Consider the following 138916-nt stretch of genomic DNA (forward strand, 5'->3'; position numbering starts at 1 on the left):
TCATAGCGGCCGTAATCACATGTTGTCAAAGTTGCGAGAGAAATATTGGATTCCAAAATCACAAACAGCCATCAGAAAAATTCTGTCTCAATGCACAGTTTGTAAACGTCAGCACGGCATTACAAGCACACAATTCATGGCTGATCTTCCCCGTGACAGAATTTTGCCAGATGAACCCCCATTCACAAATGTGGGCATTGATTATTTTGGCCCATTTGAAATCAAAAGAGGAAGGACATTGATTAAAAGATATGGGGTAATCTTTACTTGCCTGACCTTAAGAGCTGTTCACGTTGAGATTGCTAGCTCTTTGGATACGGACTCGTGCATTCATGCACTAAGAAGATTTATTTCTAGAAGGGGTCAGGTTCAAACAATCAGGTCTGACAATGGAACACATTTCATTGGGGCAGAAAGGGAGTTGCGAACAGCCATACAAAGTTTGAATAATGACAGGATTCAAACCACATTGCTTGCAAAAGGTGTACAGTGGATTTTCAACCCCCCAACTGCATCCCACCATGGAGGAGTTTGGGAATGACAAATACGGACTGTCAGAAAAATTCTGAACTCCACTGTAAAACAGCAGTCTCTTGATGAAGAAAGTCTTCAAACGCTCTTATGTGAGGTGGAGGCAATAATCAATAGTCGTCCCATCACTAAGGTCTCCAATGACCCGAATGACTTAGAGGCCCTCACTCCAAATCATTTGCTGCTGCTCAAAGTAAAGCCGTCCATGCCTCCTGGGGTATTTGACGAAAAAGACCTGTATTCCAGACGTAGGTGGCGCCAAGTTCAGTATATGGCTGACCTATTCTGGAAGCGCTGGATCAAAGAGTACTTACCAGACCTGCAAGAAAGACAAAAGTGGCAAAGCCTAAAGAAAAATCTCAAGCCTGGGGACATTGTATTGGTTGCAGACAATTCTGCACCACGAAACTCTTGGGTTATGGGACGTGTGCTACAAACATTCACAGACAACAAGGGTTTTGTGCGGCAAGCCCAAGTGAAAACCAACACGAACACTCTTTTACGGCCTGTTACTAAGCTTTGTTTACTTTTAGAGGCAGATTTATAATCACGTACACATAATCCTGTATGCAGTATCTGGTATGAGTCCGATGCGTTAATTCAGGTCTTATTGGAAAATTTTACTCCAATTTAGTGAAGAATATTTTTGCATCTTTAATTTACTTAGCTCTTTAGTAAATAGATTGGTAATTGTTTGTTGAACACAAAGACAATTAGGGGCTGGTATGTAAGAGCCAATTTAACATAGCAATAAAGTTTATATTATTATTGCAGATTTTTTGCTATTAATAACTGAAAGTATTATGTAACGTTCTTTGAGAAGCAATTCTGATATTTCCTGTGTTTTATATATTTCAGTATTATTTCCTATGTTTATAATGTATAATTTTGTTCTGTTTCTTTAATGGTTTACGCCCACTTCGCGTGCGCAGAAGTTTTAGGAAGAAAGAAGGGAGAAACAGTTTTCTTACCGTCTCGTCGATCTTGTCAATTATGGATAAATCTTGTGTTTAAACGTTTCAGGTAATACAAGATAAAGGTTTGACAAGTGTCATAGGAAACAGGAAACAATAGGATTTGTACATTTTTGTATTTTTTGTGTTTGATTATTAAACTCCCACTGGTTTACGGATTTTGACTGACTTTTTGACGAGTAAGAAGAACCCATCTTTTTCAGCCACTATAGTACAAGTAAAGCTAAGGACTTTGCATCAACAATTAATTATATCAATTTATATCTTAATTAACACATATTTTAAAGACTGGGCAACCGAGGTGGACAGCTGTCATGCTGCCACACCCAGCTGATACGAAGTGTAGGCCTATGTGAATTTATACACAGAAGAAAGCCCTGTCTAGGTTGAGGCTCTGCCCCTGAATGTGTCGAGCCATTCATTAGTCTGGTAGTTTGATTAATAAAAGATTAAATGTAGCTGCAATAAAAACGTTAACAATCCGTACAGTTGTTGCAGTGCAGGACTTTTATTCTGCTGTGCTGAACTGAGGAAGAGCAGTTTGATCTTCGGCTGACCAATCAGCAGACACGGGCGTATAATTACCGCCCACGTGTAGAAATCGAATTTTCAAGCTGTTTATTCATTTTCTACCTCTGAACGAAAAACGAAAAATCAAGCTGAATTCTTGTTTTTCGTTTTGTTTAAAAAATGAAAAAAATGAAAAATGAGCCGTTTTTTGTTTTTGAATACCCGTTTCTATAAGGAAAATCCAATGGCCAAAATATACACTGACCCAACAGGGTCCTATTAGCCAAGGGGTGGGCAATTCCAATCCTGGATGGCCACTGTCCTGCATTTTAGCTTCAACCCCAATCAAACACACCTGAACCAGCTAATCAATGTCTTCAGGATTACAAGAAGGCTACAGACAGGTGAGTTTGATCAGGGCTGGAGCTAAACTATGCAGGACACTGGCCCTCCAGGACTGGAATTGCCCACCCCTGTATAAGAACGTGGCAAGCGTAAACTTTCGGATAAGTAGGAAAATGTGGTGTGCACTGTGGTTGATTGTGATCCCAAGTCCCACATTTACAAGATTAAACACCTTGTATCTGATGGCTATTGTAGATGGCTATTAAAAAAAAAAAAAAAAAAAATGGTGTACTGTGCTAATTAATTGAGACTTCTTACAGCTCTTACAGGTTGTTGGCCTTGTTTGTTTCGTTGCTTCTATTGCTCTCCCCTTTTTTGTAAGTTGCTTTGGATAAAAGCGTCTGCTAAATGATTAAATGTAAATGTTAAATGTGATAAGCTAAAGATGGTACACAATTTCCTCCCTTTGAGTAACATTGTGGTAAAAATTGATGATGAGAGTGTATTTTCTGATGATGAAGGTGTTTCTGATAATCGTTCTGTATCTTCTGATGATTCAACGCCTGATGGTAACGGCCCAGTCGTGGCCTCAGATGATTAAGTCATGCAATGCTCACGACTCAGCTGAAGTTGTTGGTTTCATCATAAAGCGTGGTTCCTGGATATGATTCTCTGGACCACCCGGCCTCTTAGGAAAGTCCTGAAAATAAAAATGTTTGGCAGATTGTTGAAACCAGTGAATCGGCTTATTTCTTTGATTAATCAACACACTTTGTTTTACTCCAGAAAGCAAATTCTTGGTAAATTGTCTGTTTCGGGTTCATCGTTTGAAATATTAAAATAATTGTTAAAATTTAAAGCTACACTGCGTGATATTTTCCCCCATCTAGTGGTGAAAAGGTATATGACCATCCAGTGAATAATAGTTTCTGTTCCTCTCAATTTCGATTTCGTTTCAACTCCTACGGTGGCCGATTTAGTCATGGCTTCCAGTTCGACCTCTTCGGTGAGTGTTGCTTTAAGTGATGAGGTTACTTTTGAAAACTATTATAATTTGCAGTTATTTAATTTGCCAAATGATCTATGATCAAATTAATCTATGTAAAATGAATAATAGTTTTACGTTTTGGTTATTTTTTTACCATTTCATTGCTAACATCAGCTACCAGGTTCCCAGACGAATGCAAGCTAATCTTAGTAAAGTAACTTTTATCAGTGCTATCGTTATTCTGTATATTGTACGACATCAGTAGCGTAAGGCAAACAAATTATAATGCAATTAAAATATTAATCTCATGTTTATGTTATAAGTTTTATGTTATATTTATGTTATAATAATCTTTATAATTTATGTTATAAGGTAAACAATACTTTTTCATCATTGACGCGAGGAAAACTATCCTAGACGTCGTTCTAGTGTTATGCACAGCACACCATGATATAATTAGCCAAGCAACAATAAAACTTCCAATATACACGAATAGGCTGAATTAATATTACCTGTCGAGAAGAAAGCAGGCAACGCTAGCAGGTGGAGCTAATCTTCACAACCTCCGTTCGCTGTGCCGAGAAACACAGCCAGCATTTGTTTCATCGCGGCTGAAGTTCGCTCTCATTAACGCCCGGTCTCTGGTAAACAAAACCTTCATTTTAAATAACTTTTTTTGCCTCTCAAAACCTGGATTTCTTGTGTGTTACTGAGACTTGGACAAAGCCCGGCGAGTTATCTCCGTTTTCGGAATTGGTGCCCCGTGGCTGTCACTTCTTAAACTCCCCGCGTTTGTCTGGCCGCGGTGGAGGTCTTGCTACTGTTTTTAAAAACACTCTTCACTGTCGATCTCTACCTACCGGCTCCTACCACAGTTTTGAGGTGCAGTTGTTACAATTAGTCTTAGTTAACCCCATTGTCATAGCTCTAATTTATCGTCCTCCTCAGCAAAATAAGGACTTTCTAAGTGAGTTTGCTGCTCTAATGGGGGATCTACTTATCAAATATGACAATTTTACTGCTGGGTGATTTCAACATTCATGTTTGCTGTGCTTCGAAACCATTTTCAGCTGAATTTCTAAATATGATTGAGTCTTTCGAATTTATTCAGTGGGTTTCTGGTCCAACACATATCCATGGCCACACCCTTGATTTGATTTTAACCCATGGTTTCTCTATTTCAAATATAGAAATAAACAGTGCATCTTTCTCTGACCACATGCCTGTACTTTTTACTGTTCCTCTCACTGGACGCACACTTAAGAATCCATCGCTGGCACGTTTAACTCGTTGTCTTACCCTACGCTCTAGTGAAGTTTTTTCCACAGCCTATCACGATGTACGTAACTGCCTGGAATCTGTCTCTTCCCTCCATAACCTGGATGCTGATGCACATCTTTATCTTTTTAATTCCACCTGCGCAGATATCATGAATTCTATTGCACCTTTGAGGTACAAAAATCCCAAGCCTGCACCAGTGCCCTGGCACACTGACACTACACGTACCCTTAGACGGGCATGTAGACAGGCGGAGCGCCAATGGAAAAAGGACCGTCTGCAGGTTTCGTATGAAATCATGCAAAATGCCTATAAGGTGTTTCAGAAAGCTGCAAAGTCTGCAAAATGCAAACATTTTTCTAAACTTATTTCTAATAATTGCCATACACCTCAAGTTCTCTTTGCTACTATCAACTCTGTTTTAAATCCCTCTGTGCATCCCATCTTAGAGCCCTCTACTGCTCTCTGCGACATTTTTGCAAAGTTATTTGTTGATAAGATCACAATTTTACAATCTCAATTGTCCAACTCAGTGTATACACATGATGTTCCATTATGTTCATCTATCTGGTCTGAGTTTGAGTTGATTGATCTGAACACATGTAATGAAATTGTTGGTCACTTAAAACCCACTATCTGTCCACAGGATGTTATTCCACCTTCTTTCCTTAGGCAAATTATGGACACAGTTGGACCGGGTCTGTTACTTTTAATTAACAAATGCCTGTCAACGAGTTCCTTCCCTAACAGTCTGAAAGTTGCTGTGGTGACGCCATATCTTAAAAAAACTAATCTCTATCCTTCCACTCTTTCTAACTATCGTCCTATTTCTAATCTACCTTTTATTTCAAAGATCCTGGAGAGAGTTTGATTCAATTCAACTACAATCATACTTATCCGCAAATTCTCTCCATGAAACATTTCAATCTGGTTTTAAAGCTCTACACAGTACTGAATCTGCTCTTTTAAGAGTGTCAAGTGATATTTTCACTGAAACTGACTGGGAAATCAATGGCCTTAGTCTTACTAGATTTGAGTTCTGCATTTGACTTAGTTGACCATGAGGTCCTGTTGCGACGTCTGGAGACATCTTTGGGTTTTCGAGGCGTTGTCTTATCTGAACAATAGATGTTTTAGTGTCCGTATTGGTCATCAATCCTCCACTAGTGTACCTCTGAACTGCGGAGTCCCACAGGGATCAATCCTCGGCCCCATATTGTTTATTCTGTATCTGTTACCGCTGGCTTCCATCTGTAATAAATATGATGTATCCTTCCATTTGTATGCTGACGATACTCAGATTTATTTTCCTTTAAAACATAATGATACAAATGGTCTACAACCCTTGTTTGCCTGTTTAAGTGATCTTAAACTTTGGCTTTCAAGTAACTTTCTAAACCTAAACGAAAATAAAACCGAAATAATTATCTTTGGGCCTAAGGATAACTGTGTGTTTGATGCTGAGCGTGGTTCTCTCGCACCGTATGAAACCAAATGTGCAAGAAATCTGGGCTTTCTGTTTGATCACAACTTAAAATTTGAGAAGCAGATCAGTGCTGTTGTAAAGTCATGCTTTTTTCAGCTCCGCCAAATCTCTAAAGTGAAACCGTTTTTAACTAAGAGCAATCTTCAAATAGTGACTCACGCATTCGTAACATCACGACTAGACTACTGTAATTCACTTTACCTTGGTCTATCTCAGTCTTCTCTCTCTCGCCTACAATTAGTGCAAAATGCAGCAGCTAGACTCCTCATTGGGACACGGAAGTATGAGTCAATCACCCCTATTTTAATCAAACTTCATTGGCTACCTGTTAAATTCAGAATTGATTTTAAAATTTTACTTTTTGTGTATAAAGCTCTTAATAATTTGGCCCCTCAATACCTGACTGATCTGCTCTGTCCATACACTCCTTCTCGTACTTTGAGATCCAGCGATCACTGTCTTCTCATTGTACCTAGATCCAGGCTTAAAAAACGAGGTGACCGTGCTTTTGCGACTGCAGGCCAGAAACTTTGAAACAGTCTGCCTCTCTATATCAGACTGGCTCCTTCAGTTTCCATCTTTAAATCTTCTTTAAAGACTTTTTTTCTCTTGCTTTTGATGCTCATTGCCTCTGACATGATTACTGCTTTTTATTTTTATTTTTGTTTTATTTTTTCAGTTGTTTCTTTTGTCCTGTACTGCTCTGCATTTTATTCTCTGCTATGTACAGCACTTTGGTCAGCCTTGGTTGTTTTTAAATGTGCTTTATAAATAAATATTGTATTGTATTGTAACGTCTGCGTTCTTTTTAAAATCGTTGCTCCTCATGAGCTCTTTCCATCTTGGAAAGGCCACTCCAATATTTACTTTTGTCTTGTTGATTTGCCTGTTGCGTTGCCGTCTTAATTCTCTTTTCTGCTTCCTTGGCGACTCTGACACATATCCCGCAATGTTACTAGGTCCCCGACCCGGGTCGAATTCGGTAATCAATTCCGGGACGTGGTTGCTTTCACACAGAAGGCGACCCGGCAATGTTCCGGGAATATTGCGGGTCCGACGTGCATTTAGAAAGGGGCTTAAGAGTGATCCTCCATCATCATATAGCAGCCTCAAGCAATCCTCCTCTTCACATTCGACACGGTGCCATCAAGTGTAAAAACGCGAAAAGCGAAGCTTGAATTTACGGGTATGTCCCTCTTTGGCAAATGTACTTTTAAGATGGAGGAGCAACATGGCGACCGCCATCCGAACCCCTAACACTTATGCATTTTCAATGGTATATTATAAAATTACGAGAATGCATTATTACTTGAAAGAAGTAAATATACATTAATGAGCACATATATTTTAGAAAGAACTAAGTGATTTTAGCTAAGAATAAACTAAAAAAGTTACGTGTAGCTTTAAGAACTATTTTTTGTAAGAACAAATAACTGAATGTTTAAATACAATAATGCACCAAAATATATACAGCTCTGGAAAAAAATTAAGAGACCCCTCATTGTGAAATCAATGTTAAGTAGTCTCTTGATATTTTTCAGAGCTGTAGAAGTACAATTTTCAAACAGATTAAATTGCACAAAAATTAGGCTATAAAGAACAACAGGTAGGCTTACAAATTACAATAAGGTCTCATTATTTAATGCATTAACTAAGATTGAGCAAGAGCTACATTTGATACAGAAAGTATAATGTTTTTGGTAATGTTAGTTAAGAAATACTGATCATTGTTAGTTTTATCTTAGGTCCATTAACAAAGTTATTTTGATTTTAAAGTTATTAAACAGTAACTAAGAAATTAACATAGAATTATTCATTCTTTATAAGTATTTTTCATTGTCAGTTTGGTAATAATGAATTAACATGTTAACTAATGAAGTTGTATGTCTCAAAGTTTTAACAATAACAGAACGTTCTAATTATTAGGGCATGTTGTAGTCCAGATTAAAACATAAAAATGTTTAAGTTTGAAAATAAATAGCCTATTAAGTGTTTAAGTATTAAGTATTTGGTGCTGTGATGAACAACATTGAGATTACAAAAACGAATGGATGTTTTAAAAACTACACGCGGTTTTTGTTTGTTTGCTGGTTTCCGGGGTAACAGCCGCATTCTGCAGTTTAGGCCGTGGGCCGGACCCCGATATTGTGAATTTCATAGATCCCTGCCAAGGAACTAAGTAATTTGTTCAAAGATGGCATGTAAAAAATCTTATAAGTGGTGTAAGCATTGTTTCCAACTTTGATTCGTGCACATTTTATAAAGATATCAATTTAAACTCTTAATTTTTTTAACAGGCAAATTTGTAGGACCACTAAATCGTAGCGTCAGAAAACGTAAACAAATAAACCCGTCTCCTTGACAACTAACATTGTTGATACTGTAACATTTCTCTTTGATAACGAAAGCCTTCCATTATAATAGGCTTTATATACTTTTTATTTATTCAAACTATACTATACATTGTGCACTTACCATCAGAAGACTTCTAACGCTGTTGATCACCCGTAGGTGGGCTTGTCACCTAAGTTAATTTATTTACATTAGACCGCATAACAACAAAGCGGGTCGCGATTGAAAGCCGGTGCGCGTCAATGTGAAGTGCTGTATGTATGTTGCTTCTAAGGCAAAACGCCTAATAACCTTATTTTCTAAAACAAGTTGGGCATCATTTGTTTAGTGTGCCCAGAAATGGGTTGACCTCAACACTGCTGAGTTTAGTAGCTGAAAAAGCCATAGCAACATTTAACTTAACAGAAACCTAGAGACCAAGATGTGCCAATCAACGTGGGCTTCCATAGGGAATGCTACATGCGTTTCACCAATAAAGATCATATTGCAAGAGCATGTAGGAGGAGAGAAAAAGCAGCCAAAGATACTAAAGGTATGTATCAAATCCATTAATTCTACCAAATGTCTATTAAAATAAGTGTGTATAGGTGCATCATGTATTTGTGTATTCTAGTTAGTTAAAAAATGTATGTTAAATAAACCACTCAATACCAGCGAATCTTAATTACACTGTGATTTTTCATTATGTTTTTTTTTTTAATTTATTTTTTATAATCTAAAAAATTGTACTGAAAAGCTGGACATTTAACAAGGGTAAAAAAACAGATTCAAAATAAGATTACAGTAAATATTGTGAAGTTGACATTGACTTGAACAAGTCATTGTTTTAGAAATGTTTTATTTGAAACAAAGACATCACATGGTATTACTAGACTAAAAGTAATCACCTTTGATAAACACATTTTTTGTCCCCTTTGTAATCTTATAGATAAAGGCCACTTGTTGCCAGAGGAAGTCAGTGATGACACTGCATCCAAGGTTCGGGTTTTGCGTTCTGCATCATATGGCCCAAGCCTCACAAAAAGAGCTTTCCATCTCCTGCCTGTTGGATGCCTGATATGCAGAAAGAACCAATACATAACTGATAGTCACAGCAGAAAAAGGTGCTACAGACGTTATACAAGACATCTGCCCAAAATTTATCGTGAGGGAAATCCAGAAAGTAATCCATATCAGGCAGGCTACAACCATTTCTGTGAGTCAGTGGTGGAAGAGAGGTTGCTGAGAAACCGTGAGGTGTTAAGGCTGTCCTGGCTAAATGGCCTTTTTTTTTTAAATAGTTATAGTTAAAGAACAAGAAGGTGTTGACATTTCAACTTACAAAGCTTTTTCCTTAAAAGCCAGACTTCAAAAGTCACATCCATTTTTGAGATTTCTGAAATCCTCGAGAAATTATTTAGTATATGTTGATGATTTAACTGCTGATGAAGTAATCCATGATGAACCGTCACAGCCATCATCATCAGACTATAGTGAAGATGACACAGAAACAAGTCATGTTGGAGCAGGGCAAGGAACAAAAGACTCGAAACTTCTGTATCAGGCAGCCATGTCACTAAAGGAGATTATAGATGCCAAGTCTTCCTCCAAATAAGGACTCCCTTTACCTTCACATTCAGCGAGCAAACTACCAGGCTGCTATATACAGGTAAAGAACCTAGGAACAGAAAAAATAACAAATTAGTACTGTAAGAACAAGTGATACTAAGAATACTAATGTTACTTAGATTGTCAAAAATACATAAAAAAATATTTTTAAATAAGATACAAAAAAAATCAATCTGTAAAGGTATCTAATTAAAAATACAAATTACATCAACCATGACATGTATCAAAATAAACAGTAATTTGTATTTTAAAAATACTAAATATTTTTCCAAAGCAACACAATTTATCATAATTGAAAGCTCTTCACTGTTTAAAAATTAATTTTACATGCATGTAGCAAAAAAATACTGTCCATGTCTGCCTGACCTTGAATATATACCAACAAACTTTCTATTCCTCTGTTCTACAGGAGAAGTTTGCAAAGCCTGCCAGACATACCTCCCCCAATGCAGCATGGATGGAGGATCGAGGGGGAATTCTACGCAGTTCATTGGATGACACTTCCACCAGCACCAAAAAGTGTCTTGGAGCTTGTGCATTGCCAGTGCAAAGCATCACAATGTGTGGGGGGAAACTGCACATGTAGAAAGCACCAGATAGCTACCATGCACAGACACACGTCTGTGCATGGTAGCTAGCTGGTGCTTTCTACATGTGACAAAACATTGTGAGCACACATTGTGATGTAACGTTACTATGTACAGTACTATGTAGGAACTGCTCCAATGCTGTCTAAGTGCAACACAAAACATTGTGAGCATGCAGCCATGGGCTAAATGCATCTTTAAATAAAATGACACTGATAAAGTTAATCTGGTTCAAGTTCATTTTTGTCTGGGCTCCAAACAGTATTAGGGGAGGATCACATAATCCAGCACCTGTCCTGTAGACCCGTTCGCAATTTGGTGTTGGGGGAATTTCTCATTTGAACTGAGTTAGTGGGTCCCTAGACATGAAAAATCACAGAGGTGCTCGTCCGCCATAGTGCCACGAATGACGTAGTGGTCAAATCAAATATGGCCGACATCGGATGATGATGAAAATCCAACTTCTATGTTTCTGAATGTTTATACAGTTGTAATACCTCCATTTAGACTTCCTATTGTATGTGGAATTAATTTCTGATATTGTTATGACCATAATGGGTGAATTTTGACCTTTATCAGGCATGGTCAAGGTAATTTTCCTATTCAGAAGACTTTGGCCATAACTTGGCCATTATTAGGAATAAAAGCCAGATGCAATAAGTTTAATTCTACTAAATCTGACATTAAACATTCATTGCTAATATTTTTTTAACATTAAGGATCATCTGGTCATTGAAATATCAAGGTCAACATATTTTTTTTATAAAAAAATATTTTTTCTTTATATTCACTTATTATTGTTTCCCTCAATGATTTGTTTTAATTATAACAAGACATGAAGAGACGAAATGTAACAATTATAAACATCCCCTTTGAAGTTTTAGTTTAATTGGGTGTTTGTACAATGATATAAAATAAAACAATTGGGTGCAAATAAAACTATGTAGCAATAGCCTGACAAGATGTTGGGCCTGGGAACTTCCCATTGGCAGTGCTCAATCTGAGAGGCGGGATAAACGGTTGTCTTTCAAATTCACTCTTTACGCAATAGGATAGAGCTACAACCAACCAGAGCAACGAAGAAGGTGAAGTGGAACTAGTTGATAGATTAAACTTTCGCTCCATCCGGTCAGCAAAACTCCGAACACATCTTCCTTTCTTAAGAATGATTTCAGTACCGTTCTTTTCTCAAAGAGAAGCTTAACTCTGAGTCTTCCAGAGTCGCGGCCAAAGCCAATTTGAAAGACCGCTGTTTGACAGCTTCTTTGTTTACAAGTAGCATGCGGAACCTCCGCAACTCTGCTGTCATTATATTAAGCCCGCCCACCGACTCTTTACACAATGTGATTGGCCTGACCAGAGTTAGTTTTTTACAGCTCACAATTCAACGAAGAGTTGCTAGACTACCCTGGCTGCAAATTAGCTTTGCTGCCACTAGGGTGTGTCTAGATTTCTAAGCTAAAGAAGCAATAAAACTGATACAAATGACATCATATCAAATTAACTAAAAGTGCACCATATAGTCTGATTTCTCTCAAAGTGTACTGTATGTGTTCATGCATGTTAGTGGGATGGGTTTTTACAGGATGATTTTTCCATGGCAGAATATGGTGCATGAAACTTCAGCAGCACAACAGCCACATCGGCGATTGTCACACTTGCCTGCACACTTACAATGTGAGCAGACTTGGTGGTATGGGCTTCAGACATTTTGATGGCAGGGGTGTGCCAAAGTTGCAAGCAAGTGGCATGTCGTATGAACCAGAAAAGCCCCTCGTTGGATGTGGCCTCTGATCCCACTACTTGTGGAAGGGAGAGCATCAATTCCAGAACTTCCACTGGTGTAGATTTCTATCCTGAAATCATCAAATGTCTTAGCTGCATCTTGCTCTGTCAAGGTGTCTGCCTCTTCAAAGTTGGCTAAGTATTGCACTGGGTCAGAAGCCATAGCAGCATGTTTAGTCCCCACGTTGCTCATACAGTCATCTCCAGTCAGAATATGTCCTTTAATCACTGTCTTTGTCAGTGACGCATCAAGATGATAGCATGCTCACTGTTGATCAATTGGTGTGATGCTCAATAGTGAGATGAAGTGAGAAGTATCTTTTGATACTCCTGGTAAAATACAAGAAAAGTTAAATCTTGTCCTCTTATTTTTTGTGAACTCTGTCTAGTATTGTATACACAATACACAGTATAAGGGCAGACTATAAATTTAGTTAGTTCGCATGTACATGTCTTTTGAGATTCTTCAGAATAGGAAAATGACTATGACCATGCCATTTTAAGGGCGGGGGGGGGGGGGGGGGGCTTTGATGGAGTATTTCTGTGTCAAAAATACTCCTTCCGGTTTTTCACAAGTTTAGGAGAGTTTTTTTCGAGTATGGCTCGGCTTGACGTCGACAGAGCAGAAGGTCCTTGTATGGGCCGTACGGGCTCTTCTCCCGGTAGGGTGCGCGCGCGTGCATGGCTAGAGCGAGAGAGGAAATGCACGCCCATAAACACTCCAAACACTGCATCGCAAAGTGGATCTCTACAGTCACTGCTGTCACAGGACTTCACCAAATCATACCAAAGAAGTGTGTTTTTGACGGAGCGGTCCCAGCGATAAAGGTTCGGTCCTGCTTTGGAAGCAGCCGGTGAGTAAAACTGCTTCAAATGTCTGTGCTGTTGGCTATCGTCGCGTGAGTAAACATCAGTAAACGACACGATCGCGTGCTTTGTCATTCAAATGTGCTAATGGACTTCATTGGTGTTCTATGTATAACGTTACACTAGTATGATGTGCAAAACCGTTTTGCTTGCTACTGCTAAGGTTTATCCCCTTACAATAGTCCATAAACCGAATCAAACTGCGAGGAAACACACACATATCCTGCTGTTAATGTTTCTCCTGTTCAATTTATTTCAGCCTCCGAATCTGATTCTGGATCATATCTATTAGCTGAGATCGATAGCCATTGGCTTCTCCACGCTTGAGGACATCACCGCTTTGTCCGCACTCGTCATTCTTTAGCTCCGCCCACACGATACGCCTCCAGGCGCTCTTTTTTTTCCAGAAAGACTCGGTACAGCCCATATTTCTTTTATAAATATAATAAAACTAAAGACTTTTCGGAGATATGAAGGATGCAATACTACTCTATAGGTACTCAAGACTGACATGAGATTGACTGAAACTGAGTGTTTCACCCCCCCTTTAAGGTCAAAATCACCCAATATGGTCATATCAATAGCAGAAATGAATTCCACATACCATAATTAGTCAAAATAGAGGTATTATATGTGTATAAACATTCAGAAACAAATATGTTGGATTTTCATCATCATCCGATGTCGGCCATATTTGATTTGACCACTACGTCATTCGTGGCACTATGGCGGACGAGCACCTCTGTGATTTTTCATGTCTAGGGACCCACTAACTCAGTTCAAATGAGAAATTCCCCCAACACCAAATTGCGAACGGGTCTACAGGCCAGGTCCAGGATTAACAGGCTTAACTTTAAATAAAATAAATTCATACAGCTAACGTTACTGGTAGTCTACACGGAAGGGGCTGAACGATGGGGAAAAACTTGAAATCTTCTGCAAGACAAAAAAAAAAAACCTTCAGCGTAACTTAGTCATCATTTTAAGACTAATGCAAATATGCCATTGCTAAACTCTTTATAGCAATAAAGCCAAACATACAGTTAAATAAATAATTAGCTTGCGGTATCCACAGATAAAAAGCTAACGTTAATCACACCATACTAAGTTACCTCAGGTGCTAACGCTAGCTTAACATTACCCACGTGTGTAGCATTGGGTACTTTGCTTATATTAGTTGTACAAATACTGATAGTAGTAGCTATTTTGACGGCGAACATGTGCCAAGACCCATGCATTCAGACATTTTACAACGTTTCGGACAATGCTAGTGCTAATCAGTTACCTACCGTCTCCACGAGGTGTGGTGCAGCCATACACTGTAGCCAAAACAATGGTTTGCCGCTCCGCTTTCAGTTCACATCCGGGTCTTCAGGCACTGGTTCAAATAATGATGTGATTGGCCAACTCAAGTTGACAAGGTAACAACACGAGCTTTGATTGGTTCTTACTCCGGCTAACCGTTTGTGGTTAGATAGCGAAATTATATCTACATTATATTTTTAATGTGCAACATTTGATGTTGGAAACAAGTAGTAATGTACTCAACAACGGTTAATGTAATCAGTTATAAAAAATAAATCAGTTCCCTGGAGGAGATCTATCAAATCGAAAACTAAAGGAGAAAAAAGGACTTGGCCCACAGCCTAGTTCATCAGCGCCCTCTGCTGTCACTGAGCGGCGCTTCAGCAGCGCGTCTCCTTCACCGGTTCAGTCATGTGCAAACGCACGTTGGGCTTGTTTATATCTGAGAGCGTGTCCCTTTGACGCAGAATACAGCGGTGTTGAGCATTTATATGGTTGATTGGCAAAGTATTCTTGAATGCATTATAAAAAAAATTATAAATTGTTAATAAATTATTATTTACGATATTTTAAAGTGCCCACGATAACAATGTCTACTACAGACACTCAATTTTTATACTTTCTTTTTCAGAGTACTTACATGTTAATTATGTTGATATATGAAGAACATTAAATTTTTTTTGGAAAAAACGTTTTTTAACTTAACTTACCTAACCTTTAATGACAGAGTTTTCATTTTTGGGTGAACTAACCCTTTAAGTCTCATTAGCTTTAATGAAGAAGATGATTGTGTTTTTGAGCATCTAAGACTTACTTTCAGTTTTCCTTGCGGTCGTTTGCATGTTGGCTTGCAGTAGCGTGTCATATTTACTACAGCATATATTTATGCGTTAAATACGTAACAATTTACCAGTAAAATGAGAGTAAAATGTACAAATGTGGTTTAAACAGATATATATATATATATATATATATATATATATATATATATATATATATATATATATATATATATATATATATATATATATATATATTTATATACACACATATATAAATTTGAGTTAATACAATGAACATTTTTGAATATTCGACAACCGTTATTAAAATATTATTAAAAGATTTTGTAAGCATATTGGGTAATTGTGTGTGCTATTTAGTGCTATTTTCATGATTTATCAAATTTTTGATGTGGTTATAACAATAATATATATATATATATATATATATATATATATATATATATATATATATATATATATATATATATATATATATTTTTTTATTTTTTTATTTTTTATTTTTTTATTTTTTTATATTTATTTTGATATAGTGCACTTTAGATATTATACTAACTAGAAGTAACTTTGCAACTACATGTCAACTAACGGCCATTAGAGTATTTGTAGACTGTCTGATTAATATTTACTAAAACTTTATTTTGTTGGTCCCCCAACAGATATTCTACTGACTATAAGCAACTTGGCAACTACAATTCAACTTATTCCATTAGCCCGAACCCCAAAACCTAACCATAACCTACCAGTCTACTGACAGTCTAGTAGTACTTTAAAGAGAGTTAGAGAAAATGTAGTTGCAAAGTTACTTATAGTTAGTAGAATGTTTAAAGTGGACTATCAAAATAAAGTGTAACCTTTTTCTTTTTTTTTTACAGTGTAATTACTTATTTTCAGTAACTTGCCTAACACTGAATGTGTGACAGATTTTTGGGATTGGTAAGATTATAGGTTTTAAATTTATTTGATCAAAAATACAATAAAAACAGTAATATTATATTTGCTTACTGCAATTTATTTTCTATTTTGCTATATGTTGAAGTGTAATTTATTCCTGTGATCAAAGCTGAATTTCCAGCATCATTACTCCAGTCTTTAGTTTCACATGATCCTTCAGAAATCATTCTAAAATGCTGATTTTTTTTTTAAGAAACACTGTTATGATTAATATCCGTGTTGTAAACTTGTTATAGTGATTCATATTTTTGTGGAAACTAATGCAAGTTTTTTTCACAATTCAAAATAAAAGGAAGTTCAAAAGTAAAGCGATTATTTGAAAGGGAAATCTTTTAAACACTTTTGATCAATTTAATGCTTCCTTGCTGCATAAAAATATTAAAACAAAATTTCAGGGTCCGTTTTCTTAAAGCTTAAGAATCCTCTCAGAAAGCTCCCATTTCCCCTTAAAAACTTCTACATAGGAGAAACTATGACACTATCTCTTTATACGGACAGGACTCATTTTGATTTACAATTCTTATTACCTGACATCTGTGATTTTATGTACTTATTCAAACAGGTGTGTGTGTGTGTGTGTGTGTGTGTGTGTGTGTGTGTGTGTGTGTGTGTGTGTGTATACATGCGTTCTATACATGGGCTTTACAGAAGGTCATGTGCTGTGTTTGCAAAGATCACATATGATGCATATGTTTTTAAATTAAGTATTTACTGATATAATTAAAATGTTTTTTTTTTTTAAGTACATTTTTAAATTAAAAAATTAAAAATTAAAAACATGATTCTATAAAAGTGGCTGTTTATAATATACTTCTTTAAAATGTAGACATGCATCTTACTCTTACCGGACACTGATATTAAAATCATTGTTGCGGTTTCTGTGATTTGATTCAATTTAATATTGCAATTAACATTTTTTTGGATGCCACACATACTGAAATGAAAGCATGCTTTTTGGTGCATAAGATGGGCCAACAATGCAATGGCTCTTCTAACTGTGCTGTCGTGTGTCATATCCGTGGGTCCATAAATTCATAACGCTACAGTAAAAAAAACTTTTAACTCCACCAAATGGGATAAAATTGATCATATTACAAAACTACGAATATTAAATATTACATATACATTTCAAAATGCAAACTGTTGGAAAGTGCCTTTTGGAAATAAACAAGTTGTGTTTTGATTTATATTTTCACTTCCTCATTGGCACATTGTATCGAACACACCCATAATGGGAAATATCATGAATATTATAGGCCTACTCCCACCACTGAAAGTTTTTCCCTGTAACTGAATATTTCACAACACCCCCCAACGTGAAACTCCGCCTCTTCATTCATTCAGCCCCTTTGATGACATCACATGAATTACAACGACTCATGTCATGTGATTCTGGCAGCATAAATAGAGGATCAGAATCAATCTGAGAGACAGACTGCCTGATAATACAGTTTATTTCATCCAGACTTTAATCATGAGCACTGCAGCAATGTCAGGACCTGAAGAATGGACCCCAGTGGAGCCTGTTACTGAATATGTTAAGGACATCTGCATGAAGGTAGGAGACAGATAATCACACATGTAGTAAATGTAGTTTTGTTAAAGCACAGCCTATAGTATAATGATCTATTTTGGTGCTGTAAAATGTGTTGGGGAAATTATTTGTTGTAATTTTTAAGAGAACGCGGCTTTACTTTTCACTTCATTGATATACATATAAATTCCTTTATATGTGTTTATGTAATTTATTTAGATTAATATGAAATGTTTTTTTTTTTTTTTTTTTTTTTTTTTTCAGGTCAAGTCAGACATAGAGAAGATGACTGGAAAAAAATTTGTAGTTTACATTCCTGTAAGCTTTTCCTGCCTGATAATGTGTGGAGGAACACAATATGTGGTCAAGGTAAATAAGTGTTTTTTTGGTGGTGGTGGTGGTGGTGGGGGGGGGGGATTGTCCATTATTTGATTATTTTCATTATTTTGAACTTGTGAATTTAACCCCTATCATGTTGCATAAAATACGGGACCACTAAGACCAATTATGCTTATGAGTTAGTAGTGTATTATACAGTCATACAAACGCAGCATGATACCAACAACCTTTTTTTTCTAGTAAATTGTTTTACTAGTAAATTGTTACTAGTAAAAATGCAATTGCAGTGCTCTCTCATTGTAATTGTTACTAGTAAGAATTGAATTGTAGAGCTCTAATTGAATTCTTACTAGTAAAAATGCAATTATGATGAGTAACGCTGGAAACAATTTAAGCTAAAACGGCTTGCCATACCATGCTCATGATCATTTTCATTAACTCTACAAGTAAATCCACTTCACCAGCTAAATACTCTTTGACAGCGATGCCATAGAAATATACAGGGCTACCAGAAAAACTAATGCAGCATTTTTATAAAAAATTTTAGGCTAAATGAGCCGTAAATGAAAGTCTTCAAAAATGGAAAACTTTCAATTTTTAATCAAAAAGCGAATGAACACACACGCTCCAATGTGATAAAAGTGAACTTGTAAAATGTTTGTATAAAACACCTCTCTCTCTCTCTCTCAGGTGCGTGTCGGAGATGATGTGTGTGTTCATGCGATGATATCGGCAGCTTTTTACAATAATGATGACTTGAAACCGGCTGTGAAAGGTGTCCAGTTCCCTAAAACCCTCAATGACCCTCTGGTCCACTTCTGAACACCTCTAACCTCATGCTAGTAGAAATAGTGTGTGTGATCTAATAACATCTAAATGTTTCATTCCTCAATATTAAACTCAATATTCAAACCCTCAGAGCCTGTGTCAGTGTGTTTATGTGAAGATGTGAACCACACCAGATTCACTTGTTGTTGGACATAAAAATTGCACCATTCCAAATCATTAAAAAGAACAACAACAAAAAATACTTTTTACAATAAAGAGCAAAATGTAAAATCCATTTTCCAAATCAAACCTGCTGACCCTCTCAGGATGGGGATGATCAGATGTGGCACATTTATTGTCTAGAAACGCTGCTTTGGGTTTTCCTGAAAAAGTGCTGATATTTGATGAACGGATATGTGGACCGCAAAATATGAATTCATATGAATACATATCACATCATTTCAATTATGAATTTTATATGAATTTTGGTTGCAGACCACCACATCTGTTCATGTAAACTCCTGCAAAGGAACCGCATTCTGAATGACAGATTATTCATTTTGTTTATCACCATCATCCGTGGTCGATGCTCGATCATGAATTCATACTAATGGTCTATTTCAGTGTTTGCTTCCGTTAGTTGGGAAAACATACGTGTGACAAATCATCTGATGTATCGCTGGGTCCATTTATGATGACAAAATCAAATGGCATAAAAACTAACACACTGTATCATATTTATTGAGGCTTTGCAAATATATATTCTCATCTGTGAGATTTTAGAAACATTTTTGGTCTGTTCTGTCATTTTAACAGTCAAGTGCTGTATAAATTCAGTCATAGTCTTCTAGGTCCTTCACAGAGCTGAAATGAGCTTCATTTCTCTGCTGTCAAGTTTCATGCTGGACTCTTTCTGCTCACAATCCTTCCCGCTGAAGCCACTCATTGAATCCTCCAGCATAATGACGGGCTCTGACAGACAAACAGAGACACTGATGAATGAGTTTTGTGAGTGAATTATCAAGATAAGGATTTAGAGTATTATATATATTTAGTATATATATATATATATATATATATATATATATATATATATATATATATATATATATAATAGGTCAGCCACCAATTGTGTAAGTTCTCCTACTTAAAAAGATGAGAGGGGCCTGTAATTTTCATCATAGGTACACTTCAACTATGAGATATAATGAAAAAAAAAATCCAGAAAATCACTGTCTGGTCACCTACAAAAAGCAAGATTTCTGGCTCTCACAGACGTAAAACTTTAAGAGGGTCCTCTGTCTTCCACTCGTTACCTGTATTAATGACACCTGTTTGAACTCGTCATCAGTATAAAAGACACCTGTCCACAACCTCAAACAGTCATGGCTTGTTTATACTTTCACCTGGCTCTGCTGCGCGAGCCTCCGCTGACTGCGCGCGCTCCTCCCCAAACGGATGAGGCGTTTATACTTGACACGCTCGCCGTTGTGCTATTCTTTGAAACGACAGAGGGCGACTTGGAGTAATTGTTCAATAAACCAACAGGAACAGCATGGAGAAGAAGTGGGCTAATGTACACAGGTGATGATATTTATTTTAGTACATTTCACCAAAAACCACACCACAAAAGAATCGTGTAAAACTCAGTAAACCTTTGCTTGATATTATTATTTGTGACATGAGAACAAAATATGCACTAAATTAACGCTCTCTTAAATATTTCCTATTTTCACTAAACTTTAGTGTCGTGATTTATTCATTTATTTGGTTAAACATGGATCTTTATTTAAAATGGCTTATTTCTGCTTTTGTAGGCTCATTTTGTAAATATAAACACCTAATTTGTATGTGCAAACGGTTGCCGGTGTGATAAAACATCATGCTCGGCTAGATTCGCCGAGAACTCGTTCATCTTCGGATGCGGAGCTGTGCACGGAGTTACAAAAAATCCGCTGCACAGCGAAACCGGCAGGCGAAATGGGGTCTTGTGGACCCAACGCGGACGACTGCCCCTCCGCATCAAAGTCATTTTTGCCGCGCCCATTCTCGCGCTCATGTGGACGCGTCGAGTATAAACAAAGCTTCAGACTCCAAACTCCACTATGGCCAAGACCAAAGAGCTGTCAAAGGACACCAGAAACTAAATTGTAGACCTTCTGGCTGGGAATCTGCAATAGGTAAACAGCTTGATGTAAAGAAATCAACTGTGGGAGCAATTATAAGAAAAAGGAAGACACACAAGACCACTGATAACATCCCTCGATCTGGGGCTCCACGCAAGATCGCACCATGTGGGGTAAAAATGATCACAAGAACGGTGAGCAAAAATCTCAGAACCACATGGTGGGGGCCTAGTGAATGACCTGCAGAGAGCTGGGACCAAAGTAACAAATGCTACCATCTACGCAATGCCATACGTGTCCGGCCCGTCTGAAGTTTGCTAGAGAGCATTTGGATGATCCAAAAGAGGAATGTCATATGGTCAAATAAAACCAAAATATAACTTTTTGGTAAAAATTCAACTTGTTGTGTTTGGAGGAGAAAGAATGCTGTGAAGCATGGGGGTGGAAACATCATGCTTTGGGGCTGTTTTTCTGCATAGGGACCAGGACGACTGATCCGTGTAAAGGAAAGAAAGAATGGGGCCAATATATCGTGATATTTTGAGTAAAAACCTCCTTCAATTAGCAAGGTCATTGAAGATGAAACATGGCTGGATCTTTTAGCATGAAAATGATCCCAAACACACCGCCCCGGGCAACAAAGGAGTGACTTTGTAAGAAGCATTTTAAGGTCCTGGAGTAGTGTAGTCAGTCTCCAGATCTCAACCTCATAAAAAATCTTGTTACCCAGCGACAGCCCCAAAACATCACTGCTCTAGAGGAGATCTGCATGGAGGAATGGGCCAAATTACCAACAACAGTGTGTAAAAACCTTGTGGCGACTTACAGAAAAGTTTTGACCAATGTCATTGCCAACAAAGAGTATATAACAAAGTACTGAGATTAACTTTTGTTATTGACCAAATACCTCGAAATTCCACCAAAAATTGCTAATAAATAATTTAAAAATCAGACAATGTGATTTTTCAGGATTTTTTTTCTCTCACTCTGTCTCTCATAGTTGCAGCGTACCTATGATGTGTGTGTGTGTGTATAATATATATATATATATATATATATATATATATATATATATATATATATATATATATATATATATATATATATATAATTATACACTGTACACACTCACTTAAAGGATTATTAGGAACACCATACAAATACTGTGTTTGACCCCCTTTTGCCTTCAGAACTGCCTTAATTCTACGTGGCATTGATTCAACAAGGTGCTGAAAGCATTCTTCAGTAATGTTGGCTCATATTGATATGATAGCATCTTGCAGTTGATGGAGACTTGTGGGCTGCACATCCAGGGAATGAAGCTCCCATTCCACCACATCCCAAAGATGCTCTATTGGGTTCAGATCTGGTGACTGTGGGGGCCATTTTAGTACAGTCAACTCATTGTCATGTTCAAGAAACCAATTTGAAATGATTCGAGCTTTGTGACATGGTGCATTATCCTGCTGGAAGTAGCCATCAGAGGATGGGTACATGGTGATCATAAAGGGATGGACATGGTCAGAAACAATGCTCAGGTAGGCCGTGGCATTTAAACAATGCCCAATTGGCACAAAGGGGCCTAAAGTGTGCCAAGAAAACATCCCCCACACCATTACACCACCACCACCAGCCTGCACAGTGGCATGATGGATCCATGTTCTCATTTTGTTTACACCAAATGCTGACTCTACCATCTGAATGTCTCAACAGAAATCAAGACACTTCAGACCAGGCACAATTTTTTCAAGTCTTCAACTGTCCAATTTTGTTAAGCTCGTGCAAATTTTAGCCTCTTTTTCCTATTTGTAGTGGAGATGAGTGGTACCCGTTGGGGTCTTCTGCTGTTGTAGCCCATCCGCCTCAAGGTTGTGCTTGTTGTGGCTTCACAAATGCTTTGCTGCATACCTTGGTTGTAACAAGTGGTTATTTCAGTCAAAGTTGCTCTTCTATCAGCTTGAATCAGTCGGGCCATTTTCTTCTGACCTCTAGGATCGACAAGGCCTTTTCGCCCACAGGACTGACGCATACTGGATGTTTTTCCCTTTTCACACCATTCTTTGTAAACCCTAGAAATGGTTGTGTGTGAAAATCCCAGTAACTGAGCAGATTGTGAAATAATCAGACTGGCCCATCTGGCACCAACAACCATGCCACGCTCAAAGTTGCTTAAATCACCTTTCTTTCCCATTCTGACATTCAGTTTGGAGTTTAGGAGATTGTCTTGACCAGGACCACACCCCTAAATGCATTGAAGCAACTGCCATGTGATTGGTTGATTAGATAATTGATTTAATGAGAAATTGTTCCTAATAATCATTTAGGTGAGTGTATAAGGATCTAACTGTATATACAAACCAGATTCCCAAAAAGTTGGGACAGAGTACAAATTGTGGGGGGAAAAAACAGAATGCAATGATGTGGAAGTTTCAAATTTTAATATATTTTTTCAGAATACAACATAAATTACATTAAATGTTTAAACTGACAAAATGTATAATTTTAAGGTAAAATAAGTTGATTTTAAATTTCATGGCATCTACAAATCTCATAAAAGTTGGGACAAGGCCATGTTTACCACTGTGTGGCATCCCCTCTTCTTTTTATAACAGAGCTTTGTTTCCCCCATCCTTAATGCAGTGCATTGCTTTTTTTTAATTAGGTTTAGGAAGGAGGGTTCAAACTAAGACCTTTTTATTAGTTATTTTGGCTTGGTCAGCTCCCAAACTTGGTTTCCCAAATCAAGACAAACTCATGGTTTTACAATTTCTTTCATGTTGCCTTCTTTCCCCCAGATAGGGCATAACAATGAGTCAACAAGGTTCAACAAACTGTTCCAGGATTAAAGGTGGTGTGTGTGTGTGTGTGTGTGTGTGTGTGTGTGTGTGTGTGTGTGTGTGTGTGTGTGTGTGTGTGTGTGTGTGTGTGTGCGTGCGTGCGTGTCCATACCGTGTGTATCCCAGAGCTCTTGCGGTCTCCAGCGCAGTGAGGCTGCGTATCCCTCTCATGCAGTAAAGCACTAAGTCTGAGTCCTCAATGTGAGGCTTTGTGATGCCGTAGCGTTCTTTAAACTGATCCGGGCTCAGTCGGAGGGCCTGCTACACCTCTGCCACTACAACAAAAGTACAGTCACTCATGAATTCTGTGTGTGTTTGTGCAGAGCTGAAGTGAGTGTGACGTACATGGAATGTTTGTGGCTCCTGGAATAAAACCTCCTTCCAGCTCCTCTGGTTCACGTACGTCGAGGAGCTGGACAGTTCCAGCGGACATCATGTCCTTCAGCTGCTCGTACGTCACAACGCCATCTGAAACACACAAAGGGAGAGTATTGACAAACTGCTGCTATTTCACACTGAGATGGTGTGTTTATATTTCTATTCATTGCACACTCAGTGCTGGGTAGTGATTCCAAAAATTCAGTGCTTCTAATTAGTTTATAATAATAATAATAGATTTGATTTATAACGCACTTTTCATTCCGATGAATCTCAAAGTGCAACAATGGAAAAAAAAGAAAAAAAGATTAACAAGTAAAAATATAGAATAATACAAACAATCAACCAACACATAACAGTTTATATAAAAGTAACTTTTCTGAACAGAAAAAAAAAGAGCTGATGGTGAAAGTCTCTATACACTCCACAGCACACTGTGGTTCACTCCATGTTTAACATTTCTCAACAAGGACAACCCAAGTTGTTCTCAGCGCTCAGTTCAGAAGCTGCATCTCTGATGGGATGGGGTTGCATGAGTGTGTGTGGCATGTAGTGCTGCAACGACGCGTCGACGTCATCGATGACGTCGACTACGGAAATACGTCGACGTTCGTGAAATGCGTCGACGCGTCGTGTCAGACGTTCATCTCGCGTAATGTTGGCTTCTGCACCTGGTTCTATCACAAAAACTTAGACCGCGAATATCAAAAGTATGGGAATACTTTAAACAGAGGCCAAACAGTGTTTCCCACACATAGACTAATTTGTGGCGGACTGCCACATAATCAATAACGGCCGCCACATTCGTCATTCATTCATTTTTACACTATTTAAAAGACGCACGCATATTCGTTTAGCTGCATTTCCTTAAATTCTCTCTCCGCCCTTTTGCGCGTCTCTTACTCACTCACACACACACGCGTTGCATTCGACCGTAAAACAAGTTTTATTGCATTTTGGCGCATTTAGTATGACATAGCTTTTAAAACCAGAGCAGTTGAATAACAGAGTTGCGACAAGCCTTCATCACGCGGCAGCGCGCGGTCACGGCGCTCATATAATTCTAAACAAACCAGCGCGGTGTCAATCAATACAGAACAGTGTTTCCCAACCGGGATCCCGAGCAAAAGTTGCGGGGACGCACTTACACTTCGGTTCATCTCGCATCTTTATTATGGGTTGTAACTTGAAAATAATGCTGTATTTATGTTTCTGTCGATGGATACACGTGCTGACTCCTCAGGTACACTACAACAACAGCGATAATAAAAGTAAAACGTGGGCAAAACGGTCTCTCTCTGTAAACTTTATAAAACGCATGCGAGTGCTGCTGTACGTCCGAATATGAGCAGTCATTTTCACCGTCATCACCCCCGTGTAACGTTAGCCTGGAGACTCGAATGAGAAGATCTGTCTTTGTGCACTCGTCCCAAAGCGCGCAAATATTGAGTTATCTTTCAAATCCTGTGCTTAAACGGACAAACTCACAAAAAGTATGTCAAAATGTCATAGCCTACTCTATGCCTTAAGTGAACTTTATACAGAAAATACGACGACTATCCGTGGGTCTTAAAGGGGCAGTAGCATTCACTGCTGTCTGTTTAATGTCTAACAAAAGATAAAGACCACTCACTGCTCCTGACTGAATAGCTTTTGTAAGTTTAATAAGGATTATTTTTTAATTTTAAACAGTTAAATGTGTGGTTATTTTACTTTTGATTACTTAATTCCATTTCTCTACCTAAAAACTAATGTTAGACCTACCTGAAAATCCTGAAAAGCATTGTTTATTTTATTCTCATCTTTGCTCAATAGTATTTATTTGTGCTGCTGCTTCTATTTAAGTTATCTGTTCTTATTTTCTTTATTTTCATTTGACAGTAGTCCTTTTTCCCCTGAACATAGCAAATACCGAACTGTACTGAAAAGTGAACCTAAAACCGTGATACAAAGTGAACTGTGAGCAGTCTGTACTGTTACACCTCTAGCGTAACTTATGCGAGGGGGTGCCACAGAATTTTGAAAAATTTCAAAGGGTAAAAAAATTAATCGTTAGATTAGTCGACTAATCGAAAAAAATAATCGTTAGATTAGTCGACAGAAAAAATAATCGTTAGTTGCAGCTCTAGTGGCATGTTCAGTTTACACATCTGGAAAGGCACCATCAATGCTGAAAGGTATATCCAAGTTCTAGAACAACATATGCTCCCATCCAGACGTCATCTCTTTCAGGGAAGACCTTGCAGTTTCCAACATGACAATGCCAGACCACATACTGCATCAATTACAACATCATGGCTGTGTAGAAGAGGGATCTGGGTCTTAAATGGTACTCCAACTTTTTTGGAATCGGGTTAGTAAAAGAAAATGTGATTCATCAGACCAGGCCACCTTCTTTCATTGCTCCGTGGTCCAGTTCTTTCGGCAGTGGACAGGGGTCAGCATGGGCACCCTGACTGGTCAGCGGCTATGCTGCCCCATACACAACAAACTGAGATGCTCTGTGTATTCTGACAGCTTTCTATCAGAACCAACAGTAACTTTTTGAGCAATTTGAGCTTCAGTAGCTCGTCTGTTTGATCGGACCACACGGGCCAGCCTTCGGTCCCCACGTGCATCAATGAGCCTTGGCCGCCCATGACCCTGTGGCCGGTTCTCCACTGTTCCTTCATTGGAGCACTTTTGATAGATACTGACCACTGCAGACCGGGAACAGCCCACAAGAGCTGCAGTTTTGGAGATGCTCTGACCCAGTCGTATAGCCATCACAATTTGGCCCTTGTAAAGGTAAAATAATTTAAAGTAGCATAATATTAATAGAGGATATAGTTATTATGAATGTCACAAACCTGCCAATAACACATCTGTTTTGGAATAATGAACATTTTAGGACTATATTATTTTTAGACATTATATCATCATGTAAATCATTAATGTTAAATATGAAATCTCCATGTTACTACTTGTATATTGCCATCAAAATGATGAAATACCAGTTTAAAGTGTTCATAACGTCATAGCATTTTTATTCTATGCCTGTTATGTGCATGAACTTTAATATGCAGCTGGAATTCTGGATAACATACATTCAGTGGGAAAAAAAACATTATTCACTGACCTTACATATGGACGCCCTATAGTCTTCCATTTGAGAAAAGCTAAAATCATGCATTTGAAAATTATAGTTATGGGATTCAAAAAAAATATATACTGGAAAGTCTAATTTTTTATTTATTTTTTCATAATTATGATTTACCAAAGCATGACATTTTTTTCCTAATGTGACAGCTTAAGTCAGACTTGTTATTGCAGTCTGGACATCAGATGATGCAACATTAAACCTTCACTGACCCAAGAGTCGCTGACCCTACGTGCGAACTCGCATGTTAGCCTAACGTTACATCAAATCACAAAATGACAGTTTTGCACACACACAGGCCACTAAATACAAACTAAACTAGGCTTTAAAACATTTCTTATACCTTTTATTTTGCTATTAACTCCGATAAAGAGATAACTAAATACTTTACCTGTAGTTAGAGGCTGTTCGTGAGAAGTTTTAGTCCATTTGTGGCAGTTATCAGCTCTATTATCATCACACTGATCGGTATTGGTTGAAACAGACAGAAGCAAGAGCGCCACGAGAGCGCACACACCTGAACTCAAGCGCATTACTGTTCTCATGTCTATCTTATCTAACAGAAGATACGTGCTCTTTTATGTACAGATAGAATGACGTCTAAAAAACGCAACTATGACAGTTATAAAGCTGACTAAGTATCATCGAATAACTTGCTTTCCTGCAGGTGGCGCTCAGTGGCTCAATAGCCATCTGATCTATTGATCCACTTTTATATACGTGGACGTTTTATGATTTAATTACTGGATATGATATCACTTTAATCATCTTTAACCTATTAATTAAAATGAGCAATATCTGATATAACCATCAAACTTGTTCTCAATCATTCATTCAAATGTAATTAAAACCGATTAGGTTTTGACAGTCAATCACAATCGACTGTGGTCGGTCCATTTTAAACAGCGCTGAGAATAGCAACACTTAACACGTGCCTCTCATTTATTTTTGTTTTTTACTTCTACAATGGCCAGGACAATATTTTTATCTTTAATAATTGCGCTAAGGAATTTTAATAGCTGCTAAACGGGAAAATGTACAGTGTGTAAATCAAATGGTAAAAGGTATTGTTTATGTCAGTGGATTTGACCAATCAGAGCGAACGCTCGGCCTACTAAACCCCGCCTCCAATTGTTTTTCCATTGACTTTTTTGCTGTCCTGTTTTTTTTACGGTCTATGGTCCTGCCTCGGATTAAACTAAAAGAAAAGCTTAAAAGCACTAGATATCCGATGTTATGATACATGCATCTATTTAACTAACCATATTAACATTACTTACTGCATTACCAATAACTAACCATATTAGCATTATATATTATTTAATTGTATTTTAGTCTCATTTTATAAAGTTTTCTTTTATTATCCTCCCCCGCCTCTTCTGAACACATGGTATATTCCACTGATGGCTCACAGTCATATGATCTTTCTAGGCAGCATAAATACTGTAGCAGTTTCATTTCTGTGTGAATTAGACTGTTTTAAACACACGTTTTTTTTAACATCTCTACACTGATCAAAGACATATTACAATGGCGACCAAAAAGGTTGGAGGGCCATCCGAGGAGAAGCAAGCCACTCGAGAGGTGCAGAAGATCTGCGATGAGGTGAGACTTTTGTTTTGATGGTGTAAGTCAGCTGATGTGGGAATGCACGTGTTGGGTATTTATAAGTATTCAGAAGTTTGTACGTTATTGTTTCATTTTAAAATAAATAAATAAATTATGTAGGATCAGCTTTAAAGTCAGAAGAATACAGCATGCAACAAAGAGAGAAATAGAAATCACACAATTAAGCTGTTACAAGAAAGCAATAAAAGAGAAAAGATGTGCATGTACCTCTATAAACATCTACCTTAATATGGTCATGGTCAATGGCTCTATGGTAAAAATGATACATCATTTAATGTTTAATTATTTTATTTTTTTCACATAAGAATGTTATTAAACTTGGTAAAGGTTTTGGCACTAACGTGAAAACAAAAGAGTCGTGGACAAGGTTAAACGGTACTGAAAAAAAAGACTTGTGTTCCGTATTGGAAATTAAATTTCATCTTGTGGAAAGGTATTGTGCCAAAACAAAACTCCTATTTTGAGAATCAACCTCAAATTTGCAACACAGTTTTAGATTCCGGTAGCTTTGATTTTCTTGCCGTTTCGGAAAATATATGTCATATAAAAACTTAAAATAATATTTTTGTGCATTTTTTGCAAAGTAAAAACACATAGACATACAAATCCATATTAAACCCTGTGGCTCGAAACATGTATTAGTTTTTTACTCTTAGAAATACACCCCATTTACATGCATTATACGAGCAACAGTTGGAGTTAAAAAAATAAACACACCTACATCTTGGATGCCCTGGGGGTAAGCAGATAAACATCACATTTTATTGGGTGAACTGTCCCTTTAAGCTTGTATTGTGCAAAATATTATTGAAGAATGTTACTTGCCAGAATGCTCCTCAAAAAGCCAATTACTCTAAATTTGCCTAAATCTGATATACAGTGACAATAATGCAAAAGTTAACAAAAATGTTTCTCAGGAGTCTAGACTATGACATAGTTATAAGCTACAATAGCTTATAACTATGTCATAGTCTAGACTCCTGAGAATCTCCCACCCAAACACAATAAATGCTGATCCAGAACCTGAATTAATAACTAATCTCTTGATTTATAATGGGTGTGTCACAGTAATTGATCAACGCAAGACAGTCATACTCTCTGTGTGAAAAGGTGTGTACCAGTATTTAATTAAAGTAAATCATATACTCTCTGTGTGAAAAGGTGTGTCCCAGTAATTCATCACATAATCTGTGTGAAAGAGCCTATTTACTACAGTTTTTATTTGACTATTTTTAATCAATGTCACATAAGAATATATAATAATGTGAATATCACAAGCATGTTTTGAATCCAACGTGGAAGTGACTTGGGGCCCTATCATACACTCGGCACAATGCGATGCCAAACACAAAGATCGAGCCTTTTTTTTTCTAGATCGAGCCTGACAATGTTCTCATTTTCATGTCCAGTGCCACGTTGTTTAAATATCAAATGCACTGGCGCATCAGTTCACCCATATGGGCGTCTGGTCTGAAAACCAGGTGTGTTCAGGAGCATTGTTGTAGCATTGCTATTTTGAGGAACTGAAAACGACTGCGACTGACCAACAAAAACCTGCTCTAAAGTCAGTAGCATTTTTGTGTTATTTAAAGTGTGCGTTGGTGATGTGTGCCTTTAGACGGTGCACTACGATCTTAAACTCTGCTTATCACACACACACATTTTGAACTATTAAAAATAAAAGGAGAACTGAAGTCTTCCCACTCGCAAATTCCCACCATGTAAATAGCGAACACAGCTGGCTTTAAAGGTAAAGGGAGATGAGACTCTTGTTGGCTAATTGCACATCATGCCCAAAACACAACCATGACTCATTAAGAGACTCTGTCTTTTGGACCATTTTTACCATTGTTAAACTAACAAAAGTGGATTCAGACACGCCCTAGTGCACTTGCGCTTTAGACAATGCGCTTGGATCATTAAAATAGGGCCCTTAAACTACAATTCATCAACTGCCTGCTAGAGACAGCCTCCACAATGGTGTTAAATCTGTATCTCCCCCATGTTAAAAAAAAAACATTTATAAAGCAGAAAACATGTTTACAGCCTGGTACAAAAAGTGGGTTTGGTCTATACAGCTAATTTTACCCTTCATGGCAACTGTGAGGGGGTGAATATTTTTTATAACTCATCCGTTTAAATTATATTAAACCTTAAAGTTCTGCATAATTAAGGGCGTGGCTGCTTGAGTGACAGGTGGATTGCCGCTGCTAGATTCAGCTCCACCCACGTCCTGCCTCTTTGCCCATTTTTGGTTATTCCGGAGTGATGCGCTGGCTCATTTTGCCCATTTTGCATTCAAAAATGCTCTTCAGAAGCATACGGGTGACGTCATGGACGTTACTTCCACTGTTATATACAGTCTATGGTCTGGATTTTACCGTAGCGCTTTGGGTTTAAGAAAAGCGCATTATAAATAACATGTATTATTATTATTATTATCAAAAGAAAGAAAATGAAAAATGAAGCAGATTTAGATTAACCACCTTTGCATTAAACATAACATCTGCATCTTTTGCTTCAGATCAAGCCTCATGCAGAAAAGAAGGCTGGAAAGAAGTTTGCCGTTTTCACTGCCAAATCTTTCACCACACAGGTTGTGGCCGGGACCAACTATTTCATCAAGGTAAACCTGACGAGCAGGATATGAGCTTGCCATGTTACAACCTGCGTACTGTGTGAAAGTGTAACAAATTGTGTTGTGTTATCCTCTCCAGGTGGATGCAGGCAGTGAATTCGTTCATCTGAGGGTTTTCAAGTCGCTCCCTCATGCTGGAGGGAAACTAGAGCTGCACGGGATTCAGACCTCAAAATCCCATCAGGATCCTATCGAGTACTTCTAAACACACTGAATCTTATCAGTGTCTCATACTGTATACGGAATGGGTTAAAAATATAGAAATACTCAACCAATGCTGTTACAAAACTCAATTGCACACCTTTAAAATGAACCCAAAACTTTGCCTATTGTATATGGACGAGTTTTATATGATCTTTCTTTGTACTGCGGTGAATGCACATGATCTAAATCTGTTTTATAAAAGATGGTACTTCTAAAATAAAGGGAAATTAAAAACATTTCCAGTCTTTGTTTCATATACTCCCTCCAAAATATGAATAACTATTAATAAACTAGACTGATAACATGGTTACATCAACAACATTTTTAAATGTTAGATTCACAATACTTTTATAAATGTAACTAAGTTAAGACAGCTAATCATCATAAGTAAATCTGAACAATTGCACCTGCAAATTAACTACAGCATGCCAAGGTCAAAGCCAAGCCTACAACGCTCAAGCAAGCCAAGTACCTTAACAATAGCATAGCAACACCCTAGCAACCAGCCAGAATACGATAGCCACACCCTAGCAACCAGCACACATACCCTAGCAACCGCATAGCAACACTTTAGCAACCACCCAGGACACCATAGCAACCACGCTAGCTACACCGTAGCAAGTAGGCCAAGTACATTAACAACTGCAAAGCAACCACCCAGAATACCACAGCAACACCCTAGAAACCGCCTAGCAACCACCTAAAACAACATAGAATACTCTAGCAACACCATAACAGGCAGGCCAAGTATTTTAACAATCGCATAACAACCACCCAGAATACCACTGTAACCGCATATCAACCAGCACAAGTACCCTAGAAACCACATAACACCTTAGCAACCACCCAGAATACCCTAGCAACTGCATAGCAACCACCCAATCTGGCTTTTATAACTACAAAACTAAAACTTTTACTATTTTAAACTGAAAACCTTCTAAATTAAAGCTTTAAAACTACTTCAAACTTTCTGACTAGGCTTTTTTTCTTGTTACATATGTTACATGTACTAACAACAGTAAATTATGCATAATTACATGCAACTAAACCTCAACCTAACGCTAATCCTACCATAACCCTATAAGTACATGTAGTTAATAAATATTACTCAGTACTTAAATATATGCCTCCTTCAAATAAAGTATAACCAACTTTTTATATAGTTGTAATTATTATAATAATGGGGAATAGGACTGTAAAATAAATGTGAACCAAAGAGCTGATCATCATAAGTTCATAACTAAATCTGGACAGTTGCGCTTGCAAATTAATTACAGCATGCCAAGGTCCAAACCAGTCATGACCGACTGACATCTCCACCATTAACCTAAAAAAATCAGGACTCTGTTTCAAACCCAGGAGGTTTTGAATAAGTGCACTTACATTGTACTTGCCTATGGAAATACTGAGTAATATAATTAGATGGTTAAAGTTAGGTTTAGGGGTAAGTTCAGGGTTATTACCCAGTTAGTATAATTACTATAATAAGTACATAGTATGTACAAGTCGAACGGGACTGCACAATGAAGTGCTACCCTTTTTCTCATTCTCAGTCAAATTCACTGATGTTTCATGCTAACTGTTCGCTGTATATAAAAAGACTCAATTAGAAGCTAGAAAATCAGACTGGGTTCATTTGTAATGATCTTTATACGTAATGTAATGATCATTGTGAGTTTTGCGTGTCTGTTCCTGAAATATCATCTGGAATATCACATTTAAAACCTTTTCTTTCTTTCTTTCTTTCTTTCTTTCTTTCTTTCTTTCTTTCTTTCTTTCTTTCTTTCTTTCTTTCTTTCTTTCTTTCTTTCTTTCTTTCTGTCTGTCTGTCTGTCTGTCTGTCTGTCTGTCTGTCTGTCTGTCTGTCTGTCTGTCTGTCTCAGTTAAATTGTAAGTGAGAACACTATAGCAAAAGTTTGCATTAGAAACCATAAAATGCTCATAAAGCAATAACAGCAGAGGAACACAGTCACGGGAGCTGCCACAAGCCATGAATCACACCTCGCCTCACTTAGTCACACACCACACCACACCACAACTAAATCAGTGAAAACATGTGTTTACAGTTTTTATATTGGATTGCATTTTGTGTTGGGACATGATCATAAGCTGCAGTTAGTCTGGTAGTTTAAGAAAGTTAGAGTTAAAAAATAAGTTTTATAAGTTTTATATTTTAGGTGTTTTATTTACATTCCGTTTATTTTGGTGTATATAATCAGGTTATTTTAATTAATGCAGTGTGTGAGTTTGACCAGATCATTTTGTGAAAATCATTTAAAACATTTTATGTGACTTCGTCTCTGGGCCATTGAGTTGTTTAAAAAAGTAATGCACACCCCAGTGTAACTCCGCCTTGTGTCATGCAGTGTGTGATGACGAAAACGAGACGATAAATAAAAAACATCTACTGTCATTTTTGTCAACGAATAAAAACGATACATAAAATGTTAGTGTTTACTTTAAGATGTTTATAATATGGTTTAGACCGTTGTATATGATATTTTATCTCGCTCATCTTAATTTGAATGAGCAGCTGCAACTGCAATAGAGGCGCAGAGATTTCAAAGTAAGAGTCCCAGTGTATTTCGAGCTTGTTTATATTTAAATGTCGCGCAATAAACCATAGACAAAATTTCACGTTTTGGCACACAATAAACTGTATTTAATTTTATTCATAGTCAGAAGGAAAGACCAGAATTTGACACATATTTTTCAATAGAGTATCAGGAGTTAACTAAAACTATTTTTAAAAATCATTACTTGAAATTAAATATTATATATATATATATATATATATATATATATATATATATATATATATATATATATATATATATATATATATATACAGGGGCGTGGGACTGGGGGGATAAAGGGTACTGAGTAACCAGGGTTTAGTTTTACTAACTAAAAAAAGAAATACAAAATTATTTTAAAAAATGTTTAAAAAAAACTGACTTGACCTCTCTTTCAAGTATTTTTGCACATGAATGGTCAAAAAACTATTATGTAAAAATGTCAAATAACAGTCTGTTATGTAATGCATAAATGCTCAATTAATGCATTACAATTTAAGTAAACTCATTAGAATTAGCTGACTAAAAACTAGACTAAAACAAAACAACAATCCAGGTGACTAAAATATGATTAAAACTAAATGGCATTTTAGTCAAAAGACTATGAAACGAAATCAGTATTTGCTGTCAGATTAAACACTGATGTCGTGGCTCCATTACCAATTCAGGTGTGCATTATTTTCTAATAATTTAACTGCCCGTTATCAATTATTTCTTACTTAATGCACTAGTTGTAGATTATCCCTTGCTTAGCATGTTATACAAGAAATATAGCATGACACTGATACAAAAAAATTATAATAGTAATTCTGCTATAATGAAATTATTTCTGAAACAAGTTAGGTATGTTGTTCTCCCCCTCTTTGGATGATCTGAGAGGCGAACAAACTTGTACGGTTACCAGCGTCACAGTCCCGAGGCTGTGGGAAGTGAGCGCCCTGCCTTTCATTGAGTGTCTGGACCGTGATATATATCAAGGGCCCTATAGACTCCGTATATATGCAGGCAGTCCGGAGCCAGTCTCATGCAAATGTCCTGTAAATGCTAACATCTGTTAATGCCTTTGGTAATCTGGACAGGCAACAGGACGATTTAAAGACTTGTTTTTAGTGTTAGCTATACAACAAATCAGATGAGTTGTATTGATTTTAACAACAGAACTTTATCTATGTGCAATTTAAATTCTGAAAACTACATGCACGCATTAACAATGTAATGAGCAATACATTTGTTTGTAAATCTTTGTAAACAGTATAGTTAAAAAAAATACAGATATTCATTTTTAGTTCATGTCAACTCAAATCCATTAAATATGAATAACAGATACAACAGTAACACTTGACTTAAAGCGCATTATCAAAGTATTTTAATGCATTATGCCTCATAATGCATAGTCTCATGAATAATTATAATCACACAGTTATATAATAAATTATAATACTTATCTATTAATTGTTACACCTTTAAAAATGTGTAGCAATGTTTTGATGCATTTAATTTAAAGAAATAAATGCATCAAAAAAATTGCTACACTTTCTAAAACATGACAAACAACTCATTTCAGATTTAAGACATAATGCATTATAATGAATTTTAACTTTGCTTAAAATTATTTATGAAAGGAAATAATCCATTATAGCATGATCAATATCTTTATATTGAATTGCACATAAATTGTTACCGATGCAACTTTAGATTTTAATAATGTATTAGTAAATGTTGAAATTAACATTAAATAAGATTGATAAAACAAATGATTTCATAATGCAGTTAACTATAACAAATGGACCTTATCATATAAATCAAATCATATAAATAAAAAATATAAATATAAATCTTATCATATATCAAATATAGAGTAGTTTTCTGTATCTGTTGAAAGCGTTCCAGTATTTGGGGATCTGAGTTTGTGTCAGTATATGAAAGACGCACACTTTTTTCCTGCAGTTTCTTAGAAAAAGTTACGATTGTGCGTTGCGGAGGCGTTTACGTCTCTTATAGGCTAAACGTATAGGCGTATCTCACGTCTATAATAAGAAACAGCTGTAAAGAGCAAATTCCTTAGGTTTCTTTACATGGGGTAGAACTGTAAAGTGTCCCGCTGTGATTTTCATAATTAAGGATGAAAACATCATTGATTTAAAGCTCACAATAATAGCACTATTAACCTCATAATTACTGCACACATCTCAAAACTGGACTGTGCGTGTGTGTGTGTGTGTGCGCGTGTGTTGTGACTGAGGGGTTTTCTCTGTAAACAGTGTGTTTTCAATGTAAAATGCTGACATTGTTCTCTGTTCTAGGTTCCAGAACGGCCCAGAGCACAAGAGAAAGAGAGAGAGAGAGAGAGAGAGAGAGAGAGAGAGAGAGAGAGAGAGAGAGAGAGAGAGAGAGATACAGCAGCTCTTTGTGCGTTATCACCCTGTTTTTTCTCTCTGTGTTGCATGCTGTATTCTTCTTACTTTGAAGCTGTTTTGCTGTGATTTGTTTTTTTTTTCGAATTATTAATGTCTCTTTTCCCCCGCTGAACCACACAGGAAACACTTTTAAAGAGTAGCCAACTATTAAAATGTTTTGGATCAACCTGTTTTTTGTTTTTTTGTTGATGCTTTTATTCAGCAAGGATGCATTAAAGTGACCAAAAGAGACATTTAAGACATTTCTCAGGAGAACCTGATCATCAGGTTATTTTGTGGCCGGGGCTGTTTGTGTGTGTGTGTGTGTGTGTGTGTGTGTGTGTGTGTGTGTGTGTATGTGTGTGACTGAGTGAGTGAGCGTGTCTGTGTGAGCATGTGTGTGTCTATGTGTCGCGTATGTATGCGAACGTGTTTGTGTGTGTCTGTGTGAACATGTGTGTGTGGGTGTTTGTGTATGTGTATGCATCTGTGTGTGTGTGTGTGTGTGTGTGTGTGTGTGTACGTGTGTGAATGAGTGAGTGAGCGTGTGTCTGTGTGAGCATGTGTGTGTCTCTGTGAGCATGTGTGTGAGCTTGTATGTCTGAACGTGTGTGTGGGTGTTTGTGTATGTGTGTGCATCTGTGTGTGTGTATGTGTGTGACTGAGTGAGTGAGCGTGTGTCTGTGTGAGCATGTGTGTGTCTGTGTGTCGTGTATGTATGCAAACGTGTTTGTGTGTGTCTGTGTGAGCATGTGTGTGTCTGTGTGAGCATGTGTGTGAGCTTGTATGTCTGAATGTGTGTGTGTGGGTGTTTGTGTATGTGTGTGCATCTGTGTGTGTTTGCGTATGTGTGTGAGTGAGTGAGTGAGTGAGTGAGTGAGTCTGTGCGAGCATGTGTGTGTCTGTGTGTCGTGTATGTAGTCGAACGTGTCTGTGTGAGCATGTGTGTGTCTGTGTGTCGTGTATGTATGTGAACGTGTTTGTGTGTGTCTGTGTGAGCATGTGTGTGAGCTTGTATGTCTGAACGTGTGTGTGGGTGTTTGTGTATGTGTGTGCATCTGTGTGTGTGTGTGTGTGTATGTGTGCGCCTGTGTGTACATGAGCCTATGTTTGTGTCTGTGAGCATGTATGTCTGTGTAAGTGTGAGCATGTGTATGTGTTACACTGTATGTCTGTGTGAGCGTGTGTGAGTGTGTATGTGGGTGTGCAGCCTCTAGTTAAGAAAAAAAAAGTAGCACAACCCCTTGCAAAACTCTTTGCCAACTGTTATATAACAAAGCTATTAAACGAGAGGGGCCCTAAACCCAACATTATTTATGCCTCTGTCTGTGTGTGTGTGTGTGTGTGTGTGTGTGTGTGTGTGTGTGTGTGTGTGTGTGTGTGTGTGTGTGTGTGTGTGTGTGTGTGTGTGTGTGTGTGTAATGAAAAGTTAGAACAGAATGGATGACATTGAGATTTATGTGTGTGCTGCTGAGTTTTGGGGGAACGGTACAGATGTTCAGGTCTATTAGAGCTTTGTGTGTGTGGGTTTACATATCTGTACTTCAGAGACAAAAATTATATTAATGAATTTGATATAAACGGATATGTGCTCATTTAGATGTGTGTGTAAAGTGCGTGTGTGTGTGTGTGTGTGTGTGTGTGTGTGTGTGTGTGTGTGTGTGTGTGTGTGTGTGTGTGTGTAAGGGGCGTGTGTTTATGTAACGGGGGGCTGTGCTATATAAGAGTGTGCTGTGGGACTCAGCTCAGAATTCAGCCCTCGAGGTCCAGATTCCCACACACTCCAGACTGAGCTCTGCAGTAGCCATGCCAACCACCATGCTGGGATTGCTGGGAGTTTTGCTCTGTGCCCTTGCCGTTAGTTCTGAGGTCATGCCACAACCCGACTTCGACATCAAAGGGGTAAGACTGTATATGTAATTTCTGTATATGTATCCAACATATTTGTAATAATGCAAGGACATGACATGAGACCAGAATGTCCTGTTGTTGATGTGTTCCTTGTTTAGCAATACATGTGAGGGCACAAATGTCCTCACATATATAGTAAAATATGAAAACAACTCACTAGTGAGGACATTTGACTGGTCATCGCTAGTTAAAAGCCTTATAATTTGGCCAAAACAAGTTTTTATTTAAATCTATGGTTTTGCACATGTTTCTGGGATGGGATGGTTTAGGGATAGGGTTGGGTTAGGGAATAGAAAGTATCATTAACCTGATATAAAATCAGTCTATGTAATGTCCTCACTAATATAGTGAAAAAATTGTGTATGTGTGTTTCACATAGGTGGCTGGGAAATGGTACCTGATTGGTTTTGCCACCAATGCCGAATGGTTTGTCAGCCGTAAGGCGAACATGAAGATGGGAGTCGCCATGCTGACGCCGACTGATGAAGGAGATCTGGAGATGGCATATTCCAGTCTCAAGTAAGATCCCTAAAAATAAGAAACTGTGAATAAAATGTTTCCAGGTTGCATAATGCAAAGCTTTTACCTGTCTTTCCAGTTCTGACGGCTCATGCTGGAGGATGACCCATCTCGCTGAAAAGACTGACTTTCCTGGAATATTCAGCTTCCGCAGTGACCGTAAGGAAGATATATGATCACAGAGACACTAAATACAGTATAACAGGACTCAAATGAGAAATTATGTTTGTTCCACAGGCTGGGAGACGGAAAATAACATGCGTGTTGTTGATGTGAAGTATGATGAATTTGCTTTGATCCACACTGTCAAGACCAAGGCCGGCTCTTCCACAGTGCTCAACAAACTCTACGGTAAGAGCATCAACACTGCTTAAAATGATCTACAATTAGTAACAGGCTGTGAATTTAGATTCAGGTTCACTTGATGTTTGCACCTGGCCTGGTTCAGCTTTGTATTTCCACAGCATGAAGGTAAGATCTTACGACTTTATGAATGAACTGATTGTTTCTACTGGTCTACTGGGTTTTGTTATGACATCCGTTACAAACTGTACAATGCTCATGATAACTTTTGTTAAATTTAAAAGTTAATTCATTTCACCAGCTCTTCGGAAGCAAATGCGTCCCAATTTGCATACTATCTGTCCTAAATCGTATTCAATATTAGGATTAGTGTGTCCCAAATTACAGTATGCTGAAATAAATATTCCAAAGTTACCCGGATGGTCTACATTTTCCAGTTGGAATGCGAAGTGCAGATCCGCAAAAACACTCTAATGGTGTCCACACACCAAAAGCAACTTTAATTATTATACAATATAAGTCAATGCAAAGACGTGAATGGGTCGACGTGAATAACGTGAACACCTCGATCGCCTTTCATGCAAGTTAAACATTTTTGAATTTGAGGTCTCTGGTTTTTTATACTGATGGGTGTTTATAAATCACACAATGAAAATGATCCCCTTCACCCGACCACACCCCTAAACCCTACACACACTGTGATGTGGGCAAATCAGGTAACACCGTTGAAAACGTTCCTCTGTTTATGGTCATGCCCAATGATGTGGTAACTCCTATTATTAACCTGCAGAGACATATACTTGAAAATTCTAGCGGAAAATTCACACAACACATTGCCTCGCAAGCCAATCAGCGGAGAGCTTATTGACACGTAATCAATCATCCTCAAGTAGAGCTGGAAGTGTCTGTCATCCAGACGCAGCTCCTGGAGTGGTATGTGCCTCTGGATGGCACAAATATGCAAATAAGGACATTAAAGGCACAATGTGTAAGATTTTTGGATTAAAATAATATCCAAAAACGACTAGAACAATGTTATATATTTTGTTGACTTGTGTACTTAGATTTTCCCAAATGTTTCCAAGAATGTTAAAATCAGAGAAATAAGCACTTTTATCGACTATCAATGACGTAACCTCGATTTCTATTTTATTTTGTAGAAACCATGGAAACATCTACATGTTTTAATATGTTGTTTTATTAGACAGGAGAGCAACTTTTTGGATAATTAATCAACAGAAAACTAATCATATAGCTATGATAGCTAGTTAAAAGTTAGTCTTGTTGTTTAAATCTGGTTTTCTTGAATAAGCACGAGTACCACTGTAAAATCCAACAGTGATTCTAACTAACACTTTTTAGTTAAAGGGGGGGTGAAACACTCAGTTTCAGTCAATCTCATGTCAATCTTGAGTACCTATAGAATAGTATTGCATCCTTCATATCTCTGAAAAGTCTTTAGTTTTATTATATTTATAAAAGAAATATGGGCTGTACCGAGTCTTTCTGGAAAAAACCGAGCGCCTGGAGGCGTATAGTGTGGGCGGAGCTAAAGAATGACGATCGCGAACAAAGCGGTGACGTCCTCAAGCGTGGAGAAACCCATGGCTATCTCAGCTAATACAGATAATGATCCAGAATCAAATCTGAGGCTGAAATAAATTGAACAGGAAAAAAAGCAGCAGCAGGACGTCCGTCTCTGTGGTATGGACTGTATTTAGTGGCCTGTCAACATTTGTGTGGGTTTACTCGCAGTTTATGAGGACATGATTCGGTTTATGGACTATTGTATGCGACTAGACCTTAGCAGTAGCAAGCAAAACGGTTTTGCACGTCAGACTAGTGTAACGTTATACAGAGAACAACAATGGAGTAACCGTTAGCGCATTTGAATGACGAAGCACGCGATCGTGTCGTTTACTGATGTTTACTCACGCGACGATAGCCGACAGCACAGACATTTGAAGCAGTTTTACTCACCGGCTGCTTCCAAAGCAGGACCGAACCTTTATCGCTGGGACCGCTCTGTCAAAAACACACTTCTTTGGTATGATTTCGTGAAGTCCTGTGATAGCAGTGGCGTTGAAATCCACTTTGAGACGCGACTGAAGCGTGATGTTGTGAAGCTTCCCGTCATTTCTGCGTTCAAATCGGTTCAAATGCAGTGCTGCCTTCCCGGAATGCTGTGCTGAAGCGTTGAAGTCGCTCGACGTCACCCATAGGAATAAAGTGGAGCGCGGCGTGACAGACATGTTTCACGGACGACTGGATCTTCAAGAAAACCTGGACTGGGAGAAGAGCCTGTACGGCCCTTACAAGGACCTTCCGCTTTGTCGACGTCAAGCCGACCCATACTCGAAAAAAACTCTCCGAAACCGGAAGGAGTATTTTTGACACCGAAATACTCCATCAAACGTCCAACATTAGTGTTTGAAACTTTGTCTATGTTTAGGATGGGAATCCAAGTCTTTAACAGTGTAAAAAGCTCAGTATGCATGAAACAGCATTTCACCCCCCTTTAATACATTAGCTCATCCATGAATGTCCTGTCGGATTAATTTATTCTTTTTTTTTTTTAAATAAGTAACCTCTAGCAGTGCAAATTACATATTGTGCCTTTAACCCAGGGTTCAGAATGTATAGTGTGAAACATCATCGTATAAATACCTAGGATTAATTGTTAACACCCGGATAAAGTATGAGCCATTAATATGGACTTACAATAAAACCAGGGTTAACTATTTCAAGTGTGAAAAGCCCTTCTGATAGGCTGTTGTTGTAATTCTGATTGAACATATGCCCATGTTTTCAGTCAAGTTTAGTTCCAGACTAAAATGCATGTTTGAGCTGTTTTAGATGAAAGCAACTTGCACTGATATATCTTCAAGATCAAAATGCACACCAGTAATGTTTATTAAACTACTTAAATGTCCTATTGAACTAATCCTGGCTTAATCTAAGCCCTTTCTATGAAACTGTGCCATAATATAAATAAATAGAGATGTAACTCATGTGCTGATGGACAGTAGTCTGCAAAAAGCAGTTCCTGAACCATCACCATTGTGCCTTTGAGCAACACAGTGAACATGAGACTCTTTTTACTTCCTCATTCCTATTCTTTTATCAGTTTGGTCAAAATGTAATAACTTGTTCAACTAACATTAACATTAACATGAACTAAGATCAATAACTGCTTTAGAAGTAAGGCTGTCTCATTCTTAGTTCATGTTAACCAATGAAAACTTGTAAAACGTGTCTTGTTGAACATCTTATTCCTCTCAAATAATGAAGTGATTTACTAAAATTTGCATTGATAATGGCATATAGTCTGAGGTGTTTCTGTGACATTTCGATGTGCTTGTACTGTATTTTGTAGGCCGAACAACTGACCTGAGCCAGGACGTCTTGGACAAGTTCACTGCGTTTTCTCTGGAGCAAGGCATTCTTCCGGAGAACATCGCCATCCTGCCGAAAAATGGTAAAACAGCATGTGTATAGAAAGCAAATAGCTGATTAATAACGTCTACAGACCTGACCTAAACATCTTTTCTCTCTAGACGAGTGCCCTTGATGTGCAGATCCTCTCTGGCCCTGAATCCTGACTGACTTTTGACTGTAGTGAAACATTTAATGTGCCCTCTAGTGTTACACTCTCAGTATCAGTCCTTTTTACCCTCTTTATCGTTTCCTGTTATTTCTTCATGAGTTTGGACCAATAAAATCTTTTTTGAATCTCTGTTATGTGTTTTTATTTATATTTTATAGTGGAAATGTGGAGCCTTTATTTTTAAGAGCATATGTGATACTATGATTACTGTTATACTGTTAAAAATAAAAAGGTGAAGCCTTACATTTTTAAGTACAATCTACATGGATGTTTAGGTCGTTCCAACTTCAAATACATTAACCCCTTAACTGTCACCGACACTTGACGCTCATTTTTTATAGTTTTTTTTTTCATATTACATACATATTTTAGCAATCATCATAAATTAGGGTATCATTTGAAAGCTTACATACTCAAAATCATCCTGTGATAACTGCTTTGAAATCGAACATTGTGTTACCGACACAGAATACGTGACTGACTAAATAACTGACTGTGTTTCTCAGAGAAAAAAGTATCTAATCTATCATATAGAATTTTTATGCTTTTGTAAAGTGAAAAACTTACAGCACCTTTAAAAGGATCAGTTCTCTTCAAAATGAAAATGTCCTGATATTTTACTCACCCCATGCCATCCAAGGTGTTCATGTCTTTCTTTCTTCAGTGGACACGAAATGTAAGTTTTTTTTGAGGAAAACATTCCAGGATTTTTCTCAGCATCACAGGCTTCAATGGGAACCAGCGACTGAAGGTCCAAATCAATGCAGTTTGAATGGAAGGGCTTCGGCTCTGCACAATCCCAGACGAGGAATAGGGTCTTATCTAGACAAACCAAACCATTTTATATAAAATAAAAATGAGTACAGTACATTTACAGTAAACTTCCATAACCTTTTTGAAGTGCTTTCACTTCAACTTAATATGCTAGGTTTCTTCTTTAAAAGAAGACCAAACATAGGTCTAGATTCCAACGCATTCTTGAATACAGCCATTTAGGTTTGGATAGTGCCATGAAGTGGTTATCATGAAGGGGGGTGACCAACAGCTGAAAACCATATAACTTAATTTAATGAGTAAAAGCAATGTAAAAACATATGCTGTCATATTGATCATACAAGGAACTGTAGCGTCACAGTACCAATCATCTGCACAGCTCTCAAACAAGATAATGCTGCATGAGGTGAAAAAAATAAGCAAGATAAGCTTGGTTTAACCTCTTAACAGCAAATATTGGGAAAAAATGAACTTTGTCTGGATCATGTATGCAAGATTTCTTCAAATGGATCTGAAGGGAGGAATATTACCTTGCAATGCAACATCCTGTGTCATTTTACAGAAAACGCTGAAATTACATAAAATACTTCTGAAAGTGATATATTCTAGCATACTGTATGTTGTGAGAGATATAATAAACAAATATATAAAATATAAAAAACAGACAAACAAAAGCTTGTTGATTTTTTTGGTTATGAATTCATTTTGAAAGTGTATAGGCCCTGTGTGCTCTAGCACCCTGCAGGCAGTTTTGGCTGTTTCCAGCATATGTCAGCTAACATTGGGAGAAAAAAAATCTAATGACACTGGGATATTGCATTTATACCACTGTATATGAGTATGGAGGGGTTAGGGTATAGGGGATGTACATGGAAATTACATAAAAAGGTAATATTCCTCCCTTCAGATCCATTAAATCTCGCATACAACATAGAAATTATACAAACATATTTTTTTCCAGTGTTTTCTGGAAACTAGTGGAAACAATCAAAACTGTTTGCAGGAAGCTAGAGCAAACATGGCCTATACCAGGGGTTTTCAAACTTTATGAGGCCAAGGACCCCCAAACATGATGAAACTTTTATGAGGGACACCTTCCTAAAATCCAATCCAAGTGCGACATTATAAATACAACATATTGTTTCCAACCATAAATTGGCTATACTCAGTGTTAAACCTGAAGAACAACATTTTTCAATGATGAATAATTTGTACAAGTTCCCAATACATGTATGTAAGCAGCTTACATACAGCATACGAATACTGCATTACAACCCCAATGAGCGAGATAAAGGGGACTATTGTGAGAACAACTCACTAAAGATACAAAGCAAATGCATACAATTCTGGAAAGTATATACGGTAAGAAATGAAACATTTAGGACAAAAACAGTTAGAATATTTGGTAGACTTTAACCATTTTTGCTTTGTCTTTTTATTCTTTGAAAATTTCTGGGGACCCCTTAGAACCTTCTGGAGGACCCCTGGGGGTCCCCGGACCCCAGTTTGAAAACCCCTGTTTTTTGGGGGGAGGGTGGTTATTACATATACTTACAGGTTTATCACTTTTAGCAGTGGTTTATGTAACTTCAAAGGATTTCCTGCAAAATGGCATCAAAACTGAGACCACCTAATGTGTGTATGGGAAGCTTTTCAATGTGGGTAGGCCAAATCCAGGCTGAAATCCCCAAAAACAGTCCCAGAACATAACAGGTTAAACAATAAAAAACTTAAAAATAACACATGGAATCACAAAAATTATGTAATGAACAAAAATGCAATTGTTTTCTGGTACAGTCTTCATATTAATGCATATAAATAATAAATCTTATGCATTTCACAGCATAAATTGCCTTGGCTGAAAGTGACATAAAAATGCACATGGGAAGCATTCAAAGACCCTGAAACCACACTTCCATAATGAACAGAGGATGCAGGAAAATACTTTGCCTTTTATTTCCTTTTTTATCATTTTTAAACAAATGTGAAGATACATCCATGACAACACAAAGTTCTGAACTCCTCTTTCCAAAGTGTTTACATCTACACTCTCTCTTTACAGATCTGTGTACAAAACAATAAGTTATAGTCCCATAGATTCCTACTTACATTTAACTATACAACAAAGTTTAAACGGTGACCAAATAAATATCTGCAGTATAAAAATGATCACAGGGAAGAGGAAGACCGATTCCCTTCCCGACCAATGGCGTCGTTTGAGCGAGGCGGCCCTCATTGCTAATGGTGCTGTTCGGACACAAACAGGGGCGGTTTTAGTGCTTAGAGGTCAACTTCCTTTGGAAACCTCTAGCCAATCACATGCAAAGCTGGGTGTGACATCATCCATCACAGGTGAGTGGAATTTGGACCCAAATTGATTCAATTAGCGTTACAAACAAACACAAAAAGGCGCATTTCCAACACGATTTGCCTTGTAAATTCCAGTTTTTAGTTAGTTTTGGTAACTTGTAAAAGATGCCAGCTTGAATGAGGTCAGACTATTAAGACAATGCATGGGCATTGGGAGGCTTTACTGACAGCGTTTGCACTGACCGTACATGAACACAGCCAAACAGTACCATCACTATGAAGTCGCCGAGACGAGATAACGGTCACTCGAGGGTTAAAGGTGAGAGGTTATTGGCAACGGCAAACATATCTGATGCATTGCTTTGAGAATAAACCAGAAAACTCTGCTAACACACAATCATACGCACATACACACAGAGATATGATCGTTTGTAATCTTTTTGTAGACTTTTTAAATAAAACTGCACGTTGTGTACACTGATGAGGGATGCGCTTGGCCTGATACTGTCAAATAGGGTCATCAAAAATGACATGATTGGCAAACTGAATCTGATATAGTGTATGATTAGAGTTCATATGGATGAATCTCTTTTCCCCCAAAAAAAATTTCACCCCAAACACAAGAGATAAAATACTAAATTATAATTTATCTATGAGGACCATTACATTTTGCATTGAGACTAAAAATCATTTGTTTCTATATTTTTTTTATATAGCAGTAGTGAAAATGTAAATACCAATTGTATTGCAGTTTTTAATATTACAGTTTCAACATTAATTTAATTTCGATAATTCCAAAAATTTAAAAAAGAAATGATTTCATTACTGTAATCCAAAAATATTTACTGCAATACAATGATTTGTATTTAAAGGTGCAGTGTGAGATATTTATAAGTATCTATTGACAGAAATGCAATATAATATTCATAACCATGTTTTCAATGGTGTATAAAGACCTTACATAATATATCGTTATGTTTTTATCACCTTAGAATGAGCTGTTTCTATCTACACACACCACGGGTCTCCTTACAGTGAAGTCGCCATTTTGTGCCGCCATGTTTCTACAGTGGCCCTAAAGTGACAAACTGCTCTACAGATAGCTAGCTACTCTCTGCTCTCTCAGATTAAGACATCTTTGTCCTGTGTCGGCCACCGTAGCTTCTCTATGTGCTCCAAAAGGGAGGGGTTAGCGGTTGCGATTTACAAACTCGCCGCTAGATGCCACTAAAATTTACACACTGCACCTTTAAATGTACAACAAATACTACAATTGTGTTTTTGCTTATCTCTCGATTGTTGGGTTAAAAACGACCCATGCGGGCTCTTGACATGACAATTCCCCATTTAGTCAACAAGTTGAGCAAGTTCTGTGGTCCCATACATCCAAGTGAAATGCATTTAAATCGACTTACAACATGAGAAAACATTTACCTTTGCATGATTAAAATATGTCCTCTTTTACCACAGAATTCAAGCTTTCTTATAATTAAAGAGGGAGTATCTGGTCTCGCATACCCAAAATGCATTGCTGCAGTCTCATAAAACTAATGTCCAGTGCACGCTCAAAATGACCCAATGATAGAAGGCAGAGAACGGAGTTTAAAACAACTTTGCTCAGGAGGTGGATGGACTTGATCCAGCAAGTTAAAACCAAATTAAAAAGAAATGCAGCAGAAGAAAACCAGTTCTGCATAAACCTTAAAGGAACAGTTTACCCAAAGAAAAACCCATCATATCTTTCAAACCTTTTCTCTTTTATGGATTATGAGAGATTTTTTTCATACGATACTGAAAACCTCCATAAAGCACCATAAAAATAGTATGACTTATGTTATATACATTACCGGTCAAAAGTGTGGAAATACTATTTTTTTTAATGTTTTTGAAATAATTCTCTTCTGCTCATCAAGTCTGCATTTATTTGACCAAAATACAGAAACATCAGTAATATTGTGAAATATATTTACTATTAAAAATAATGGTTTTCTATTTGAATATATTAAAATAGAAAAACATTATTTTTAATTGTAATAATATTCACAATATTAATTTTTCTGTATTTTTGATCAAATAAAAAAACATTTAATTCAAAATTATAGTTAAAAAAAAATAGAAAGATTTAGAAAAAGAAAAAACTTTTGACCAATATTGTATATTCCAAGTCTTCTGAAACAGAGACAACGTTAAAGGGATGGTTCACAAAAAAAATGAATTCTGTTATCTACAAACCTGTATGCATTTCTTTCTTGGGAGTAAGTAAATGGTAACAGAATTATCATTTTTGGATGAACTATCCCTTTAATTCACATGAAAGCCTGGATTTTACGAGCAAATACTGACTTGTCATATGGCCGTTCATATGAACTACTATTATGGTGTTTTTTAATGAAAACAGCAGCTTAAGTGAACAATGACAGGAATGTGATGAGTTAGTTTCACTTTCAGGGTGAACCATTCCCTTCAAACATATACAGATGTTGTATACGCTTTCGACAGATCAATTATGATAAATGCTTTCTGCAATCATTTGAGTTTTGAGAGACCAGACATTCCCCATTACCCTGTCCTGATACACTAACATTGCAAATTAAGACTGTGTTTTTTAGTGCCTATGGAAAACAGCCTGGTAACTTTCCAACATTTAAACATTTCCTGGTGTCGCCTGACTGCTCTCGAGCAGACCGACATGCTAGTAAAGTGCAAGACTGAGTGAGATATCCATCACATGGTCCTATATTCACAAAGCATTTCAGAGAGTTAATGCACTCTGAGGATTTCAGTCACTCAAAAATGCTTCAGGAATACGCACCCGATCCCAAAGGCAGGATGTACATATAAGTTTCATCTGTTAAGGTACAAAACCAAACATAAAACGCCTGAAGTTAAAGGAATAGTCCACCCAAAACAAAAAAATATCATTATTTACTCACCCCTCATGTCATATGTGGTATTATTTTCTACATGAGAGAGGAACATTTCAGTGTATAACACCTTAAATTAAATAAAACATTCATCACGACTGCATATAGTGCGCAAGTCATACTACTTTTATGGTGCTTTTTAGAGCATTTATGATAAATGTTTCATATTAATATAATACACTATTATAAAGAGAATTATAATAATGTACTAAATGAAATATTAAAACAATATAATAATAATACATTTATAAAATGAAAAAGAACGTGGATATTCTCTTTTTAACTTCTTCTGAACACATCTTCTGAAACATTACTGATCAAAACACAGGTGAAGAAGAAGCAGAAACCAGCGATAGCATATGTAATCATATGCATATGTAAAATAACGAGATCATCAACATTAAACAGCATATAAATCAAAACTGCCTAATGTTACTGAACGAAAATCCAGGACAAGATATAGGAAGCTATGGGGTCTCAATCTACTCCATCTGTGTTTTGTTCATCATTCTAAATGGACAAAAAATATGATTTTTCTCAGCTTTTTGCTTAAAATGTAGCATTTTTGTAATCATACCCACATTAAAGTGTTATTAAAAAATAAAAAGAGTGTTTAGATACATGTTCAGATATTCAACAAAATATTCTGACGGCTTTGAAAGTTAAGTGAAAATTATCAAAAATGCTGGTGCGGTCAACTTTAAAAAAAAAAAAAAACGCTGGCAGGGAAGGAATTTTATAATTGAAAAAATTTAATAATAATTAAAAAAAAAAAATACGTTCCTTGGTAGAAAGTAAGTCATGCATGTATTAAACATCATGAGGGCGAGTGAATGACGACCCCTTACATCTTAGGGTGAACTGTTCCTTTAAGACTGCAGACCATGTGATCTTTAAGCATAAAGCATGTTCATATGCACACCCTCGCATACTGACACAACACACACACACACACACACGCGCCGCTATGCACGAGAGGTCTTTGTGAGAGTTTGCTAACATGAGAGATTTCGATTCGAATCAATGGTTGTTTAGTGTCTTTATGGAAGCAAGCGGAGGCAGAGGAGGTGCTCATTCTGCCGGCACCATGTCTTTGTGGTGTCTCATAATGTGCTGGTTTTTCTCCGAAGGCCTCCGGAAGCCCTTCGAGCAGTACTGACAGCGGTGAGGATAGTCTTTAGTATGGATGGAAATAACGTGTCTTTTGAAGCCGGACGCGTCTCCCGTGCTGTAGTCGCAATACTGACACTGATACACCCGCCTTTCCCGCGGACCCTTAGCGCCACTGGCTTTCTTTACAGTGGGCGCTGCTAACTGCGCCGCCCCTATAGTCCTCTTGGGGGCGATCTTTTCTGTGGGTGGGGCTTGTGGTGGCGGAGGTGACTCCGAAGTGGGCGGAGTCGGTTGCTGTTGCTCCTTCGTGTGAACGGACAAGATGTGGCGGCTGAGTACGAACGGGTCGGCGATCTTGAAGTTGCAATGGCGGCATTGGTGCAGTTTCTTGGCTTTGTGCGATGCGGAGTGTTTCTTAAGCTCGGATGGCCGGTGGAAGCCTTTCCCGCAGATAGCGCACTTGTGCGGGTAGTCTTTAGTGTGCACGGAAATAACGTGGCGTTTCAGGTCGCTGGAGTTGGAGCTGCGATGGTCGCAGTGGCTGCATTGGTGTCCACGAGCGTCCTCGTGCGTAAGCGCGTGTTGCGTAAGCTCCTCCTCCTCGGCGAAGGTTTGGCCGCAACGCTCGCAGCGAAACGGTAACTCGCGGCTGTGCTTCGTTTTCACGTGCGTCTTCAGGTTGGACGAGTCAGCCGATTTGTAATCGCAGTACATGCACGAGTACGGCTTCTCACCAGTGTGTGTGCGCATGTGTTTCTTTAGCTCCGACGGGTGGCGGAAACCCTTGCCGCATTCAACGCAGATGTGCGGAAAGCTCTTACTGTGCACGGCCAGCAGGTGGCGATTGAGCAGCCCTTGCTCGGCAGTCTCATAATCGCAAAACTTGCATTTGTGCGTCTTGGACGCGGCGGCTGGAGGAAGTGGCGATGCGATGGCCGTGGGTGATTTCTGTTCGCGGTGGTGATGCTGGAGGCGGTGCGAGAACAGCGCCGCCTGCTGGTGGAACTCCTTACCGCAGGTCTCGCATTCAAACGGCGCTTTGTTGCTGAGCGCGTGGACCTCCATGTGGTTGTGCAGACTGGCTTTTTTGTTAGTGGTGAAGTCGCAGTCCGTGCACTGGTACTTTTTGCGACTCAACACGTCCTGGTGGTGATTGCGGGTGTGTCGCTTCAGGAAGCCGCGGGATTTGAACTTCTTACCGCACAGCATGCAGGGGTAGACGGTCAGAGGCTGTCCGAACGGGCCGATGATGATCGCTGGGGAGAAACGAGAGATGTGAGAGGACAGTGAGAGGATGAAGGACAATCTGTTTTGTAGCCAATAGGCGATCTAATGCAGATAGAACTAAAACTATTATAAGCATTTATGTTAACTGAAATAAATATGAAATAAAATATATATATTTTAAATGAAAAAAAAAATCTAAAATGCATTAGAGTTGAGGAACTAACTGAAAAATGGAAATAAATAAAAACTGAATTAAAACGCGTTAAAAACAAAAACTAATACAAATGGCAAAACCACATATAAAAATATATATTTTTTTTTAATTGTAGTAAAATAACACTAAATAAAACAAACATACAAGTCAATGATGGCAAACCAGACAAAATAATATATTTTAAATAAAATATCAATTTAATTTATACTAAATGTTGTCGTTAATATTTTTATGTTATTCAGAAAATGACAGGAACATCCTGGCAAAAGTTCATATATTTTTAGAGAGGCAAACTGCATATTTTTGCTGTGACTGGTAAAATTTATTTTAGGTTTTCACCCTAATTATGATTTCACTATTATAAAGGGTCCCGCAGCGCAATAGTAATAAAAGTATAAACATCCCATGTAATCTCTAACTTAACCTCAACAAAACTCAATGTATAATAAAAAATGTTAAGCGTTTCAGTGCATCACACTGCAAGACATTTCAGCTATTGATGGATTTGACACACTGTTAGATTTTTGCTGCATCCACACAAAATATTTATGAATTTATTTATGAATATTATTTACTATTGACAACACCGCAGGAAGATTTTGGACCTGGACTTGACTTAGAGAGCTAAAACACAACTGTTAAATGGGGGGAAAACGGACAGTTAATGGTTGATAACACTAATAATCATATCAGAACGGCAATAATCATATACATTTGAGTGTGTGTGTGTGTGTAATATATATACACATTATAGGCACCATCTGATAAATGTGTCATTCCAGTTTCTTTCTGATAATCTTATCAATGTATAGAGTACTGTTTTTTGCTTCGTGAATTTTAAGTAAACATTTAAATTTATTTAATTCTGTTCATATCATGTTGGGGCAGTCAAAATGTCTAAAAAACTAAAAATACTAATATTTGAAATAAATTTGAATTACAGGCATAATTTCAGTTATGGGAAATAAAGCTTTTGGCTTGTCCCATGAGGCCACAAGAGGGCGCAATAAGCAAAATATTTTTTTTTAAAAACTAACATTCATGAATCCAATATAATTTCGTAAATTGCCTAAATATTTATGAACAAAAGAGCATAATGTATTTATGCATCGTTTAATACAAAAGTCTAGCACTGAAGTCTCAAAACATGTTTTTTTTTAAAGTCTTCTCTCTTGTGCGGGACGCAAGTGCAATGGTCAAATATGTCCATCTAGCGCTTGTTTACACAGAAAACAATGGAAAAGCGGCTCAGAAAAAGTGCTCTGTGCGAACGGCTTGGTTACGTTTGTGGTTTTGACGCAATCAAGAGCTTCTCGCCGTCTCTATTTCTGCAGTGTTTTGAACGAACACAGCAGCGCCGCATCTAGTGGGTTCAACTGGACAGGCAAACAAAAACATTAAAACACAATAATAACTTACATTATCATGACATCTGACGCACATTTTTATTTTAAATTCGACGACAATATAAAAATTTGAATTTTTAATTTGACAGCCCTAAATCATAACAACAACAACAAAAGCGAAGCACTTTATAAAGCAATTGTACAAACCCTAAGACGGATGCGTCAGTGGCAGGTGAGTGTGCTGATACCTGTTTGGACCTGTCGGGGTTCAGCGCGTCTCTTGTTCTTGCCGTGTTGCCGGTTGAGTTTGTCCAGTGCATCCGACTCGTCAATGTGCAGTAACGCGCTCGCCGCACCGTTGCGGTTCTCACAGCCCTCGTCCGCACCTGATTATGATAGAAACATGAGCGCGTTCAAAAATTATTTATGATTAGAAGCAGATTGACAGCAAATTCGGATTTAGTTTTAGTCATAGTCTTTTGACTAAAATGCCATTTAGTTGTCATATTTTAGTCAAGTACCTGAATTGTTTTTAGTAGGGGTGGCACGGTACATGAAAAAAAAACGAACATTCTTGTCTGTCTTGGTTCGGAGCGTGTGCGGGAAAAAAAAGTTAAACTTTTGAGGAAAAATACAATACGGAGAATTTACAAACAGCACAATTTTTAAGACCCAGACATTAAAATTCAAGACTTTTTCCAAGTCTTTTTAAGGTATTATTTCCAAAATAATAAATTCAATGCTTTTAAGGCTTTTTAAGACCCGCGGGAACCCTGTCGTGTATTGCAAATACAGACGAATATCATCCATTCAGTCACCTTTTGCGGTGTTCTCCTCCGGCAACTGTCATTCTCGTGCTTTGATTTGTAACGGGCAGCATATATCTGCTGCAAATGCAACCGTGTTCCCCTCTGTCCCAAACACACATGCATATAACATGTTGTATATAAGCATAGTTCACATGATAAATGTAACATTAAAGTTAAGATAAGCTTCTAGTTTTATTAGTTTAAAAAGGCCTTTGACGCTTGGGCAAAAAGCTGCTCACGCTGAATTAAAGACAGTGCATTGTTCTGATTAAAATTGACATGATTAACATGAAAAATGTTACGCCAATGTGTTGGACAGCATAAGCACGATACAGCCAGATGGAAAATTAAACTATATATCTTCCTATATATATGCTGTATATATATGCTGAAGTAAAAGAAAAAACAACAGAAACGAAATCCGTGACCCTAAAACCGTGATACGAAACGAACCGTGGATTTTGTGAACTGTGCCACCCCTAGTTTTTAGTTTTAGTCTAGTTTTATCATCAGAATTTAGTCGACTAAAATCTAATGAGTTTAGTTCAATTGTAATGCATTAATTGAGCATTTACACATTACATAACAGACTGTTACTTTAATACATGTCAAAACTCACACTGACATAATTGTGTTATGTGACATAATATATATATATATATATATATATATATATATATATATATATATATATATATATATATATATATATATATATATATATATATATATATATATATTTATATATATATATATATATAATGCGAGACTTTTAATTATAAAACAAGCTCGAAATACGCCGCAACTCTTATTTTGAAATCTCTGCGCCTCTAATGCAGTTGCAGCTGCTCATTCAAGTTCAGATGAGGGAGATCAAATATGCATTGTTTCACCGTCTAAATCATATTACTATATAAACATCATAAAGTAAACAGTGTCATTATTCATCAGCATTAGTTCATAAACAATTACCTGGCATAAATGTGTGCTATTGTTTATAAATGTTCATTGATTGAGCCGCCCTGAAGCGCTGTCGCTCTGAAGGGCCGTGTATTGAGCTCATCTGTTACACAGGACATCAGTTCTGAATGGATCTCTCCATAATCGTCTCTAACACGTTTTTCTCGTTTTTATTCGCTGACGGAAATTACAAAATATTTTTATCAGTTTTTGTCATCCAAAACTGGTTTTTATTTAGTTATTGTCTCATTTTTGTCTCTTGAAATAAGGTTGTTGAAAAAAATTGACACATTATTTGTCTTGTATTAATTTAAACTGCATCCAATAAATCAAAAATATACTTCTTAGTGGGATGACACTTAACCCGTTTAATGTTTTCTTCATTTAATGTATGTTTAAATAAATCTGTCATGCCAGGAAATGTGCTTTGTTTATATAAAAGTGAAGTAGAAACAATAAATCATAAGCTGATATTTTCTTCTCTAGAGAAAAATTGACACGACTATACCCATGGGCGTCAGAAGCAAATAAAAAGTGGGTGGGTCCTCTCTCTCAGAATTTTTTTTACTGAAGTAACGTTAGATGCCATATATACATTAAATACAAATATACCGCCGTTTACTAAATGATTGATTGAGCCAGACAAAATAACGGAAATCACAGTTATTTACCGTGGCTATAGTGTAGGGGTAAGATATGTCATCAAGTTGACGCAAATCGATTTGAAGTTCGAATCTACATTTTGCCACACTCGCTCTCCTTCCTTTTCCCATTACATATCAGCATTTATTTTCAATAAAAAACTGAGAAAATATTAGTAAAGTGTAAATAAAGCGTCTAACAAGTGTTTCTCGGTCAGGGGTAGGTAAACAACAGACATGTGCTGAATTAGAGACGATAAAAGTGAGTGAGTCCAATATCACGGGTCGTAAAAAGTGGGTGGGTCTTGTCCCACACACACACAATGGTTCCGACGCCCATGACTGTACCTGATATATATCAAAACATGAACCAAATTGAGAGCAAAACAAATCATGAAATTTGAGTCAGCACCCTGCCCTACATTTCATAATTGCTGTGTGCATGCAGTGTGCTGTTTGTAGTCAGCAGACACTGGTTTATTTAAGTTCCTGTTATACTGCATGTTTTGGGTTTGAGATGTCAGTGAAATGAGGAAGTGATTCGAGCGTCCTGACCGTATGCAGCTGCCCACGCAACAGGCATGAAGTCCTTGCTCAAGGCAGTGCCATCATACGGCCTATCATGAGGAACAGGCTCCTCGCCTCCAACCACCACCTCCATATACACCTCATCCGAGAGCTTCGACCCTCCTGCAAATTAAAACACAACAAAACCATGCTCAGACAGACAGAACTAAACAAACACACTCATCTGTTCAACAACTCTGTCTAAAATGCAATAATCATCCACATAAGTAGCATGTTACATGCTAATTTAATCCGTCAAATCACAGTTTCATCTTTAAAATGTCATTGCATTTTTTATCTTTGTACCAAACAGGAGTACGTTTGGGACAGTAATAACCCATTTTTGTGTCTACCATGGTAATGGTGCTGGTTCGACATGTTCCCAGGAAGTTACATAATTTGAAATTTGCAGCACAGAAAGAACAAAGCGCTTTGAGCAGAAACTAAGAGGCTACTTCAGCTTTTGCAGCCAATAGCAAGCAAACATGTTACGTAGGGAGGCAGGCGGCTTAACTACACTGCAAAAAATGCTCTTCTTATTTAGTATTTTTTTCTTGTCCAAACAACTAAAAATATATATATATTGTAAAAAGCAGCATTTACTAGACAAGCAAGTGTTTTTTTGTCTTGTTTTGCGGGAAAATAATTAAAAATTAAGCTAAATTAAATCGGCCAATGGGGTAAGAAAAACAATCTTAATACAAATAGAAAACAAGATTAAAAGCAAAAGTAGTCCAAGGCACTCGATGGGTGTATTGAGAAAGTTAAAAAGCCTTTATTTGTTCATGGCTTAAGCAATTAAAAATTGGTGACAGGTTCACCTACGCGTTGCGGCTTTACATGCCTTCGTCAGGGTGTGTGTAACAAACCTCTCAAGCTCATTTCTAAACAACCATTAATTGATCTAATTACAGACACCTGGTCATTCTGTGTGTGTGTGAGAAAAATAAATAAATAAATAAATAAATAAATAAATAAATAAATAAATAATAATTATTACTACGTTTCATCATGAATTATTGAACGCTTTTGAAGTATGTTGAATTTAATAGTATGAATTACTTGATTGATGTATTGCTGTATCACTTAATCTCATTGTGGAATATATATAATTTTTTTTCCTCTTTTTTTATTTATTGTTAATTTATTTATTTATTTTATTTTATTTTATTTTTATTCTTATTATTTTTAATTTTTTTATTATTATTATTTATTTATTTATTTTTTCTGCCCCTTTTTTCTCCTTTTTTTATTTTTCTCTCTCTCTCACACACACAGAATGACCAGGTTTCTGTAATTAGATCAATTAATGGTTGTTTAGAAATGAGCTTGAGATGTTTGTTACACACACCCTGACCGAGGCATGTAAAGCCGCAACGCGTAGGTGAACCTGTCACCAATTTTTAATTGCTTAAGCCATGAACAAATAAACGCTTTTTAACTTTCTCAATACACCCATCGAGTGCCTTGGACTACTTTTGCTTTTAGACTTAATTTTCCCACATAACCAGAGCACCGAGACTTTACACCCTGTGCAGCACTTCTTGCACTCAAGATTATTTAGCTTAACCCATTAGCAGATTATTTTGCTTATTTTAAGCTGAATTGAGTAATTTTTTCCCCAAAGCAAGACAATTTTTACATGTCTAGTAAATGCTTCTTAAATGTAAGATTTTTTTGATATTTGGACTTAAAATAAAACAAAAATACTAAGTAAGAAATGCATGTTTTGCAGTGAATAACTTTACATCACATTAAAAGCGTAAATCACAATAGTTATTTACGCTGGAAAACAAAAAATTACTCGAAATATTATACATTCAATCCAATTAAATAGCTTTTTAAATAATTGTATGCATGTATGGATGTATGAATGCCTATTTTTGGATAATCAAGTGAAAGAAACATTGTTCATATTCATATTGATAAGACACAAAAGATTAGATGATTCCAGTTTAAAAGCCAGTGTTATTATAGTTTAAGTAATATATTAGTATAGTATTAGAAAAAAAAAGTAGGTTTTTTTTTTTGGTTACATTTTTAATAATTGTGTTGTTTTTAATGTTTATTAGTTATTATTTTTAGTACTTCAACAAAATGAAATAATTAATTATTGCCCAGAAAACTAACTGAAATAAAAAAACAAGTTAACTTTATTTCAATTAACAAATGTTTTTAAAAAATTTTAAGTGTTAGTTATGAAACACTTGAGATCAATATTAAAAGAGCCACACTAATGCTGTTGTAAATATGTCAGATTAAATGTGCACTATGTAACTTTCCCGTCCGCTAGAGGTCACCTATTCAAAACAGGAGTCTATGCCTACACAAAGGTAGTTTGAGGACACCAAGTTTGAGTTTAGAATCTCAGTAATGCAGCTCTGTTTATCATATTAGACACATCTGAGTGTGTTTGAAATGATCGGCTGCTGTGACACTTGTTCACACTGCAGGGAGAGTAAAAAAACAAACAGAGAGCAACGCAGAACTTACGCAATTGACAGGCAACTCCCTCAGACGTCCCGGTTCGTTGGTTAAAATAGCAATTTTCTCACGATTTAAAAATAGTTGGAAACATTTGGCATATTGTTAGTACTCAACTGAACAAAATATATAACAGGCCAGTGGTTTTTGGATATTTTACTGAAAAAATATTACATAGTGAACCCTAAATGTTATAGTAATATGATAAGTTGTGATTTTTCTCAACAACCATAAACAAAACTTTGTGTTGTGCTAAAGTTAAACCTGATGCCAGACTTCTACGGTTGCATGGTACATAGTCACACCTCCCAGTCCTACTGAATACTTCAAATGTAAAAGATGCAATGTCAGAGTTGCTCACCATCAGTCTGTGTATGATGACCGTCTCCCACAGACATGTAGACCATCTTCTCTCTCAGCGGCCGAACCACAGGCTCAGCCAGAGCGACTGCCTCATTCTCACCCAGGTCCACGGTCTCGCCTACATACAAATAAAACATCAGACCATCAGTCCGCTATCTAGTGTTATTAAAATGACAGAACAAAAAAAAGGCCTTTTTGATATTTCAGATGTATATTTTTTGGATGTCTATATTGCTGTGTCCGAAATCACCCCCTACACCTGTTAAATAGGACACTATTTGAAGGGACAGCCATTTGTAGCGGTGTCCGAAAGCATAGTGGACGTTAAGTGCACTCATTGAATCCCAAAATGCACCGCAATAAATAGTGTACAACTAATGTACACTCAATAGCTAGAGAAAGCCCATAATGCGTAGAATGAATTCCCGCACCTTGTCAGAAGATGGCGCCCGCAGATGAATCATCCATCCAGTTTTCAAACATGTCCAATATTATAAATGATTTTTTAATTTATTAAATTGTTTAATTTGGGTTTATACATTACTGGTTTCCATGAAAGAGTTTAAGATAAATATTTTTAATACTGTAGCTGCCAGTTTGCCAAGTTTCAGATAATTATTAAACAGCAAGCGCAAACTATGCAAAAGCAGAAGCCCTTCATCCACTCACTCAAGCGGACTATATTAGTGGATTAATGTAGGGAATAGTGAATCAATCAGGGTATAGAGGCCGGATTCGAACACAGCTTAGATTTTTTTTAAAAATATAAAATGTCTGGGCGAAAAAACAACTTCCTCACAATTAAAAAAAAAACAATTTCACGATCATGATGCATCATGATATCATAATTGAATCACAAGTGATACTGAGATCACTGAGGAAGACCCAGAATATCTGTCAGAAAAGTGAATCTGCACTCAGTTTTCATTTCTGTTGCACATCATAGAAGAAACTCTGACCTCTCTGAAAAACATCACCTCTGCTGCTTCTTATTGAATTGGTTTCATCAACGGGCCAAAACCAACAATGTATGTTAAAATAAAAATATTAATAATCATTTTCCTTAATTGAAGAAAAGCAGAAAACAAATAAAATACAAATATCAGATGAAATTCTTAAATTAAATTAATAATTTTTACGGGGGGTTTTTGTTGACATTTCAATTAATGTATTTTTTTGTGTTTTAGCTAGTTAAAGGTGCACTATGCAACTTTCCGTCCACTGGGGGGCGCCTATTCAAAACAAATACGTCATTTGATGACGCCAATTGTGAGCGCAGCATCTTGGGACATGTGATCTTCACCTCACAGCCGGTGGAAAATAGGACTCGGGCAGAAATCACGTTCATGGATGCGGTTATTAACGTTACTGTAGTGTGAAGCAGAGCAGGACCGAGTGTTGTGGACCTGAGCACGGTCGCTGGAGCGATTGTTACACAAATACCCGCCTCACGAGCACCGGGACTTTTATTATGACGGGACGGGACACATTCGCCGGGCGCCTGCACTGATCCGCTCTTCCGGTTATGATTATGAGGTAAAGCAGCTCTGTTTATCATATTAGATACATTTAAGTGTGTTTAAAATGATGTTATGACGTTACTCTGTGCATTCACTTGTTCACACTGCTAAGAGTAAAGCGCTCCTGCCAAGCAAAACCCGAAAACGAGGGTAGTGCAGATATGACGCGATTGACAGGCGACTCCCTCAAACGCTATGCTGAAACGTCCCAGTCCTTAGTTAAAATAGCTATTTTCTCACAATTTACAAATAGTTGGAAACATCTGGGATATTGTAGATACTCAACTGAACAAAATATATAACACTAGCCAAGTGGTTTTTTGATATTTTACTGCAAAAATACTACATAGTGCACCTTTAATGATAATGCTAATACAATGTGCTGGCTACTGTATAAAGGCCATCAGGGCACCATAAAGACTTTATCAAAGAGTTTGCTGATTTTCTATCAGAGTTAGTACTGGCTGCAGATAAAGTACTAATAGTTGGTGATTTGAATATCCATGTAGATAATGAAAAAGACACATTGGGATTTGCATTGAAACACATTCTAAACTTTATTGGCATTAGGCAACACATGTAAGAACCCACTCATCGCCATAATCATACTTTAGATCTTATAATGTCACATGGAATCAATGATAATGCCATTGAAATTCTGCAGCAGAGCGATGACATCTCAGATCATTATCTAGTCTCATGTATACTTCATTTAGCCAAGGCTGCAAAGCAAACCTCCTGTTACAAATATGGTAGAACTCTACCACTCGATCGCTTCTACCACTAAAGATTGCTTTATAAATAATCTTCCTGATCAGTTTAATTTCCTCAGCATACTAGATAGCTTAGAAGAACTGGATCACAGCTGGAAGAAAAGAAAACTAGAGGTTTTTTCGCATTTCGTGGAAGGACAGGTTTACTGCATACAGAAAAAACTGCTAAATCTTGATTAGGACATTTCCCAACAGCACAGCAATGCTTTTATGAATTTATTTACTTGCAAGATAGATACTATTATAACCATTAAAGGGAAAATTAAACCCATGCAACCGTATTACAGCAGACATTGTGTTATAGACGCCCCGAGGAACAATTCCATTCATTCTTTGTTATAGAAGCGGAATAATCGTTTAAATAAACTAAATCATCAAAACCAACAACATGTACAGCTGACCCTATACAGACTAAGCTACAAAAAGAGAAAGAGATGCTTCCAGAGGTCATAGATCCTTTTCTTAATATTATTCATGCATCATTAGACACGTACCAAAAACTTAAAATGGCTGTTATTAAACATCTTGTTTAAAAAAAATGCAACCTGATCCTAGAGAACTAGGTAATAACAGGTTTAACTCGAATTTCCCCTTTCTGTCAAAAATATTAGAAAAGGCAGTATTCTCACAACTATGTTCCTTTACAGAAAGAAATGGTATTTGCAAGGATTTCCAGCCAGGATTTAGACCGTCTCATAGTACTGAGACTGCTCTCATCAGAGTTACAAATGATTTACTCTTATCATCCGATCATGATGCATTTGGTGCAATCGACCACAACATTCTTTTGAATAGACTCAAAAATTATGTTTGCATTAGTGGAATTGCATAGGTATGGCTCAAATCATACTTATCTGACTGTTATCAGTTTGTAGCAGTAAATTAAGAGATGTCACACAGATCACAAGTTCAGTATGGAGTACCGCAAGGGTCAGTGATAGGATCATTGCATTTTATTCTGTACATGCTACCCTTGGGAGATATCATTAGGAAGCAGGGCGTTTGTTTTTACTGTTACACTGATAATACTTTGAGTCACGTTTCTAGCATCTGTAAAACCACATTTTCCCATCTGAAAAATATATCTAAATTACGACATATGCTCTTAATGACAAATTCAGAATAGTTAGTTAATGTGTTCATGAGCTCAAGGTTAGATTATTGTAATGCTCGCTTAATAAACAAACTCCAGCTAGTCCAAAACGCAGCAGCTCGAGTTCTTACTAGAACCAGGAGGTATGATCTTATTAGACCGGTTCTGTCAACACTGCACTGGCTCCCTATTAAACAACAAATACATTTTAAAATCTTGCTAACTGCTTACAAAGCACTAAATGGTTTAGCTCCCCAGCACTTTAATTAATTATGTCTTATTTAATTCTATAAACTATAATACTGATCTGCCAACATTGTCGCTATATGATAAATTAAAATAAGCTGATAACATCACTGTTTTATCCAGAACAACTGTACAGCCAAATCCAATTTTGTTGCAATATTGTCCTGTTTAACACTGTGAAGCTGCTTTGAAACAATCGTCATTGTAAAAGCGCTATATAAGTTGATTGATTGATTGATTGAGTACTTAAGCGAGCTCTTAACGCATTATACTCCATCACGTCTATTGTGGTCTCAAAACTCTGGCCAGTTGATAATACCTAGAATATCTAAATCAACTGCAGGCGGTCGATCATTTTCCTATTTAGCTCCTAAACTCTGGAATAGTCTTCTTAGCATTGTTTAAGAAGCAGACACACTCTGTCAGTTTAAATCTAGACTAAACACATCTCTTTAACCTAGCATACACATAAATCACATTTCTATAATCATATCATCTCCATTAAAGGATTGTTAGGCAGCATATATTAGGTCAATGGAACCGAGAACACATCCCACAACACCTACAGTACTTGCTACATTGTAATAAAGGCCTCTAGGCTAGTATTAGTCTCTCTGTTTATCCTGAGGTTACCATAGTCAGTCGTATCCAGTCCGTATCCACATCAGATGGTGGACCTGCATCTAGACCACAAAGCAGCCCTGAATGTCAGCAGAGATCCTGTCAACTAGACAGTTAAGGCCTCGTCGACACAACAGCCGTCTGCACAGATCCTCAGCAAAAAACAGACCTATGACCAGCTTTATCTCCTGCCATGATATTATATACTGCCATGATAAATCCGATCTTCAAGCAAAAGGAACTGGATGAAATTTGAAAGCTACCGATCCCGATCTGATTTCTAACTTGTGATGCAGCCTGAATCATAATCACACCAAGTTCGTTTGTTGGCCAGAGGAGACTGAGCCTGGTGTCTCCCAAGTAGACGTGCCAATTTTCGGTAATGCGATATATCACGATAATGAATATGCACGATATTGTTATCGTGGGCACTTTAAAATATCGTAAATAATAATTTATTAACAATTATTAAAAAAATTATAATGCACTCAAGAATACTTTGCCCATCAACCGTATAAATGCTCAACACCGCTATTCTGCGTCAAAGGGAAACACGCGCTCAAATATAAACAAGCCCAACGTGCGTTTGCACATGACTGAACGGGTGAAGGAGACGCGCTGCTGAAGCGCCGCTCAATGACAGCAGAGGGCGCTGATGGAACGGCAGAATACAGCGGTTCCCCCGGAAACCAGCAAACAAAAGCATCCGCGCTAGTGAAGGAGTTTTTAAAACAGCCGTTCGTTTTTGTAATCTCAATGTTGTTCATCACAGCACCAAATACTTAATACTTAACGACTTAATAGGCTATTTATTTTCAGACTTAAACATTATGTTTTAATCTGGACTACAACATGCCCTAATAATTAGAATTTTTTGGATTATTTGTCCAAAAGACATACGACATTTATGTTAATTTATTATTACTAAACTGACAATGAAAAATACTTATAAAGAATTAATTATTCTAAGTATTGCTAATTTCTTAGTTACTGTTTAATAACAAAATAACTTTTTTAATGGACCTAAGATAAAACTAACAATGATCAGTATTTCTTAACTAACATTACCAAAAACATTATACTTTCTGTAACAAATGTAGCTCTTGCTCAATCTTAGTTAATGCATTAAATAATGAGACCTTATATTAATTTGTTACCTGTTGTTCTTTATAGCCTAATTCTTTTGCACTTTAATCTGTTTGAAAATTGTACTTTTACAGCTATGGAAAAAATTAAGAGACCACTTAACCTTGATTTCTCTTAATTTTTTTCCAGAGCTGTATATATTTTTGGTGCATTATTGTATTTAAACATTCAGTTATTTTTGTCATTACAAATAGTTCTTAAAGCTGTTATGCTATGGCAACACTTTTTTTTTGCAACTTATTTCAATATCGTGATAATATCGTATATCGTGATAAAAACGTCGCAATTAATCGCGACATGAAAAATTGATATCGGCACATTTTTTTCCATTCTGTCTCCTGATGGCGTTTGGGTTCCTTGCCTCACCCCTCGCTTGCTTAGTTGGGGACACATTAGGCATGTGCCGATATCAATTTTTCATGTTGCGATTAATTGCTGAAGTTATCACGATATTGAAATAAGTTGCAAAAAAAAGTGTTGCCATAGCATAACAGCTTTAAGAACCATTTTTGTAATAACAAAAATAACTGAATGTTTAAATACAATAATGCACCAAAAATATATACAGCTCTGGAAAAAAAATTAAGAGACCACTTAACATTGAGAAACAATGAGAAATCAATGTTATGTGGTCTCTTGATTTTTTTCAGAGCTGTAAAAGTAAAATTTTCAAACAGATTAAAGTGCAAAAGAATTAGGCTATAAAGAACAACAGGTAGGCTAACAAATAAGGTCTCATTATTTAATGCATTTACTAAGATTGAGCAATAGCTACATTTGGTACAGAAAGTATAATGTTTTTGGTAATGTTGGTTAAGAAATACTGATCATTGTTAGTTTTATCTTAGGTCCATTAAAAAGTTATTTTGATTTTGATTGTAATGTTATTAAACAGTAACTAAGAAATTAACATTACTTAGAATGATTAGTTCTTTATAAGTATTTTTCATTGTCAGTTTGGTAATAATGAAGTCGGATGTCTCAAAGTTTTACTGAACGATAACAAATAATCAGAACAGTTCTAATCATCAGGGCATGTTGTAGTCCAGATTAAAACATAAAAATGTTTAAGTTTGAAAATAAATAGCCTATTAAGTCGTTAAGTATTAAGTATTTGGTGCTGTGATGAACAACATTGAGATTACAAAAACGAATGGCTGTTTTAAAAACTACACGCGTTTTTTTGTTTGTTTGCGGGGTTTCCGGGGTAACCGGCTGCATTCTGCAGTTCATCAGCGCCCTCTGCTGTCACTGAGCGGCACTTCAGCAGCGCGTCTCCTTCACCGGTTCAGTCATGTGCAAACGCACGTTGGGCTTGTTTATATCTGAGCGCTTCCCTTTGACAGAATATATCGGTGTTGAGCATTTATACGGTTGATGGGCAAAGTATTCTTGAGTGCATTATAAAAAAAATATAAAATGTTAATAAATTATTATTTATGATATTTTAAAGTGCCCACGATAACAATATCGTGCATATTCATTATCGTGATAAATCGCATTATCGACAATCGGCACATGTCAAGGACACATAATATTCAACAATATTATCGATCCGCCTGTACGGGCACTGTTGGATGAGAACCGAACTGAGCTGGACGATGGCATGCCTGCTTTATAGATTAAATAATCTAATTTAAAAATGTAAGATCTTTACAACGGAATTAAATCAACACTGAACTGACTTCAGCTGAACAATGACACCGTTTGCTTTTAGAGCTGCTGTACAGCCGAAATGAGCTCTGTTAGCATTATTAAATCATTCTCCTGCTATCTCTGTAAAACTGCGTTGAAACCATCTCTGTTGTATAAAGCTCTTTATAAATAAAGGTGGTGTGACAATGAAGTACTTAAAAATGAATGCTAAATGGAAATATAAAAACAAAAACTAATAAAAAACAAAAACACAATATTACAAACACTTTTTAAAATGGTTTTAAAAAAATAAAAACAAAACATATTAGACAATACTATAATAGTATATAAATAATAGAAAAATAACACTGGCTCAATCTCTTGTAGACACTTGACTCACCAAGGTCGTCCTCTCCCGAGTCTGCTTTAAAGATGTAAACTTTAATGACTTCCTGTCCGTCCTCATCTTTCTCCACCTCATGGTCATCTATCGCTCCTTCTACAGTCACCTCCTCTCCATCTCCAGACACCATCTTACCAGCGTCGTCCACTACAGGGAGGAAGAAAGACCAACATTACGAACGGACCATTCGTTGTATGAAGGTTTGTCCAGAAAAAAAATCTGATCAGAAAAATGTATGAATTAATAAACTCTCAGCCAAGCAAATTAACCAATAGAAGAAATGAATTAGACGAATGAATGAACTAGTGAACTGAATAAATGAATAAATAAATAAATAAACTGATTGAATAAATGACCAACATATTATCTAGCAACTAAGAGAGTGAACGAACAAATAAGTGAATTACCTAGTTAATCAATAAAATAAATTAATTAGAAAAAAATTAACAAAAAAACAAGAATGATTGAATAAATGAACAACAACAAATAAACTGCCAACTAAGTGAATGAACAAATGAGCAGTATAACTAGTTAACCAATAAAATAAACGAATTAGACAAAAAAAAATTACGAATAAATGAATGAATGAACAAAAAATTATTAAATAAATGAATAATGATAAATAAACTAGCAACTAAGAGAATGAATGAACAAATGAGTGAATGAATTAGTTAACCTAGTTAAGTTAAAAATAAATGCATTAGAAATCAATAAATTAACAAAAAAAACTGATAAAATAAAAGAACGATAAATAACCTGGCAACTAGCAAATAAGCGAGTGAATGAAATAAAATGAGCGGAATAACTAGTTAACCAATAAAATAAATTAATTAAAACAAAAAAATGAACAAATGATTGAACAAAAAGCTGATTAAATAAATGAATAACAATAAATAACCTGGCAACTTAGCGAGTGAATGAACAAATGAGCGGAACAACTAGTTAATCAATAAAATAAATGAATTAGACAAAAAAAATTAAAGAATAAATGAATGAATGACCAAAAAACTGATTAAATAAATGAATAACGATAAATAACCTGGCTACTAAGTGAGTGAATGAAGTGATTAAGCAACAGAATGAATGAATGAATTACAGGAGATCATCAGGTAGTCTCCACAGCTGTCCGAATCGTGTCCAGGGTCCAGCCCGTCCTGCTCCCTCCCCTCCGCCACCAAAACATCTTCTGTCATCTCTGCCATGGCAACACCATCCTCCTCTTCCTCCTCACCCTCCAGTGACATCACACAGGTCTCCACGGCAACACCCTCGTCGTCATCGCAGTGTACATACTCGGCAACCACGTCCTCCACTGCGTCCTGGATGACGAGCTCATCGGAGGAGAAGCCCTGCACGGACGCCCCCTCCCCCTCCACTTCAGAGACCAGCACCGTCTCCTGCAGCTCCACCACATATTCCTCCTCTCCAGCGCCTCCCTCATCTGCCACACACACACACACACACACACACACACACACACACTCACTCAGTGCCTGCCAAACGTACTGATGACATAGTCTAAGACAGCCTTTCTCAAACTTTTTTCAGTCAGGGCACCTCTCAAAAGTGCATAAAATTTCAAGGCACCCCAGTTTAAAATGTAATTTAAAAACTGCATAACCCAAATTTAAATGCAATGTTTTTTTAGACAGGACAGTATGAACAGAGCATAATACTCCATTTCACAGTAAAAACTGTCCGGTTCTTGTGGGGCTTTTCTTTTTTAAAAACTATCCATGCTGCTGTTGCTTGTTTCTTGCTCTTTGTAAAATCAAATGTATTTTCGCGGTTAAATTATAAAACATTGTATCCAACTGCACAGTCACGCGACCGCGGTAGGGACGTCATGACAGTTACTGATGTGAGACGGATTTTTATGGTTAATTTTATATATATATTTATCTAAAATTAATTTACAATTTTATTAATCTGCTCATATGTTTAAAAATAAGAAGAATGTATTTATGTGAATTCAAATATATTTTATATATGAAATTTCAGATTTTTTTACATTTATTTTTTAGCCTACGTAATTTTTTGGCGGCACCCCTTGCACAGTCAGGGGGCACCCCACTTTGAGAAAGGCTGGTCTAAGAAGTTTGATCACTAAACGTAATTCATAATGACCAATTGAAATGTTTAAATGACACCAGAGTAAAAAAAATTATATATATATATATATATATATATATATATATATATATATATATATATATATATATATATATATATATATATACATTAGATGACAATAAAATGACAATGCATTATTGTACTATTAATTAAAAATATTATTATTATTATTATTATTATTATTACACACATGTATAGGTTTCTTTATTGATATTGAGTTGATATATTGCAAATTATTTTATTTTACATTTTGCACTTGTCTGTTCTTCTTTGTATGAATTTGTATTCCTATTATTAGTTTTATGCTTGAGAAGCACTTTGAGTTGCATTTCATGTATGAAAAGTGCTATACAAATAAATGTTTATTATTATTACTATTATTATTAGTATGTATATCATATGTATAAATTATATATAAAATACCTAGAAATATATAAAACACGTAATATATAGAAATGATTTGACACTATTTCAAAAGGTTTTTACTGTGTCGTGGAATGTAATATGTATTTTTAATTTTAATAATAATTTGCATTATTCATTAAATATTACATACATATTTCATACATATACATGTATATTCATAATATACATTTAGATGACAATTACAACATAACATACATTATTGTAAAAATAATAACAAGAAATATTAAATATATAATATATATATATATATACACAGTACATAAAAATGCAAAACAAGTATGTGTGTGTGTGTATATATACACCATTTTATATCTGCTTTTAGATAGTAATAAAAACATTAAACAACAAAAACAAAGTATAAATTATTGTAATAACAATAAACAACATTATAATAGATTTAATAAATATGTTTGATATTTTACTCTATTTTTAGTGTTTCATAATTTCAAAAATAATAATAATTATTCATCATTACATATATGATATAGAAATTACACACAAAAATGTATATTTATAATTGTTTATCTACAGTATATATTTGTCTTATGTTAAATGATTATTCATGCCATCGAATTCACATATGCCATCGATATGCTAGTATACTAAAAGTTCACATAAAAATGTAAACTTTACACTCTTTCTCTTGTGATCAAAAATATGATGTCCAATCAAATGATCTCAAGAATGATGAACACCAGAAAGGGCAGACGGAGTCATGGTTTGTTTATTACCTGAGCCATGCAGTATAATCTTCGGCTCTTGGGAGCGGAGAGCAAGCCTTGTCACCTCCTCATCCATCGTCTTTATTCTTCATTGGCCACGGCACAACTAACACAACAAACACATAGAGACATTTATTACAAAAATGAAAACGACCAGTTATATTTGCACATGAAGAAACGAGTTAAATCATAATGTATAACAGAATGAATCTCTCATACAGAATGAAGCCAGTATAGCCTTTGCTTTCTGAACTGGGGGGTCATAACAATGTGACAGGCTTCAAGAACTAGTCATATTGTAAACATGTAATGGGTTTGAAATATATGATGTGTATAGACAGCCAGACATGCATGCATACAGAGACAGGCAGACTAATAATTATGAGCATATTAATGACGGACGTTAATATTTGCAAATGACTGCGACAAGATGAGTGACTGGAAATTAATGCAACAACATACATAAATGCATGTGCATTGGGTTGTGTTATATAAAAGGATGCAATGCATTATAAAGACGCATATGCATGAAAGGAAACACTGGAAGCGTCATGCATTTCAGAAGAATGTGTGTAGCAGCGCGCGCCGAAGCTTCCCACCCCCCGCGCGCGGATAAAGGCAGTGAAGCTTTCCGACACCGGACATAAACATGGCGCCTTGTTGTGGCCATAATTTCCCCCCTTCCACTGAAAACAAAACCCCGCCATTTTGAGCCATAACACACCACGCGTTTAATTCCCACGCATGCATGTATGCGAGCTCGCGCTCTGCTTTAAAACAAAGGGGCGTTTAGTATCGCGCGCCTGTGCATGCATGCAGGACATTTATAAACAATAGCCCACCCCCAGTGAAGAAGGCCTGAGTGCGGCCTGTGTAAGGCCCGGGGCCCGGCGGCCAATCCGAGGCCTCGCGTCTCCAGCAACATAATGCAACAAAACGTGCAATAACAGTAGATAAACCCGACGTGCGCGTGCAACGAGCTTGCGGGATAAACCCAGCGCGGTCCGATTAATCGGTGCTGGCGCGCTTACCATAGATCAACGCGCGGGGCGGCCTCCAGATTTTCCCCGGGCAGGCAGGCCGTCGGATTCCCCCAGACTCGGGCAGGGCTGGATCGGGAGTTAGCGGGCGCTGGGCGGGCCGCGGAGTGCGCAGGGAGGGCGGAGCTCCAAAGACAGACGCGCTGCAGCCCGCAGCTTCTCCAGAGCGCGCGACCCGCCGTCAGCGCGACACGTCACTGCGCAGAGCTGCAGGAAAATGCGGAAGGCCGATGACAATCGTTCACCCAGAGAAAGCGAAGCGAACAGTCTCTTCCCCCTGCCAAGTGCATAAGCATCTCTTTAACTGACTGTTTTACCTTCACTGGCCGTAGCGATCATATCAACGATGTGTGTTTTCAGTGTTTAGGCCCTTAAAAGTGCCCACTGGTTGGGTCATTCAACGCACTGCGTCTGCAAGCCCACTTCTCAAGTCCGAATATCCTCCCGAGACCCAGGGATAGACTTCTGTCCGCTGTAGTGGACATTATATTGTAGTGAATTTCTCTGACCGCATACACGCTAAAACATGCTGGATTAAAACAACCCAGGTTGCGTTGGAAATAGACAAACCAAGCAACTGAGTTGTTTTAACATGTTACAATGTTTACCATAAAAATTACTTTTTCACCTGGGACCCAGACATTTTAAGCAACATTTTAAGCAACAATAAAAGAGTAAACAGGCTAATTTTCCATCTCCCCTATAGCTAAACAAAGTTTTACCGTTTTTTTTTTTTTTTTAAATCAATTCAGCCGATCTCTATCTGGCGGTAGAACTTTTAGAATAGCTTAGCATTGATCATTGAATCTGATTAGACCGTTAGCATCTCGCTCAAATTATGTTACTACAGAAGAGTCAAGTTTTAAATAGGTATAACAGTCATTTTACAATGTCTACCATAAAAAATATACCTTTTTACCCGGGACCCAACAGGTTGGGCAAACATTTAAAGAAACAATAAAATATAAATTGGCTCATTTTCCATCTACCCTAGAGTTAAACAAAGTTTAACTGTTTTTTAAATCAATTCAGCTGATCTCTGAGTCTGGCGGTAGAACTTTTAGCATAGCTTAGCATAAATCACTGAATCTGATTAGACCGTTCAAAGAAGAGTCGAGTTTTAAATAGGAAAAATATCAAAAGTCTTTGGTCATTTTTGAGCGAGATGCTACCGATCTAATCAGATTCAATTAATTTTGTTTTTGACAAATCCGCACACGGTTAGCACACATAATGGTAAACAATTAATCCGTGCAAGTTAACACACAGGGAAACATTTTTTGTTGTAATATTTAATCCAAATCTGTAAAGTTACTCCCGGTCTGGAATGGCGTTTCTTTTCCGATGACGTCAGTTTGACAGCTGAATATTTAACCTTTTTCTGGAAGAGTTAAAATTGTATGCGTGTTTGATTTCTGACTCTTTCCATAAAAAAACTGCTGTAAAAACGATGAACCTTTTTAAAAGGTATATTATTGTCCTGCTTCCTGGCATGTAATATTGTTGTCATTCTGTATTAGATGTTATTATAATAATACATTTTAAAAAATCATTAACCACTCTCGTCCAGCCGTCAGTCTGCAATGAGCGAGAGATGGAGAGGAGGAGTGCTGAAGTAAAACACCGTCCTCTATTCAATATTCAGTTTCACTTGGAAACACGTCACTCACAGCACTGAAGAAAACTCAGTTGCTACTTCCGGTTCACGTGTCTTTAAAGGATAAAAATCCAAAAATAAAAATTTTGTCATTATTTCTTTGCCCTCATGTGGTTCCAAACCCATAAGACTTTTATTCATCTTTTTAACACAATTTAAGATATTTTTGATGAAATCCATGAGCTCTCTGATCCCACACAGCATCAACCACTTTCAAGGCCCAGAAAGGTAGTAAAGACATCGTTAAAGTACTCCATGACACTCCAGTGGTTCAACATTAATATTATGAAGCGACGGGGATACTTTTTGTGCATAAAAAAACAAACAAAAATAATGACTTTATTCAGCAATCTTTTCTCGTCTGCATCAGTCTCCTACATCTCCTACAGTCTCCATACCCAGGGGTTTTCAAACTGGGGTCCTCCAGAAGGTTCTAAGGGGTCCCCAGAAATTTTGAGAGAATAAAAAGACAAAGCAAAAATGGTTAAAGTCTACCAAATATTCTAACTGTTTTCGTTCTAAATGTTTCATTTCTTACCGTATATATAAACTTTCCAGAATTGTATGCATTTGCTTTGTATCTTTAGTGAGTTGTTCTCACAATAGTCCCCTTTATCTCGCTCATTGGGGTTGTAAGGCAGTATTCATATGCAGTATGTAAGCTGCTTACATACATGTATTGGGAACTTGTACAAATTATTCATCATTGAAAAATGTTGTTCTTCAGGTTTAACACTGAGTATAGCCAATTTATGGTTGGAAACAATATGTTGTATTTATAATGTCACACTTGGATTTGATTTTAGGAAGGGGTCCCTCATAATAGTTTCGTCATATAGGGGGTCCTTGGCATCATAAAGTTTGAAAACCCCTGTCCTATACGCATGTGTCGCGGTGCTCATGTCAACATAGTCGGCCAATACAGATGGCATTCTGACACAGAAATGCTGCTCTGTATTTACTACGTAAACTGCGTAGGACACTAATGTTTCTTTTATGTTTCTTTTCTTTGTATCTGTTATTGTTTTTAATTAAATGTGTTTAGTAGACCATTCAGATTATTGTCTTGTGTTGCTGACCAGCATAAAAGTGTAGCTGAAGAAGGAATGAAGTTTACAATTTATCCACTCTCTGATCAACCTAATCATGACAGTTATAAAAGGGATGAAATGTGTAAGTTAATCTATTTTAAAATCAATTATATTTCATTGTTCTGAACTAAACTGCTCCATTTCAGTCCCAGCTTGTGAAGACTGCTGTTGATCTGAGGGAGGAACGTATAGTCTGACTATGAACATACTCAAGTTTATTATTTTGGATACCCTATAGTGTAGAATTCGGTCAGTGGCCATATTTCTGAATTTTAAAAAAGAAAGACCAAAAAAGACTACACTTTGTGTATATGTTTCAAAGAATGAATTTGTCATTTTGATTAAAATAATAAATCGCTTGGTTTAACTACTAATAACCTGCCCTTATTTGGTACTTCATTTTATCCTCAGTAATGACGAATGAATGATTTTCACCTGTGACATATTGATTGAGTAAATTGGCAGGTGCAGAGAAAAATTATGCTGTCATGAGAAAGGTGGAGCCATGCTGATTTACATCTGTATAAAAAATGATGGTAGCACTCTAAAGTGTTGTTGAAACAAGCTTGGCAATAATGGGGTTTTGGCAGGTTGGAGTGGTGTTGATTCTTGCGCTTGGATTTTCTGATGCACAATGGAGTGCAAGAGCAACCCATAATCGCAGTCCAAGTATCTTTAGGCCTAGGGCATTAGCTCAAGCTTCTCAACAGGCTGATTCCAGGATGTCTGTGGTTTCCAGTAAACCTGTGTTTGCGCCACAAACATTCCCTGCTCAGTTTCCTCTCCAGACACCAGTCAGGACTGACTTTGGCAAGCAATCTCAGGATTTCATGGGTGTTCAATCAAAAGAGCTGTTGCAGGGTCCAGTAGCAAAACTGACGTGGAGCTTTCCAAGTCTACCAGAGGAACCGCAGCCACCCGCCGTTCCTTTTGAGTTGCCGCGTCCTGTCCCTGCCAACAGTGTAGCTGCTCAGTGTGGAGAGAATTCAGTATATGTGGAAGTGATGAAGGACTTCTTTGGGACTGGACACCCACTGTCGTCCTCTGCTTTTACACTGGGAGGCTGCACTGCAACTGGAGAGGATCCTTCTGCTCAAGTGCTCATCTTTGAGTCTGAACTGCATGGATGTAGCAGCACATCAATGGTAAGATTTTATTTTGGTGTTACTCACAGAAAATATCCGTGATTGATTCCATTAACTTGTCTTTTTAGGTGACTGGGGATGAGCTCGTCTATTCGTTCAATATTTTCTACACCCCACAAGCAGTTAATGGTGTTCCTATTGTCAGGAGCCGTAGTGCAGTGGTTGGTATCGAGTGTCATTATCCAAGGTGAGGATTAAATGATTTGAGACCCGCTGGATCTGCTGATCCCACTCTTTATGGACATGAGATGACACCCTTGTTTAACTCCTACAGAGCACATAATGTGAGCAGCGACGCCTTATTGCCCACTTGGATCCCATATGCCTCAACTAAGGTTGCGGAGGACATCTTTGTCTTCTCCCTGAGGCTCATGACTGGTTGGTGTATCCCATACAGATTTGTCGCATGCTTGTGAACCTGTGCTAAGACCCTTTCTTTGCAGATGACTGGCTGTTTGAGCGACCTTCTAACCAGTACTTCCTGGGTGACGTGATAAATCTTGAAGCATCAGTGCGTTTGTACAGTCATGTTCCCGTCCGTGTGTTTGTGGACAGCTGCGTGGCTACTGCAGTCCCTGATGTCGCTTCTGTCCCCAGATACTCCTTTATTGAGAATAATGGGTAAGAGGCGCTACCTTGCGTCTACAGGCTTCCAGAAGGGTTGCAGGTCTTCTAACTGGGTTTGGTTTACAGGTGCCTGGTTGATGCCAAGCTCACAGGCTCCACATCTCACTTTATGCCTCGGACTCAAGGTGATAAGCTGCGGTTTCAATTAGAGGCGTTCAGGTTCCAGCAAGCAGACAGTGGACTGGTATGTGTTAGTAGGTCAACTCTTTGTAAGATCTTCTACCATGGTGTACTAATAACTGTCTTTGCAGGTGTACATCACATGTGTTTTGAAGGCGGCTGCAGCAACCCCAAGTTCTGAGCAAAAAGCTTGTTCATTCTCTGCTAATGGGTATGTTGCCTGCTAGATGGGTGTACAGGTAAACTGGTTGCCATCAACTTACCTGAGGGTGTTTCTTGTCAGTTGGGTGTCCGCAGATGACTCTGACCAGGTGTGCGGCTGCTGTGACTCCACTTGTAGCGTCAGAAGTGGAAATGATCGGCTGCTTACGGGTATGGACTAACTCTGATAACTTATTCTTGTCATTCATGGCTTTACTTCTCACTAATCATTTGTTCCTCAGATCTACGATGGGAAAAGGCATCTGTTGGCCCCATCAATGTTAAGGACTATGCCCAAAAAATAACTGGAAGTGCCTTGTGATTTGAATAAAATATGCTCTTAATAGGTTTGTGTATGGTCTTTACTGGCACAATACTAAATGCATCTTTCCAGGTTACATAACTTGACTGTTCAAATATGCACCACAATGCTTTTTCTTTCTACTGGCCTGTGTGGGGTCTGATATTTTGCTCCAGTCATTTTTAGGGCTAGGCCTGTTGCTACACTAGACTATAAAAATATGAACATGGTGTCTGTGACCATAGAATTCTGAGGAGAAGTTTTGAAGTGTAAAGTAGGGTCTCGCTGGCCATTGCAATTTTTGGCTGTCATTTCCCGACAACTGAACATGGGCAAAGAGGTGAGCTGTTTGTGGAGCTGATGTGATGACAAGTGACACTACACCTGTCACTTAAAGGGGCCATACCCTCGATTATGCACGGCTTCAATGTAAAAAGATTAAACCCCTCACAGTTGTAATAAAGGGCAAAATTAGGCATGGCTATAGAGAGTGTCAATTTGTTCCACGCTCTGAAGTTGTGCACTTCAACATGGGGCTCTGAGATTCTGTTCCCAGCTGCCGGTTAACTGAAGTGCAGTTTAAGTCACTTCTGTATTGGATTCAAGAGAAACTTGGGGAGGTTGCGGCTTGGTCGCAACATTAAAATGCATTCTAATGGCATCAGCTCTTTTCTGATGCTTGGTGGATACCCTTTGCTTCTATATTTCTGGGGATTCAAGCTGAGCAGCAACAACACCGTGACTTAAACTGCATTTCATCAACTGGGCCTGTATTTATCAAGCTTCTCAAGTCTTAAGTGCTAATTCATTAAAATGACTTCTTTCAAACTTAGAGCAAGTTATCAAATTTCTAAAAGCTACAATTTGCTCTTACTCCGTTATTTAAGACTGCTCGAGAGGTCTCAAGTGGACAGGAGTTGCCAGCAGGGGGTTGTGATGGCACCGAGGAGGCTGAGACGTGTGCGACTCTTTGAGGAGAGGAAGAATGTTTTACGATGAGCAGTTAATCAAATGGTATCATTTGGATAGGGCAGGCTTCTTTTTTAGTGATAATGTTAAGCTAAACTTGCCTTTTATAACAAGTTTCCACTGTTTGACTAATTCAGCAAGCAGTAGCGATCACTTCTTCCGCCAGTTCGGTTTTCTTTTGGAATCCATGGTGGCTGATTAGGCTGCATCATAAAATCTAGGCTATAGGTAACATTAGGTCAGTTAAAAGCAGAAGGTTTAAAATGTGTAATTAAGACACAAACCAATGGGCGTCAGTGTAGGGAGAAGGATAAAGCCATGCAAGCCAATATCAGAATCCTCAAAATCGACAACAACGAATAGAACAAGCGACTTCCTGTTCCTTTCAAAACAACAGACATGACGCGAGGTTCGTTTGTGTGGACAGACAGTGAAGTGGAGTTAAAAGCATTTGCACAAAAGTAAAAATGAGTACCACCTTAACAGCATGCATGATCAAACAAACTCTAAGCATACGGCGCTCACATGACGTGAGCATTTTCTGGCGCATAATGTGACGTTTGAGAACCTAAAACCCCGTTTCTCCCAGTTCACACGGCAATACATAACCGCCGTTTTCAGAAATCTCCACTTTGGCTGGAGTTTTATAAATAATCATTTTCTGGGATAAAAACTGCGTTTTCGTGTAAATTACAGGTCAAAATGCAGGGAAATATCTGCGTTTTCCCATCGTGTACACAGGGCCTAAATCTGTTATTTTGATGAAAATAAGAAATCATTTGGTTTAGGACCCGTCCACACGGAGACATATTTAGCTGTATACGTATACATTTTGTACCGTATCAGCGTTTCGTCCACACCGATCCGGCGTTTTGGAAGCATGAATCCGATATTTTTTGAAACCGGGTCCCAAAGTGGATAAATCTGAAAACGACACTCTTCTGCTTTCGTGTGTAAAGCCAATCCGTATATTTTGCAAAACGGTGATGTCATCACACTACATCCAGCACAGTGAAAGAGTTAAGGGATACAACTACAGGCACTGGGCATTCGCACATCAATATTGCGTCATTTTAATTACCGTATTTGCATTGTTGTGAGGGTATGTTTAGGGTCGGGGTAGGCGTTAATAAATCACATCTGTTAAGTAGCAAATGTATTTATTGTTATTTTATTGTGAGATTGTGCCTCACTTCCAACCATTGCTTTACCCCGTTTAGCCATAACTCTTCTTCTCCATTTTTAGTGTATTTCTTTGGGAGAATTACAGTGCCACACACTGGCCTGGCATACATACTACATCGTTTTGAGTTGTTTTCATAGCTTTTAACGCAGATATTTCTTGAAACGAGGGGAAAAAAAGATCAGATACGAAAAACTCTGACTTCGTGTGGACGGGGCCTTAGTTACTAACCTGCCCTTATTTGGTACTTCATTTTATCCTCAGTAATGCCGAATGAATGATTTTCACCTGTGACATATTGATTGAGTAAATTGGCAGGTGCAGAGAAAAATTATGCTTGTCATGAGCAAGGTGGAGCCATGCTGATTTACATCTGTATAAAAAATGATGGTAGCACTCTAAAGTGTTGTTGAAACAAGCTTGGCAATAATGGGGTTTTGGCAGGTTGGAGTGGTGTTGATTCTTGCTCTTGGATTTTCTGACGCACAATGGAGTGCAAGAGCAACACATAATCGCAGTCCAAGTATCTTTAGGCCTAGGGCATTAGCTCAAGCTTCTCAACAGGCTGATTCCAGGATGTCTGTGGTTTCCAGTAAACCTGTGTTTGCGCCACAAACATTCCCTGCTCAGTTTCCTCACCAGACACCAGTCAGGACTGACTTTGGAAAGCAATCTCAAGATTTCATGGGCGTTCAATCAAAAGAGCTGTTGCAGGGTCCAGTGGCAAAACTGACGTGGAGCTTTCCAAGTCTCCCAGAAGAACCGCAGCCACCCGCCGTTCCTTTTGAGTTGCCGCGTCCTGTCCCTGCCAACAGTGTAGCTGCTCAGTGTGGAGAGAATTCAGTATATGTGGAAGTGATGAAGGACTTCTTTGGGACTGGACACCCACTGTCATCCTCTGCTTTTACACTGGGAGGCTGCACTGCAACTGGAGAGGATCCTTCTGCTCAAGTGCTCATCTTTGAGTCTGAACTGCATGGATGTAGCAGCACATCAATGGTAAGATTTTATTTTGGTGTTACTCACAGAAAATATCCGTGATTGATTCCATTAACCTTTCTTTTTAGGTGACTGGGGATGAGCTTGTCTATTCGTTCAACATTATCTACACCCCACAAGCAGTTAATGGTGTTCCTATTGTCAGGAGCCGTAGTGCAGTGGTTGGTATCGAGTGTCATTATCCAAGGTGAGGATTAAATGATTTGAGACCCGCTGGATCTGCTGATCCCACATTTATGGACCCTAAATGACTGCTTGTTTAACTCCTACAGAGCACATAATGTGAGCAGCGACGCCTTATTGCCCACTTGGATCCCATATGCCTCAACTAAGGTTGCGGAGGACATCTTTGTCTTCTCCCTCAGGCTCATGACTGGTTGGTGTATCTCAAACACATTTGTAACATGCTTGTGAACCTGTGCTAAGACCCTTTCTTTGCAGATGACTGGCTGTTTGAGCGACCTTCTAACCAGTACTTCCTGGGTGACGTGATAAATCTTGAAGCATCAGTGCGTTTGTACAGCCATGTTCCCGTCCGTGTGTTTGTGGACAGCTGCGTGGCTACTGCTGTCCCTGATGTTGCTTCTGTCCCCAGATACTCCTTTATTGAGAATAATGGGTAAGAGGCGCTACCTCGCGTATACTGGCTTCCAGTAAGGTTGCAGGTCTTCTAACTGGGTTTGGTTTACAGGTGCCTGGTTGATGCCAAGCTCACAGGCTCCACATCTCACTTTATGCCTCGGACTCAAGGTGATAAGCTGCGGTTTCAATTAGAGGCGTTCAGGTTCCAGCAAGCAGACAGTGGACTGGTCGGTGTTAGTTGTGCAACTCTTTGTATGATCTGCTACCATGGTGTACTAATAACTGTCTTTGCAGGTGTACATCACATGTGTTTTGAAGGCGGCTGCAGCAACCCCAAGTTTTGAGCAAAAAGCTTGTTCATTCTCTGCTAATGGGTATGTTGCCTGCTAGATGGGTGTACAGGTAAACTGGTTGCCATCAACTTACCTGAGGGTGTTTCTTGTCAGTTGGGTGTCCGCAGATGACTCTGACCAGGTGTGCGGCTGCTGTGACTCCACTTGTAGCGTCAGAAGTGGAAGTGATCGGCTGCTTACGGGTATGGACTAACTCTAACTTTTTCTTGTCGTTTTCATGGCTTTAGTTCTCACGAACCCTTTGTTTCTTCTCAGATCTACGATGGGAAAAGGCATCTGTCGGCCCCATCAATGTTAAGGACTATGGCCAAAAAGTAACTGGAAGTGCAGTATAATTTAATAAAATATGCTCTTTATAGGTTTGTGTCTTGTCTTTATTGGCACAATACTAAACATATCTAGCCACGTTGCATGATTTGACTGTTCAAATATGCTCCACAAAATGGCTTTTATTACTGGCCTGTGTGGGGACTGGTATTTTGCTCCAGTCATTTGTAGGTTTAGGCCTGTTGCAACACTAGACTGTAAAGAAGAAAAATGGCCGTGATGACTGACCCATAGGATTCTAAAAGGAGTTGAGACCGCGTAAAGTAGGGTTGAGCTGGTTGTTGCCACCTTGGCTGTCATTCCTGGATAAAATCTGTCCATCACTCATCCTCAACCAACTTCACTGGCTTCCTGTGGCCAGCTGCATCCAGTTTAAACTGTTAAGTTTTCCTCTGAAAGCTTATGGCCCTGCGCCACAATCTTGCTGAGTTAGTTCAACAATGTTCCTGCCCAGACCCTCAGGTCCAGCAGTGACAATCTGCTTGTACCCAAGTTTAAATGCTCTACTATGGCAGGAAGGGCTTAGTGTCACTGGCCCTAAAATTATGGAATAAGCTGCTCGTGGCTATCCTTAATGCACCAACACTTCAGATGCTTTATGGATCCCAAAACTCACTCATTTTCTCTGGGCAGTAAATGTTTCTTGTACTGCCACTGCCTTCAAGTGATCTCTCCCCTCTTTCATGCTACATGACTAGTTGCTGTTTATTCTTCTCTTTGACTGTATAACGTCTATCTGGAGTTTTTTGTTATAATGAGCAGGCTGACTGTCTTTTGATTGTACTCTTGAATTCCATTGTAAAGTGACTGTGGGTTCTTGAAATGTACTATTAAAAAACAAACTTTTATTTAGACTGAAAATGGGCAAAAAGGCAGGATGTGGGTGGAGCTAATGTGATGACTAAGGCTGCATTTACATTGCAGGTCTTGAGGCACAATTCCCATTTGGTGACTATATCTGATTTTTTTGAAGACCCGCTTACATCATCTTTTCAAAAGCGACCCGTATCCGATATTTGCATTTACACTGTACACTGGCTAAACAGCCCAAGACGTTCTTAATCGGTGAAAGGAAGTAAAACAGCGCAATATGCAATGGACGCAGACAAAATGATTGCACAATGTTTTGCTTTCGGCACTGTTCCACACATCCTAGTTTGGCAAAACATTTCTCTCTTAATGCGGAGAAAAAGAGGAGAGCCCTTGACGGGGTTGCCAGGTTTTCACAACAAAAGCTGCCCAATTGCAAATCAAAACTGTGTTAAAGTAGCCCAATTCTGCATGAAAACCGCAGACTTGGCAACACTGGATCGCAGTTTGTGTCCACCTGAGTTGACGTCATTCGCCTCCGTCCTTTTTTCAATGACGTACGACTCGCATTTACTGGGGAATATCCGATTTGACCGCTTACATGGCAGACGCTAATGCACGCATCCGAATCATATCGGATTTATTACCACATATGAGTGAGGCCTGAATTCGATCTGAGGATATTGGAATTCATCCGTTTTTTTTACTGCTTACAAGTTCACATGTCATATCCGATCTGTGCCACATGAGAGGAAAAAAATCGTAATTGGGTCACTTGAACCATGCAGTGTAAATGGGGCCTAACAGACAAACAACAATTCACCTGTCACTCCAAGTGGCCATGCCCTTAATTATGCCGAACTTCAAGGCTTTAATGTAAGTGAATGAGTTATAAAAAGATTCACCCCCTCACAGTTGTCATGAAGGGCAAAATTAGACGTAGGGTACAGTGGGGCTAAAGGCCTTACGCTACGTTCACACCACACGCAACTTGAGCATTAAAATCACTTCTACCACGTGTAGTTTGACGCGTGAACATTTTGAATCCATTTGCAGCTATTTGGACGCGCGTAGAAATCGAGCATTTGAAGCGAAATAGATGCGCGTTGAAGGCGTTCCAGGAGAAATCTGTCCTAAAACACCACTCTGCCTCTTTTCATTTTCAAAAATATATATATATATTAAGCATTAACAGCCACACAAATTTGGTTCGGCCAACGCACTACCTGGAAATATCTTCACTTCGTGCATATCCTTAAAAAAAAATAACGTTAAGAAACTTCCCTTTGCCCTCAGTCGAAATGATTTGGTAGGCAACAATAGATTAATTGGACCAAAGATCGCCCATTAGATGTTCACAAGACAGATTATATCTCGTGTTTAACCACTACAGAGACATCCGAGCCAGCGGCAAACGCCAGAAGGACTGGCTGAGGAAAGGCTGCTCTCGCCGGGGTTAACGAGCGCTGAGTTTTGGAGCTGATCTCACAACTCCAAAAACGCAAGATTTTGATTTATTTATTTTTTTTAAATAGGAGCTCTCTTTAAATAAACCACATATATTTTAGCTTTAAACAACTACATTATCAACTGAGAAGCGTTAAAACTACATTTTAGTGACAAAAATATAGTATTTTTAAATTATGCAGGGTTTCTGATCACGTCACTTTACCACGTGACAGCAGCAAGCAGGCTCCAGATTGGTTAACTCGCCGCCAAATTGATGCCAAAGTTCAGATTTTTCGACTCTGGGCATCAGACGCGAATTCGCTTCAAACGCGTGAATGCACAAAACACAACACTCGCGCAAAACGTGCGCATCGCGCAAGACGCTCAATTCGCTGCAAATTTGCGTCATTCGCGTCCATCGCGCCAAACGCATCCATCTCGCCACAGGACCTCCAGACACGCGTCAACGCTCCTTTCCATTGACTTAACATGGAAATCATTCACTTCAGACGCTCTATTCGCGTTGGTGTGAACGTGACTTTAGCAGTGTTCTTGTGAGTAATTCTCAGAGGCATGATAAATACGGGCCCTGACTATCAACATACTCAACTTTATTATTTGAGGCCTAGTCCACACGGAACACGGGTATTTTTATAACCGGAGTTTTAGATAGCTTTTGGTTTAGCTACCAATAACCTGCTCTTATTTGGTACTTCATGCAATCCCGAGGAATGAAGAATTAATGATTTTCACCTGTGACATATTGATTGATGAGAAAGCAGGAGCCATGCTGATTTACATCTGTATAAATTTGGATGGTAGCACCCTAAAGTGTTGTTGAAACAAGCTTGGCAATAATGGGGTTTTGGCAGGTTGGAGTTGGATTGGTGGTTATTCTTGCTCTTGGATTTTCTGATGCACAATGGCGAGCAAGAGCAGCCCATAATCGCAGTCCAAGTGAGCTTAGGCCTAGGGCATTAGCTCAAGCTTCTCAACAGGCTGATTCCAGGATGTCTGTGGTTTCCAATAAACCCGTGTTTGCGCCAGAAACATTCCCCGCTCAGTTTCCTCTCCAGACACCAGTCAGGACTGACATCGGAAAGCAATCTCAAGATTTCATGGGTGTTCAATCAAAAGAGCTGTTGCAGGGTCCAGTAGCAAAACTGACGTGGAGCTTTCCAAGTCTACCAGAGGAACCGCAGCCACCCGCCGTTCCTTTTGAGTTGCCGCGTCCTGTCCCTGCCAACAGTGTAGCTGCTCAGTGTGGAGAGAATTCAGTATATGTGGAAGTGATGAAGGACTTCTTTGGGACTGGACACCCACTGTCGTCCTCTGCTTTTACACTGGGAGGCTGCACTGCAACTGGAGAGGATCCTTCTGCTCAAGTGCTCATCTTTGAGTCTGAACTGCATGGATGTAGCAGCACATCAATGGTAAGATTTTATTTTGGTGTTACTCACAGAAAATATCCGTGATTGATTCCATTAACTTGTCTTTTTAGGTGACTGGGGATGAGCTCGTCTATTCGTTCAATATTTTCTACACCCCACAAGCAGTTAATGGTGTTCCTATTGTCAGGAGCCGTAGTGCAGTGGTTGGTATCGAGTGTCATTATCCAAGGTGAGGATTAAATGATTTGAGACCCGCTGGATCTGCTGATCCCACTCTTTATGGACATGAGATGACACCCTTGTTTAACTCCTACAGAGCACATAATGTGAGCAGCGACGCCTTATTGCCCACTTGGATCCCATATGCCTCAACTAAGATTGCGGAGGACATCTTTGTCTTCTCCCTGAGGCTCATGACTGGTTGGTGTATCCCATACAGATTTGTCGCATGCTTGTGAACCTGTGCTAAGACCCTTTCTTTGCAGATGACTGGCTGTTTGAGCGACCTTCTAACCAGTACTTCCTGGGTGACGTGATAAATCTTGAAGCATCAGTGCGTTTGTACAGTCATGTTCCCGTCCGTGTGTTTGTGGACAGCTGCGTGGCTACTGCAGTCCCTGATGTCGCTTCTGTCCCCAGATACTCCTTTATTGAGAATAATGGGTAAGAGGCGCTACCTTGCGTCTACAGGCTTCCAGAAGGGTTGCAGGTCTTCTAACTGGGTTTGGTTTACAGGTGCCTGGTTGATGCCAAGCTCACAGGCTCCACATCTCACTTTATGCCTCGGACTCAAGGTGATAAGCTGCGGTTTCAATTAGAGGCGTTCAGGTTCCAGCAAGCAGACAGTGGACTGGTATGTGTTAGTAGGTCAACTCTTTGTAAGATCTTCTACCATGGTGTACTAATAACTGTCTTTGCAGGTGTACATCACATGTGTTTTGAAGGCGGCTGCAGCAACCCCAAGTTCTGAGCAAAAAGCTTGTTCATTCTCTGCTAATGGGTATGTTGCCTGCTAGATGGGTGTACAGGTAAACTGGTTGCCATCAACTTACCTGAGGGTGTTTCTTGTCAGTTGGGTGTCCGCAGATGACTCTGACCAGGTGTGCGGCTGCTGTGACTCCACTTGTAGCGTCAGAAGTGGAAGTGATCGGCTGCTTACGGGTATGGACTAACTCTAACTTTTTCTTGTCGTTTTCATGGCTTTAGTTCTCACGAACCCTTTGTTTCTTCTCAGATCTACGATGGGAAAAGGCATCTGTCGGCCCCATCAATGTTAAGGACTATGGCCAAAAAGTAACTGGAAGTGCAGTATAATTTAATAAAATATGCTCTTTATAGGTTTGTGTCTTGTCTTTATTGGCACAATACTAAACATATCTAGCCACGTTGCATGATTTGACTGTTCAAATATGCTCCACAAAATGGCTTTTATTACTGGCCTGTGTGGGGACTGGTATTTTGCTCCAGTCATTTGTAGGTTTAGGCCTGTTGCAACACTAGACTGTAAAGAAGAAAAATGGCCGTGATGACTGACCCATAGGATTCTAAAAGGAGTTGAGACCGCGTAAAGTAGGGTTGAGCTGGTTGTTGCCACCTTGGCTGTCATTCCTGGATAAAATCTGTCCATCACTCATCCTCAACCAACTTCACTGGCTTCCTGTGGCCAGCTGCATCCAGTTTAAACTGTTAAGTTTTCCTCTGAAAGCTTATGGCCCTGCGCCACAATCTTGCTGAGTTAGTTCAACAATGTTCCTGCCCAGACCCTCAGGTCCAGCAGTGACAATCTGCTTGTACCCAAGTTTAAATGCTCTACTATGGCAGGAAGGGCTTAGTGTCACTGGCCCTAAAATTATGGAATAAGCTGCTCGTGGCTATCCTTAATGCACCAACACTTCAGATGCTTTATGGATCCCAAAACTCACTCATTTTCTCTGGGCAGTAAATGTTTCTTGTACTGCCACTGCCTTCAAGTGATCTCTCCCCTCTTTCATGCTACATGACTAGTTGCTGTTTATTCTTCTCTTTGACTGTATAACGTCTATCTGGAGTTTTTTGTTATAATGAGCAGGCTGACTGTCTTTTGATTGTACTCTTGAATTCCATTGTAAAGTGACTGTGGGTTCTTGAAATGTACTATTAAAAAACAAACTTTTATTTAGACTGAAAATGGGCAAAAAGGCAGGATGTGGGTGGAGCTAATGTGATGACTAAGGCTGCATTTACATTGCAGGTCTTGAGGCACAATTCCCATTTGGTGACTATATCTGATTTTTTTTGAAGACCCGCTTACATCATCTTTTCAAAAGCGACCCGTATCCGATATTTGCATTTACACTGTACACTGGCAAAACAGCCCAAGACGTTCTTAATCGGTGAAAGGAAGTAAAACAGCGCAATATGCAATGGACGCAGACAAAATGATTGCACAATGTTTTGCTCTCTGCACTGTTCCACACATCCTAGTTTGGCAAAACATTTCTCTCTTAATGCGGAGAAAAAGGAGAGCCCTTGACGGGGTTGCCAGGTTTTCACAACAAAAGCTGCCCAATTGCAAATCAAAACTGTGTTGAAGTAGCCCAATTCTGCATGAAAACCGCAGACTTGGCAACACTGGATCGCAGTTTGTGTCCACCTGAGTTGACGTCATTCGCCTCCGTCCTTTTTTCAATGACGTACGACTCGCATTTACTGGGGAATATCCGATTTGACCGCTTACATGGCAGACGCTAATGCACGCATCCGAATCATATCGGATTTATTACCACATATGAGTGAGGCCTGAATTCGATCTGAGGATATTGGAATTCATCCGTTTTTTTTACTGCTTACAAGTTCACATGTCATATCCGATCTGTGCCACATGAGAGGAAAAAAATCGTAATTGGGTCACTTGAACCATGCAGTGTAAATGGGGCCTAACAGACAAACAACAATTCACCTGTCACTCCAAGTGGCCATGCCCTTAATTATGCCGAACTTCAAGGCTTTAATGTAAGTGAATGAGTTATAAAAAGATTCACCCCCTCACAGTTGTCATGAAGGGCAAAATTAGACGTAGGGTACAGTGGGGCTAAAGGCCTTACGCTACGTTCACACCACACGCAACTTGAGCATTAAAATCACTTCTACCACGTGTAGTTTGACGCGTGAACATTTTGAATCCATTTGCAGCTATTTGGACGCGCGTAGCAATCGAGCATTTGAAGCGAAATAGATGCGCGTTGAAGGCGTTCCAGGAGAAATCTGTCCTAAAACACCACTCTGCCTCTTTTCATTTTCAAAAATATATATATATATTAAGCATTAACAGCCACACAAATTTGGTTCGGCCAACGCACTACCTGGAAATATCTTCACTTCGTGCATATCCTTAAAAAAAAATAACGTTAAGAAACTTCCCTTTGCCCTCAGTCGAAATGATTTGGTAGGCAACAATAGATTAATTGGACCAAAGATCGCCCATTAGATGTTCACAAGACAGATTATATCTCGTGTTTAACCACTACAGAGACATCCGAGCCAGCGGCAAACGCCAGAAGGACTGGCTGAGGAAAGGCTGCTCTCGCCGGGGTTAACGAGCGCTGAGTTTTGGAGCTGATCTCACAACTCCAAAAACGCAAGATTTTGATTTATTTATTTTTTTTAAATAGGAGCTCTCTTTAAATAAACCACATATATTTTAGCTTTAAACAACTACATTATCAACTGAGAAGCGTTAAAACTACATTTTAGTGACAAAAATATAGTATTTTTAAATTATGCAGGGTTTCTGATCACGTCACTTTACCACGTGACAGCAGCAAGCAGGCTCCAGATTGGTTAACTCGCCGCCAAATTGATGCCAAAGTTCAGATTTTTCGACTCTGGGCATCAGACGCGAATTCGCTTCAAACGCGTGAATGCACAAAACACAACACTCGCGCAAAACGTGCGCATCGCGCAAGACGCTCAATTCGCTGCAAATTTGCGTCATTCGCGTCCATCGCGCCAAACGCATCCATCTCGCCACAGGACCTCCAGACACGCGTCAACGCTCCTTTCCATTGACTTAACATGGAAATCATTCACTTCAGACGCTCTATTCGCGTTGGTGTGAACGTGACTTTAGCAGTGTTCTTGTGAGTAATTCTCAGAGGCATGATAAATACGGGCCCTGACTATCAACATACTCAACTTTATTATTTGAGGCCTAGTCCACACGGAACACGGGTATTTTTATAACCGGAGTTTTAGATAGCTTTTGGTTTAGCTACCAATAACCTGCTCTTATTTGGTACTTCATGCAATCCCGAGGAATGAAGAATTAATGATTTTCACCTGTGACATATTGATTGATGAGAAAGGAGGAGCCATGCTGATTTACATCTGTATAAATTTGGATGGTAGCACCCTAAAGTGTTGTTGAAACAAGCTTGGCAATAATGGGGTTTTGGCAGGTTGGAGTTGGATTGGTGGTTATTCTTGCTCTTGGATTTTCTGATGCACAATGGCGAGCAAGAGCAGCCCATAATCGCAGTCCAAGTGAGCTTAGGCCTAGGGCATTAGCTCAAGCTTCTCAACAGGCTGATTCCAGGATGTCTGTGGTTTCCAGTAAACCCGTGTTTGCGCCACAAACATTCCCCGCTCAGTTTCCTCTCCAGACACCAGTCAGGACTGACATCGGAAAGCAATCTCAAGATTTCATGGGTGTTCAATCAAAAGAGCTGTTGCAGGGTCCAGTAGCAAAACTGACGTGGAGCTTTCCAAGTCTACCAGAGGAACCGCAGCCACCCGCCGTTCCTTTTGAGTTGCCGCGTCCTGTCCCTGCCAACAGTGTAGCTGCTCAGTGTGGAGAGAATTCAGTATATGTGGAAGTGATGAAGGACTTCTTTGGGACTGGACACCCACTGTCGTCCTCTGCTTTTACACTGGGAGGCTGCACTGCAACTGGAGAGGATCCTTCTGCTCAAGTGCTCATCTTTGAGTCTGAACTGCATGGATGTAGCAGCACATCAATGGTAAGATTTTATTTTGGTGTTACTCACAGAAAATATCCGTGATTGATTCCATTAACTTGTCTTTTTAGGTGACTGGGGATGAGCTCGTCTATTCGTTCAATATTTTCTACACCCCACAAGCAGTTAATGGTGTTCCTATTGTCAGGAGCCGTAGTGCAGTGGTTGGTATCGAGTGTCATTATCCAAGGTGAGGATTAAATGATTTGAGACCCGCTGGATCTGCTGATCCCACTCTTTATGGACATGAGATGACACCCTTGTTTAACTCCTACAGAGCACATAATGTGAGCAGCGACGCCTTATTGCCCACTTGGATCCCATATGCCTCAACTAAGGTTGCGGAGGACATCTTTGTCTTCTCCCTGAGGCTCATGACTGGTTGGTGTATCCCATACAGATTTGTCGCATGCTTGTGAACCTGTGCTAAGACCCTTTCTTTGCAGATGACTGGCTGTTTGAGCGACCTTCTAACCAGTACTTCCTGGGTGACGTGATAAATCTTGAAGCATCAGTGCGTTTGTACAGTCATGTTCCCGTCCGTGTGTTTGTGGACAGCTGCGTGGCTACTGCAGTCCCTGATGTCGCTTCTGTCCCCAGATACTCCTTTATTGAGAATAATGGGTAAGAGGCGCTACCTCGCGTCTACAGGCTTCCAGAAGGGTTGCAGGTCTTCTAACTGGGTTTGGTTTACAGGTGCCTGGTTGATGCCAAGCTCACAGGCTCCACATCTCACTTTATGCCTCGGACTCAAGGTGATAAGCTGCGGTTTCAATTAGAGGCGTTCAGGTTCCAGCAAGCAGACAGTGGACTGGTATGTGTTAGTAGGTCAACTCTTTGTAAGATCTTCTACCATGGTGTACTAATAACTGTCTTTGCAGGTGTACATCACATGTGTTTTGAAGGCGGCTGCAGCAACCCCAAGTTCTGAGCAAAAAGCTTGTTCATTCTCTGCTAATGGGTATGTTGCCTGCTAGATGGGTGTACAGGTAAACTGGTTGCCATCAACTTACCTGAGGGTGTTTCTTGTCAGTTGGGTGTCCGCAGATGACTCTGACCAGGTGTGCGGCTGCTGTGACTCCACTTGTAGCGTCAGAAGTGGAAATGATCGGCTGCTTACGGGTATGGACTAACTCTGATAACTTATTCTTGTCATTCATGGCTTTACTTCTCACTAATCATTTGTTCCTCAGATCTACGATGGGAAAAGGCATCTGTTGGCCCCATCAATGTTAAGGACTATGCCCAAAAAATAACTGGAAGTGCCTTGTGATTTGAATAAAATATGCTCTTAATAGGTTTGTGTATGGTCTTTACTGGCACAATACTAAATGCATCTTTCCAGGTTACATAACTTGACTGTTCAAATATGCACCACAATGCTTTTTCTTTCTACTGGCCTGTGTGGGGTCTGATATTTTGCTCCAGTCATTTTTAGGGCTAGGCCTGTTGCTACACTAGACTATAAAAATATGAACATGGTGTCTGTGACCATAGAATTCTGAGGAGAAGTTTTGAAGTGTAAAGTAGGGTCTCGCTGGCCATTGCAATTTTTGGCTGTCATTTCCCGACAACTGAACATGGGCAAAGAGGTGAGCTGTTTGTGGAGCTGATGTGATGACAAGTGACACTACACCTGTCACTTAAAGGGGCCATACCCTCGATTATGCACGGCTTCAATGTAAAAAGATTAAACCCCTCACAGTTGTAATAAAGGGCAAAATTAGGCATGGCTCTAGAGAGTGTCAATTTGTTCCACGCTCTGAAGTTGTGCACTTCAACATGGGGCTCTGAGATTCTGTTCCCAGCTGCCGGTTAACTGAAGTGCAGTTTAAGTCACTTCTGTATTGGATTCAAGAGAAACTTGGGGAGGTTGCGGCTTGGTCGCAACATTAAAATGCATTCTAATGGCATCAGCTCTTTTCTGATGCTTGGTGGATACCCTTTGCTTCTATATTTCTGGGGATTCAAGCTGAGCAGCAACAACACCGTGACTTAAACTGCATTTCATCAACTGGGCCTGTATTTATCAAGCTTCTCAAGTCTTAAGTGCTAATTCATTAAAATGACTTCTTTCAAACTTAGAGCAAGTTATCAAATTTCTAAAAGCTACAATTTGCTCTTACTCCGTTATTTAAGACTGCTCGAGAGGTCTCAAGTGGACAGGAGTTGCCAGCAGGGGGTTGTGATGGCACCGAGGAGGCTGAGACGTGTGCGACTCTTTGAGGAGAGGAAGAATGTTTTACGATGAGCAGTTAATCAAATGGTATCATTTGGATAGGGCAGGCTTCTTTTTTAGTGATAATGTTAAGCTAAACTTGCCTTTTATAACAAGTTTCCACTGTTTGACTAATTCAGCAAGCAGTAGCGATCACTTCTTCCGCCAGTTCGGTTTTCTTTTGGAATCCATGGTGGCTGATTAGGCTGCATCATAAAATCTAGGCTATAGGTAACATTAGGTCAGTTAAAAGCAGAAGGTTTAAAATGTGTAATTAAGACACAAACCAATGGGTAATGGGCAGTGTAGGGAGAAGGATAAAGCCATGCAAGCCAATATCAGAATCCTCAAAATCGACAACAACGAATAGAACAGGCGACTTCCTGTTCCTTTCAAAACAACAGACATGACGCGAGGTTCGTTTGTGTGGACAGACAGTGAAGTGGAGTTAAAAGCATTTGCACAAAAGTAAAAATGAGTACCACCTTAACAGCATGCATGATCAAACAAACTCTAAGCATACGGCGCTCACATGACGTGAGCATTTTCTGGCGCATAATGTGACGTTTGAGAACCTAAAACCCCGTTTCTCCCAGTTCACACGGCAATACATAACCGCCGTTTTCAGAAATCTCCACTTTGGCTGGAGTTTTATAAATAATCATTTTCTGGGATAAAAACTGCGTTTTCGTGTAAATTACAGGTCAAAATGCAGGGAAATATCTGCGTTTTCCCATCGTGTACACAGGGCCTAAATCTGTTATTTTGATGAAAATAAGAAATCATTTGGTTTAGGACCCGTCCACACGGAGACATATTTAGCTGTATACGTATACATTTTGTACCGTATCAGCGTTTCGTCCACACCGATCCGGCGTTTTGGAAGCATGAATCCGATATTTTTTGAAACCGGGTCCCAAAGTGGATAAATCTGAAAACGACACTCTTCTGCTTTCGTGTGTAAAGCCAATCCGTATATTTTGCAAAACGGTGATGTCATCACACTACATCCAGCACAGTGAAAGAGTTAAGGGATACAACTACAGGCACTGGGCATTCGTACATCAATATTGCGTCATTTTAATTACCGTATTTGCATTGTTGTGAGGGTATGTTTAGGGTCGGGGTAGGCGTTAATAAATCACATCTGTTAAGTAGCAAATGTATTTATTGTTATTTTATTGTGAGATTGTGCCTCACTTCCAACCATTGCTTTACCCCGTTTAGCCATAACTCTTCTTCTCCATTTTTAGTGTATTTCTTTGGGAGAATTACAGTGCCACACACTGGCCTGGCATACATACTACATCGTTTTGAGTTGTTTTCATAGCTTTTAACGCAGATATTTCTTGAAACGAGGGGAAAAAAAGATCAGATACGAAAAACTCTGACTTCGTGTGGACGGGGCCTTAGTTACTAACCTGCCCTTATTTGGTACTTCATTTTATCCTCAGTAATGCCGAATGAATGATTTTCACCTGTGACATATTGATTGAGTAAATTGGCAGGTGCAGAGAAAAATTATGCTTGTCATGAGCAAGGTGGAGCCATGCTGATTTACATCTGTATAAAAAATGATGGTAGCACTCTAAAGTGTTGTTGAAACAAGCTTGGCAATAATGGGGTTTTGGCAGGTTGGAGTGGTGTTGATTCTTGCTCTTGGATTTTCTGACGCACAATGGAGTGCAAGAGCAACACATAATCGCAGTCCAAGTATCTTTAGGCCTAGGGCATTAGCTCAAGCTTCTCAACAGGCTGATTCCAGGATGTCTGTGGTTTCCAGTAAACCTGTGTTTGCGCCACAAACATTCCCTGCTCAGTTTCCTCACCAGACACCAGTCAGGACTGACTTTGGAAAGCAATCTCAAGATTTCATGGGCGTTCAATCAAAAGAGCTGTTGCAGGGTCCAGTGGCAAAACTGACGTGGAGCTTTCCAAGTCTCCCAGAAGAACCGCAGCCACCCGCCGTTCCTTTTGAGTTGCCGCGTCCTGTCCCTGCCAACAGTGTAGCTGCTCAGTGTGGAGAGAATTCAGTATATGTGGAAGTGATGAAGGACTTCTTTGGGACTGGACACCCACTGTCATCCTCTGCTTTTACACTGGGAGGCTGCACTGCAACTGGAGAGGATCCTTCTGCTCAAGTGCTCATCTTTGAGTCTGAACTGCATGGATGTAGCAGCACATCAATGGTAAGATTTTATTTTGGTGTTACTCACAGAAAATATCCGTGATTGATTCCATTAACCTTTCTTTTTAGGTGACTGGGGATGAGCTTGTCTATTCGTTCAACATTATCTACACCCCACAAGCAGTTAATGGTGTTCCTATTGTCAGGAGCCGTAGTGCAGTGGTTGGTATCGAGTGTCATTATCCAAGGTGAGGATTAAATGATTTGAGACCCGCTGGATCTGCTGATCCCACATTTATGGACCCTAAATGACTGCTTGTTTAACTCCTACAGAGCACATAATGTGAGCAGCGACGCCTTATTGCCCACTTGGATCCCATATGCCTCAACTAAGGTTGCGGAGGACATCTTTGTCTTCTCCCTCAGGCTCATGACTGGTTGGTGTATCTCAAACACATTTGTAACATGCTTGTGAACCTGTGCTAAGACCCTTTCTTTGCAGATGACTGGCTGTTTGAGCGACCTTCTAACCAGTACTTCCTGGGTGACGTGATAAATCTTGAAGCATCAGTGCGTTTGTACAGCCATGTTCCCGTCCGTGTGTTTGTGGACAGCTGCGTGGCTACTGCTGTCCCTGATGTTGCTTCTGTCCCCAGATACTCCTTTATTGAGAATAATGGGTAAGAGGCGCTACCTCGCGTATACTGGCTTCCAGTAAGGTTGCAGGTCTTCTAACTGGGTTTGGTTTACAGGTGCCTGGTTGATGCCAAGCTCACAGGCTCCACATCTCACTTTATGCCTCGGACTCAAGGTGATAAGCTGCGGTTTCAATTAGAGGCGTTCAGGTTCCAGCAAGCAGACAGTGGACTGGTCGGTGTTAGTTGTGCAACTCTTTGTATGATCTGCTACCATGGTGTACTAATAACTGTCTTTGCAGGTGTACATCACATGTGTTTTGAAGGCGGCTGCAGCAACCCCAAGTTTTGAGCAAAAAGCTTGTTCATTCTCTGCTAATGGGTATGTTGCCTGCTAGATGGGTGTACAGGTAAACTGGTTGCCATCAACTTACCTGAGGGTGTTTCTTGTCAGTTGGGTGTCCGCAGATGACTCTGACCAGGTGTGCGGCTGCTGTGACTCCACTTGTAGCGTCAGAAGTGGAAGTGATCGGCTGCTTACGGGTATGGACTAACTCTAACTTTTTCTTGTCGTTTTCATGGCTTTAGTTCTCACGAACCCTTTGTTTCTTCTCAGATCTACGATGGGAAAAGGCATCTGTCGGCCCCATCAATGTTAAGGACTATGGCCAAAAAGTAACTGGAAGTGCAGTATAATTTAATAAAATATGCTCTTTATAGGTTTGTGTCTTGTCTTTATTGGCACAATACTAAACATATCTAGCCACGTTGCATGATTTGACTGTTCAAATATGCTCCACAAAATGGCTTTTATTACTGGCCTGTGTGGGGACTGGTATTTTGCTCCAGTCATTTGTAGGTTTAGGCCTGTTGCAACACTAGACTGTAAAGAAGAAAAATGGCCGTGATGACTGACCCATAGGATTCTAAAAGGAGTTGAGACCGCGTAAAGTAGGGTTGAGCTGGTTGTTGCCACCTTGGCTGTCATTCCTGGATAAAATCTGTCCATCACTCATCCTCAACCAACTTCACTGGCTTCCTGTGGCCAGCTGCATCCAGTTTAAACTGTTAAGTTTTCCTCTGAAAGCTTATGGCCCTGCGCCACAATCTTGCTGAGTTAGTTCAACAATGTTCCTGCCCAGACCCTCAGGTCCAGCAGTGACAATCTGCTTGTACCCAAGTTTAAATGCTCTACTATGGCAGGAAGGGCTTAGTGTCACTGGCCCTAAAATTATGGAATAAGCTGCTCGTGGCTATCCTTAATGCACCAACACTTCAGATGCTTTATGGATCCCAAAACTCACTCATTTTCTCTGGGCAGTAAATGTTTCTTGTACTGCCACTGCCTTCAAGTGATCTCTCCCCTCTTTCATGCTACATGACTAGTTGCTGTTTATTCTTCTCTTTGACTGTATAACGTCTATCTGGAGTTTTTTGTTATAATGAGCAGGCTGACTGTCTTTTGATTGTACTCTTGAATTCCATTGTAAAGTGACTGTGGGTTCTTGAAATGTACTATTAAAAAACAAACTTTTATTTAGACTGAAAATGGGCAAAAAGGCAGGATGTGGGTGGAGCTAATGTGATGACTAAGGCTGCATTTACATTGCAGGTCTTGAGGCACAATTCCCATTTGGTGACTATATCTGATTTTTTTGAAGACCCGCTTACATCATCTTTTCAAAAGCGACCCGTATCCGATATTTGCATTTACACTGTACACTGGCTAAACAGCCCAAGACGTTCTTAATCGGTGAAAGGAAGTAAAACAGCGCAATATGCAATGGACGCAGACAAAATGATTGCACAATGTTTTGCTTTCGGCACTGTTCCACACATCCTAGTTTGGCAAAACATTTCTCTCTTAATGCGGAGAAAAAGAGGAGAGCCCTTGACGGGGTTGCCAGGTTTTCACAACAAAAGCTGCCCAATTGCAAATCAAAACTGTGTTAAAGTAGCCCAATTCTGCATGAAAACCGCAGACTTGGCAACACTGGATCGCAGTTTGTGTCCACCTGAGTTGACGTCATTCGCCTCCGTCCTTTTTTCAATGACGTACGACTCGCATTTACTGGGGAATATCCGATTTGACCGCTTACATGGCAGACGCTAATGCACGCATCCGAATCATATCGGATTTATTACCACATATGAGTGAGGCCTGAATTCGATCTGAGGATATTGGAATTCATCCGTTTTTTTTACTGCTTACAAGTTCACATGTCATATCCGATCTGTGCCACATGAGAGGAAAAAAATCGTAATTGGGTCACTTGAACCATGCAGTGTAAATGGGGCCTAACAGACAAACAACAATTCACCTGTCACTCCAAGTGGCCATGCCCTTAATTATGCCGAACTTCAAGGCTTTAATGTAAGTGAATGAGTTATAAAAAGATTCACCCCCTCACAGTTGTCATGAAGGGCAAAATTAGACGTAGGGTACAGTGGGGCTAAAGGCCTTACGCTACGTTCACACCACACGCAACTTGAGCATTAAAATCACTTCTACCACGTGTAGTTTGACGCGTGAACATTTTGAATCCATTTGCAGCTATTTGGACGCGCGTAGAAATCGAGCATTTGAAGCGAAATAGATGCGCGTTGAAGGCGTTCCAGGAGAAATCTGTCCTAAAACACCACTCTGCCTCTTTTCATTTTCAAAAATATATATATATATTAAGCATTAACAGCCACACAAATTTGGTTCGGCCAACGCACTACCTGGAAATATCTTCACTTCGTGCATATCCTTAAAAAAAAATAACGTTAAGAAACTTCCCTTTGCCCTCAGTCGAAATGATTTGGTAGGCAACAATAGATTAATTGGACCAAAGATCGCCCATTAGATGTTCACAAGACAGATTATATCTCGTGTTTAACCACTACAGAGACATCCGAGCCAGCGGCAAACGCCAGAAGGACTGGCTGAGGAAAGGCTGCTCTCGCCGGGGTTAACGAGCGCTGAGTTTTGGAGCTGATCTCACAACTCCAAAAACGCAAGATTTTGATTTATTTATTTTTTTTAAATAGGAGCTCTCTTTAAATAAACCACATATATTTTAGCTTTAAACAACTACATTATCAACTGAGAAGCGTTAAAACTACATTTTAGTGACAAAAATATAGTATTTTTAAATTATGCAGGGTTTCTGATCACGTCACTTTACCACGTGACAGCAGCAAGCAGGCTCCAGATTGGTTAACTCGCCGCCAAATTGATGCCAAAGTTCAGATTTTTCGACTCTGGGCATCAGACGCGAATTCGCTTCAAACGCGTGAATGCACAAAACACAACACTCGCGCAAAACGTGCGCATCGCGCAAGACGCTCAATTCGCTGCAAATTTGCGTCATTCGCGTCCATCGCGCCAAACGCATCCATCTCGCCACAGGACCTCCAGACACGCGTCAACGCTCCTTTCCATTGACTTAACATGGAAATCATTCACTTCAGACGCTCTATTCGCGTTGGTGTGAACGTGACTTTAGCAGTGTTCTTGTGAGTAATTCTCAGAGGCATGATAAATACGGGCCCTGACTATCAACATACTCAACTTTATTATTTGAGGCCTAGTCCACACGGAACACGGGTATTTTTATAACCGGAGTTTTAGATAGCTTTTGGTTTAGCTACCAATAACCTGCTCTTATTTGGTACTTCATGCAATCCCGAGGAATGAAGAATTAATGATTTTCACCTGTGACATATTGATTGATGAGAAAGCAGGAGCCATGCTGATTTACATCTGTATAAATTTGGATGGTAGCACCCTAAAGTGTTGTTGAAACAAGCTTGGCAATAATGGGGTTTTGGCAGGTTGGAGTTGGATTGGTGGTTATTCTTGCTCTTGGATTTTCTGATGCACAATGGCGAGCAAGAGCAGCCCATAATCGCAGTCCAAGTGAGCTTAGGCCTAGGGCATTAGCTCAAGCTTCTCAACAGGCTGATTCCAGGATGTCTGTGGTTTCCAATAAACCCGTGTTTGCGCCAGAAACATTCCCCGCTCAGTTTCCTCTCCAGACACCAGTCAGGACTGACATCGGAAAGCAATCTCAAGATTTCATGGGTGTTCAATCAAAAGAGCTGTTGCAGGGTCCAGTAGCAAAACTGACGTGGAGCTTTCCAAGTCTACCAGAGGAACCGCAGCCACCCGCCGTTCCTTTTGAGTTGCCGCGTCCTGTCCCTGCCAACAGTGTAGCTGCTCAGTGTGGAGAGAATTCAGTATATGTGGAAGTGATGAAGGACTTCTTTGGGACTGGACACCCACTGTCGTCCTCTGCTTTTACACTGGGAGGCTGCACTGCAACTGGAGAGGATCCTTCTGCTCAAGTGCTCATCTTTGAGTCTGAACTGCATGGATGTAGCAGCACATCAATGGTAAGATTTTATTTTGGTGTTACTCACAGAAAATATCCGTGATTGATTCCATTAACTTGTCTTTTTAGGTGACTGGGGATGAGCTCGTCTATTCGTTCAATATTTTCTACACCCCACAAGCAGTTAATGGTGTTCCTATTGTCAGGAGCCGTAGTGCAGTGGTTGGTATCGAGTGTCATTATCCAAGGTGAGGATTAAATGATTTGAGACCCGCTGGATCTGCTGATCCCACTCTTTATGGACATGAGATGACACCCTTGTTTAACTCCTACAGAGCACATAATGTGAGCAGCGACGCCTTATTGCCCACTTGGATCCCATATGCCTCAACTAAGATTGCGGAGGACATCTTTGTCTTCTCCCTGAGGCTCATGACTGGTTGGTGTATCCCATACAGATTTGTCGCATGCTTGTGAACCTGTGCTAAGACCCTTTCTTTGCAGATGACTGGCTGTTTGAGCGACCTTCTAACCAGTACTTCCTGGGTGACGTGATAAATCTTGAAGCATCAGTGCGTTTGTACAGTCATGTTCCCGTCCGTGTGTTTGTGGACAGCTGCGTGGCTACTGCAGTCCCTGATGTCGCTTCTGTCCCCAGATACTCCTTTATTGAGAATAATGGGTAAGAGGCGCTACCTTGCGTCTACAGGCTTCCAGAAGGGTTGCAGGTCTTCTAACTGGGTTTGGTTTACAGGTGCCTGGTTGATGCCAAGCTCACAGGCTCCACATCTCACTTTATGCCTCGGACTCAAGGTGATAAGCTGCGGTTTCAATTAGAGGCGTTCAGGTTCCAGCAAGCAGACAGTGGACTGGTATGTGTTAGTAGGTCAACTCTTTGTAAGATCTTCTACCATGGTGTACTAATAACTGTCTTTGCAGGTGTACATCACATGTGTTTTGAAGGCGGCTGCAGCAACCCCAAGTTCTGAGCAAAAAGCTTGTTCATTCTCTGCTAATGGGTATGTTGCCTGCTAGATGGGTGTACAGGTAAACTGGTTGCCATCAACTTACCTGAGGGTGTTTCTTGTCAGTTGGGTGTCCGCAGATGACTCTGACCAGGTGTGCGGCTGCTGTGACTCCACTTGTAGCGTCAGAAGTGGAAGTGATCGGCTGCTTACGGGTATGGACTAACTCTAACTTTTTCTTGTCGTTTTCATGGCTTTAGTTCTCACGAACCCTTTGTTTCTTCTCAGATCTACGATGGGAAAAGGCATCTGTCGGCCCCATCAATGTTAAGGACTATGGCCAAAAAGTAACTGGAAGTGCAGTATAATTTAATAAAATATGCTCTTTATAGGTTTGTGTCTTGTCTTTATTGGCACAATACTAAACATATCTAGCCACGTTGCATGATTTGACTGTTCAAATATGCTCCACAAAATGGCTTTTATTACTGGCCTGTGTGGGGACTGGTATTTTGCTCCAGTCATTTGTAGGTTTAGGCCTGTTGCAACACTAGACTGTAAAGAAGAAAAATGGCCGTGATGACTGACCCATAGGATTCTAAAAGGAGTTGAGACCGCGTAAAGTAGGGTTGAGCTGGTTGTTGCCACCTTGGCTGTCATTCCTGGATAAAATCTGTCCATCACTCATCCTCAACCAACTTCACTGGCTTCCTGTGGCCAGCTGCATCCAGTTTAAACTGTTAAGTTTTCCTCTGAAAGCTTATGGCCCTGCGCCACAATCTTGCTGAGTTAGTTCAACAATGTTCCTGCCCAGACCCTCAGGTCCAGCAGTGACAATCTGCTTGTACCCAAGTTTAAATGCTCTACTATGGCAGGAAGGGCTTAGTGTCACTGGCCCTAAAATTATGGAATAAGCTGCTCGTGGCTATCCTTAATGCACCAACACTTCAGATGCTTTATGGATCCCAAAACTCACTCATTTTCTCTGGGCAGTAAATGTTTCTTGTACTGCCACTGCCTTCAAGTGATCTCTCCCCTCTTTCATGCTACATGACTAGTTGCTGTTTATTCTTCTCTTTGACTGTATAACGTCTATCTGGAGTTTTTTGTTATAATGAGCAGGCTGACTGTCTTTTGATTGTACTCTTGAATTCCATTGTAAAGTGACTGTGGGTTCTTGAAATGTACTATTAAAAAACAAACTTTTATTTAGACTGAAAATGGGCAAAAAGGCAGGATGTGGGTGGAGCTAATGTGATGACTAAGGCTGCATTTACATTGCAGGTCTTGAGGCACAATTCCCATTTGGTGACTATATCTGATTTTTTTTGAAGACCCGCTTACATCATCTTTTCAAAAGCGACCCGTATCCGATATTTGCATTTACACTGTACACTGGCAAAACAGCCCAAGACGTTCTTAATCGGTGAAAGGAAGTAAAACAGCGCAATATGCAATGGACGCAGACAAAATGATTGCACAATGTTTTGCTCTCTGCACTGTTCCACACATCCTAGTTTGGCAAAACATTTCTCTCTTAATGCGGAGAAAAAGGAGAGCCCTTGACGGGGTTGCCAGGTTTTCACAACAAAAGCTGCCCAATTGCAAATCAAAACTGTGTTGAAGTAGCCCAATTCTGCATGAAAACCGCAGACTTGGCAACACTGGATCGCAGTTTGTGTCCACCTGAGTTGACGTCATTCGCCTCCGTCCTTTTTTCAATGACGTACGACTCGCATTTACTGGGGAATATCCGATTTGACCGCTTACATGGCAGACGCTAATGCACGCATCCGAATCATATCGGATTTATTACCACATATGAGTGAGGCCTGAATTCGATCTGAGGATATTGGAATTCATCCGTTTTTTTTACTGCTTACAAGTTCACATGTCATATCCGATCTGTGCCACATGAGAGGAAAAAAATCGTAATTGGGTCACTTGAACCATGCAGTGTAAATGGGGCCTAACAGACAAACAACAATTCACCTGTCACTCCAAGTGGCCATGCCCTTAATTATGCCGAACTTCAAGGCTTTAATGTAAGTGAATGAGTTATAAAAAGATTCACCCCCTCACAGTTGTCATGAAGGGCAAAATTAGACGTAGGGTACAGTGGGGCTAAAGGCCTTACGCTACGTTCACACCACACGCAACTTGAGCATTAAAATCACTTCTACCACGTGTAGTTTGACGCGTGAACATTTTGAATCCATTTGCAGCTATTTGGACGCGCGTAGCAATCGAGCATTTGAAGCGAAATAGATGCGCGTTGAAGGCGTTCCAGGAGAAATCTGTCCTAAAACACCACTCTGCCTCTTTTCATTTTCAAAAATATATATATATATTAAGCATTAACAGCCACACAAATTTGGTTCGGCCAACGCACTACCTGGAAATATCTTCACTTCGTGCATATCCTTAAAAAAAAATAACGTTAAGAAACTTCCCTTTGCCCTCAGTCGAAATGATTTGGTAGGCAACAATAGATTAATTGGACCAAAGATCGCCCATTAGATGTTCACAAGACAGATTATATCTCGTGTTTAACCACTACAGAGACATCCGAGCCAGCGGCAAACGCCAGAAGGACTGGCTGAGGAAAGGCTGCTCTCGCCGGGGTTAACGAGCGCTGAGTTTTGGAGCTGATCTCACAACTCCAAAAACGCAAGATTTTGATTTATTTATTTTTTTTAAATAGGAGCTCTCTTTAAATAAACCACATATATTTTAGCTTTAAACAACTACATTATCAACTGAGAAGCGTTAAAACTACATTTTAGTGACAAAAATATAGTATTTTTAAATTATGCAGGGTTTCTGATCACGTCACTTTACCACGTGACAGCAGCAAGCAGGCTCCAGATTGGTTAACTCGCCGCCAAATTGATGCCAAAGTTCAGATTTTTCGACTCTGGGCATCAGACGCGAATTCGCTTCAAACGCGTGAATGCACAAAACACAACACTCGCGCAAAACGTGCGCATCGCGCAAGACGCTCAATTCGCTGCAAATTTGCGTCATTCGCGTCCATCGCGCCAAACGCATCCATCTCGCCACAGGACCTCCAGACACGCGTCAACGCTCCTTTCCATTGACTTAACATGGAAATCATTCACTTCAGACGCTCTATTCGCGTTGGTGTGAACGTGACTTTAGCAGTGTTCTTGTGAGTAATTCTCAGAGGCATGATAAATACGGGCCCTGACTATCAACATACTCAACTTTATTATTTGAGGCCTAGTCCACACGGAACACGGGTATTTTTATAACCGGAGTTTTAGATAGCTTTTGGTTTAGCTACCAATAACCTGCTCTTATTTGGTACTTCATGCAATCCCGAGGAATGAAGAATTAATGATTTTCACCTGTGACATATTGATTGATGAGAAAGGAGGAGCCATGCTGATTTACATCTGTATAAATTTGGATGGTAGCACCCTAAAGTGTTGTTGAAACAAGCTTGGCAATAATGGGGTTTTGGCAGGTTGGAGTTGGATTGGTGGTTATTCTTGCTCTTGGATTTTCTGATGCACAATGGCGAGCAAGAGCAGCCCATAATCGCAGTCCAAGTGAGCTTAGGCCTAGGGCATTAGCTCAAGCTTCTCAACAGGCTGATTCCAGGATGTCTGTGGTTTCCAGTAAACCCGTGTTTGCGCCACAAACATTCCCCGCTCAGTTTCCTCTCCAGACACCAGTCAGGACTGACATCGGAAAGCAATCTCAAGATTTCATGGGTGTTCAATCAAAAGAGCTGTTGCAGGGTCCAGTAGCAAAACTGACGTGGAGCTTTCCAAGTCTACCAGAGGAACCGCAGCCACCCGCCGTTCCTTTTGAGTTGCCGCGTCCTGTCCCTGCCAACAGTGTAGCTGCTCAGTGTGGAGAGAATTCAGTATATGTGGAAGTGATGAAGGACTTCTTTGGGACTGGACACCCACTGTCGTCCTCTGCTTTTACACTGGGAGGCTGCACTGCAACTGGAGAGGATCCTTCTGCTCAAGTGCTCATCTTTGAGTCTGAACTGCATGGATGTAGCAGCACATCAATGGTAAGATTTTATTTTGGTGTTACTCACAGAAAATATCCGTGATTGATTCCATTAACTTGTCTTTTTAGGTGACTGGGGATGAGCTCGTCTATTCGTTCAATATTTTCTACACCCCACAAGCAGTTAATGGTGTTCCTATTGTCAGGAGCCGTAGTGCAGTGGTTGGTATCGAGTGTCATTATCCAAGGTGAGGATTAAATGATTTGAGACCCGCTGGATCTGCTGATCCCACTCTTTATGGACATGAGATGACACCCTTGTTTAACTCCTACAGAGCACATAATGTGAGCAGCGACGCCTTATTGCCCACTTGGATCCCATATGCCTCAACTAAGGTTGCGGAGGACATCTTTGTCTTCTCCCTGAGGCTCATGACTGGTTGGTGTATCCCATACAGATTTGTCGCATGCTTGTGAACCTGTGCTAAGACCCTTTCTTTGCAGATGACTGGCTGTTTGAGCGACCTTCTAACCAGTACTTCCTGGGTGACGTGATAAATCTTGAAGCATCAGTGCGTTTGTACAGTCATGTTCCCGTCCGTGTGTTTGTGGACAGCTGCGTGGCTACTGCAGTCCCTGATGTCGCTTCTGTCCCCAGATACTCCTTTATTGAGAATAATGGGTAAGAGGCGCTACCTCGCGTATACTGGCTTCCAGAAGGGTTGCAGGTCTTCTAACTGGGTTTGGTTTACAGGTGCCTGGTTGATGCCAAGCTCACAGGCTCCACATCTCACTTTATGCCTCGGACTCAAGGTGATAAGCTGCGGTTTCAATTAGAGGCGTTCAGGTTCCAGCAAGCAGACAGTGGACTGGTATGTGTTAGTAGGTCAACTCTTTGTAAGATCTTCTACCATGGTGTACTAATAACTGTCTTTGCAGGTGTACATCACATGTGTTTTGAAGGCGGCTGCAGCAACCCCAAGTTCTGAGCAAAAAGCTTGTTCATTCTCTGCTAATGGGTATGTTGCCTGCTAGATGGGTGTACAGGTAAACTGGTTGCCATCAACTTACCTGAGGGTGTTTCTTGTCAGTTGGGTGTCCGCAGATGACTCTGACCAGGTGTGCGGCTGCTGTGACTCCACTTGTAGCGTCAGAAGTGGAAATGATCGGCTGCTTACGGGTATGGACTAACTCTGATAACTTATTCTTGTCATTCATGGCTTTACTTCTCACTAATCATTTGTTCCTCAGATCTACGATGGGAAAAGGCATCTGTTGGCCCCATCAATGTTAAGGACTATGCCCAAAAAATAACTGGAAGTGCCTTGTGATTTGAATAAAATATGCTCTTAATAGGTTTGTGTATGGTCTTTACTGGCACAATACTAAATGCATCTTTCCAGGTTACATAACTTGACTGTTCAAATATGCACCACAATGCTTTTTCTTTCTACTGGCCTGTGTGGGGTCTGATATTTTGCTCCAGTCATTTTTAGGGCTAGGCCTGTTGCTACACTAGACTATAAAAATATGAACATGGTGTCTGTGACCATAGAATTCTGAGGAGAAGTTTTGAAGTGTAAAGTAGGGTCTCGCTGGCCATTGCAATTTTTGGCTGTCATTTCCCGACAACTGAACATGGGCAAAGAGGTGAGCTGTTTGTGGAGCTGATGTGATGACAAGTGACACTACACCTGTCACTTAAAGGGGCCATACCCTCGATTATGCACGGCTTCAATGTAAAAAGATTAAACCCCTCACAGTTGTAATAAAGGGCAAAATTAGGCATGGCTATAGAGAGTGTCAATTTGTTCCACGCTCTGAAGTTGTGCACTTCAACATGGGGCTCTGAGATTCTGTTCCCAGCTGCCGGTTAACTGAAGTGCAGTTTAAGTCACTTCTGTATTGGATTCAAGAGAAACTTGGGGAGGTTGCGGCTTGGTCGCAACATTAAAATGCATTCTAATGGCATCAGCTCTTTTCTGATGCTTGGTGGATACCCTTTGCTTCTATATTTCTGGGGATTCAAGCTGAGCAGCAACAACACCGTGACTTAAACTGCATTTCATCAACTGGGCCTGTATTTATCAAGCTTCTCAAGTCTTAAGTGCTAATTCATTAAAATGACTTCTTTCAAACTTAGAGCAAGTTATCAAATTTCTAAAAGCTACAATTTGCTCTTACTCCGTTATTTAAGACTGCTCGAGAGGTCTCAAGTGGACAGGAGTTGCCAGCAGGGGGTTGTGATGGCACCGAGGAGGCTGAGACGTGTGCGACTCTTTGAGGAGAGGAAGAATGTTTTACGATGAGCAGTTAATCAAATGGTATCATTTGGATAGGGCAGGCTTCTTTTTTAGTGATAATGTTAAGCTAAACTTGTCTTTTATAACAAGTTTCCACTGTTTGACTAATTCAGCAAGCAGTAGCGATCACTTCTTCCGCCAGTTCGGTTTTCTTTTGGAATCCATGGTGGCTGATTAGGCTGCATCATAAAATCTAGGCTATAGGTAACATTAGGTCAGTTAAAAGCAGAAGGTTTAAAATGTGTAATTAAGACACAAACCAATGGGCGTCAGTGTAGGGAGAAGGATAAAGCCATGCAAGCCAATATCAGAATCCTCAAAATCGACAACAACGAATAGAACAGGCGACTTCCTGTTCCTTTCAAAACAACAGACATGACGCGAGGTTCGTTTGTGTGGACAGACAGTGAAGTGGAGTTAAAAGCATTTGCACAAAAGTAAAAATGAGTACCACCTTAACAGCATGCATGATCAAACAAACTCTAAGCATACGGCGCTCACATGACGTGAGCATTTTCTGGCGCATAATGTGACGTTTGAGAACCTAAAACCCCGTTTCTCCCAGTTCACACGGCAATACATAACCGCCGTTTTCAGAAATCTCCACTTTGGCTGGAGTTTTATAAATAATCATTTTCTGGGATAAAAACTGCGTTTTCGTGTAAATTACAGGTCAAAATGCAGGGAAATATCTGCGTTTTCCCATCGTGTACACAGGGCCTAAATCTGTTATTTTGATGAAAATAAGAAATCATTTGGTTTAGGACCCGTCCACACGGAGACATATTTAGCTGTATACGTATACATTTTGTACCGTATCAGCGTTTCGTCCACACCGATCCGGCGTTTTGGAAGCATGAATCCGATATTTTTTGAAACCGGGTCCCAAAGTGGATAAATCTGAAAACGACACTCTTCTGCTTTCGTGTGTAAAGCCAATCCGTATATTTTGCAAAACGGTGATGTCATCACACTACATCCAGCACAGTGAAAGAGTTAAGGGATACAACTACAGGCACTGGGCATTCGTACATCAATATTGCGTCATTTTAATTACCGTATTTGCATTGTTGTGAGGGTATGTTTAGGGTCGGGGTAGGCGTTAATAAATCACATCTGTTAAGTAGCAAATGTATTTATTGTTATTTTATTGTGAGATTGTGCCTCACTTCCAACCATTGCTTTACCCCGTTTAGCCATAACTCTTCTTCTCCATTTTTAGTGTATTTCTTTGGGAGAATTACAGTGCCACACACTGGCCTGGCATACATACTACATCGTTTTGAGTTGTTTTCATAGCTTTTAACGCAGATATTTCTTGAAACGAGGGGAAAAAAAGATCAGATACGAAAAACTCTGACTTCGTGTGGACGGGGCCTTAGTTACTAACCTGCCCTTATTTGGTACTTCATTTTATCCTCAGTAATGCCGAATGAATGATTTTCACCTGTGACATATTGATTGAGTAAATTGGCAGGTGCAGAGAAAAATTATGCTTGTCATGAGCAAGGTGGAGCCATGCTGATTTACATCTGTATAAAAAATGATGGTAGCACTCTAAAGTGTTGTTGAAACAAGCTTGGCAATAATGGGGTTTTGGCAGGTTGGAGTGGTGTTGATTCTTGCTCTTGGATTTTCTGACGCACAATGGAGTGCAAGAGCAACACATAATCGCAGTCCAAGTATCTTTAGGCCTAGGGCATTAGCTCAAGCTTCTCAACAGGCTGATTCCAGGATGTCTGTGGTTTCCAGTAAACCTGTGTTTGCGCCACAAACATTCCCTGCTCAGTTTCCTCACCAGACACCAGTCAGGACTGACTTTGGAAAGCAATCTCAAGATTTCATGGGCGTTCAATCAAAAGAGCTGTTGCAGGGTCCAGTGGCAAAACTGACGTGGAGCTTTCCAAGTCTCCCAGAAGAACCGCAGCCACCCGCCGTTCCTTTTGAGTTGCCGCGTCCTGTCCCTGCCAACAGTGTAGCTGCTCAGTGTGGAGAGAATTCAGTATATGTGGAAGTGATGAAGGACTTCTTTGGGACTGGACACCCACTGTCATCCTCTGCTTTTACACTGGGAGGCTGCACTGCAACTGGAGAGGATCCTTCTGCTCAAGTGCTCATCTTTGAGTCTGAACTGCATGGATGTAGCAGCACATCAATGGTAAGATTTTATTTTGGTGTTACTCACAGAAAATATCCGTGATTGATTCCATTAACCTTTCTTTTTAGGTGACTGGGGATGAGCTTGTCTATTCGTTCAACATTATCTACACCCCACAAGCAGTTAATGGTGTTCCTATTGTCAGGAGCCGTAGTGCAGTGGTTGGTATCGAGTGTCATTATCCAAGGTGAGGATTAAATGATTTGAGACCCGCTGGATCTGCTGATCCCACATTTATGGACCCTAAATGACTGCTTGTTTAACTCCTACAGAGCACATAATGTGAGCAGCGACGCCTTATTGCCCACTTGGATCCCATATGCCTCAACTAAGGTTGCGGAGGACATCTTTGTCTTCTCCCTCAGGCTCATGACTGGTTGGTGTATCTCAAACACATTTGTAACATGCTTGTGAACCTGTGCTAAGACCCTTTCTTTGCAGATGACTGGCTGTTTGAGCGACCTTCTAACCAGTACTTCCTGGGTGACGTGATAAATCTTGAAGCATCAGTGCGTTTGTACAGCCATGTTCCCGTCCGTGTGTTTGTGGACAGCTGCGTGGCTACTGCTGTCCCTGATGTTGCTTCTGTCCCCAGATACTCCTTTATTGAGAATAATGGGTAAGAGGCGCTACCTCGCGTATACTGGCTTCCAGTAAGGTTGCAGGTCTTCTAACTGGGTTTGGTTTACAGGTGCCTGGTTGATGCCAAGCTCACAGGCTCCACATCTCACTTTATGCCTCGGACTCAAGGTGATAAGCTGCGGTTTCAATTAGAGGCGTTCAGGTTCCAGCAAGCAGACAGTGGACTGGTCGGTGTTAGTTGTGCAACTCTTTGTATGATCTGCTACCATGGTGTACTAATAACTGTCTTTGCAGGTGTACATCACATGTGTTTTGAAGGCGGCTGCAGCAACCCCAAGTTTTGAGCAAAAAGCTTGTTCATTCTCTGCTAATGGGTATGTTGCCTGCTAGATGGGTGTACAGGTAAACTGGTTGCCATCAACTTACCTGAGGGTGTTTCTTGTCAGTTGGGTGTCCGCAGATGACTCTGACCAGGTGTGCGGCTGCTGTGACTCCACTTGTAGCGTCAGAAGTGGAAGTGATCGGCTGCTTACGGGTATGGACTAACTCTAACTTTTTCTTGTCGTTTTCATGGCTTTAGTTCTCACGAACCCTTTGTTTCTTCTCAGATCTACGATGGGAAAAGGCATCTGTCGGCCCCATCAATGTTAAGGACTATGGCCAAAAAGTAACTGGAAGTGCAGTATAATTTAATAAAATATGCTCTTTATAGGTTTGTGTCTTGTCTTTATTGGCACAATACTAAACATATCTAGCCACGTTGCATGATTTGACTGTTCAAATATGCTCCACAAAATGGCTTTTATTACTGGCCTGTGTGGGGACTGGTATTTTGCTCCAGTCATTTGTAGGTTTAGGCCTGTTGCAACACTAGACTGTAAAGAAGAAAAATGGCCGTGATGACTGACCCATAGGATTCTAAAAGGAGTTGAGACCGCGTAAAGTAGGGTTGAGCTGGTTGTTGCCACCTTGGCTGTCATTCCTGGATAAAATCTGTCCATCACTCATCCTCAACCAACTTCACTGGCTTCCTGTGGCCAGCTGCATCCAGTTTAAACTGTTAAGTTTTCCTCTGAAAGCTTATGGCCCTGCGCCACAATCTTGCTGAGTTAGTTCAACAATGTTCCTGCCCAGACCCTCAGGTCCAGCAGTGACAATCTGCTTGTACCCAAGTTTAAATGCTCTACTATGGCAGGAAGGGCTTAGTGTCACTGGCCCTAAAATTATGGAATAAGCTGCTCGTGGCTATCCTTAATGCACCAACACTTCAGATGCTTTATGGATCCCAAAACTCACTCATTTTCTCTGGGCAGTAAATGTTTCTTGTACTGCCACTGCCTTCAAGTGATCTCTCCCCTCTTTCATGCTACATGACTAGTTGCTGTTTATTCTTCTCTTTGACTGTATAACGTCTATCTGGAGTTTTTTGTTATAATGAGCAGGCTGACTGTCTTTTGATTGTACTCTTGAATTCCATTGTAAAGTGACTGTGGGTTCTTGAAATGTACTATTAAAAAACAAACTTTTATTTAGACTGAAAATGGGCAAAAAGGCAGGATGTGGGTGGAGCTAATGTGATGACTAAGGCTGCATTTACATTGCAGGTCTTGAGGCACAATTCCCATTTGGTGACTATATCTGATTTTTTTTGAAGACCCGCTTACATCATCTTTTCAAAAGCGACCCGTATCCGATATTTGCATTTACACTGTACACTGGCAAAACAGCCCAAGACGTTCTTAATCGGTGAAAGGAAGTAAAACAGCGCAATATGCAATGGACGCAGACAAAATGATTGCACAATGTTTTGCTCTCTGCACTGTTCCACACATCCTAGTTTGGCAAAACATTTCTCTCTTAATGCGGAGAAAAAGGAGAGCCCTTGACGGGGTTGCCAGGTTTTCACAACAAAAGCTGCCCAATTGCAAATCAAAACTGTGTTGAAGTAGCCCAATTCTGCATGAAAACCGCAGACTTGGCAACACTGGATCGCAGTTTGTGTCCACCTGAGTTGACGTCATTCGCCTCCGTCCTTTTTTCAATGACGTACGACTCGCATTTACTGGGGAATATCCGATTTGACCGCTTACATGGCAGACGCTAATGCACGCATCCGAATCATATCGGATTTATTACCACATATGAGTGAGGCCTGAATTCGATCTGAGGATATTGGAATTCATCCGTTTTTTTTACTGCTTACAAGTTCACATGTCATATCCGATCTGTGCCACATGAGAGGAAAAAAATCGTAATTGGGTCACTTGAACCATGCAGTGTAAATGGGGCCTAACAGACAAACAACAATTCACCTGTCACTCCAAGTGGCCATGCCCTTAATTATGCCGAACTTCAAGGCTTTAATGTAAGTGAATGAGTTATAAAAAGATTCACCCCCTCACAGTTGTCATGAAGGGCAAAATTAGACGTAGGGTACAGTGGGGCTAAAGGCCTTACGCTACGTTCACACCACACGCAACTTTAGCATTAAAATCACTTCTACCACGTGTAGTTTGACGCGTGAACATTTTGAATCCATTTGCAGCTATTTGGACGCGCGTAGCAATCGAGCATTTGAAGCGAAATAGATGCGCGTTGAAGGCGTTCCAGGAGAAATCTGTCCTAAAACACCACTCTGCCTCTTTTCATTTTCAAAAATATATATATATATTAAGCATTAACAGCCACACAAATTTGGTTCGGCCAACGCACTACCTGGAAATATCTTCACTTCGTGCATATCCTTAAAAAAAAATAACGTTAAGAAACTTCCCTTTGCCCTCAGTCGAAATGATTTGGTAGGCAACAATAGATTAATTGGACCAAAGATCGCCCATTAGATGTTCACAAGACAGATTATATCTCGTGTTTAACCACTACAGAGACATCCGAGCCAGCGGCAAACGCCAGAAGGACTGGCTGAGGAAAGGCTGCTCTCGCCGGGGTTAACGAGCGCTGAGTTTTGGAGCTGATCTCACAACTCCAAAAACGCAAGATTTTGATTTATTTATTTTTTTTAAATAGGAGCTCTCTTTAAATAAACCACATATATTTTAGCTTTAAACAACTACATTATCAACTGAGAAGCGTTAAAACTACATTTTAGTGACAAAAATATAGTATTTTTAAATTATGCAGGGTTTCTGATCACGTCACTTTACCACGTGACAGCAGCAAGCAGGCTCCAGATTGGTTAACTCGCCGCCAAATTGATGCCAAAGTTCAGATTTTTCGACTCTGGGCATCAGACGCGAATTCGCTTCAAACGCGTGAATGCACAAAACACAACACTCGCGCAAAACGTGCGCATCGCGCAAGACGCTCAATTCGCTGCAAATTTGCGTCATTCGCGTCCATCGCGCCAAACGCATCCATCTCGCCACAGGACCTCCAGACACGCGTCAACGCTCCTTTCCATTGACTTAACATGGAAATCATTCACTTCAGACGCTCTATTCGCGTTGGTGTGAACGTGACTTTAGCAGTGTTCTTGTGAGTAATTCTCAGAGGCATGATAAATACGGGCCCTGACTATCAACATACTCAACTTTATTATTTGAGGCCTAGTCCACACGGAACACGGGTATTTTTATAACCGGAGTTTTAGATAGCTTTTGGTTTAGCTACCAATAACCTGCTCTTATTTGGTACTTCATGCAATCCCGAGGAATGAAGAATTAATGATTTTCACCTGTGACATATTGATTGATGAGAAAGGAGGAGCCATGCTGATTTACATCTGTATAAATTTGGATGGTAGCACCCTAAAGTGTTGTTGAAACAAGCTTGGCAATAATGGGGTTTTGGCAGGTTGGAGTTGGATTGGTGGTTATTCTTGCTCTTGGATTTTCTGATGCACAATGGCGAGCAAGAGCAGCCCATAATCGCAGTCCAAGTGAGCTTAGGCCTAGGGCATTAGCTCAAGCTTCTCAACAGGCTGATTCCAGGATGTCTGTGGTTTCCAGTAAACCCGTGTTTGCGCCACAAACATTCCCCGCTCAGTTTCCTCTCCAGACACCAGTCAGGACTGACATCGGAAAGCAATCTCAAGATTTCATGGGTGTTCAATCAAAAGAGCTGTTGCAGGGTCCAGTAGCAAAACTGACGTGGAGCTTTCCAAGTCTACCAGAGGAACCGCAGCCACCCGCCGTTCCTTTTGAGTTGCCGCGTCCTGTCCCTGCCAACAGTGTAGCTGCTCAGTGTGGAGAGAATTCAGTATATGTGGAAGTGATGAAGGACTTCTTTGGGACTGGACACCCACTGTCGTCCTCTGCTTTTACACTGGGAGGCTGCACTGCAACTGGAGAGGATCCTTCTGCTCAAGTGCTCATCTTTGAGTCTGAACTGCATGGATGTAGCAGCACATCAATGGTAAGATTTTATTTTGGTGTTACTCACAGAAAATATCCGTGATTGATTCCATTAACTTGTCTTTTTAGGTGACTGGGGATGAGCTCGTCTATTCGTTCAATATTTTCTACACCCCACAAGCAGTTAATGGTGTTCCTATTGTCAGGAGCCGTAGTGCAGTGGTTGGTATCGAGTGTCATTATCCAAGGTGAGGATTAAATGATTTGAGACCCGCTGGATCTGCTGATCCCACTCTTTATGGACATGAGATGACACCCTTGTTTAACTCCTACAGAGCACATAATGTGAGCAGCGACGCCTTATTGCCCACTTGGATCCCATATGCCTCAACTAAGGTTGCGGAGGACATCTTTGTCTTCTCCCTGAGGCTCATGACTGGTTGGTGTATCCCATACAGATTTGTCGCATGCTTGTGAACCTGTGCTAAGACCCTTTCTTTGCAGATGACTGGCTGTTTGAGCGACCTTCTAACCAGTACTTCCTGGGTGACGTGATAAATCTTGAAGCATCAGTGCGTTTGTACAGTCATGTTCCCGTCCGTGTGTTTGTGGACAGCTGCGTGGCTACTGCAGTCCCTGATGTCGCTTCTGTCCCCAGATACTCCTTTATTGAGAATAATGGGTAAGAGGCGCTACCTTGCGTCTACAGGCTTCCAGAAGGGTTGCAGGTCTTCTAACTGGGTTTGGTTTACAGGTGCCTGGTTGATGCCAAGCTCACAGGCTCCACATCTCACTTTATGCCTCGGACTCAAGGTGATAAGCTGCGGTTTCAATTAGAGGCGTTCAGGTTCCAGCAAGCAGACAGTGGACTGGTATGTGTTAGTAGGTCAACTCTTTGTAAGATCTTCTACCATGGTGTACTAATAACTGTCTTTGCAGGTGTACATCACATGTGTTTTGAAGGCGGCTGCAGCAACCCCAAGTTCTGAGCAAAAAGCTTGTTCATTCTCTGCTAATGGGTATGTTGCCTGCTAGATGGGTGTACAGGTAAACTGGTTGCCATCAACTTACCTGAGGGTGTTTCTTGTCAGTTGGGTGTCCGCAGATGACTCTGACCAGGTGTGCGGCTGCTGTGACTCCACTTGTAGCGTCAGAAGTGGAAATGATCGGCTGCTTACGGGTATGGACTAACTCTGATAACTTATTCTTGTCATTCATGGCTTTACTTCTCACTAATCATTTGTTCCTCAGATCTACGATGGGAAAAGGCATCTGTTGGCCCCATCAATGTTAAGGACTATGCCCAAAAAATAACTGGAAGTGCCTTGTGATTTGAATAAAATATGCTCTTAATAGGTTTGTGTATGGTCTTTACTGGCACAATACTAAATGCATCTTTCCAGGTTACATAACTTGACTGTTCAAATATGCACCACAATGCTTTTTCTTTCTACTGGCCTGTGTGGGGTCTGATATTTTGCTCCAGTCATTTTTAGGGCTAGGCCTGTTGCTACACTAGACTATAAAAATATGAACATGGTGTCTGTGACCATAGAATTCTGAGGAGAAGTTTTGAAGTGTAAAGTAGGGTCTCGCTGGCCATTGCAATTTTTGGCTGTCATTTCCCGACAACTGAACATGGGCAAAGAGGTGAGCTGTTTGTGGAGCTGATGTGATGACAAGTGACACTACACCTGTCACTTAAAGGGGCCATACCCTCGATTATGCACGGCTTCAATGTAAAAAGATTAAACCCCTCACAGTTGTAATAAAGGGCAAAATTAGGCATGGCTATAGAGAGTGTCAATTTGTTCCACGCTCTGACGTTGTGCACTTCAACATGGGGCTCTGAGATTCTGTTCCCAGCTGCCGGTTAACTGAAGTGCAGTTTAAGTCACTTCTGTATTGGATTCAAGAGAAACTTGGGGAGGTTGCGGCTTGGTCGCAACATTAAAATGCATTCTAATGGCATCAGCTCTTTTCTGATGCTTGGTGGATACCCTTTGCTTCTATATTTCTGGGGATTCAAGCTGAGCAGCAACAACACCGTGACTTAAACTGCATTTCATCAACTGGGCCTGTATTTATCAAGCTTCTCAAGTCTTAAGTGCTAATTCATTAAAATGACTTCTTTCAAACTTAGAGCAAGTTATCAAATTTCTAAAAGCTACAATTTGCTCTTACTCCGTTATTTAAGACTGCTCGAGAGGTCTCAAGTGGACAGGAGTTGCCAGCAGGGGGTTGTGATGGCACCGAGGAGGCTGAGACGTGTGCGACTCTTTGAGGAGAGGAAGAATGTTTTACGATGAGCAGTTAATCAAATGGTATCATTTGGATAGGGCAGGCTTCTTTTTTAGTGATAATGTTAAGCTAAACTTGCCTTTTATAACAAGTTTCCACTGTTTGACTAATTCAGCAAGCAGTAGCGATCACTTCTTCCGCCAGTTCGGTTTTCTTTTGGAATCCATGGTGGCTGATTAGGCTGCATCATAAAATCTAGGCTATAGGTAACATTAGGTCAGTTAAAAGCAGAAGGTTTAAAATGTGTAATTAAGACACAAACCAATGGGCGTCAGTGTAGGGAGAAGGATAAAGCCATGCAAGCCAATATCAGAATCCTCAAAATCGACAACAACGAATAGAACAAGCGACTTCCTGTTCCTTTCAAAACAACAGACATGACGCGAGGTTCGTTTGTGTGGACAGACAGTGAAGTGGAGTTAAAAGCATTTGCACAAAAGTAAAAATGAGTACCACCTTAACAGCATGCATGATCAAACAAACTCTAAGCATACGGCGCTCACATGACGTGAGCATTTTCTGGCGCATAATGTGACGTTTGAGAACCTAAAACCCCGTTTCTCCCAGTTCACACGGCAATACATAACCGCCGTTTTCAGAAATCTCCACTTTGGCTGGAGTTTTATAAATAATCATTTTCTGGGATAAAAACTGCGTTTTCGTGTAAATTACAGGTCAAAATGCAGGGAAATATCTGCGTTTTCCCATCGTGTACACAGGGCCTAAATCTGTTATTTTGATGAAAATAAGAAATCATTTGGTTTAGGACCCGTCCACACGGAGACATATTTAGCTGTATACGTATACATTTTGTACCGTATCAGCGTTTCGTCCACACCGATCCGGCGTTTTGGAAGCATGAATCCGATATTTTTTGAAACCGGGTCCCAAAGTGGATAAATCTGAAAACGACACTCTTCTGCTTTCGTGTGTAAAGCCAATCCGTATATTTTGCAAAACGGTGATGTCATCACACTACATCCAGCACAGTGAAAGAGTTAAGGGATACAACTACAGGCACTGGGCATTCGCACATCAATATTGCGTCATTTTAATTACCGTATTTGCATTGTTGTGAGGGTATGTTTAGGGTCGGGGTAGGCGTTAATAAATCACATCTGTTAAGTAGCAAATGTATTTATTGTTATTTTATTGTGAGATTGTGCCTCACTTCCAACCATTGCTTTACCCCGTTTAGCCATAACTCTTCTTCTCCATTTTTAGTGAATTTCTTTGGGAGAATTACAGTGCCACACACTGGCCTGGCATACATACTACATCGTTTTGAGTTGTTTTCATAGCTTTTAACGCAGATATTTCTTGAAACGAGGGGAAAAAAAGATCAGATACGAAAAACTCTGACTTCGTGTGGACGGGGCCTTAGTTACTAACCTGCCCTTATTTGGTACTTCATTTTATCCTCAGTAATGCCGAATGAATGATTTTCACCTGTGACATATTGATTGAGTAAATTGGCAGGTGCAGAGAAAAATTATGCTTGTCATGAGCAAGGTGGAGCCATGCTGATTTACATCTGTATAAAAAATGATGGTAGCACTCTAAAGTGTTGTTGAAACAAGCTTGGCAATAATGGGGTTTTGGCAGGTTGGAGTGGTGTTGATTCTTGCTCTTGGATTTTCTGACGCACAATGGAGTGCAAGAGCAACACATAATCGCAGTCCAAGTATCTTTAGGCCTAGGGCATTAGCTCAAGCTTCTCAACAGGCTGATTCCAGGATGTCTGTGGTTTCCAGTAAACCTGTGTTTGCGCCACAAACATTCCCTGCTCAGTTTCCTCACCAGACACCAGTCAGGACTGACTTTGGAAAGCAATCTCAAGATTTCATGGGCGTTCAATCAAAAGAGCTGTTGCAGGGTCCAGTGGCAAAACTGACGTGGAGCTTTCCAAGTCTCCCAGAAGAACCGCAGCCACCCGCCGTTCCTTTTGAGTTGCCGCGTCCTGTCCCTGCCAACAGTGTAGCTGCTCAGTGTGGAGAGAATTCAGTATATGTGGAAGTGATGAAGGACTTCTTTGGGACTGGACACCCACTGTCATCCTCTGCTTTTACACTGGGAGGCTGCACTGCAACTGGAGAGGATCCTTCTGCTCAAGTGCTCATCTTTGAGTCTGAACTGCATGGATGTAGCAGCACATCAATGGTAAGATTTTATTTTGGTGTTACTCACAGAAAATATCCGTGATTGATTCCATTAACCTTTCTTTTTAGGTGACTGGGGATGAGCTTGTCTATTCGTTCAACATTATCTACACCCCACAAGCAGTTAATGGTGTTCCTATTGTCAGGAGCCGTAGTGCAGTGGTTGGTATCGAGTGTCATTATCCAAGGTGAGGATTAAATGATTTGAGACCCGCTGGATCTGCTGATCCCACATTTATGGACCCTAAATGACTGCTTGTTTAACTCCTACAGAGCACATAATGTGAGCAGCGACGCCTTATTGCCCACTTGGATCCCATATGCCTCAACTAAGGTTGCGGAGGACATCTTTGTCTTCTCCCTCAGGCTCATGACTGGTTGGTGTATCCCAAACACATTTGTAACATGCTTGTGAACCTGTGCTAAGACCCTTTCTTTGCAGATGACTGGCTGTTTGAGCGACCTTCTAACCAGTACTTCCTGGGTGACGTGATAAATCTTGAAGCATCAGTGCGTTTGTACAGCCATGTTCCCGTCCGTGTGTTTGTGGACAGCTGCGTGGCTACTGCTGTCCCTGATGTTGCTTCTGTCCCCAGATACTCCTTTATTGAGAATAATGGGTAAGAGGCGCTACCTCGCGTATACTGGCTTCCAGTAAGGTTGCAGGTCTTCTAACTGGGTTTGGTTTACAGGTGCCTGGTTGATGCCAAGCTCACAGGCTCCACATCTCACTTTATGCCTCGGACTCAAGGTGATAAGCTGCGGTTTCAATTAGAGGCGTTCAGGTTCCAGCAAGCAGACAGTGGACTGGTCGGTGTTAGTTGTGCAACTCTTTGTATGATCTGCTACCATGGTGTACTAATAACTGTCTTTGCAGGTGTACATCACATGTGTTTTGAAGGCGGCTGCAGCAACCCCAAGTTTTGAGCAAAAAGCTTGTTCATTCTCTGCTAATGGGTATGTTGCCTGCTAGATGGGTGTACAGGTAAACTGGTTGCCATCAACTTACCTGAGGGTGTTTCTTGTCAGTTGGGTGTCCGCAGATGACTCTGACCAGGTGTGCGGCTGCTGTGACTCCACTTGTAGCGTCAGAAGTGGAAGTGATCGGCTGCTTACGGGTATGGACTAACTCTAACTTTTTCTTGTCGTTTTCATGGCTTTAGTTCTCACGAACCCTTTGTTTCTTCTCAGATCTACGATGGGAAAAGGCATCTGTCGGCCCCATCAATGTTAAGGACTATGGCCAAAAAGTAACTGGAAGTGCAGTATAATTTAATAAAATATGCTCTTTATAGGTTTGTGTCTTGTCTTTATTGGCACAATACTAAACATATCTAGCCACGTTGCATGATTTGACTGTTCAAATATGCTCCACAAAATGGCTTTTATTACTGGCCTGTGTGGGGACTGGTATTTTGCTCCAGTCATTTGTAGGTTTAGGCCTGTTGCAACACTAGACTGTAAAGAAGAAAAATGGCCGTGATGACTGACCCATAGGATTCTAAAAGGAGTTGAGACCGCGTAAAGTAGGGTTGAGCTGGTTGTTGCCACCTTGGCTGTCATTCCTGGATAAAATCTGTCCATCACTCATCCTCAACCAACTTCACTGGCTTCCTGTGGCCAGCTGCATCCAGTTTAAACTGTTAAGTTTTCCTCTGAAAGCTTATGGCCCTGCGCCACAATCTTGCTGAGTTAGTTCAACAATGTTCCTGCCCAGACCCTCAGGTCCAGCAGTGACAATCTGCTTGTACCCAAGTTTAAATGCTCTACTATGGCAGGAAGGGCTTAGTGTCACTGGCCCTAAAATTATGGAATAAGCTGCTCGTGGCTATCCTTAATGCACCAACACTTCAGATGCTTTATGGATCCCAAAACTCACTCATTTTCTCTGGGCAGTAAATGTTTCTTGTACTGCCACTGCCTTCAAGTGATCTCTCCCCTCTTTCATGCTACATGACTAGTTGCTGTTTATTCTTCTCTTTGACTGTATAACGTCTATCTGGAGTTTTTTGTTATAATGAGCAGGCTGACTGTCTTTTGATTGTACTCTTGAATTCCATTGTAAAGTGACTGTGGGTTCTTGAAATGTACTATTAAAAAACAAACTTTTATTTAGACTGAAAATGGGCAAAAAGGCAGGATGTGGGTGGAGCTAATGTGATGACTAAGGCTGCATTTACATTGCAGGTCTTGAGGCACAATTCCCATTTGGTGACTATATCTGATTTTTTTTGAAGACCCGCTTACATCATCTTTTCAAAAGCGACCCGTATCGGATATTTGCATTTACACTGTACACTGGCAAAACAGCCCAAGACGTTCTTAATCGGTGAAAGGAAGTAAAACAGCGCAATATGCAATGGACGCAGACAAAATGATTGCACAATGTTTTGCTCTCTGCACTGTTCCACACATCCTAGTTTGGCAAAACATTTCTCTCTTAATGCGGAGAAAAAGGAGAGCCCTTGACGGGGTTGCCAGGTTTTCACAACAAAAGCTGCCCAATTGCAAATCGAAACTGTGTTGAAGTAGCCCAATTCTGCATGAAAACCGCAGACTTGGCAACACTGGATCGCAGTTTGTGTCCACCTGAGTTGACGTCATTCGCCTCCGTCCTTTTTTCAATGACGTACGACTCGCATTTACTGGGGAATATCCGATTTGACCGCTTACATGGCAGACGCTAATGCACGCATCCGAATCATATCGGATTTATTACCACATATGAGTGAGGCCTGAATTCGATCTGAGGATATTGGAATTCATCCGTTTTTTTTACTGCTTACAAGTTCACATGTCATATCCGATCTGTGCCACATGAGAGGAAAAAAATCGTAATTGGGTCACTTGAACCATGCAGTGTAAATGGGGCCTAACAGACAAACAACAATTCACCTGTCACTCCAAGTGGCCATGCCCTTAATTATGCCGAACTTCAAGGCTTTAATGTAAGTGAATGAGTTATAAAAAGATTCACCCCCTCACAGTTGTCATGAAGGGCAAAATTAGACGTAGGGTACAGTGGGGCTAAAGGCCTTACGCTACGTTCACACCACACGCAACTTGAGCATTAAAATCACTTCTACCACGTGTAGTTTGACGCGTGAACATTTTGAATCCATTTGCAGCTATTTGGACGCGCGTAGAAATCGAGCATTTGAAGCGAAATAGATGCGCGTTGAAGGCGTTCCAGGAGAAATCTGTCCTAAAACACCACTCTGCCTCTTTTCATTTTCAAAAATATATATATATTAAGCATTAACAGCCACACAAATTTGGTTCGGCCAACGCACTACCTGGAAATATCTTCACTTCGTGCATATCCTTAAAAAAAAATAACGTTAAGAAACTTCCCTTTGCCCTCAGTCGAAATGATTTGGTAGGCAACAATAGATTAATTGGACCAAAGATCGCCCATTAGATGTTCACAAGACAGATTATATCTCGTGTTTAACCACTACAGAGACATCCGAGCCAGCGGCAAACGCCAGAAGGACTGGCTGAGGAAAGGCTGCTCTCGCCGGGGTTAACGAGCGCTGAGTTTTGGAGCTGATCTCACAACTCCAAAAACGTAAGATTTTGATTTATTTATTTTTTTTAAATAGGAGCTCTCTTTAAATAAACCACATATATTTTAGCTTTAAACAACTACATTATCAACTGAGAAGCGTTAAAACTACATTTTAGTGACAAAAATATAGTATTTTTAAATTATGCAGGGTTTCTGATCACGTCACTTTACCACGTGACAGCAGCAAGCAGGCTCCAGATTGGTTAACTCGCCGCCAAATTGATGCCAAAGTTCAGATTTTTCGACTCTGGGCATCAGACGCGAATTCGCTTCAAACGCGTGAATGCACAAAACACAACACTCGCGCAAAACGTGCGCATCGCGCAAGACGCTCAATTCGCTGCAAATTTGCGTCATTCGCGTCCATCGCGCCAAACGCATCCATCTCGCCACAGGACCTCCAGACACGCGTCAACGCTCCTTTCCATTGACTTAACATGGAAATCATTCACTTCAGACGCTCTATTCGCGTTGGTGTGAACGTGACTTTAGCAGTGTTCTTGTGAGTAATTCTCAGAGGCATGATAAATACGGGCCCTGACTATCAACATACTCAACTTTATTATTTGAGGCCTAGTCCACACGGAACACGGGTATTTTTATAACCGGAGTTTTAGATAGCTTTTGGTTTAGCTACCAATAACCTGCTCTTATTTGGTACTTCATGCAATCCCGAGGAATGAAGAATTAATGATTTTCACCTGTGACATATTGATTGATGAGAAAGGAGGAGCCATGCTGATTTACATCTGTATAAATTTGGATGGTAGCACCCTAAAGTGTTGTTGAAACAAGCTTGGCAATAATGGGGTTTTGGCAGGTTGGAGTTGGATTGGTGGTTATTCTTGCTCTTGGATTTTCTGATGCACAATGGCGAGCAAGAGCAGCCCATAATCGCAGTCCAAGTGAGCTTAGGCCTAGGGCATTAGCTCAAGCTTCTCAACAGGCTGATTCCAGGATGTCTGTGGTTTCCAGTAAACCCGTGTTTGCGCCACAAACATTCCCCGCTCAGTTTCCTCTCCAGACACCAGTCAGGACTGACATCGGAAAGCAATCTCAAGATTTCATGGGTGTTCAATCAAAAGAGCTGTTGCAGGGTCCAGTAGCAAAACTGACGTGGAGCTTTCCAAGTCTACCAGAGGAACCGCAGCCACCCGCCGTTCCTTTTGAGTTGCCGCGTCCTGTCCCTGCCAACAGTGTAGCTGCTCAGTGTGGAGAGAATTCAGTATATGTGGAAGTGATGAAGGACTTCTTTGGGACTGGACACCCACTGTCGTCCTCTGCTTTTACACTGGGAGGCTGCACTGCAACTGGAGAGGATCCTTCTGCTCAAGTGCTCATCTTTGAGTCTGAACTGCATGGATGTAGCAGCACATCAATGGTAAGATTTTATTTTGGTGTTACTCACAGAAAATATCCGTGATTGATTCCATTAACTTGTCTTTTTAGGTGACTGGGGATGAGCTCGTCTATTCGTTCAATATTTTCTACACCCCACAAGCAGTTAATGGTGTTCCTATTGTCAGGAGCCGTAGTGCAGTGGTTGGTATCGAGTGTCATTATCCAAGGTGAGGATTAAATGATTTGAGACCCGCTGGATCTGCTGATCCCACTCTTTATGGACATGAGATGACACCCTTGTTTAACTCCTACAGAGCACATAATGTGAGCAGCGACGCCTTATTGCCCACTTGGATCCCATATGCCTCAACTAAGGTTGCGGAGGACATCTTTGTCTTCTCCCTGAGGCTCATGACTGGTTGGTGTATCCCATACAGATTTGTCGCATGCTTGTGAACCTGTGCTAAGACCCTTTCTTTGCAGATGACTGGCTGTTTGAGCGACCTTCTAACCAGTACTTCCTGGGTGACGTGATAAATCTTGAAGCATCAGTGCGTTTGTACAGTCATGTTCCCGTCCATGTGTTTGTGGACAGCTGCGTGGCTACTGCAGTCCCTGATGTCGCTTCTGTCCCCAGATACTCCTTTATTGAGAATAATGGGTAAGAGGCGCTACCTTGCGTCTACAGGCTTCCAGAAGGGTTGCAGGTCTTCTAACTGGGTTTGGTTTACAGGTGCCTGGTTGATGCCAAGCTCACAGGCTCCACATCTCACTTTATGCCTCGGACTCAAGGTGATAAGCTGCGGTTTCAATTAGAGGCGTTCAGGTTCCAGCAAGCAGACAGTGGACTGGTATGTGTTAGTAGGTCAACTCTTTGTAAGATCTTCTACCATGGTGTACTAATAACTGTCTTTGCAGGTGTACATCACATGTGTTTTGAAGGCGGCTGCAGCAACCCCAAGTTCTGAGCAAAAAGCTTGTTCATTCTCTGCTAATGGGTATGTTGCCTGCTAGATGGGTGTACAGGTAAACTGGTTGCCATCAACTTACCTGAGGGTGTTTCTTGTCAGTTGGGTGTCCGCAGATGACTCTGACCAGGTGTGCGGCTGCTGTGACTCCACTTGTAGCGTCAGAAGTGGAAATGATCGGCTGCTTACGGGTATGGACTAACTCTGATAACTTATTCTTGTCATTCATGGCTTTACTTCTCACTAATCATTTGTTCCTCAGATCTACGATGGGAAAAGGCATCTGTTGGCCCCATCAATGTTAAGGACTATGCCCAAAAAATAACTGGAAGTGCCTTGTGATTTGAATAAAATATGCTCTTAATAGGTTTGTGTATGGTCTTTACTGGCACAATACTAAATGCATCTTTCCAGGTTACATAACTTGACTGTTCAAATATGCACCACAATGCTTTTTCTTTCTACTGGCCTGTGTGGGGTCTGATATTTTGCTCCAGTCATTTTTAGGGCTAGGCCTGTTGCTACACTAGACTATAAAAATATGAACATGGTGTCTGTGACCATAGAATTCTGAGGAGAAGTTTTGAAGTGTAAAGTAGGGTCTCGCTGGCCATTGCAATTTTTGGCTGTCATTTCCCGACAACTGAACATGGGCAAAGAGGTGAGCTGTTTGTGGAGCTGATGTGATGACAAGTGACACTACACCTGTCACTTAAAGGGGCCATACCCTCGATTATGCACGGCTTCAATGTAAAAAGATTAAACCCCTCACAGTTGTAATAAAGGGCAAAATTAGGCATGGCTATAGAGAGTGTCAATTTGTTCCACGCTCTGACGTTGTGCACTTCAACATGGGGCTCTGAGATTCTGTTCCCAGCTGCCGGTTAACTGAAGTGCAGTTTAAGTCACTTCTGTATTGGATTCAAGAGAAACTTGGGGAGGTTGCGGCTTGGTCGCAACATTAAAATGCATTCTAATGGCATCAGCTCTTTTCTGATGCTTGGTGGATACCCTTTGCTTCTATATTTCTGGGGATTCAAGCTGAGCAGCAACAACACCGTGACTTAAACTGCATTTCATCAACTGGGCCTGTATTTATCAAGCTTCTCAAGTCTTAAGTGCTAATTCATTAAAATGACTTCTTTCAAACTTAGAGCAAGTTATCAAATTTCTAAAAGCTACAATTTGCTCTTACTCCGTTATTTAAGACTGCTCGAGAGGTCTCAAGTGGACAGGAGTTGCCAGCAGGGGGTTGTGATGGCACCGAGGAGGCTGAGACGTGTGCGACTCTTTGAGGAGAGGAAGAATGTTTTACGATGAGCAGTTAATCAAATGGTATCATTTGGATAGGGCAGGCTTCTTTTTTAGTGATAATGTTAAGCTAAACTTGCCTTTTATAACAAGTTTCCACTGTTTGACTAATTCAGCAAGCAGTAGCGATCACTTCTTCCGCCAGTTCGGTTTTCTTTTGGAATCCATGGTGGCTGATTAGGCTGCATCATAAAATCTAGGCTATAGGTAACATTAGGTCAGTTAAAAGCAGAAGGTTTAAAATGTGTAATTAAGACACAAACCAATGGGCGTCAGTGTAGGGAGAAGGATAAAGCCATGCAAGCCAATATCAGAATCCTCAAAATCGACAACAACGAATAGAACAAGCGACTTCCTGTTCCTTTCAAAATAACAGACATGACGCGAGGTTCGTTTGTGTGGACAGACAGCGAAGTGGAGTTTAAAGCGTTTGTATGTCTTTACTGGCACAATACTAAATGCATCTCTTCAGGTGACATGATCTGACTTTTTTTTTTTTTTTTTTTTTTGTAACCTGTGTGGCATGATACTTTGATCCAGTCATTTGTTGTGCTAGACCTGTTGCAACATTAGACTATAAAAATATGACCCTCGTGTCTGTGACCATAGGATACTGAGGTGCAGTTTTGAAGTGTAAATTAGGGTCAAGCTGGCTGTTGCCATCTTGGCAGTGTCATTCCTGGGTAACTGAAAATGGGTAAAGAGGTCAGCTGTTGGTGGAGCTGATGTGATCACTAAGGCCCCATTTACAATGCATGGTTCAAGTGACCCAATTCAGTTTTTTTTTTGTTTGTTTTTTTTTTTCCTCTGTGGCACAGATCACATGTGACCGTTTAAGCAGTGGAAAAAACATTCATATGCGGTAATAAATCCGATCTGAGTCAGATGCAAAAAGTACATTTAATACGTAGAGATGCTGGATCATCTGCCAGGACAAGCACAGACCCAGATGCTCCACACCCAGCCTCAGCCAGTACTAGCACAGACCCAGATGATCCACACCCAGCCCCAGCCAGTACTAGCACAGACCCAGATGATCCACATCCAGCCTTAGCCAGTACTAGCACAGACCCAGATGATCCACATCCAGCCTCAGCCAGTACTAGCACAGACCCAGATGATCCACGTCCAGCCTCAGCCAGTACTAGCACAGACCCAGATGATCCACATCCAGCCTCAGCCAGTACTAGCACAGACCCAGATGATCCACACCCAGCCTCAGCCAGTACTAGCACAGACCTAGTACAGCCTGATTCACCAACAGTAAAGCCGTCTTCTTCAGCAAGTACTATCTTAAGATTATATAGAAAATACTCTTTAATAAATATTGTTTGTTTGAACCTCATTCTTTGACTGTTTTGTTCAAAGGAGGAATGATTGTATTGGGAGCACTAAGGTGTCAGATGTAACTGCATGGAAATGGCAAATGGTTTTAATAGCTCACGGGTCAGGTAGGAGGGACCCTTAGCAGAATTTTGCTTAGGGCCGCAGGGAGTTCAGGATCGGCTCCGACAAGAAATGTACAGTTTTCTACCATCTTGCAGAGAACGTTTCTTTAGTTGTTCGGCAACCCTGCAGTCAGAACCACTGTAGGCGATCCACCCATACACCGTTTATAATATATTTCTACTGTTCGACTAATTCAGCAAGCAGTAGCGATCGCTTCTTTCTTCCGCAAGTTCGAGTTCTTTTGGAATCCATGGTGGCTGATTAGGCTGCATCATAAAATCTAGGCTATAGGTAACGTTAGGTCAGTTAACAGCAGAAGGTTTAAAATGTGTAATTAAGACACGGTGGCTGGGAAACGTGTTTCTTTAATTTCCAATGTGTATATCTTAATGTACTCTCTTGAAAATTCTTTCAGGAATTTTACCATTCAATGTGAATTTATCTGAGAATATTCTTAAATAAGGAAATCTATTCAGTGATTGGTCCATGTCTATGTCGTCATCCCAAATCCTGTTTGTGGCACAGCAAAGTGTCATAAATCATCTCTGAGACTGACACTTAAGGTTTAGTCCTACACTTCCCTAACTTTTTAACTAACTTTTAAGCGCAGCTTTGAGCAATGATTTTTTTTTACTCTTAAGTCAACTCTTAGCAGTGTTCTTGTGAGTAATTCTCAGAGGCTTGATAAATACGGGCTCTGACTATAAACATACTCAACTTTATTATTTTGGATACCCTAGTGTACAATTCGGTCTGTGGCCATGTTTCTGAATTAATAAAAAAGAAGACACTAAGGGTGCTTTCACATCTCTAGTTTGTTTCATTTGGTCCGAACCAAGGGTAAACAATTATACATTGTTGCATTTTTCAGATTTTTTGGTTCCTTTTCACACCACACTGATTGCTTTGGTCCGAACCAGTTGAAACAAACCAAAACGCAGGCACGTGACAACATCCACATCACTCATTGGCCATGGCATATTTCCTAAACTGCTTTTCGATTGGTCAGAATTTAAGTGTGGGAAAATTCCAACAGGAGAGGCAAAGCCAGCAAACTATAATAACACTATGGAGAGACGACTGCGCGGGCCAGTTTTGTCCCTGGACATAATCTACTACACTGTGTGTATTTACCACAGTATGCAAACAAAACATTTCTATAATGAAGCGCGGATGTGACATGAAAACAACGTTCTAATGCACTGCACACGGCGAGCGTGCATCGCTCGTCACTTCAAGAGGAGGCGTGCATTAATTATTAACTCTTGACATGCTTCCAACTTCCGAAAATATTGCCAACAATCTATCAGGTAATAATATCATGCACACAATGTCAGCGCAGCTAACTACGGCAGCTGGTTCAGTCCAAAAATGATCAGTACTTTTGCAGTTGGTTCTGTTCGAGGTCGGATCACGTTCTCACCACAAACAAACCGCTCCAGAGTTCGTTTGAAATCGTACCGAGACCACCTCTTCAAGGAGGTCTCGGTACGCTTGTTTGGTCCGCTTTTGGTGCGCACCCGAGTGTGATTGCTGCTTTCAGACCTGACCAAACGAACCGCACCAAAGGGGGAAACGAACTCTAGTACGATTCAACCGAACTAAATGAGGCAGGTGTGAAAGCACCCTAAAAGACTGCACTTTGTGTTTGTGTTCGGTTGTGTGTTTCAGAGAATTAGGCCAGGTTTACACATAGCCGGGTATTTAGAGAAACAAATCCCCCCACGTTTTCAAAAATAAAATCATGCACACAACATCGTTTTCAAAAAAGTTGTCGTTTACATCAACCAGCATAAATACGCCATCAAGCGTCATCATAACTATGCCAAACCAATGGGCGGCAGTGTATGGAGAAGGATAAAGCCATGCAAGCCAATTCGAATCCTCAAAATCGACAACAACAACTAGAACAAGCGACTTCCTGTTCCTTTCAAAATAACAGACATGACGCGAGGTTCGTTTGTGTGGACAGACAGTGAAGTGGAGTTTAAAGCGTTTGCACAAAAGTCAAAATGAGTACCACCTTAACAGCATGCATGATCAAACAAACTTTAAACATACGGCGCTCACATGACGTGAGCATTTTCTGGCGCATAATGTGACGTTTGAGAACCTAAAACCCCGTTTCTCCCAGTTCACACGCGGTGTTTTCAGAAATCTCCACTTTGGCCAGAGTTTTTATAAATAATCGTTTTTCTGGGATAAAAACAGTGTTTTTGTGTTTTGTTTCATTTTTGATGAAAATAAGAAATCATTTGGTTTAGTTTAATAACCTGCCCTTATTTGGTACTTCATTTTATCCTGAGTAATGAAGAATAAATGATTTTCACCTGTGACATATTGATTGAGCAAATTGGCAGGTGCAGAGAAAATTTTTGGTTGTCACGAGAAAGGAGGAGCCATGCTGATTTACATCTGTATAAAAAATGATGGTAGCACCCTAAAGCGTTGCTGAAGCAAGCTTGGCAATAATGGGGTTTTGGCAGGTTGGAGTGGTGTTGATTCTTGCTCTTGGATTTTCTGATGCACAATGGAGTGCAAGAGCAGCCCATAATCGCAGTCCAAGTATCTTTAGGCCTAGGGCATTAGCTCAAGCTTCTCAACAGGCTGATTCCAGGATGTCTGTGGTTTCCAGTAAACCTGTGTTTGTGACACAAACATTCCCTGCTCAGTTTCCTCTCCAGACACCAGTCAGGACTGACATCGGAAAGCAATCTCAAGATTTCATGGGTGTTCAATCAAAAGAGCTGTTGCAGGGTCCAGTAGCAAAACTGACGTGGCGCTTTCCAAGTCTACCAGAGGAACCGCAGCCACCCGCCGTTCCTTTTGAGTTGCCGCGTCCTGTCCCTGCCAACAGTGTAGCTGCTCAGTGTGGAGAGAATTCAGTATATGTGGAAGTGATGAAGGACTTCTTTGGGACTGGACACCCACTGTCGTCCTCTGCTTTTACACTGGGAGGCTGCACTGCAACTGGAGAGGATCCTTCTGCTCAAGTGCTCATCTTTGAGTCTGAACTGCATGGATGTAGCAGCACATCAATGGTAAGATTTTATTTTGGTGTTACTCACAGAGAATATCCATGATCGGTTCCATTAACCTTTCTTTTTAGGTGATTGGGGATGAGCTTGTCTATTCGTTCAACATTATCTACACCCCACAAGCAGTTAATGGTGTTCCTATTGTCAGGAGCCGTAGTGCAGTGGTTGGTATCGAGTGTCATTATCCAAGGTGAGGATTAAATGATTTGAGACCCACTGGATCTGCTGATCCCACTCTTTATGGACATGAGATGACCCCTTGTTTAACTCCTACAGAGCACATAATGTGAGCAGCGACGCCTTATTGCCCACTTGGATCCCATATGCCTCAACTAAGGTTGCAGAGGATGTCTTTGTCTTCTCCCTCAAGCTCATGACTGGTTGGTGTATTCCATACAGATTTTTGCTTGTGAACCTGTGCTAAGACCCTTTCTTTGCAGATGACTGGCTGTTTGAGCGACCTTCTAACCAGTACTTCCTGGGTGACGTGATAAATCTTGAAGCATCAGTGCGTTTGTACAGCCATGTTCCCATCCGTGTGTTTGTGGACAGCTGCGTGGCTACTGCTGTCCCTGATGTCGCTTCTGTCCCCAGATACTCCTTTATTGAGAATAATGGGTAAGAGGTGCTACCTCATGTATACTGGCTTCCAGAAGGGTTGCAGGTCTTCTAACTGGGTTCGGTTTACAGGTGCCTGGTTGATGCCAAGCTCACAGGGTCCACGTCTCACTTTATGCCTCGGACTCAAGGTGATAAGCTGCGGTTTCAATTAGAGGCATTCAGGTTCCAGCAAGCAGACCGTGGACTGGTATGTGTTAGTTGTGCAACTCTTTGTATGATCTGCTACCATGGTGTACTAATAACTGTCTTTGCAGGTGTACATCACATGTGTTTTGAAGGTGGCTGCAGCAACCCCAAGTTCTGAGCAAAAAGCTTGTTCATTCTCTGCTAATGGGTATGTTGCCTGCTAGATGGGTGTACAGGTAAACTGGTTGCCATCAACTTACCTGAGGGTGTTTCTTGTCAGTTGGGTGTCCGCAGATGACTCTGACCAGGTGTGCGGCTGCTGTGACTCCACTTGTAGCGTCAGAAGTGGAAATGATCGGCTTCTTACGGGTATGGACTAACTCTGATAACTTATTTTTGTCATTCATGGCTTTAGTTCTCACTAATCATTTGTTCCTCAGATCTACGATGGGAAAAGGCATCTGTTGGCCCCATCAATGTTAAGGACTATGCCCAAAAAATAATTGGAAGTGCCTTGTGATTTAATAAAATATTATCTTAATGTTTGTCTGTCTTTACTGGCTAAACGCATCTCTTCAGGTTAGTTGATCTGACTGTTCAAATATGCATCACAATGCCTTTTTTTTTTTGTAACTACTGGGGCCTGTACCATGCTGGTAGTTTAACAAACTCAGGGTTACTTGACTAGTTGAATTAACAATCAAACTATTGTATTAAGGCTGTTGCTCCTATGATGCTGCTCATCAGCTTTCTCTGTCAACTCAGCCTTTGTTTCTGAGTTTAGCTGTGACATCAGTAGTGAACAACCAATCACACGCTGTAGAACTGAGATTCCATTCTCGTGATATGAGCAGTGAGAATAATTTTTCTCTTCTGTAGAATATTACATGATCGAACTAAAAATGATGTAGTTTGCATGCCAGGCCAGTGTGTGGTGCTGTAATTCTACCACAGAAGTACACTAAAAACTAAGAAGAGCTGTGGCTAGAAGGGGTATAGAGGGACTGCACGTGACCTCATCGTCAGCTGGAGTGACTGTGATTACGCCCCGCTGAGTGGCAGAAAGACTGAGAGGCAGCATTGGTTTACAGCGTGAATGCAGCAAAAACTCTCAAAACCAGGCTCGGTGCCAGAAGGGGGGTAGGGGGAGGCTTGTCCACGGACCGCATAGTCATCGCTGTTCTGAGCTTGAGACGGACTTGATAATAGTGTGTAATTTTCTCACTCAAACCTGCTTCTGCTTTTAGAGTGAAACGCTGCACATAACTGCTTGTCTAAGATATGTAATCCTCTGTAATAATTCGTAATAATTGCATATTATCAGCGAAAAGGAGCTAACAAAAGATCCAGTGTGTCTCTGTATTTGCCCTCGTCAAATGATTACTTTCCAACGTGTTTTCGCCTCGGTGAGTAATGTAGCCAATCACAGACATGTTTGTGGACTTCTACAACGGAATTGGCCAATCACAGGTGTTGAATTTGGAATCACTCACCGCTCGAGTGTTTGTCCAGGTGCTGAGTTCAGTTAAACACGCGAAGCAATCCTCTGTAAGTGCAGATATTCTGAAAATAAGAGATTCATTGTATACCAACGTCACTGCGGAACTTTATGAGATTGCGTTTATTGAATGAGTGACAGCTTTAAGTGAATATAAAGTTTATTACCACCACTACACGATTCAAAACACTGACCCATCCACATATACATGCGGGATTCACTTGAAAAATGTGATGAATGAGTTATAAACATTCTTGTCGAAATGAGGCTCCTAAAAATGTCAGGAAAACATGATTCCTGGCTGCATATCATTATCCGGGAAAGTGACGTCGATGCATTCCCTCTATAGCAGTGGTCGGAGGTGAGGCAAAATCTCACAATAAAATAAATGCATTTGCTACTTAACAGATGTGTTTTATTAAAGGTGCCCTAGAATGATTTGAAACATGTTAAATTGCTCTCTGATATCTACATAGAGGGTATGTGGCTTATTTAAGGGCAAAAATTGTCCAGATACCGTTTTACAGGTCCATTTACAACCCTATAAACTGTCCCTAGGATGTAATGCTCTGTTTTTGCCTTATTTGGAAGAGTCATGAATATTAATTCAGCACTGCTCTGATTGGCTTATTTCAGCAGCTCACAGCAGTTCAGTGAAGTGGCTCGTGAGTCCTGACCATCCTGACAGAACACAGACTAAATGACACACTTTAAGCAAAACATGTCAAATGGAGACAGATATTGCAGCTTACTTGTTTATTAGCGTTTGTGCGGTTGCCAGGTTTCAGCAATTAAATTCCCCAAACAGAGCTTTTCTGTGAAAAAAACCCCATATGATATTGTGTTATACCTAAACACGTCCAATCTGGCAACCAAATGCACGCGAGCTCTCTCGTGCGCAGGTGAACTGAAAACACCAATAAACAAGTAAGCTGCATTTAATCAATCTCCATTTGAGATGTTCTGCTTAAAGTGTGTCATTCCTCCTACATTTTAGACTTGTCTTTTTTCGTCAACGATATTGCATGTTTAACGTTAATCACAATGTAGTCTAACGTTACGCAGTGACTGTGATGTAGCCTAATCTGAAATACAAATAGACAAAAACATCATAGGAAACACCATACTTCAGTTCTCAATAATATATATAACTTATCTTTTTACAAAATGAATAGCCTTGCGAAATGAATATCATTTTAACTTATATGGTAGAAAACTTGACGTTTGCTAGAAGGATCGAGTGAACGATCTGTAAGCAAAGTATCTATGGTTGTATTTTGTAATACAAAACAATATTACCCTTTGTCATTAGACATATTATTTAGTTTTGTATGGTAGGCTACTTGGTGTTTCCTATTGTTACTGTACTAGCATCTTGCGTTATCAAGACAATGCGGTCTCTCTAAGAAACTTTCAATTTAATCAGAAATTGATTAAACACTCAATAAATGGATAAATCACTACTTACTGCTTGCAGGAATATAGTTGTAACTGCCCCTTTCTTCAGTTTAAGATGCTGAGCGAAGCTTGCTTGAAATGGGCCGAACAAATGAATCTTGAACAAACGATCTTGAATTAAATTGTTTTGGTATCGGATTATAAACCTCAACCATGACTGTTGACATTTTTATCTGTGGGAAGGGTAGACAAGTCTCCTGAACAGCCTGAACATGAAGTGTGTCCATGCGAGCAGCTTGTTTTGATGATTCACTCCCATTTCCGCCTGACAATGAACATGTTTGGACAGATGCAAATATTGGGGGCGTGCATATAAATGATCCCCAACGCTTGTGTCACTGTTGGGTTTATGTTGAGAAGCACTTTTTTTTCCCTTGTGTTATGGATTCACAAGATTTACATAAGGAGGCAATGTTGTTTGAGACTCACAGTATGTGATGTCCATGGACTGAACTCTTATTATTTCACTATGGCAAGGTTAATTCAATTTATCCTTCTAGGGCACCTTTAATGCCTACACCTACCCCAACCCAAAACATACCCTTACAATAATGCAGATACGTTAATTAAATGACGCGATATTGATGTGCGCATGCCCAGTGCCTGTAGTTGTATCCCTTAACTCTTTCACTGTGCTGGACGTAGTGTGATGACATCAATGGAGCGCAAGAGCAACACAGTCATCCAAGTATCTTTAGGCCTAGGGCATTAGCTCAAGTGGGTCGCACACCAGACACACAAATGATATATGCGCAAGCTCAATTTTGAATCTACTTCTGACAGAAGAGCTGCTCAATGTTGTATCTTGTAGAACAGGGTGAAATCAGGATGTAGCGTGACAATTTAACGGAAATAAAATATAAAACCTTGAAATGTAACCTGAATCAATACAATAACATTAAAATAATATTTTATTAAATCACAAGGCACTGGGTGTACAAGGCACGCACGCACACACACACGCACGCACACACACACACACACACAATGGTCAATGAAGAATATAAAAATAAAGGTCACTTTGTATTTAAGAGAGATAATGAATGTGAGTCAAGGCCAAATCTTGCAGATAAAGTTGAAAACTCATTTAACCACATAATCAGTACCGGATCGTGGGTGGGGCGGTTGACGCAAGTGGGTGTGTCTCTACTTATAATTACTTTTGTTTCATACAAACTGTTCAATCAACTATCACAAAGTATGCATCACTTGAAAGCTAAAACTCTCAAGATTCATGTTCTGAACTCGTTTTTGCAATAAATACACCAGAGAGGAAAGGGTTAAATGAAATTCTGAAGCACTAGCTTTTTTTACATTAGCATAATAAACGCGGTACGATCAGATCGGACGAATCCACGAAACAACAGCATACTTGTCCGTGTAAGAGTCCACTCTTCAAAATGCATCCCACTTTTTAATCCAAAACAACGAAAAAATAAGGGGAAAAAACTAAAAATCCTCCGTTGTTTGCATGAGCATTTTGCGTTAGAGTAATCAATCATGTGCATTTTCAATGAAATAGCGATTATAATCATTATTTTGACAATCTCCCCTGTACTGTGGACTGTTCCTGTCATATTAAACCCTCCCAGGTCTCTCTCCTTCAATCACAGGCTCTCTGATGACACATGATATAAACAAATGCGCCCATGCTTTTGTTGGATAAGCCAGTCACTGCCTAGCCAATGCATAGCCAGCATAGATTTGATTGATGGATGTAGTAACGAATCAAAAGACCTTATTTTGTGCAGTGTTTGTAAGATATGCGTAAGAAGCATTAATGAATACAGCTTGTTCTTACCTTCTCCCATAGATGTCCATAATAAAGGCTAGATGTCTTATGGCGGAGTCACCCTCGTCATCACCGGCGGCCATCTTGTCACAGGCACGCTTTCTGTCGGGCTCTGTGGAACCTGATGTAAGGTGAGTGATCTGTAAGAACATAAATACTCTTATCTCGCTGAAATCTTGACGGATTTACAAATGGTTTGGTCTCTTACAAACGTTATTAACATGGCTACAAATCTGGATGCTTTAACACGTTGAAATTGCAGCTTTTTTCGTTTCGATAAACGACTTAATCGTGCAGCTTGTGTAAAAAAAAAATATTCTAGCCGCTAACTCTGTGCCACTACTTCACACAACTATTCTGCTTGTTTCCTAAGAAACTACAGGGTCTCAGCTTTCTAAAGAGGTAAGGCATTTGATGGTAGGCAAAATTAGGTTGGAAAAGTGATCTCTGAAGTAGGCACAGTGAAATGTAGAGGGGAAAATCCTAGTAAATTGCGTTTTTGAAGTTAAAATAAACTCAGTTTGCATGTTTTTTTGTTTATTTTTTTAAATACAAATTATTTTATTATAATAGTGATATTCTTATTATAAAGTATATATATATAAGCTATATATAGCGTGTGTGTGTGTGTGTGTGTGTGTGTGTGTGTGAAAGTAACATTGAACAGAAGAGATAGGTGCAATGAATATAGGCTACTAAAACTGTGCAAAATATATATATTCATTGCACCTATCTCTTCTGTTCAATGTTACTTTCATATTGAAGTCCATGGTTATAATTATTCATAAGTATGTTGTGGCATAACTACATCTCTGACGTTTATAACATACGAAACAGTTTGAAAATCAGTTGAAATTTGAGCAAGTTATGGTTATTTAAAAGTGCATGCACCATTAAAACACTGTTACGAGTGAGTGAGCTGCCTGTGACAAGATGGCCGCAAGTTGCGGACGGCGACCTCCATTGGCCAACAGCGCGCACGAGACATCTAGCCTTTATTATGGATATCTATGCCTTCTCCATAGTATCCAATAGTATCTAGAGTGGCCCGGCAGTGTAAGCGCACAGACTTAACGCACAATGCGCAGACTACATGACAGACTGATTTTATCAACTAAATTAGTTTTTTTACGCTTGTAAATTCTGTAAATAGTTGCTTTGGTTTTCAGGGACTGCAAATGCATTATAATTAGCAGTTTATTGCAGATTTATTTGAATAAAAACTCTTTACAATTACAAATGTTCTAATATAATTGGCCTTTTTTAAAAGGACGCCTAGTCTTTTTTTGACATAAAAGCTTACAGAAACTACATTTTTGAGAGAATCGTCCTCAAATTTGAATCAAAACATGATCAGACATTCAGTTTTATATTTAGGTTATTTTCAGGGCCTTGAAATTGAAATATTTTTTTTTTAAATAAAAAATTTAATTAAAAATTAAAAAAATATATTTTTTAAAAGTGTCACTTACATGCATATTTCCCCTTGTTTTAATCTGCCCCTGTACTACTGAAGTTATTTTTTTGAGTTATTATGACTTTTGGGTAACATAATTTCAAGTGTCTAGTTTAAAATAAGACCAAATTTATGGATATAGACCATAAGGTTTAAGAGCTGCAGACATTTTTAATTGGGTATTTTTTTTTTTTTTTTAATTCTCAAAAAAAGCGGCGAGGATTAAGAGGTTAAGAACGTGCCTTTATTACATGGACAGAGCTAGAAAATAATGTAGAAGTGTTTAAAATGCAAAGCATAGTTCAGTTGAAACCTTGCCTTCTTTGGCTTGTTGTTGATGCAGTTAACTGAATATACAAGGCAAGCTGACTGTTTAAATAAAAGCACTGAAATAATAGGATTTTCACTCCTGTAAGTACGATTTCGGCACTAGTAGGAATAGAATAACAGAAGGAAAGAAGGAATAACAAATATTTTGACTTTGAAATACATTTTCAAATGAATTATTGTCATAATTTAAACCCTTTTTATCAAAAGGTTCATCATAAATATTACTAAAAGCCAAGATTAGTTTTTCATTACTTTCACTGATCATCTAAATCTGCTATATTTCATCTCAAAAGGTCTCGGTCTGTTTTGTGATCTCTTTCTTATCAAACTAAACCTACTGTGACTTATAACAGTTTCTGAGGAATCAGTCCCCAAAAAATAACCAGACAGGAAACAAGCGGTTATGTCCGGAAGTGAGGGAACGTCTGCTGGGATCCGTACAGTTCTCTCTCCACCCAGACATTGGCCATGATGATTCGGTACCTCCGTTCTCTTAACTAGGCTGAATACTAGTTATACTAGTTACATGTTAATTTTATAGTAAGTTTATGATAAATCATGAGCGAGCTGAATTTGGTAAGTAGTTAATAGTGAATTAATCATGAAGTCATGACACAATGACGCATTAACAAACTATGAGTTGATGTTAGTGTATGGTTAGTTAATAATGAATTAATCATGATGTGCCCCCTCAAGTAAAGTCATGACATAGTCATACATTAACAAGCCATGAGTTGATGTTAGTGTATGGTTAGTTAACCATGAGTTAGTAATGATGTGCCACCTGAAGTAAAGTCATGACACTATGATGCACTAACAATTCATTAATTATAAAATGAATTAACATATACACAAAGAAACCTTATTCCTTTTCACCCCTGGTACAAAAATAAAATAAAATATACAAAGTATTTGTAGGCTAGTTATTTTATTTATATAATTAAACTTATATGGACTTAAAATAAAGCCCAAACATACCTGTAAAGACGCACACAAGGCACGTTTACATGTAAAGCAGAGCACATCCACCGGCTAATGCTAATCGAATCATAAACATTTAAACAATTAAAAAATACAGTTAATTACTGTACACACCTCCAGATATATCCCAATAAAACAATCATACAAATATCTCTTAAATTATTATTTCGGTTAACCAAAGCAGTCGACATTATTATTTGATAAAATGCCAGCATTACCGAAGGAACACAACCAACACGCTAGGAGCACCGAGAGCGCCACTAATGAATGTCCCACCAGAAACAAACCCTACATACTGTAGTTCCGGGAAGAAAACTATAGCTAAAAAAGACTAAATGTAATTGAACTATAAAAATCAGAAACGGTTTATATATCAAATGAAAATTATTAGTGGTAGTTATTAGTCTATTTTCCACGTTTGATTAGACAAATCTGTGAAATTGATAGCTAAATATTCATGTTATTTGTCATAAAGCTGCAGATGGCAGATTTTAATACAGTTTACAGTTTAAATTATGACAGTAATAAATCACATGTTTAATTAAAAGTCAGAGTACTTCTTATTTATTTTAAGGAACCTGTTTGATTTAGTTTACCCATACATGTTAATTAATGCATCAATTACCAAACATGTACTAACATGTAATTAATGCTGCGGTATTCATGCATGAATCATTATGACTCATGTCTTAATTAAGGATAGCTCCTCATTTGTTCATGATCAGTTCATATCTTAACTAATCATGAGTTCATGTTGAATTAACTATTAATTCATGTATTAATACATGCTTATTCATGTCCTGTTATTGTAAATTGTTACCATTTTTTGTTTTATGGAGCAGTTAGCAGACAGCTTTATTAAAATAATGGCAGCAAATGGGTATTTATTTACCTGGCTGAAAAACTCAGCCAGTTTGTATTGGAGGTAATGACCCATTTATTTCCAATAGGTTATTGTGTATTTTTACACGCCTCTGTGAAATACTTGATTCTTATTGGTCAATCGCGCATTCCAGCGGTATGTTATTTCCAGATAACACCCGCTCATATGGGTACTGCGACTTATCTTGACCGGAACTACTTCTGTGCTTAACGCTGGCGCCATCTTGTGGCTTAAACAGCCGTGGGTTACAATGGAAGACTTCAAGGCAGGTTTCCTTTATAAAAAATTTAATATAGATATTTTTCTTACACAAACGCATCGATTCGAATTAGAAGGCTCTATTAACCCATCGGAGTCGTGTGGAGCACGTTATTTGACCGACAGCTGCATTTTTTATGGACTTCAAACAAAACTACAACTACTGCTTGGATTAACATTAGCCTGGACTTTTTAAATATAACTCCGATTGTATTTGTCTGAAAGAAGAATGTCATATACACCTATGATAACTTGAGGGTGAGTAAATCATAGGCCTGGTTTCATTTTTGGGTGAACTAACCCTTTCAGCATTCATTTTCAACATTTAGCAGCAATAGATAAAGGCTTAAAGCAGGTTGGAACTGTTTTTCTTCGTGGAAGCTTTGCGTAAGAGCTAATAAAATATTTAATCTCAAGACAATATTTTGTGTCTAATAATTATTTATTTGAGACTAGTAGCCGTGTAATAAGCGGGATAATGTACACCCAGCCAGTTGTTATCGCAGAATAAACCCCTTCAGATTGATGCTCCGCTTCACGTCGGGGTCCTGATCACTCTGTCGGGGTTTATTCTGCGATAACAACTGGCTTGGTGTACATTATCCCTTACTTATAGCCCCGCTTATCCAGTTGATAATGCAATAGTCTGTCATAAAAGCACAAAAGTGTCTACAAATGTTTTAACCAAATTTGATTATCTAGAAATATGATTTCTGGAGTATTTTGTATGTACAGCTGCATCATATATTTAACATTCCACCCCTGCCATGCAGGTAAACTAAAAAAATACTAAAAAAATACATT

The 138916-nt window shown here is 39.7% G+C and overlaps 16 protein-coding genes and 1 long non-coding RNA gene across 19 annotated transcripts; 15 read left to right on the forward strand and 2 right to left on the reverse strand.

The window, feature by feature from the left end:
• Positions 1 to 8267: 8267 nt before the first annotated feature.
• LOC137072098 (uncharacterized) lies at positions 8268 to 10864 on the forward strand. Its single transcript, XR_010904626.1, has 3 exons — positions 8268 to 8996; positions 9393 to 10112; positions 10482 to 10864. It is a non-coding gene; the product is annotated as an uncharacterized lncRNA (long non-coding RNA).
• Positions 10865 to 19731: 8867 nt separating this feature from the next.
• On the reverse strand, positions 19732 to 28165 carry LOC137071562 (thiosulfate sulfurtransferase/rhodanese-like domain-containing protein 1). The gene is given in 4 exon segments (XM_067439671.1): positions 19732 to 19983; positions 24087 to 24249; positions 24320 to 24442; positions 27883 to 28165. Coding segments are annotated over 4 exon segments (495 nt in total). The 5' UTR covers positions 28037 to 28165; the 3' UTR covers positions 19732 to 19928.
• A 726-nt stretch (positions 28166 to 28891) lies between these two features.
• On the forward strand, positions 28892 to 32198 carry cst14b.1 (cystatin 14b, tandem duplicate 1). The gene is made up of 3 exons (XM_067439672.1): positions 28892 to 29096; positions 31645 to 31746; positions 31838 to 32198. Exons 1-3 carry the CDS (start codon positions 29022 to 29024, stop codon positions 31961 to 31963), a joined length of 303 nt encoding a protein of 100 aa, XP_067295773.1. The 5' UTR covers positions 28892 to 29021; the 3' UTR covers positions 31964 to 32198.
• Positions 32199 to 38645: 6447 nt separating this feature from the next.
• On the forward strand, positions 38646 to 43403 carry zgc:153704 (Lipocalin-like). 2 transcript variants are annotated; one of them, XM_067439670.1, is made up of 6 exons: positions 38647 to 38836; positions 39225 to 39364; positions 39444 to 39523; positions 39602 to 39715; positions 43044 to 43145; positions 43225 to 43403. In XM_067439670.1, exons 1-6 carry the CDS (start codon positions 38741 to 38743, stop codon positions 43236 to 43238), a joined length of 546 nt encoding a protein of 181 aa, XP_067295771.1. In that variant the 5' UTR covers positions 38647 to 38740; the 3' UTR covers positions 43239 to 43403. The 2 variants fall into 2 exon arrangements, with proteins under 2 accessions (XP_067295770.1, XP_067295771.1); XM_067439669.1 differs by lacking the exon at positions 43225 to 43403 and having other exon boundaries at positions 38646 to 38836; positions 43044 to 43165.
• Positions 43404 to 50052: 6649 nt separating this feature from the next.
• Positions 50053 to 71210, reverse strand: LOC137071564 (zinc finger Y-chromosomal protein 1). Of its 2 annotated transcripts, XM_067439674.1 has the most exons (9): positions 71082 to 71210; positions 70756 to 70971; positions 69734 to 69830; positions 67540 to 67884; positions 66441 to 66590; positions 59005 to 59124; positions 56148 to 56282; positions 53431 to 53568; positions 50053 to 51651 (listed from the first exon to the last, which is right to left on the reverse strand). In XM_067439674.1, the coding sequence occupies exons 3-9, from the start codon at positions 69798 to 69800 to the stop codon at positions 50354 to 50356; spliced, it is 2253 nt and encodes a 750-aa protein (XP_067295775.1). In that variant the 5' UTR covers positions 69801 to 69830; positions 70756 to 70971; positions 71082 to 71210; the 3' UTR covers positions 50053 to 50353. The 2 variants fall into 2 exon arrangements, with proteins under 2 accessions (XP_067295775.1, XP_067295774.1); XM_067439673.1 differs by having other exon boundaries at positions 70756 to 71190.
• Positions 71211 to 74051: 2841 nt separating this feature from the next.
• LOC137072099 (zona pellucida sperm-binding protein 3-like) lies at positions 74052 to 75951 on the forward strand. The gene is made up of 8 exons (XM_067440315.1): positions 74052 to 74657; positions 74726 to 74844; positions 74932 to 75035; positions 75101 to 75278; positions 75351 to 75468; positions 75536 to 75615; positions 75688 to 75776; positions 75848 to 75951. Exons 1-8 carry the CDS (start codon positions 74088 to 74090, stop codon positions 75925 to 75927), a joined length of 1338 nt encoding a protein of 445 aa, XP_067296416.1. The 5' UTR covers positions 74052 to 74087; the 3' UTR covers positions 75928 to 75951.
• A 2489-nt stretch (positions 75952 to 78440) lies between these two features.
• On the forward strand, positions 78441 to 80350 carry LOC137072100 (zona pellucida sperm-binding protein 3-like). Its single transcript, XM_067440316.1, has 8 exons — positions 78441 to 79057; positions 79126 to 79244; positions 79330 to 79433; positions 79499 to 79676; positions 79749 to 79866; positions 79934 to 80013; positions 80086 to 80174; positions 80248 to 80350. Exons 1-8 carry the CDS (start codon positions 78488 to 78490, stop codon positions 80325 to 80327), a joined length of 1338 nt encoding a protein of 445 aa, XP_067296417.1. The 5' UTR covers positions 78441 to 78487; the 3' UTR covers positions 80328 to 80350.
• A 3051-nt stretch (positions 80351 to 83401) lies between these two features.
• On the forward strand, positions 83402 to 85306 carry LOC137072101 (zona pellucida sperm-binding protein 3-like). Its single transcript, XM_067440317.1, has 8 exons — positions 83402 to 84011; positions 84080 to 84198; positions 84286 to 84389; positions 84455 to 84632; positions 84705 to 84822; positions 84890 to 84969; positions 85042 to 85130; positions 85204 to 85306. The coding sequence occupies exons 1-8, from the start codon at positions 83436 to 83438 to the stop codon at positions 85281 to 85283; spliced, it is 1344 nt and encodes a 447-aa protein (XP_067296418.1). The 5' UTR covers positions 83402 to 83435; the 3' UTR covers positions 85284 to 85306.
• Positions 85307 to 88357: 3051 nt separating this feature from the next.
• On the forward strand, positions 88358 to 90260 carry LOC137072102 (zona pellucida sperm-binding protein 3-like). Its single transcript, XM_067440318.1, has 8 exons — positions 88358 to 88966; positions 89035 to 89153; positions 89241 to 89344; positions 89410 to 89587; positions 89660 to 89777; positions 89845 to 89924; positions 89997 to 90085; positions 90157 to 90260. Exons 1-8 carry the CDS (start codon positions 88391 to 88393, stop codon positions 90234 to 90236), a joined length of 1344 nt encoding a protein of 447 aa, XP_067296419.1. The 5' UTR covers positions 88358 to 88390; the 3' UTR covers positions 90237 to 90260.
• Positions 90261 to 92753: 2493 nt separating this feature from the next.
• LOC137072103 (zona pellucida sperm-binding protein 3-like) lies at positions 92754 to 94663 on the forward strand. Its single transcript, XM_067440319.1, has 8 exons — positions 92754 to 93370; positions 93439 to 93557; positions 93643 to 93746; positions 93812 to 93989; positions 94062 to 94179; positions 94247 to 94326; positions 94399 to 94487; positions 94561 to 94663. Exons 1-8 carry the CDS (start codon positions 92801 to 92803, stop codon positions 94638 to 94640), a joined length of 1338 nt encoding a protein of 445 aa, XP_067296420.1. The 5' UTR covers positions 92754 to 92800; the 3' UTR covers positions 94641 to 94663.
• A 3051-nt stretch (positions 94664 to 97714) lies between these two features.
• On the forward strand, positions 97715 to 99619 carry LOC137072104 (zona pellucida sperm-binding protein 3-like). The gene is made up of 8 exons (XM_067440320.1): positions 97715 to 98324; positions 98393 to 98511; positions 98599 to 98702; positions 98768 to 98945; positions 99018 to 99135; positions 99203 to 99282; positions 99355 to 99443; positions 99517 to 99619. The coding sequence occupies exons 1-8, from the start codon at positions 97749 to 97751 to the stop codon at positions 99594 to 99596; spliced, it is 1344 nt and encodes a 447-aa protein (XP_067296421.1). The 5' UTR covers positions 97715 to 97748; the 3' UTR covers positions 99597 to 99619.
• A 3051-nt stretch (positions 99620 to 102670) lies between these two features.
• Positions 102671 to 104573, forward strand: LOC137072105 (zona pellucida sperm-binding protein 3-like). The gene is made up of 8 exons (XM_067440322.1): positions 102671 to 103279; positions 103348 to 103466; positions 103554 to 103657; positions 103723 to 103900; positions 103973 to 104090; positions 104158 to 104237; positions 104310 to 104398; positions 104470 to 104573. Exons 1-8 carry the CDS (start codon positions 102704 to 102706, stop codon positions 104547 to 104549), a joined length of 1344 nt encoding a protein of 447 aa, XP_067296423.1. The 5' UTR covers positions 102671 to 102703; the 3' UTR covers positions 104550 to 104573.
• A 2489-nt stretch (positions 104574 to 107062) lies between these two features.
• On the forward strand, positions 107063 to 108972 carry LOC137072106 (zona pellucida sperm-binding protein 3-like). Its single transcript, XM_067440323.1, has 8 exons — positions 107063 to 107679; positions 107748 to 107866; positions 107952 to 108055; positions 108121 to 108298; positions 108371 to 108488; positions 108556 to 108635; positions 108708 to 108796; positions 108870 to 108972. Exons 1-8 carry the CDS (start codon positions 107110 to 107112, stop codon positions 108947 to 108949), a joined length of 1338 nt encoding a protein of 445 aa, XP_067296424.1. The 5' UTR covers positions 107063 to 107109; the 3' UTR covers positions 108950 to 108972.
• Positions 108973 to 112023: 3051 nt separating this feature from the next.
• On the forward strand, positions 112024 to 113926 carry LOC137072107 (zona pellucida sperm-binding protein 3-like). Its single transcript, XM_067440324.1, has 8 exons — positions 112024 to 112632; positions 112701 to 112819; positions 112907 to 113010; positions 113076 to 113253; positions 113326 to 113443; positions 113511 to 113590; positions 113663 to 113751; positions 113823 to 113926. The coding sequence occupies exons 1-8, from the start codon at positions 112057 to 112059 to the stop codon at positions 113900 to 113902; spliced, it is 1344 nt and encodes a 447-aa protein (XP_067296425.1). The 5' UTR covers positions 112024 to 112056; the 3' UTR covers positions 113903 to 113926.
• Positions 113927 to 116415: 2489 nt separating this feature from the next.
• LOC137072108 (zona pellucida sperm-binding protein 3-like) lies at positions 116416 to 118325 on the forward strand. The gene is made up of 8 exons (XM_067440325.1): positions 116416 to 117032; positions 117101 to 117219; positions 117305 to 117408; positions 117474 to 117651; positions 117724 to 117841; positions 117909 to 117988; positions 118061 to 118149; positions 118223 to 118325. The coding sequence occupies exons 1-8, from the start codon at positions 116463 to 116465 to the stop codon at positions 118300 to 118302; spliced, it is 1338 nt and encodes a 445-aa protein (XP_067296426.1). The 5' UTR covers positions 116416 to 116462; the 3' UTR covers positions 118303 to 118325.
• Positions 118326 to 121373: 3048 nt separating this feature from the next.
• LOC137072109 (zona pellucida sperm-binding protein 3-like) lies at positions 121374 to 123277 on the forward strand. The gene is made up of 8 exons (XM_067440326.1): positions 121374 to 121983; positions 122052 to 122170; positions 122258 to 122361; positions 122427 to 122604; positions 122677 to 122794; positions 122862 to 122941; positions 123014 to 123102; positions 123174 to 123277. Exons 1-8 carry the CDS (start codon positions 121408 to 121410, stop codon positions 123251 to 123253), a joined length of 1344 nt encoding a protein of 447 aa, XP_067296427.1. The 5' UTR covers positions 121374 to 121407; the 3' UTR covers positions 123254 to 123277.
• A 4850-nt stretch (positions 123278 to 128127) lies between these two features.
• Positions 128128 to 129997, forward strand: LOC137072110 (zona pellucida sperm-binding protein 3-like). Its single transcript, XM_067440327.1, has 8 exons — positions 128128 to 128712; positions 128781 to 128899; positions 128986 to 129089; positions 129150 to 129327; positions 129400 to 129517; positions 129585 to 129664; positions 129737 to 129825; positions 129897 to 129997. Exons 1-8 carry the CDS (start codon positions 128143 to 128145, stop codon positions 129974 to 129976), a joined length of 1338 nt encoding a protein of 445 aa, XP_067296428.1. The 5' UTR covers positions 128128 to 128142; the 3' UTR covers positions 129977 to 129997.
• Positions 129998 to 138916: the final 8919 nt, after the last annotated feature.

This window comes from Pseudorasbora parva, chromosome 3 (genome assembly GCF_024679245.1).
Source record: "Pseudorasbora parva isolate DD20220531a chromosome 3, ASM2467924v1, whole genome shotgun sequence".
Lineage (NCBI taxonomy): Eukaryota > Metazoa > Chordata > Actinopteri > Cypriniformes > Gobionidae > Pseudorasbora > Pseudorasbora parva.

What these genes read in the sequence shown, in the direction of transcription:
- cst14b.1 (XM_067439672.1), top strand. Translation starts at nt 29,022, where the DNA reads ATGGCGACCAAAAAGGTTGGAGGGCCATCCGAGGAGAAGCAAGCCACT. An exon ending in TGCAGAAGATCTGCGATGAG is followed by an intron (nt 29,097 to 31,644) that starts GTGAGACTTTTG and finishes CTTTTGCTTCAG; the next exon opens with ATCAAGCCTCATGCAGAAAA. An exon ending in GGACCAACTATTTCATCAAG is followed by an intron (nt 31,747 to 31,837) that starts GTAAACCTGACG and finishes TATCCTCTCCAG; the next exon opens with GTGGATGCAGGCAGTGAATT.
- zgc:153704 (XM_067439669.1), top strand. Translation starts at nt 38,741, where the DNA reads ATGCCAACCACCATGCTGGGATTGCTGGGAGTTTTGCTCTGTGCCCTT. An exon ending in ATGGCATATTCCAGTCTCAA is followed by an intron (nt 39,365 to 39,443) that starts GTAAGATCCCTA and finishes CTGTCTTTCCAG; the next exon opens with TTCTGACGGCTCATGCTGGA. An exon ending in AGTGCTCAACAAACTCTACG is followed by an intron (nt 39,716 to 43,043) that starts GTAAGAGCATCA and finishes TGTATTTTGTAG; the next exon opens with GCCGAACAACTGACCTGAGC.
- LOC137071564 (XM_067439674.1), bottom strand. Translation starts at nt 69,800, where the DNA reads ATGGATGAGGAGGTGACAAGGCTTGCTCTCCGCTCCCAAGAGCCGAAG. An exon ending in AGACTACCTGATGATCTCCT is followed by an intron (nt 66,591 to 67,539) that starts GTAATTCATTCA and finishes TCCTCCCTGTAG; the next exon opens with TGGACGACGCTGGTAAGATG. An exon ending in TGCGTGGGCAGCTGCATACG is followed by an intron (nt 53,569 to 56,147) that starts GTCAGGACGCTC and finishes TATCATAATCAG; the next exon opens with GTGCGGACGAGGGCTGTGAG.
- LOC137072099 (XM_067440315.1), top strand. Translation starts at nt 74,088, where the DNA reads ATGGGGTTTTGGCAGGTTGGAGTGGTGTTGATTCTTGCGCTTGGATTT. An exon ending in GATGTAGCAGCACATCAATG is followed by an intron (nt 74,658 to 74,725) that starts GTAAGATTTTAT and finishes TTGTCTTTTTAG; the next exon opens with GTGACTGGGGATGAGCTCGT. An exon ending in TGTTCATTCTCTGCTAATGG is followed by an intron (nt 75,616 to 75,687) that starts GTATGTTGCCTG and finishes GTTTCTTGTCAG; the next exon opens with TTGGGTGTCCGCAGATGACT.
- LOC137072100 (XM_067440316.1), top strand. Translation starts at nt 78,488, where the DNA reads ATGGGGTTTTGGCAGGTTGGAGTGGTGTTGATTCTTGCTCTTGGATTT. An exon ending in TCCTTTATTGAGAATAATGG is followed by an intron (nt 79,677 to 79,748) that starts GTAAGAGGCGCT and finishes TTTGGTTTACAG; the next exon opens with GTGCCTGGTTGATGCCAAGC. An exon ending in AAGTGATCGGCTGCTTACGG is followed by an intron (nt 80,175 to 80,247) that starts GTATGGACTAAC and finishes GTTTCTTCTCAG; the next exon opens with ATCTACGATGGGAAAAGGCA.
- LOC137072101 (XM_067440317.1), top strand. Translation starts at nt 83,436, where the DNA reads ATGGGGTTTTGGCAGGTTGGAGTTGGATTGGTGGTTATTCTTGCTCTT. An exon ending in ATCGAGTGTCATTATCCAAG is followed by an intron (nt 84,199 to 84,285) that starts GTGAGGATTAAA and finishes TAACTCCTACAG; the next exon opens with AGCACATAATGTGAGCAGCG. An exon ending in TCCTTTATTGAGAATAATGG is followed by an intron (nt 84,633 to 84,704) that starts GTAAGAGGCGCT and finishes TTTGGTTTACAG; the next exon opens with GTGCCTGGTTGATGCCAAGC.
- LOC137072102 (XM_067440318.1), top strand. Translation starts at nt 88,391, where the DNA reads ATGGGGTTTTGGCAGGTTGGAGTTGGATTGGTGGTTATTCTTGCTCTT. An exon ending in TGTTCATTCTCTGCTAATGG is followed by an intron (nt 89,925 to 89,996) that starts GTATGTTGCCTG and finishes GTTTCTTGTCAG; the next exon opens with TTGGGTGTCCGCAGATGACT. An exon ending in AAATGATCGGCTGCTTACGG is followed by an intron (nt 90,086 to 90,156) that starts GTATGGACTAAC and finishes TTTGTTCCTCAG; the next exon opens with ATCTACGATGGGAAAAGGCA.
- LOC137072103 (XM_067440319.1), top strand. Translation starts at nt 92,801, where the DNA reads ATGGGGTTTTGGCAGGTTGGAGTGGTGTTGATTCTTGCTCTTGGATTT. An exon ending in TCCTTTATTGAGAATAATGG is followed by an intron (nt 93,990 to 94,061) that starts GTAAGAGGCGCT and finishes TTTGGTTTACAG; the next exon opens with GTGCCTGGTTGATGCCAAGC. An exon ending in TGTTCATTCTCTGCTAATGG is followed by an intron (nt 94,327 to 94,398) that starts GTATGTTGCCTG and finishes GTTTCTTGTCAG; the next exon opens with TTGGGTGTCCGCAGATGACT.
- LOC137072104 (XM_067440320.1), top strand. Translation starts at nt 97,749, where the DNA reads ATGGGGTTTTGGCAGGTTGGAGTTGGATTGGTGGTTATTCTTGCTCTT. An exon ending in AGCAAGCAGACAGTGGACTG is followed by an intron (nt 99,136 to 99,202) that starts GTATGTGTTAGT and finishes CTGTCTTTGCAG; the next exon opens with GTGTACATCACATGTGTTTT. An exon ending in TGTTCATTCTCTGCTAATGG is followed by an intron (nt 99,283 to 99,354) that starts GTATGTTGCCTG and finishes GTTTCTTGTCAG; the next exon opens with TTGGGTGTCCGCAGATGACT.
- LOC137072105 (XM_067440322.1), top strand. Translation starts at nt 102,704, where the DNA reads ATGGGGTTTTGGCAGGTTGGAGTTGGATTGGTGGTTATTCTTGCTCTT. An exon ending in ATCGAGTGTCATTATCCAAG is followed by an intron (nt 103,467 to 103,553) that starts GTGAGGATTAAA and finishes TAACTCCTACAG; the next exon opens with AGCACATAATGTGAGCAGCG. An exon ending in TGTTCATTCTCTGCTAATGG is followed by an intron (nt 104,238 to 104,309) that starts GTATGTTGCCTG and finishes GTTTCTTGTCAG; the next exon opens with TTGGGTGTCCGCAGATGACT.
- LOC137072106 (XM_067440323.1), top strand. Translation starts at nt 107,110, where the DNA reads ATGGGGTTTTGGCAGGTTGGAGTGGTGTTGATTCTTGCTCTTGGATTT. An exon ending in ATCGAGTGTCATTATCCAAG is followed by an intron (nt 107,867 to 107,951) that starts GTGAGGATTAAA and finishes TAACTCCTACAG; the next exon opens with AGCACATAATGTGAGCAGCG. An exon ending in CTCCCTCAGGCTCATGACTG is followed by an intron (nt 108,056 to 108,120) that starts GTTGGTGTATCT and finishes CTTTCTTTGCAG; the next exon opens with ATGACTGGCTGTTTGAGCGA.
- LOC137072107 (XM_067440324.1), top strand. Translation starts at nt 112,057, where the DNA reads ATGGGGTTTTGGCAGGTTGGAGTTGGATTGGTGGTTATTCTTGCTCTT. An exon ending in TCCTTTATTGAGAATAATGG is followed by an intron (nt 113,254 to 113,325) that starts GTAAGAGGCGCT and finishes TTTGGTTTACAG; the next exon opens with GTGCCTGGTTGATGCCAAGC. An exon ending in TGTTCATTCTCTGCTAATGG is followed by an intron (nt 113,591 to 113,662) that starts GTATGTTGCCTG and finishes GTTTCTTGTCAG; the next exon opens with TTGGGTGTCCGCAGATGACT.
- LOC137072108 (XM_067440325.1), top strand. Translation starts at nt 116,463, where the DNA reads ATGGGGTTTTGGCAGGTTGGAGTGGTGTTGATTCTTGCTCTTGGATTT. An exon ending in ATCGAGTGTCATTATCCAAG is followed by an intron (nt 117,220 to 117,304) that starts GTGAGGATTAAA and finishes TAACTCCTACAG; the next exon opens with AGCACATAATGTGAGCAGCG. An exon ending in AGCAAGCAGACAGTGGACTG is followed by an intron (nt 117,842 to 117,908) that starts GTCGGTGTTAGT and finishes CTGTCTTTGCAG; the next exon opens with GTGTACATCACATGTGTTTT.
- LOC137072109 (XM_067440326.1), top strand. Translation starts at nt 121,408, where the DNA reads ATGGGGTTTTGGCAGGTTGGAGTTGGATTGGTGGTTATTCTTGCTCTT. An exon ending in TCCTTTATTGAGAATAATGG is followed by an intron (nt 122,605 to 122,676) that starts GTAAGAGGCGCT and finishes TTTGGTTTACAG; the next exon opens with GTGCCTGGTTGATGCCAAGC. An exon ending in AGCAAGCAGACAGTGGACTG is followed by an intron (nt 122,795 to 122,861) that starts GTATGTGTTAGT and finishes CTGTCTTTGCAG; the next exon opens with GTGTACATCACATGTGTTTT.
- LOC137072110 (XM_067440327.1), top strand. Translation starts at nt 128,143, where the DNA reads ATGGGGTTTTGGCAGGTTGGAGTGGTGTTGATTCTTGCTCTTGGATTT. An exon ending in AGCAAGCAGACCGTGGACTG is followed by an intron (nt 129,518 to 129,584) that starts GTATGTGTTAGT and finishes CTGTCTTTGCAG; the next exon opens with GTGTACATCACATGTGTTTT. An exon ending in TGTTCATTCTCTGCTAATGG is followed by an intron (nt 129,665 to 129,736) that starts GTATGTTGCCTG and finishes GTTTCTTGTCAG; the next exon opens with TTGGGTGTCCGCAGATGACT.